The sequence below is a fragment of the Tachypleus tridentatus genome, chromosome 13 (genome assembly GCF_004210375.1).
Source record: "Tachypleus tridentatus isolate NWPU-2018 chromosome 13, ASM421037v1, whole genome shotgun sequence".
NCBI classification, from domain to species: domain Eukaryota; kingdom Metazoa; phylum Arthropoda; class Merostomata; order Xiphosura; family Limulidae; genus Tachypleus; species Tachypleus tridentatus.
In genome coordinates, this window is record NC_134837.1 from 79,422,509 (window position 1) to 79,544,775 (window position 122,267).

Genomic DNA, 122,267 nt, shown 5'->3' on the forward strand with positions numbered 1-122,267 from the left:
ATCTACAAACTATTTATTCATCTCATACGTATAACCATAAATCTATTCATTTATCTGGAAATTGGCTGAAACCTTAATTTTCCATCAAGTCACATTTTACACGACAAAATAACAATGACACTAATCCTGTGAATGTTTATCTACGTTTTCAGCTTTCCAAGTTAATCTAAACATTATTCATTGTATTTGAAGTTGAGAAAAACATGTTACTGTGCAATAAACCACAACAAGCAGAAGGGGCCCAGCATGGCCAAACGTGTTAAGGCGTGCGACTCGTAATCTGAGGGTCACGGGTTCGCATCCCCATCGCGCCAAACATGCTTGCCCTTTCAGCCGTGGGGGCGTTATAATGTGACGGTCAATCCCACTATTCGTTGGTAAAAGAGTAGCCCAAGAGTTGGCGGTGGGTGGTGATGACTAGCTGCCTTCCCTCTAGTCTTACACTGCTAAATTAGGGACGACTGGCACAAATAGCCCTCGAGTAGCTTTGTGCGAAATTCAAAAAACCAAAACAGACAAGCAGAAGTCGCATAATGCTAACATATTAACATTAGATATATTTATAACTATTGAAAATTGTGTAACTTGATTAATTAAAAAATCGAAATATACGTAAAATAAAAGTAATTGGTCGATCTACAATATGATAAATGACAACATAGTGTACGTTATTGCTTTTATTAATGCCTCTGTTTTTTTGTAGTCAAGCACAAAGCTTTCCATTTTATTATCGCGGATTTCGAAACCCGATTTTAGCTTTTTAAGTCATGAGACGGACCTCTGAGTTAACGAGGGGGCTTAAAGTCAATGAAGAATATGATGAACTCAACAGGACCAAAATATTAATAAGCAAGGGAAATTATATAGGTTAGTCCACAATTATATTTCCTTTTTTAAAATTTAGTAATTAAATATCTAAGGTAATATAAACATGCAGTTTTCAGCAACTTGTAGCCAAAGTCAAATAGTTTTTTGTCATGTTTTTTATTTCTGTTGTCTTTTTCACTCCAGTAAGTAGTGTTAACCATTAAATTGGCAATGTACAATAAAATGGTCATTGCGTTGTTTGTTTGGCTTATGGCGCTGTAATTACAGATGCCAATACAGGAAAGAAGTCTGGAGGTATGTTAAGGACAACGTGTATCGCACATATATAGCAAAAATCACAGAGCTGAAGAGTAAGATAACGGACGCTGTCGCCACTGTGACCGTAGACATGTTGCAGCGAACGTGGATTGAAATTGAATATCGGTTAAACTTACTGAGAGCAACTAATGGTGCACACGTAGAAGTCTTCTGGCATGTCAATAAAAACTGTTTGAGTTTGGCTGCATTCGCTTCCTCATTTAGTTAATTATTAAATTTTAAAATAGAAATATTGGGCCATAATGTTTAAAGAAAATGAAACCGTGGATAGTAAGTTGCTTGTGTGTCATACCAAGAAAAAGCATGCCTCACCTATTGCACCTGATGTTTTCATAGATTTTGATGGTCAATATTTTTAATTAAAATCTTTAATAAGCATCTATTTTATATTGCATATTTCTTAATATTTACTTTTCTCTAAATACACGTTAGTGGGGACTGTGATTGTATAGCCTCATGAATGTGAGTTACACCTGGCTGGTATATATTTATTTTCTCTAAGTTACATTAATTATGCTTTAATCATGAAGTAAATCTGTACGCATAAGTTATGTTTGTATTGTGTATTCATAAGTTATGTTCGTGTTCATGAAATGTCAGAGCGAAGAGTTGTTGAGTAACATTGTAAAGTAGTTAGTTTGATTTCAGTTCCTTATATATATAACCAAACTAGCAGTTTTAAGCCTTCATTACCTCCATTGGACCTCGACTGCTCTTATCAACCATACAATGGTTGAAGACTCATGGTTTGTGAATGGATACAAAATTTTGAAAGCTGTTACTTGACAATGACCCAGCAGAAAGGTGTTGTTTGTTTGTTGAGTTTCCCACAAAGCTATTCTAGGGCTATCTGCACTAGCTGTTCCTAATTTTGAAGTAATAAACTAGAGATAAAGCAACTAGTATACACCACCAACACCAAACTTTTGGGCTACTTTAATCCAATATTGGGACTCCCCATCACATTATAATGCCCACACAGCAAAAACAAACCATGTAAGTTGATGGGACTCAAACCCAGATTGCAAGTCGATCGCCCTGTAAGGCTATACCAGGCCTCCAACAAGAAGCACGACAATATTCTAGTTAAGTGTCTTGTATACTATCTATAGGACTGGAACATTCACAGGTGATAGGAAGACATTTCTTATGCAATACGAGAACATGTACACAAGTTTGTAGAAATTGTGTCTGACTAGGACATATTGTAGATCGACCAATTACTTTTATTTTACGTATATTTCGATTTTTTTAATTAATCAAGTTACACATTCTTTCAATAGTTATAAATATATCTAATGTTAATATGTTAGCATTATGCGACTTCTGCTTGTTTGTTTTGTTTTTTTGAATTTCGCACAAAGCTACTCGAGGGCTATCTGTGCTAACCGTCCATAATTTAGCAATGTAAGACTAGAGGGAAGGCAGCTAGTCATCACCACCCACCGCCAATTCTTGGGCTATTCTTTTACCAACGAATAGTGGGATTGACCGTCACATTATAACGCCCCCACGGTTGAAAGGGCGAGCATGTTTGGCGCGATGGGGATGCGAACCCGCGACCCTCAGATTACGAGTCGCACGCTTTAACACGCTTGGCCATGCCGGGCTACTTTTTTATTCTATTTATTATACTAACTGGGTGTTTTCCAGATTGTTTTTATTTGTAATCAAAAAATCAAAACGATTGTTTCTATTCACCAAATTTATATTTCCTTTTTTTTTTTATCAAATAAGTGAATATTGTCATCATTCCATTCACTGTCTTGTATCGCAAGATATGTAATACAAAATCAAATGATATATATTGTATATTTTACATTCAATTGTACTTTCACAAATTAAACAATAAATACAAGTTCTAGTTGTGTCAGTTAATTATACCTTATTCCAAAATTTCAATTCTTAATTTTTTTCATTGTATTTTATCACAATATCGTGTTTTTGATACACTTGTCTTCTTTGAGTATATTTTAAAGGCGTTGTTGAAAACCTCTTTGTAGTATTTACTTCCGAAAATAAATACTAGAAAATTATAAATCAAATGCATAATAACAAACCACGTGTTGATATCTTCTCATGTACAGCCGCTAAAACTAAACTTCAGATAATATTATATTTCACGAATTAACTGTTATGATTATAAAAAGGTCGAAACACTTTAAAAACATATAAATAAAAAATACATGATGTAGTGGTAGCAATTCCAAACAGCTTAGCCTAGAAACAACAAAATGAATAGAGTGAAACACAAATTAAAAAAACGTTATATATATAAGTAGATTTCACATCAAACGTTTTGAAAACACCTGGATAAAATCAAGGATTTTTGTTTCTTGTATCCTTAAAAAAAATTCATAGCATTCTTATAGCTATGTTGTTATTAATATGTATTTTTAATATTGCCTATAAGGAACTGTGGGTCTTAATTATGACGTTAAGATAAGTAAGTTTAATTTGATAGGCCTAAAACATCTAGAAAACTTGGGATGTAATGGAAAATTCTACAGTATATTCGAAAGTATAACCTATATATATATATGACTAATAGATAATATCAGTTAGTTAAAAGAGTGTAAATTAATCTTTCAAAATAGAAAATGACCTAGTCAGTGTTAGCTGACACTCTTTACCTTGTACAAATAAGTTGATTTGTTTTACATTAGTTTATGTCACCTGAAACGTACTACTACAGAAATTTACACCTGTGTCCAAGTTTGTAAAAATGTTAAAGAGGGAAAATAAAGTAATTTATCTTTATTGTGTTGAATGGACGTTCATTTCTTTCACCAGATAATTTAAAGAACCTTATCATGAAAGACAAATATTACAACAGTATTATAAAGCTGGACCGTCCGTAGGATTCTTTATGATGTGATAAAAAACTTGAGATTTTTCCACAGCGTATATTCTGGTTGCAGAGCGAGGCGAAGCTACAACCCAGGAGGATATCCGGGGACATCCTCTCGTAAAATTTTTAAAATCTAAAAATCAAAACCATGTAAAAAAGAACTGCCTAAAACGTAAAATTTTATTTTTCTGTGACCTTGACCTCACCTCATATTTGATAGTATTTCATTAACTAGAATATCAATGCAAAGTTTCAATGACATCCAAGCAAAAATAGGCAAGAAAACTGCTAAAAATATAAACTTTCATCTATTTTATTTTCTGTGACCTCAACAGTTTCATTCCAACTCAATAATCCTTCGTGGATGTAGTTTCATCTCTGTTCACGGATCGACTACAGTGTGTATGGATTAATTCAAGGTTTGAAAGCTTTCCACGTGTCTTGCTAGATCTACTGTATGTATTCAATCTTCCAAGGTGCTAGCCCTTCTTTCGCACTCACAAAAGATGACAGGCAGAGTTCAAACAATTTTCAACAACATAGAAGCCTGGGGGGGAGAACATTTTGTCACAGCTTTTAATGCTGTTAACAAAGGAAAGTTTTTCAGTAACATGTTTTTAAAACTGTCCTTCCATCTTGCACACTCTTCAGTGAAAAGTTCATACTGTGACAGGGCTTCATCATACTTGTTTACAGTTTCCTGTAGAGACCTCGCATTTAGTAATCCAAAAACAACCAGTCTAACTTGGTGCACGAGACACCTCATGCTAGAAATAGTAGAGAAAAAATGTTTCTCGACAAGTGTTAAATGCATGTATCTGTACAAATTAGAGTAACTGGACTGCAACAAAGCCAGTTCTAATAAACTGATTTCCTGACACTTTCATTCTTTATTTACAATATTAATATATTATAATATAAAACAAAAATCAACATATAATTAAGTAACCTTGGTTCTCCTTGAAGTTTCAACTTCGTCAATCTAGAATTCACTTAATTTACTGAAATAACACTGACTGTCATTGAAGTTGTTCCTCTTATTACTTGTCAGAAATTGTATTTGATTAAAGTTAAGAATACCTGTATAATATATACTCTGCTACTACTATTAGATATTGATGTGAAACTGTGAAAATATTATTATTACAAAATTACTTATGTGACTTCACGAAAATCCCTATCTCTATTATCTAAATTAATGTAAAATAATAAATTATACACATATGTATGACATCTGTATTTAGTAAAACAATACTGTCGCTTCCACTACCCAAATGATTACTACTCTACTACTACCACTAATACCAGCACAACTACTACCACCACCAGCACAACTACTACTACTACCACCACACAACTACTACTACTAAAATAGTTACTACTCTACTACTACCACAACCATCAGCATAACTACTACTACTGCTATTCAAATAGTTACTACTCTACTACTCCTACCAATAGCACAAACTGATATTACTACTGAAATAGTTACTATTCTGCTACTACCACCACCACAGCAATATTACTGCTACTGAAAGAGTTACTATTCTACTACTACTAAAATAGTTACTACTCTACTACTACCACCATCACAACTACTACTACGAAAATAGTTACTAATCTACTACTACCACCACCAGCAGCGTAACTACTGCTACTAATAAATTAAATAAAAACCAAAACAACATAGACGTTACATATACATATAAGACTGAATAATGAAAAGCTAAATGTGTAAGAAGCGCTAACGTAACGAAACAAAAGCATATCTACCGGGGTAAAAACTACTGAAAGAAAAGAACTCTGCAAGACAATAATTACTTGTCAAATACACTGTATTTTCACAAATAAATACCAGTGTACTCATTGCATTCTGTATTAAAAAAAAGGAAATATAATAGTGTTGTTTGTTTTCTTACAGCAAAGCCACATCGGGCTATTGACTGAGTCCACCGAGGAGAATCAAACCCCTAATTTTAGAGTTGTAACTCCATAGACTTACCGCTGTACTAGCGGGAGGCAAATAAAATAGTAAAAAGCGTCTTTTATTTAACTCGCACATCCTACATCCTTGTGCAAGTTAATTGAAACAAGAGGGAAAATTACGATTTTTTTAATTTTTTGCATTATATTGCTGAGAATCCAAAAATTACTACACATTAATACATGATATCACCGCCTTTATTTTTCAGAAGATCATTAATCCGCTTTGGCATCGAGTCCACGACTTGACTGCAATCTTTACTAATTTTTGGATAGCGGTACCACACCTCAATTACGGCTTCAATTAGCTTATCTTTCGTAGTACTGTCTTTTCCCCGAAGTCTTTCTTTACAAATCGCCCAAAGATTTTCAATAGGATTTAAGTCCGGAGAGTTTCCAGGCCAGTCCAGCACCTTTATTCGCGTTGTAGTCATAAAATTCTTGTTTAGATGTGTGGCACGGAGCCAGATCTTGCTGAAAAATGCCAGATCCATCCAGAAATCTCTTTTTCAATTCTGGAACGACTCTTCTCTGCAAAACTTCAATGTACTGTGGTCCTCGCATCATACCTTCTGCGATATGTAAGCTTCCGACACCATAGTAGCTGGAAAAGCCCCAAAACATCTTTAAGGGATGTTTTACGAACTGATTGATGTGAGATTCTTGAAGTTTCTCACCTGGAGATCTGCAAACATGCAGACTTCTTTGACCCTGTACAAAGAAATGAGTCTCGTCACTGAATAACACCTTCCTCCATTGTTCTTGCGTCCAGTTCTTGTATTTCAGACCCCATTAATACCGTTTTTTCTTCATTGAGTTAGTAACTCATGCCGATGTGCTCATGCAGTGTCACTATCTTTGTACGCTTTCCAGGAGTCACGTCCATTGTATATGACGACTGATTGGCAGTAAAACAAATAGCCTCATTTTTAAGAAAAGTCCAACGCAATTTTGAATGACGTAATATTCCTCAAAATTTCGTCATATATCCCAAAAATAGATCGACCAGGTTGTTAAGGCACTCTACTCGTAACCCGAGGGGCGGGTTCGAATCCTTATCACATCAAATATACTCGCCATTTCAGCCTTAGGGATGTTCTAATGTTACGGTCAATCCCACTATTTGTTGGTAAAAGAGTAGCCCAAGAGTTGGTTGTGGGTGGTGATGACTATTTGCCTTCCCTCTAGTCTTACGCTACTAAATTAGGGACTGTTAGCGCAGATAGTTCTCGTGTAGATTTGCGCGAAATTCAAAAACACGCAAAACATTTTAGTTAGAGAATATTTAAATTAATTCTGATAACTTGAGATCATTCTAAAATTCTACTTTGGAAGGGTGTATGTTTATTGTTTTCAATTTAAATATTGAATTGCAAAAAATAATATTATGTGTCAAAAGAAAAAAAGTGGTATTATACCAGGAAACCGCTTTTCAAGCTCACTTAAAGTGTGGTCCACGAAGTGGGTGGCCAAGCTCTCAAGGTAGTATTTCTGGACTTTGTGAACACATTGTGGGCTCTTACACAAGCAATCAGATTCGGCACCAATATGGCTACAGTGTTGTTATTTCTTTGCAATTCTGAGAACAATGGTCTCTTCACCAATCTGTCAAACACACTTTGTGATATTTTAAATTTAGAGCTGAGATATACATTATAAACCAGTGTTTAGTTATGTAGTCTCAGTAAATCAATATTACATTATTTCACCTTGTCAAACATAAAAATGTAAAGATGAATATAAAGTCAACAGAGTACTAATACATATTTATATTGTATCTTATAAATTTAAACATCATTAAAATACACAATATTAAGACACTGTAGCTATACAAGACACCTTAAGTAGATATTTTTTTATTTATATATGCCTAATTAAAATTCGTTTGACATGGTGCATCAGGCTCCAAACCTTACATCTATCTGCTGCACTAAACTTTGGTAGTGTTCCTTAATTGTAGCGACCTATAGGATATATTTAAATGTTTAATTTTAGATATAATGGTCATGAACATAGCTGGGTAGTTATATTCAGAAAAAGTCAAATACGGAATAATATACATATATATATAGTATATATATAGTGATCCCTCTTATAAGCAAATATCCTGGCTGAAAAAGAAGTGTCTACTTATAAGATGGACTATTGTATGTCTATACTTAAACTTGCCATTTGTAACACTTCTGACGTACAAAATTTAATTTATTATTATTAATTAGATTTAATTACTGTTTCAAAATCCTGAACAAGCACAGCAACAAATCAAGCATACTATACTAAGCAGTTGGCAGACAGAGCCTGGCAAGAGAGGACTGAAATTTGTAGAAGTTACTTTGAACTTACTTTTATGTAAACACTGTAAACATCTAGAGATATTTCTTGCTGTCGATGGCTTAGACCATCTAATCCAAATAGAGTCATTCATGTAACCAACAATGTTAAAATGAAATCAAACGATGGTTTGCTTGCACTTGTTTCTCTTTTAGTGTGGCTGTTTCACTGGCCAAATGAGTTTAGGTCTCAACATTTATATTTTATGTTATATAATCTCAAGGTGTAATCAAACAGACGTATGCCTGGTAAAAGTGTTTTTAGACATGATGTCATGATGTCCAACTTGTGATACAGGTCAGTGAGTGATTTTTCCCTTCTCTGTACCTAAAACCATCTGTTGTATGATAGTTTTCAGTAAACCTTCCTTCTTTGAACTAAAACTGAAAAAAACATTCACTGCTTTTATTTTATCAAAAGTGTTCCGTATGCATGGTAGCTGACATGAATAAACAATAACAAGGTTGAGTGCATGACTGCTGCATCTGATGTACGCTGCTTCTGGTACATGATTTCGAACCACTGTTTGGACACTAACACCACTACTACTTTTGTTTTGTGCCACGTTATAGCACTGACCTTTCCCACTCATTGTTATTTGTAGATTTTCTAACAGTTCTATGATTTGGTTCCCTATTTAGGCTCCACTTATTCTATGTAGATTTACCCCTATATAGGTTTCACTTATTCTATGTAGACTTACAAATCCCAAAATGTCTTCACGAACATTCAAGTCCTCAATTACATATTGAATACAAACTACCATATACTTCCTATGTCATAACTGTGTAATATTTGACTTTACAAATATCACTGGAAACTTTTATTCAACCAAGTTTCCAATGACAGATGTCAAATATGTTTGAGGAAATATGTTTCATTTCTTTCTCTCGAAACTCATACTACATTGTGAATAAGGCATTGATTAATATATCAAGCTTTTCTCTGCCTTTTGCAAATAGTGCACAATTTACGCAGAAAAGGCTACCTGGGTGAGGGCTGTATACAAGTTATTCATATTTGTTTAACCTACTATAAGAAAGCGATCGGTAGGAACCTTGTATGTAGATCTGACGCCTATAATACGTTGTAAATAGCTTAAAATGATTTGCTTCCAAGTTGTACTTCAGAGTTGAAGACAGGTTTTATTCAGCTTTAAAACATTCCAATCCTGTAAGAGCACTGTTTAAAATAAGTCCAATTTAATTAAAAAGTTATTCAGTAGTTGGAATTATTGAAAGTGGGTCACCTTGTGTCATAATATTACCTGTGGTGGAAACTAAGGACATTGACAGAACCTAGTCTTCTGCATGAGGATTAGTTCATGCAAAGGTATTTTAAGCCATGTTGTCTGTAGATGAAACTGGAAGGTCATCAGTTGTTGAAAGATGTGGCTGTAGTACAGTAGTTGAAGAGTCTTGCAAAACACCAATACTGTCTTGATCTGTGACACCTGATATAGCATGGCTTTGACTCTCACCTGATGCTCTGAAAACAATAATGCCGGAGATAGTTTCTGTAATCATACAATAAAAACGTAAACTAATTAGTAATAAAATATCTGCCTATACTTATTTTTTATTGCAATAAATAAAATACTAATATAGCCGAATAAGTAAAAAAAATGATTGAACAATCAACCCCTACCTATGGGGGACTCACTATGTACTGGTTAATAGCAGGTATGCTCTGTGCTAAAGGCCCCTATTTTTAAGTTTCTTTAACATGAAAGACTTGGCAATTTAGACAAAAGTTCAATAAACAACCCATTTTTAAACATCTTTTTTATTTCCAATGTTTTCAAAAATAGTTCATTATTTAAAAACAATTTCTTTGTTTCCATATAAGATTCTACTTTTTGTAAAATTAATGACTATATTAAATTTTTGTTGATGTACTGTGGATCTAAAGCTGGATCTAATAGGCCTAGAGTTAAATCTAAATAGTTTAGCCTAGTATTAAAAATCTAGAAACTTCAGATGTTGGACAAAAATCGGTCTCCTTTGAAAATGTTGTTAATTTGTTATATCTTTCCTTAGATAAGGGAAGAATGTGTAAAACTATATGTTTTTAGAATGCACTTGACGAGATATATTCAAATATGATCTTAAACACTATTGTTAACTTTCATGAACTAAGATCATGAAAAGTTCATGATTTTAGTTACATTTCCTCATAGAAAGTGTTGTGCACCAGTTGTAGTTTTCTACATCTTATTTTTCCAGTTAGCCTACAAAATCGTCAAACACATTACTCTCCAATTGTTGAATCATTAAAAGATGCCTTAGAAATAAGAGAATTGAATGGTTAGGTCAATCACCTGATATCAATCCGATTGAAAATTGATGTACTGAGTTGAAACGATTAACGAAAGATCGCAAATCAAACACGGAAAATTAACTTTTTGAAGTACTCAAAGAAGAATGGCAGTCAATCACTCAGGAATATCTGCACAAACACATTGAAAGCATGCCACGTTAATGTGAAGCAACGCTGGACTCAAAATGAATGCCAATTAAATATAAACATGTGAAACAGATTTGTGTCATTTTGAGTTTCATTTTTACGTCCGATTATGCAGATTTTTCTTCCATTACAAATGCTTTCTAGTTTTGGATTTTTTCACCTCTATATCCCATCAATTTTAGAAAAAAAATTCTGTTACTAGTTTCTATACTTTTTACGAGTCTAAATCATGGCTTCTAATGGGTTGTAACATTTAGGCGGACGGAATCATTTCATAAAGATATTCTGTTCTGTTCTATAGAGAGTCACAATATAATCTATAGACGTTACTACTTGAAGCAAAATAAGTAATAACCAGGATACTGCGCGGCGTGGTAAATAGTATACAATAGATTATCTGCTTCCATATAATCATGTCATGGTTTACCGAACAGACAGTAATTAATAATGTAAGCTGTAACTAACCTATCCCTACATAAGGATCACTACCGCACTCCCTGATTAATGTTTAATCACATGAAGTTTCATACATTTAATATAGTCTGTCTTAATTACAGTGACAGTGAAGCCCAATACTGTAAGAGTATAAACACTTTTCTATCAGATTAAGAGTTTATTGCATTTTAATAATTTATTCCAAGTTAGAGCTTTAGTTTGATGTTATATCTAGTTTTTAATTCACTGTTTCCTTAGTTACCTTATATTTGGTCTTTTTACAAAACTCCTACTTTTTCTCGTTTTCTTTATTGTTTAACCATAGTATCTTTCTTTAACCTCCAGAAATCGTTTTATTTCTTTCTGTAACCAGATTGTAAACACAAGCAATATACTTCGAAACTCAAGGATTTTATAAGAGCCTGAATGATAAGACAACATTAAGAAGGTCACTACGCGTTAAATACATGGCCCGGTGGTTAAGGTACTCGAGTCGTAATCCGAGAGTGGTGGGTTCGAGTCCCCGTTACACCAAACATGCTAGTTGTTTCAGCCGTAGGGGTGTTATAATGTTATGGTCAATACCTCTATTCGTTGATAAAAGAGTTGGCGGCGGGTGGCGATGACTAGCTGCCTTCCCTCTAGTCTTACACCGCACAATTAGGGACGGCTAGCACAGATAGTCCACGTGTAATTTTGCGCGAAATTCAAAACAAATAAATTAACTAACGTGTTTATTTTCTTCTTTTTTTTTTATGGACGTTGATAAACGTAAGATCTCACGTAATTCGTGGAGGTTAAGATCCCATCATAACTGTATTTTATTTTTTCAATACACAGAGGTCAACATCACATAATTATCTTTCGTTCTTCTAACATTTGACGGTTATCATTATATCTTAAGCGACGAGTATTTGTAGAAACGGTGACAGTAGAAATCTATAGCATAATTTTTATTCAGGCATAAACAGCAGTGTGTGCTGGCAGATTCAACAAAACGACCTTCTCGTACTTGGTATTCTTATTTTTTTAAGTTTAACTTTCAAAAAGTCGATGACATAACACTTTCTACACGAGCAGATATTTCTTAACAGTAAATGCTTAATATAAACATAAAAATTGTTTCAATCCAGATAAGATTAGATCTCATGTTGCGCCATCTATTGAGTGATATACGTAATGGGCAATATTAAACAATCTGTATCGTCGCAAATATTTTGGGCTGTAGCTAACCAATCGTGGATCATCTAAGGCTCTAGGCTTGAAAGGCACCTCCCAGAGAGCACTGACGTGTTTTGGTGGTTAGGCTGGAAGTAAGCACACTGTGGTTTGTGAGATACAGTTGACGGATAGGATGAAAATCGATGTTTTTGCAACTCGTTTTCCAGAAGTCAGAGTTAGCCGAACTTGAGAAGCAGTTTTATATTTAAGCGAAGGCCTTTATGCTATCTTTTTGGCTAGATTTTGTCTATATTCTAGCGTGCGCGCTACTGTGTTTTCAAATGTTTAAATAGACCGCCAATTTAAACTGAACTCATTCCTACGTAGAGAATGCTACTGTGCTTTCTGATTACATGTAAAATAATATAATTGTCCCATAATCAGCGTGTCCGGAGAGGAGCTATGACGACGAAAAGTTTGTGTCCTCTTACTAAAAACAAAAACCGTGGCCAAGAGTGCGTTATAGCCCTTAGAACCGAAGTGGTTTCAGTATGAAACTACGGACTCTTATTATACTCCATAAAATGTTTCTCGCTAGAACAACTGAGTAGTTAGTAGTGTACTCTCGTGAGCAGAATGAGAAACAGATAACAGATGATGTTAGAGATTAAAAGTTTGTTGTCATTTGACGCAAAGCTACACAAGGGCTATCTGTGCTAAGCGTTCTTAATTTAGCCTTGAAAGACTAGAATAAAGGTAGCTAGTGATTACTACCCACTGCCAACATTTGGATTACTCTTTTACTGACGAATTGTGGGATCAATGGTAACTATATATAGTCCCAACATCAAAAAGGAGTGAGCATATGTGGTGGAACACTTACACTTCTAGAGAAACCAGTGCAAAGGAAGTAAGTGAAGAATCCATTAAACATAAATGTACCAGTCTGTACAAAAGATACTGGGCCAATAAATATATAGACAACTTCAGTGATGTCGAGAAACCCACTTGTTGAGAAATTTATATGCAAAAACGGCTCGTTTGGGTTGAGAAAATATTTTACATAGAAGAGCGAACAACGTTTCGACCTTCTTCGGTCATCGTCAGGTTCACAAAGAAAGAGGTAACTGACCGGAAGCTGACCACATGTTTGAAAGGGGTTGTGTAACTGTGTGTCGAAATGTAGAGGGCGGTATTAGATGTTTGAATATATAATTTTATTTATTTATTATATTAATATAGGTATAAAGGCGTTCCTTTATATTGGTTTATTTTGGTTTAAGTTGTTGTATAAGTAAGGCTTCTTTGATTTTGCGTTTGTTTATGTTTGTTTCTTTATTTAGTATTTGAGTGTTTTCTATAGTTATGTTGTGTTTATTTGACTTGCAGTGTTCGAAAACGTGTGAAGGTGACTTTTTATGTTCTTTGAATCTGGTTTCCATTTTTCTACTTGTTTCTCCAATATAGAAGTCGTGGCAGTTATCACATTGTATTTTATAAATAATGTTGGTGTGGTGTTTGTCAGTGTAGTTTTTACATAGTATAGACCTCAGTTTTGTGCCGGGTTTTTGAATAAATTTGGTATTAACTGGAATGTCATATTTTGTTACTAATTTTTGCCAAATGTTGGTTATTTGTTTGCTGATGTCAGGAATATATGGTATACAGCAGTATATGGTTTTGTGGTTTTTTGATTCGTGAGCTGTATTTACTTTAGTTGGTTGATTTTGCTTTCTGTCTAGGTGTGTGCGTATAATGTTTTCTACGGTTTGTGGAGGAAACTTATTGATGTTGATGAAGTATTGTTTTATTTTGCCTAATTCATCGTTAATTTTATCTGGTGAGCATAGTTTTATGGCTGTGTTTATTTGGTTTCTTAGTATGTTGAGTTTTTGTTTTGTTTCATGTGCTGAGTCCCAAGGAATGTATAGTCCAGTATGGGTGATTTTTCGGTGGATTTCTGTTTTGAATTGTGTGTCAGTTCTTGTAATTTTGAGGTTAAGAAATGATATTTGATTTTCTCAACCCAAACGAGCCGTTTTTGCATATAAATATAGACAACTTCGAAAATCCAATAGTCTTTTCCGTGTCTTGGTACGATGAAGAACTCATAAAGCATATGGTATTTCGAATCAATTTTTATAAATATACAGGCAGTTAAACAACTTCAGCATACAACAAAATATGGTAGACTTGGCTTCTTAATATTTTCTACAATTATAAACAACTTTTATACTGAATTATTCACGAGAATAAATTAGTGGTAGCATTGATGTTTCATATTCTTCAAGCGTGTATGAATATATGTTCACTGTGTTAAGTAAAAACAACTAAAAACATATACATAAAATTTAATGATAAATAAGCACACTTAGTTGGTGTTACGAAAGTTTCATGTGCGGTATACACATACATATATAGAGATAGGGAGAGGAAGGGAGACGCCCGAAACACTGCATTGTTCAATAAAATAATTATTGGGCGTCTTTAATCTTCGGTCAGCCTTCACTTGTTTGTTTTATCTTGCTATGTATTGGTGTTCACGAAGTGAAAATAGAAAGGGAAAAAGAGTGAAAACATGTTAAGATCCAACATTATATATATAACGTATAGTTAGTTAGTTTTCACCATTAGATTCCATCAAGGAACATAGGGCCGCAATCGCTTGCGGATTCTTCAACAGGTATTTAAGTGAGTAGGTTGTTAGCCCACTGCATCGAGCCGTCCCTAATTTACCAGTGTAAGACTAGAAGGAAGGCAGTTAGTCATCACCGCCCACCGCCAACTCTTGGGCTACTCTTTTACCAACGAACAGTGGGATTGATCGTAACATTATAACGCCCCAACGGCTGGGAGGGCGAGCATGTTTGGCGCGACGCGGGCGCGAACCCGCGACCCTCGGATTACGAGTCGCACGCCTTACCAGCTTGGCCATGCCAGGCCATATATAACGTATAGTGGAGTACAATTCACAATCGGCTGAGGATACTTGACGAGCAAAAAAGCTGGTAAATATTATGGTCTTACCTTCAAAACCCACATCTGAAAAATACTTTTATCTCTGTGAGTTAGCCTAATTCCATTATAGTTAGTACTGAGTAGGGTTCACCCATTAAGGTAACATGTGTATCGTACCAGTAGAGTTGTGTCCTTAACACTAGACCTCGCATTTGTTGCGTGATAGTGTGACAACAAGGGAAATCGGCCGCCATTACCAAAACATACAAGTATCAAAAGACTTCTGTGGCACTGTTTACTGTTGCATATTTGTATAGAAATTGAGTTGCCAGAGAGCTGAGTCTATTTTGGCTGTTACAATAGATGAGAAAGAAAATATTGTCTCTTCTCAAAAGTGATTATATTTTTAACCAATTTATGGATAACAGCCCCCCCCCGCTAGTACAGCGGTATATCTACGGGTTTACAAGGCTAAAATAAGGGGTTCGATTCCCTTCGGTGGGTCCAGTAAATAGCTCGATGTGGCTTTGCTATAAGAAAACACATATTTATGGGTAATAAAGTCATTAAAAACCAAAACCACAATTTTGTTTCACAAATTTACTGTGTACTATCACTGACAATCAACATTGATTCGTTGTGTGGCCTAGTAGCAGATCTACATGAGTAAACGAGTCAGAAATCTGTTATCAGGAGCATAACTGAGTTCAAAAGCCCACTACTCTGTCCACTCCAAGTAGCACAGTGATATATCTGATATTTACAATGCTAGAAACTGGTTTTCGATACCAGTGGTGAGCAGAGCATCTATGGCTCATTACGTAACTCTGAGTTTAACTACAAACAAATTTACCCCTTCTTAAAAGGCCTAAACTGTCTAATATTTCTCGTGCACCGCTGATTTAAAAGATTATAATAAAAGAACACAGTATCGTGTGTAGTAATTAGTGAAAACAAACACACACAAAACCAAACAAATTGTCAGAAGTATGATATCAGAAAAAACTAGTTTCGACCCATTCGTGCGTCTTCTTTAGTCTTACTTTGTCTTCTGTCAAAAAACAATCTGTTCAACAAACACATTTTAATAACCCCTGATATTGGAATTCTATTAAAAACTTTCGACGATTTTTCTTTTTATGTAGTTAGTTATCCATTTTGTATAAAATTAGTGTTCATTTACAATCAATTTGATGACCAGAATCTCTCATGTGAAGAAAAGTGGAATTTATTGGGTTTCCATATTTTATTAACTACAATACAATGGTATTGTAAGTGAACAGTGATATTGCAATAACAAAGTCAGACAAAACGAACCAAATCATTATCCAAGACAACATCGTTTATAAGAAAAAGTTAGAAGAACTTCTTATGGATGGGTATGCTTATGAAGCATAAAACTCCAATGCCCTACCTAAGAAGGTGTCTAACTTTAACAGACGACTACCTACAATACTTATTAATTACCCAGATAGTTTAAAATAAATTAAAATGTATTCATTCTTCCTCACCTTATGTGTACGATTTGCTTAAAACACATAGAGAAGACTATCCTCTGAGACATGTAATTTCTAACGTGGGTTCTGTCACATACCCATTAACTAAATGTTCAGCAGGACATATATCCACAATTGGAAAAATCTCACCATCACACACCCAAAGCAGTGTAGATTTTAAAAACCAAATTAAAAATACTGACTTAATAAAATGAAAAATGTTAAGTTTTGACGTTAAAGCTTCATTCACCAACGAACCAGTTAAAGAAATCGCAGAATTACTTATAAGAAAATTACCTAAGCTAAACATTTTTTTACATATTTCCATAAACAATTTCATCTCTCTTATCGAAATCTGTGTAAATAACAATGTATTGACCTGTTTCGGTCAGAATTTTAGACAAAAATACGAAATGGCCATGGAAAATCTACTGTCTCCAATACTGTGCAACCTTCAATTGAAATATTTTGAAACCGAATTAGTTCCTTCCATAAATATAAACCTTTCAAAAATTATGTAGAGCCGGTATGTTGATAATATATTTTCTGTGTGTCCAAACAAAAGACGTGATTTTGAAAGTTGTTTTCAACAACCTTAACTAGCCACCCAACTATCAAATTTAAAGTTAAATGGGAAAATGATGACCAACTTCCTTTCTTGGATGTTTTACAACACTATGGATCGGTTACAACACTAACATTCAACCCCTTGAGAAAATATTAAGGACGAATAACTTTAGAATCATACACAAATGTTCAAACACTATTAACATAACATATTTTCAAATATAAAAACACCAGAAGATAAAAAACAAGGCTTTTATATAATAGCATACCAATCCTGTGAGAAAGGTTAAGTAGGTGAAACCGGAAGAAGTGTTGACATGAGAGTTTTTGAACATACAAAAAATACATTAAATATTGAAACCAAATCAATGCCACTTTTCTGCATATAAGAGAATTTGGCTATCAATTTAAATGTAAATCAACACGAACTTTATACAAAGTGAATAACTATATAAATAGAATAATCGTCAAAATTTCCTCAGTCAAAAACCTGGCTAATTTCAACACATCGCAAGGTCAGTTTAAACTTAACTTCTTAACCTCCTGTGTCCTTAAGAAAATCCCAAGATTAAGGGTCACGTAGGGTTTTGTTGACCAGTTTATTTTATTTTCTGTCAGAATATGTCGAAATTACTTTTTCTGATATCAGACTTTTGGCAATTTGTTCCGTTAACTATGTTCTTCCACTAACCAGGTTATCTTAGTAAAAATTGAAATGTCTCTATTGAGTTTTTAGGTAGCAAAATTTAGTGGTTAAAAGTTAATGTCACCAAACAATGGGAAACAAAGAAACACAATTAAAATGAATAATTTGATAGAGAAATAAAGACCTTGGTTGTCTTAAACATGACTATTTTATGTACAAAAATGTCAGTTTGATTTATTATCAGATTTCTTCCAGATAGCTATCACTTCCTTACCAAATGGTTGGCGAATATTAACAGAAACAGTTTCAAAGTTACTGAAAACCACAGGGTGTACAGAAAACACTTCCTCAATGTATATTTACTGTATACTGTCTTTGCATAATCGTGCCAGTTTGCTTGTGATTTCACGGTCATAAATGTGTCGGTGTAGTTACAACATTTCATTTACAAATTAATTGCTAATGATGTTTCAGACATATATGTTGTGGATGACACTAGGGCGTTAAGCATGCTCTTTATTAATCTAATGTGCCTACTGTGTTTCCCGCGCGCCCACCACATAAATAACGTATGGAGCGTTTGTCGAGCTGCAAAGAAACGCCACTGTTGGTTGCTTATCAAACGCTAAACGACCACATGTTGTTTGTGACTCAAACGAAGGTCGTCCGGATCACGGATGTTGCGTCTACACTGCCACTCTTGCAATCAGATTGGGTGTTTGGCAGCAAAGCTTCAAAATGCGTATGAAAAACAGAAAGTAGCTAAGCAGAAGGGAAATGGAGAGCCGCAACGGTCTCCAAACTTTTATACGTCGACGTTTGTCAAGCAAATCCATGAAAAGTACAATTTACAGTACTTATGCACTTTTCTCTTTTTTTTTTTTTTACGTTTCTCATTCGACCCACGTTTTATACGCCATCTTAAATTCCCCATGTCAGCAAACAATCTGTCTTTGCCTAAGACTAGTGCGCGGTCTAGTGTCATTAAAATGAACTATGCCGTCTCAAGCCTACATGTTTTTGGATATTAAACAGCAGTGAAAACAGGGTCGAATAAAATTACTTAGGCGACAAAAAAATAAGAAGTCATACTTGAGTTAAAGTCTCGTATAAAAACACGTAGCAATGACTTGAAGTTAGAGGAAACTTAGTAAGCATTATACTTCAAGCGTGAACAACGGCAATAACAAGTAAAACACGAGAAAATAAGTCAAGCAATTAATAATGACTAACTTATTGGAGAATTCACATTTACCTTTGACTGTTTTTTCGTCATGACAATTGCACACTCGTCGTTTGACTTAAGATTTCTTTCCTTGTAGACTTTTTTGTTACTTATTTAAACAATGTTTTATTGTGGTTTGCTAAACTTTTTTCTCTCTCATTACTACTACTACTATTAGCGTTTTGAAAAATACAAGGTTTTAAGTTCCAGGTGCATACTACTGTCGGCGTGTTTAGAACACCGGTATTTAACGCGTTGATGTCGGTGTATTAGAACAAGGTTTTCAACGTATTGAGCTCACCATTGTTGGCATGTTTAGCATAATGTTGTTGGCGTATTTATCATACTGTTGTCGGTATGTTTAGCACACTGCTATCGGTGTAATTAACATTATTGTGGGAATTTTAGAACACTATTGTCAGTGTAATTAGTTCTGGTGTTGGCATGTTTAGCACACTGTTCTTGGGGTATTTGGAACATTTTTGTGTTAGTAATAATCAAGTGTTGTCCATGTAATTAGCAACATAAAGTACCATGCAACATTGTTGGGATATGGTCAAAAATTAGATTTAAGGTTACCTTCAAAGAATAATAGAAAGTAACTCACAGCTGAAACATTAACATTTTACTAATCTTCTTGTTTAGTACAACAGAAACTCAGTGGATGTGCTGGAGTTCAGCAAACAGTTCATATTTTACGCGCCTCTCTTTTCATTTATAACTGCAGACAAGTATTACAGCTATTTTAATCGTAGTGTCCTTTGGAAGTTTGCTTCAAGTGTTTATAATACGCTCCCATAAAGCTACTTTGAAAGTAACTTTTGTTTTGTCAAGTTTTTGATCTATCAAATCCCAGATCTACTGAACTGGGTTGATATCAGGCCTCTGTAGGGGCCAATGTATCATATGAATGACTCTAGCAACTTTTTTTGTAGCTAAATAATTTTGTATCGGTAGGATTAGTGTTTGTGGCCATTATTTTAGTAGTAGTAGAATCCTTTACCAATAATATGCTGATCCATTATTCCCTCTATTTTGCAATTATCTCCTGTCACCTCAACAGAAAAACATTAACAAACCATCATATTGTCTCCTTCATGGTTAATGGTAGGTGATAGGTATTCAAATAAGTATCTTTCATCTTTCTTCTGCTCCACGTGCTTCCTACACTTCGAACCAAATATTTCAAACTTGTACTCTTTCGTCCATAACACCTTTTTCCAATCATCAACAGTCTAGACTTGTAATTTTTAACAAGTTTCAGCCTTTTGACAATATCTACAGATCAAATTAAAGGTGTTGTTGTTTTGTTTTTTAACTGCCACACGACCAAATATTCCATTCTCGTTCAGTCTTACTGATACTGTAGAACTTGACACATTTCTATCGTTTGGTACATGGCTGTTTATCTCATACTTGAGACCAGTGGTAGTCTTTCTTCTGTCCCTAAGGCTGCATAAACGTAGATACTTAACATTAGTATCACTACGTTTAGATGTTCTGCCTCTTCCTTTACTATTTTTAAACTTACCTGTCTCAGTCTCACAATCTATAGTGTACTTGGCAGTGTTTACGGAACAGTAATTTTTAAAGAGTCCGACAAGCATCACGTAAAGCTATTATACAAACTCTCTGCGCTACTGACAATTCTCTACATTTTTTGGCCGCAATATGACAACAAAACTTAATGAACAGTGTTAAATACTGTTTTTATTAAAGCTTTTTTTATGCAGTGCTATTAAATTAATTTATTTTAGTATATATCACTACCATACGCTAGCTTCTTTCTGTATAGTAAAGACACTGTACGGTACAATGAGTTATTCCAGACTCTAACTTTGATCAGTATGTTAATTCAAGCAGAACCATTATGACATTCGTTTGGTATAAGTAGATGGGAATTCTAATGTTTGATAAGTATTCCCACCCTGCCTCATTCAGTTGTCAACAAGGATCAGTGAAGCATTACCATAGTGTTGAAATTTACATACAGTAATGGTATGGAAGAATCAGCCCAATAAAATGGAAAGAATGACAAAATAACACTTGTCCTAACACAACAGTACTGTAGAAAGTGTAGTATATAAAATAACGTTTGTGTTATCTGAGGTAGGGTGTATACCTTCTACTCCTAGTAACTAACATTAAGTAGAAAAAAAGTCCAGAAGGTTGTCTTTAACCTAAAGATATTTATAACCCTGGAAAGAATAGAGTGAATGATGTATTGTCTCCATAGCTTACTCAAGACTAAAAACAAACATCTCAAGAGCAAAATAAGTTCTGTAATACAATTTAAGAACAGATCATATTGTCAGATGAATAAAAAAAAGTTTTTTTTCGATTTTATTATAATTTGCAAAACGAAGTTTCGTTGAAGCTCTTGGGTCATGTATTTCTTTCAAGTATTTTGCAGTTACATTTAAGCTGAAGTAAGTGTGAGAAGTAAAACAGTTGTTCCGATAGATGGAATTTGACAGGCAGGTTATTCGTGCAGTACGATAAGTTAAAGAAAATCAAATTATCTCCGGTTTAGTGTTTGTTTAACAACTTTACTCGAGACTATACTTTTCGTGCTACCAGAGGACAGCACTTACATCAGGATTACCATCACTCTGATTTTAAATAACTTTTAGTTGCGTTCTGATCGCAGACTAGTTGACAAACTATAGCACTTCATAAGTCGTTATTAGTTACAAGTTCCGAGTGCAGAACTGGTTTAACTAGTGAGCTGATTATGTAACTGATAAATACGTCCATTCCACCTTCTATTGCCGGGATACCAAACATGACACGCAAAAATGTTTTATTGGCACTCTGAACATAGGGATAATGAAGTACCTTTTTTTTTAAAAAAAAGAAAGAAAGGAATATAAGAATCTTTCAGTTAAGTTTGGATTCTTAATAATTAATATTTGACCTTGGTTCACTTTGTATTGAGCCGGAGGTTACCGTGCAAAAATGATAAAAAATATAAAAATAAAAGAGGGAAAACAAATAAATACAGTATTTACAAGTTTGCATATGATATATTAGCTTTTAAAAATTAATAAAATATAGATACATGTATGTATAAGTATATGACACACTTGAAACTATATAGCACTTTGACCTGAAAATAACCTAAGAAGGTCGAAACGTTGTTCTGTACTTTATTTTAATTAAAGTTTTAATATCCATACCAGTCATCTTGAGAATACATTTTTACTTCACGTGGGTTTCTCGTCATCACGAGTCACGTATATAACACTTTTTCCTTGTTTTATTTTTTTTTGGCACCCAAATTAAAACCTACTTAACATCAATGTCCCATTGGTTGATAACCACGTTATGTGTGACAAAATCATTTCATCATTTTAACTATCCACCAGTCACAAATATCACATATGCAATACCAAATGCTATTAATTAACCTGTTAAACGTACTTACAATGACTGTACTTACTTACATTAGTTCTCATTACCTCGTATTACAACGCTTAACGTTAACGACAAACACATCAGTTGAAACAATGGACGTTACTAGTAATATACCACAAAGATCTTGAAAAATGAACTGCCTTTACAAGCAAAGAACCTTAAAACTAATAAAGCAATAGTGATATGAAAATCCAATGTCTCCTCCTGGAACGGTGAAATCCTTTGAGCTCTTAAAATTTGGGATAATTTCCTCTCTCTATATATATTTTTTATTCTTTCTTTTCCCCACCATAATCGTTCTCTATAGTCCTTTATCGTTTTTATTATATTATTAATGTTCCTTAGAAGGACCGTGTATCTGAACATAATTACTTCTTCGCAGTTGTGGTAAATAGGGAGTTTTTATTGTCGTTTCTTAACTGTATAATATATTTGTATGTTTTGTTTATAGCTAAGCGCAAAGCCACATAAGTTGTGATCTGTGATGCGCCCACTACGGGAATCGAAACTCGATTTCTAACATTATAACTCCACATACTTACCGCTATACCACTTGGGACTAACTGTAGAGAAACATGATATTAATTCGTTTGAATATTGGCTTACTAATAGCGTTCCTGAATCCAGATATTAATAATAATATTTTTCTTAATAATCATTTTCCAGTGTCTACATACGGGGCTCAATAGCATTTCCACTCCTTACACCTGAGTTCCACTAGAATTTGGGATTCAATCCTCAGAAACTGACACAAAGGGTAGGTCTTAATCAGTAACAAAGGAAAAAATAAGCCCTATCGACGCTGATACAATGTCCCATTGTTTTATGCATAAGTAGAGACATTTCATCAACAAGAAAATTATCTCCTCATTCCATACGTTATCCCGTCATCGGAATGAGCAGCAAATTAATTAAATACACTTGTATTGCTCAACGCTTCTTAAGAAATTGTGAAAAACTAATTGTTTTCATCTTCCTTGTATTCAAGATTTTCACAGTTCTTTACATATTACTAACGTTGTTCTAAGGTCGTCACTAGTCAAACTTCCAAGAAGTATGTTAGATCAGAAGTTTTCCTGATTCTAAAACTATTATTAGATCTCAAAAGGTCAAGAGATGATGGAGCTATGAGCTAAAAGTTTGTACTTAAAAAAAAAATCAGAACCGTTCTATGCGGTGAAAAACTTGGACCTAGTCTGTGAGCCTCTATTTCGCGGCTAATAATAGTAGAAAAATCAACTGAAGCTGAGTAGGTTGGTTAACAACTTTTCTGCCAGTTTAGATCCTGATAATCTGATTGTGAACCTAAGTAATCTCACACTAAGTAATCAATATAATCTGTCTTGTTTTTTTCTCTCTCTCTTCTTCCACAATAGACCCGACATGGCCAAGTGGCTAGGGCACACGACTACTCATTTGAGGGTGGCGGGTTCGAATCTCCGTTATACCAACCGTGTTCGCCCTTTCAGCCGTGGGTATGTCATAATGTTACAGTCAATTCCCTTAGTTGTTGGTGAAATAGTAGCCCTCGTGTAGTTTTGAGCGAAATTCAAAGAACAACCAAACTCTTCTTCACGTAAAATGAATTTCGCTAATTTTTTGTATCGCTATACAAAAACCAAAAATATTTTCCTGAGTTCTGTAAAAGAAATCTTTATCAATCTCAAGGCTTTTTCACTCTGAAGTTAAAAATATTGCTCTTTTTACATTCTTTAGTTTTAATTCCAACAAACATCCATCCCAACCTTCTTAGCTCTGACGTAATTTCAGTCTTAAAAGGACTGTAACTACAAAACATTTATGTTACAGGACTCAACAAGAGAATAATGTTGTTATTCTCAATAGAAACGACTGCTTTAGTAATACACAAGTGGACTCTAAGAAATTTATAATCTTAGAAAACGACACTATCTCTTACCACACAACACGAGAGGAAAAAAAAACAACAAAGATACCTAAAAGAATTGAAAAACGAAAATATTGTATCTGAAAGTGTTGCTGCTTCGTTGTATGCTTCAAGCCTTGCCCTTATGTTTTATTTTTTGTTTTTTTAATTTCGCGCAAAGCTACTCGAGGGCTATCTGCCGTCCCTAATTTAGCAGTTCCCTAATTTAGAGGGAAGGCAGCTAGTCATCACCATCCACCGCCAACTCTAGGGCTACTCTTTTACCAACGAATGTCTCCACAGCTGAAAGGGTGATCATGTTAGGTGTGACGGAGATTCGAACCCGCGACCCGCCGAATAGGAGTCCAGTGCTTTAACCACCTGGCATGGAAGGATTATCCGCTGATGTTTAATTCTTTTCTTATATGAGAAAGGACGCTGTTTATATATATAGATGAGAAAGGACGCTGTTTATAGATTTTATTTTACACTTTCCATTTTTCTTTTCCAATTATTTCACTATTTCAGTGGAACTTATCGTTTCTTTAATAGCTCACAACGAAAAATTCTGTTACTTTTCATTCTTATGTTTATTAAGTATTTGACCAAAAGCTACGTTCTAGTGTAACATTAATTTTACCCATCATAACTAACAGTAAACTCAAAGGCGACTGGAATAACTGTAAATTATATTCCTCTTACTTTTTATAGGCAGATGAAATAGTTTTCACTGGATGATTTCATGGGCTCGTGATAAGCGTTTAGCCAATGTTTATAGATTAAAATGTATCATGTAAAAAAAAAAAAGACTCTGCTAATTCGAAATTAGCAAATAAAGACTTTACATTTCAATGTAAAATGTTGTTACTTCTAAATGTTTGACACGTGAGGGAATGCTTATACATAGATTGCAATATTTGCCTGTATTACTTCATAATATCCTTCTCTTGCAAAAATTTTGGTATAATAAATAGAAACTCAAAAGTGTCAAGACACTTGGTACAAGTGAAACCAGACTGTCACTGTGCCCAAAGATAAAGAAGTATATAATTACAGTGATATTATCTGATTACTTTATGTATATGAATTATAATTGCAATAGCAGTAAGGAACTGAAGAAAGTGTTACGCAGGCTTAAGTTTGAATTTCAGACTTTTGGAGTTGAAAGCGGGAGATTGAAGACAATATTAGAAACAAAACGAATAAACAGTCTTTATTAACAATTAACATAAACCAAGTATGTGTACACAGGAACAGTAAATAGCACCATACCCTCTCAATAGCTAAAGAAAAAGATGGTCGCTATGAATTCTGAAGTAAAGTGGGTTGGGTTCGCTACTATTTAAGAAACACAATAGCCTTGTATATCTCAACTTGCATGTGCCACTCGCGCACTTTACCTTTCTAACATTAAAAATAGGGAGGATATAACCTATAAGTTAGAAAAACTACATGATGCTAAGCTACACATAACTTTCCGCTGTCACCTTCACGAGAGGAATGACCTACGATAAAACGTAGCTTAGACGTTTCAGGATCGTTTTTGTTTGATTGTTTTTTATTGTAGTAAAACTACGCGTATGAGTGGAGATTTTTCTTCCGAAAATTGTGAATGAACATAAATCTATCTTAGCTATAAAGGGAAGCATTAATACCCCATATATTCTACATACCACATTATGCCTTTAGATTACATAAATCTCAGTGTTTGTACTTAAAGGACGCAACCAACGCATATATATTACAATATAATTTGTGCTTTTAATTTTTGTTTTTCTGTCAAATAAACTGATGCAAGTAAAGCTATTTGAATTCCTTATTAACTGACGCTACTCATTATGATGACATCTAGGATCGTTTAAAGTCCACATAAGAACAAATTTAATCGTCTCATTTGAATTATTTTATTTTACCTTTCCTTAAAACTGGTTTTGGAGATCCTAGTTATAACTTACGTTCACGATTCTACATATAGAAAATTGTTTTACTCTAATTATTGGGAACAGAACATTCTATTTTAATAGATTTTTGAGCTTCTGAGGTATTTTTATTTCAGGATTATCATAAAGACGCAGGTCCTCAATTCTAACATGAGTGCATTTACATATCAGAAATAAAAATATATATATATATAATCGCTGAATTAGAATAAGAACAAGGAATACATCACTACATAAACGAATTTATAACGCCATGAGTAATACATTATATATACACACACGTACATATATATGTCAGTGATCCTTTGGATAACAGCACATCATTCTTCCTGCTGTCAGTGAGATAGCTGTAAACACGTAATAATCAATATTTTCACACGGATTTAATAAAAATATTAAATGTAAACAGCCCGTTTTCGTTTCTCATATTAATGATGTTTGCGCCTCTACTGTGTCTTCATTGGTTTTGAGGACTATTGACAGTGCCCATAAAGAGAATGAGATTTGACCTGTTATCTCTTATATAGAAGAAGAACGGGTGATTTGCTTTAAAAAGTGTAGGTCCATCAGGCCTAGATATTCGTAATGCTAAGATTCCAGTGGCAGCAGCAGCTTCAGTGCCTTCCTCATTTACATCTACGTAGGTCTTGTGCCTAATGGCATCCACTGTAATGTCACGACGACCCGTGAATCCCGATAAGTCAGCAAATACAGGATTAAAAATATCCCTAAGTCCAAGACGCTGAAGAGTCTCCGCCAGATCGAAATCGTTTTCTATGTGAAACTTGGGCAAATAAAGCAGGACTTGATGAGGGTACATAGAATTTGATAACTCGTGTAATCGACTAGGAGTGATCAACCGTATAAGGTTATCTAATCCAGAATCAGACTGTTCTGGTAAAAGAATAACCATACTTAATTCTTGGCCGCTGTACGGAAGCTCCACCGCAGTACACTGAAGGGTCTCGCTGATTCCGTATAAAAAGACATCTGTTGTGAACATCATCTCCACTTCTTTCTGTTGGCCAGGGCCTGTTAAGAAACGAGCCTTACGATTGTTTCTCGTATCGAACTGCTTCAGCCATGTTCCTTTAAAATATACGGCATTGGCAATCACAAAATTGGTTGTTGGATTTACACTAAATGGAGGTAAAAGGTCTTTTATTTTGTTGTTTGTTTGCTCCTCAACCCATTGATTTATAGACTGGCGTGAGCCTTCTGGGTCTGCACGAAAATCGACACGCGTAATGTCTGCTGGAAAGTATTCCAAGATACATTGTCGTAAAGAGGAATCCATTTGAAAAAACAACTTATTAGCCAGTCGGTAGGTGTTGTTACTGTTGCTTCCAGATTGATCTCTATGATGCAAATTGTTATAAGCCTTAGCAATGACAATCTTATCCAATCCTCGAACACCCAGAACGTTACTAATCTGTTGTTTAGTCTGCCCCTTGGCACCCATTAAAGTAACTGCAAGAGCAGACCAAATACTAAAAGGGCTGACAAATAATCCGGAAGAGATGCTATTGTGTTCATTATAGAGTAGGCGAAACAAATCCAGGCCAAACTGAAGAGAACCATTAACCAATTTGTCGACAGATCTTTCAATCCCATTGTTATTCACAGCGTCATTCTGCGAGAGACACTGAGCCCATGCTCCACGGAAGATGGTGCAGAGAACTAGAACTAGCACTGTCTGGGTTGCTTCTTTCTTCATTGTCTAATCTGTATTTCTTTCACGGGTGTGTCTAGAAACAAAAGAGAAACGTTAGCTTATCATGAACGTAGTTATGTTTAAGTTTGATTGAAAATATTTGATTATTATAGAACGATGTAATTGGATATGCAAGATAGAATAGTTGGATTGTAAAACACATGAAATATAAAATTTAGTAGCAGATACTCTGTGAATAAACAATATTTAAAAGGTATTATTCAGAAAATCCTCGTCTTTCCAGTGAAAGTGGGAAATAGTTTCCTTAGTCATTTCATGTTTAACACTTATATGACAACTCATAGCAATCTACTTTCTGTAGTGTGCATATGCTTTCATGAAATTCAGCCTTTAAGTAGTTACGGTCTCCAAGAGCTTATTACACGCAGGGCGGAAAGGAAGTTACGTTTCCTAATGTACTTCCCGCCAATTAAGCATCTAACAGTAGCACAATTAGACTGTATGGGTCTTGTTAAGATTATTCATAAAAACATGCTCTCGCTGCGAGACACAATAAATAAGCCGTGTTTACTTTAACAGTTGACAGTAAAAGACTGTGGATTATTCACACACTCGAAGCATTTCGAAATTGTTTATGTTAAAAAGGTACACTTAAAAGAAATATGGAGAAGTCAGTGCATTTCTTATGAAAACTTTATCGTTTCGTTTCCTTTACGCCGAATACACCTTTCTTAACACAAGGCTACAAAATGGACAATGTTCTGTACAACGAGAGGAATCGAACTCCTTTCGTGCCACTTCTATAGAATTTTATATTTTTGTTTTTTTTTTTTTTGTGACACGTCTACTTTGGCAGGTGTTAGAATATATCACAATATCTGCTACCCTTCAGACTTAACATTCGAAGTTTGATCTCCACAGTGGGCACAACACAAGTGACCTATTGTACAGCTTTCCACTTTACAAAAAATCGTCACCTGCAGATTCACTGTTAAATACGTTTGTAGAGTGATTATTCAAAGTTTCATTTTAAAAAAATTAACACTATGCTTCAATTACACAACAAATTTAATATTCAGTCTAGATTTGCCTAAATACTTTAAGTTACTGTTGCGGAGAATATTACGTATATGTTGTTAATGATCACTAAAAAACGCCTATAGAGAAAACGGTTCATTAAGTAATTGTTCCAAATACCCCAACAAATACAAACTAATATAATATTTAGTATTGTATAACTTAATAGTCTGCAATATCTAAACATTAATAGACTTAATTTTCACCTGGAAATGGCCACTGACGGTTAGTACCTTTCAAATTACAGTAACTGAAGTTTTAACACTTGGAATTTGGGGGTTGATTTCTGGGGCGAACATGACGTCGACGAGTCACAGGAAAAAATAAACAAATGCATATTAATCGCACTAACTAGTCCCGTTATTTTCTATAAATTCTGCGTAGCATTTAAATTATTTCACGTATATTTACCACTTCTATATACCGACTATTATAAAGAAAACAAAGTTCATTAATATAATGCAATATGTAGAGCTTACGGGTAGGAAACGATGCACGTTAGTATTTTGATGGTTGAAATCATTGGTTGAACTAGCATTTAACCCTAGTGATGTGCTAAAGACACCGTATATCAAAAATATCAATCCACGTTTAATGTTTGGATACAAATTAATCTTCTCTCTAATCATTTACCCGCCCCCTCAGTGGCACGACTGATGACTTACAATATTACAAACCGGGTTTCGATACCCATTGTGTATCTTTGCTTAACTTCGAAACATTGTACCATGGTAGAAAAGCAATAAATCTTGAGATTTACAATGCTAAAACCGGAGTGAGGGATCGATTTCCCTTTGTGGACACCGTAGATAGCCTGGTGTAACTCAGATATAAAACTCTTTTATTATTGTTGTTAAATATCAAATAACGTTGTCTTTATCATCTGACAAATGATAATTATGCCACTCGTGTAGTTCACCTTTAGATATTATTAAAATACACGTGATCTGTTGGAGGGAAAAGTATACCAAGCTTCCCCGAAGTAACAAATAATGAAAGTGTAGAATTAGATACTGCCATTAGATATAACAAACATGTTTCAGCCAGTTTTGTACCCATATCAAACTGAAGTAAGATTACGACAAATGTTGAACAGGTTTGTTTGTAATTAAAACACAAAGTTACACAATGGGCTATTTATGCTCTGCCCGTCATGGGTATCGAAATTCAGTTTCGAGCGTTGCAAATCCGCAGACATACCGCTCCGCCACTGGGAGGCTCTTATGGAAGTTTTTTTTTTTCTTTAAGATACACGTAACAGATAGCGTTGTTTGAAAACTAAGTAAACCACTTAATTACGTGAAAACAAAGATATCGAATATTTTTCAAACAATTTAAATTTTAGACTATGTAATGCAAAGTTGATAAATAACTAACTACCACATGGAGCTATACGACACTTCATTGCGAGGGAAATACCGGGCTGCAAGTTCTCAATACTAAAAAGCTTTCTCATAGAAGGAAATCCTTCTATTTTCTTTCATCCCATTTCACGGTATGAACCAGCAACCACAATGGCCTCTATGCACTATTCACGACAATGCTAAAGATAGTTCAATAAACACATTATATAGTTTATTTTGTTTAACGTGCTTCTACCTCATGTCACGTTATCGATATAAAACTCAATGGCTGGTATTGACACCAGAGAAGGATGGTGACGTTAATCAGCCCGCACCAATGTCTGTAGAGGTAGATTTTTGTAATAATATCAATATAACCCAAGTTCCCGGATGTATGTGGGTAGAGAGTAAACAAATAAAAGCCATTAAATAGCGTTAACACTACATTTGGATTCAAAATGCAAAGAAACGAGGTTACGTTTTCTTGGGAACCAATTTCGGATTTCCTTCTGAAGACTTTTATGCAAAACGTTGTCTGATAAAAAACACCTGATGAAATAAGTATCTGACTGACCATATATTAAAAATGTTAAGCTCTTTAATAGCTACACTTTCGCTAGCATTAAGTCTTTTATCTCTTACATAAGGAGGTTTAGTCAATGTTTAATTCTGAACACATGTTAAATCACCATAATCAGATGTTTTTTAAGTGGAAAAAAGTAAGTGAGTGAAGAGTCAATAGCAAGTCACTAAGTGGTCACTATGATCAAGTTTAAAGAAGAGGCAAACAAGTGAAAGAAGTTATGAACATAAATCATAACATCACATGTGGCAGCTTTACGACACTACCGTACACCACTGGAACACCGGTAAGTTTTCAGATTTACAACGCGATAAATCAGAGGGCTTGATTCCCCTCAGCAAAGAGCCTCATGTGGCTTTTCTATAAGGAAACATAGATACCCACTACAACCACTTTCCTGCGACCATCAAAATGGCCTTGATGTCCCAAGATTCGTAAAAGCCTTTTTATACTTTTAAAAACAAATAGTGTATGGGATACAGTTTCAATATTGGTAAATATAAATAAGCTATCATCCAAAGTAATGATCCGATAAGAAACAAGATAGAGCTAACAACTAAAAGAAGTACAAAACAACACTTTCGAATCTTCCATTACCTCATCATCTCTTTAGCACTGAGACACATTAATACAGATATCTAACTACACTTACCGTTATTACGAAGGAGAGACGTCTAATTAAAATAAAATTCTTCTTTCCTTGGATGATACTGTGAACTTTAGCTTTGCACTGAATTGGTTGCAATCCTTCATCCTCTATTTATATACATGTTTGTATACTTATACGAACAAATAAAAACTGTGATACAAGTCACGTGACTTGCAGAATAACGTGAATCAAGCTGTTATCGTAGTGGTTCCGACAAATAGTAGCTTACCGAGGGAAGTATAACGTCACAACACACGTGCGCAATTTTCTCGCGGATGTTGGTTAACCCAGACGGAAAGTTTGTGTACATTGCAGTGGTCACTGCTGTGTATCCTATGTGTAACGGGAAATCACCCCTTCATCCTGGAGGAGTAAATGTAATAGAGACATTGTTTAACTGTCTAGTTTCATTCGCATTTTATACATAAATCTTGTTATCTGCTGAAGAAATAATACACGTGAAACACGTCATTCTGTTATAAACATTAAACTTTAAGGAGTAATTCACAGCTTTGCAATTTTCACGAACTTAAAACAAAACGTACGACAAGAAGGGTGATGTTTCTCTATGTTTTTCTTAAGTTGTCAAGATATTAACCCGAAGCAACTCTGGCAAATTTTGTAGACTTAAGTTTGTTTGTTATTTTTCCAGTACCTTATTTATAATAAGTAATATATCTTTAAAAACTTCTGCTTTCGGAGGTGTTGGAGGCAATAGAGCATATATACTTCATGGGGTCAGTGAATCTAAGTTACCGGAAGATGAAGGTCACAGAAAAACGTGCGTTTTGCAAACTTGTGAAAATGGCGAAAATTATGAATGACCACTAAGCTCCTGGTCAACCGTGACGTAAAAAAAAGGGGTCAAAGTTTGCTTCCTTCAAATTCTTCAGTGAATGTGGTTTGGTCACTCAGAAATTGATATGTTTTTTTTAATTTTATAACTATTTTCTTTAAGGTACAAAATAGACAGCTTTTGTATATTATTTCTACCACCATAGATAACTAAGTATTTATATGTTACATTTGCCCCAATACATCGTATTTTCTCATTGTGCAGTCCGCCATATATGTATATAAAACTGTACAATGTTTTGTATGTCGATTTGTAACCAGACATAGGCAGGTGGTTAGGGCAGCTCGACTCGTAATCTAAGGGTCAATGGTTCGAGTCCTCATCACCCCAAACATGCTCGCCTTTTCATCCATAGGAGCGTTCTAATATTACGGTCGATCTCAGTATTCGTTGGTAAAAGAGTAGCCCAATATCTGACAGTGGGTGGTGATGACTAACTGCCTTACCTCTAGCCTTACACTGTTAAATTAGGGCCAGCTAGAGCAGATAACGTTCGTGTTGGTTTGTGCAAAATTCAAAAACAAAGTATTTTGATTTACTTTTTTAAATTTTATCTCTACGGTTTGTTAACCAGGAGGCGCGTATGTGTTTTTCTATTAAAAATGAAACAAAATTCAGCGCGTAGTGTTTCAACTTCTTTTTATTTTTTTTTTTTTGTTGTCCACTAGCCAAAATTCAGTAATTTTCTTTATATTTTATTTGCAGGATCGTTTTAATATATACTTTTAAAACATTAACTAAGCCCCTCATAGTACCCCACCCCAGTTAACAACACAGAAAAAAAAAAATTTTGAAATCTTGACGAAAGGAAATTAATTAAAACCTGGAGTACTACTAAAACGTATTACTTAAGCCTACATTTTTACTAAGGAACACTGAGAAACTTGGACTTAATTCTGTTTATTAAATTCCCGATTCACCACAGAAATTCTGGAAAGTTCCTGTTCCTTATACTGTCGTGGAACATGCAGAACAGCAGAACAGAAATGAGCTTCTTAAGAGTCATTATTTTAAAATGTTATGGATAAACAATTTACTCTGATTTCTAGATATACAAAATACGTTTTAAAATATACATGTTGAGTAACAACTTGTTCCACACTGTTTATATATACACAATTGATAAATTAATTTTGACACATAGTTTTAGAAACTTATGGTACCGTGTTTATTTAAAATACAAATAGTTTTCTTTCTTTTTTTTTGTTCTTTTCTGAAACTTTACATTACTAAGATAAATGAACCGGATCGTTTTCACTGAAGTGGCGTTAGGGGCGACAAACCTCAGTTGGAGAGCTCTAACCCAGCTGCATTCCTATCTAAGATATAAACTCTTGAAACTTCTAAATCCTTATACTGTAGGCCCGACAGAGGCAGGTGGTTAAGACACGCGACACGTTATATGAGGGTCGCGGGTTCGAATCCCCGTCACACCAAACATGCTCGTCCTTTCAGTCGTGGGGGCGTTATAATGTTACGATCAATCTCACTATTCGTTGGTAAAAGAGTAGCCTAAGAGTTGGTTGTGGGTAGTGGTGGCTATCTACTTTCTCTCTTGTCTTGCACTGCTAAATTAGGAACGGCTAGCGCAGGTAGCCCTCGAATAGCTTTGCGCGAAATTCAACAATAAACCTTGCAGTATAATTCTCACTTACATAAAAGTGCTATTTTTTTCTGTTTTCCCACACAGTAACATAGATTGGTAGATCAGCAAATCCATAGGTAGAGATGCATTAAAACACTGATAGACAGACACTCATAAATAGGTAGAGAAACATAAAAACAGACTAGTGTAGAGATACAGATTGGTAGAGAGAGTTTTTTACGTGCAGATAAGCGAACAGAAGTTATAGAAATAGAAATTGACACAAATAAATACAGAGATATAAACAAACACAAAATGAAACAATTGCTTATAAAGAGTTGTGTTTAAGGAATTGGTATAATCAGCACTGGTGTATATTTATTTTTGAAAACGACTTTATCTCATTTTCAATCTGCCACAAAATCTGTTTTTACAATTACCTACATGACCCCATGTGCTACTACCCTGACAACCCAGAAGTTCTGTCGCACTACGTACATAAACTAGGTTAAAGTTGTGTATTACCGTGATTGGAAACTCAGTATCAACGTGCTAAATAAAGGTGCTGGTGCAAACAACAACAACAATAAATTCAGCAAATATAACCAACTTGGTAATTAAAATACTCGACTTGTTTTATTTTACTAAACTATCACAGCTACGAAAGGTCTTCGTTGTGTAAAATAAGGCCTAAATATTTCACAAAAGTAAAAATTGTAGTACGTGTGTTTTTTTTAATGAAAATTGGAATTTGTTAGGAATGATTGTGTATAACCTCTTCGGCACCTCTTTAAGAACAAGAGCAAAAAACGCAGAAAATGTTACATAAATGTTCACTCACTCACAAATCAAACATTCTGGAGTTGACACTGTAATAGCATTCGTCACAGGAAGTAATGAAACTTTGAACGTGGTTATAAGATAAGATAGAAACTTTAACATTACATGTTGTTTTATTACAGTACGGTTAAGTCACGGCAATATTGCAGTTTTGATGTATAGACGTAGTGACTGTGTGAGCATTGTATCAATAAAAAACAAAAAGAACTGAAAACATAAGTCACATTTTTGAGGATACAATGTACATAATATACAGTAAATCTATTTTACGCATTTGGAAATAGTTTTATTAACAACAATAATAATAATAAAAGGCTACAGATGAGTAATTACAATAATTTCAAACCTTAGTTTTTCTAGCGTTTCTTGAGATAATTTCTAAATATTTGATTATTACAAGAAAAGTATTTATAAGTATTTGCCCCTAAAAATTAGCTTGTAATAATTATCTATCCACCAGGTAGAGTTTTCCCTGCCTGGCATGGCCTAGCGCGTAAGGCGTGCGACTCGTAATCCGAGGGTCGCGGGTTTGCGCCCGCGTCGCGCCAAACATGCTCGCCCTCCCAGCCGTGGCGGCGTTATAATGTTACGGTCAATCCCACTATTCATTGGTAAAAGAGTAGCCCAAGAGTTGGCGGTGGGTGGTGATGACTAGCTGCCTTCCCTCTAGTCTTACACTACTAAATTAGGGACGGCTAGCACAGATAGCCCTCGAGTAGCTTTGTGCGAAATTCAAAAAAAAAAAATAGAGTTTTCCTTACAGTTCTGCCACGTAAATAATGCTAGCTTGTGTTAATGGAGGAAACTCGATGAAAGAATGGTAAATTTAATTTGACACCCTGCATGTTATATACAGAATATGTGTAAGAAAGTTGCTTATATTACTTGCTAATGATTCATTCAAATGGATAAAGTTATTCGCGCTATACTGCCGCAGGATCGAACGCCGAATGTCAGTCTTATAATACCTCTAGCTTTCTGCTGAGTCGCCGATGGTATTGGGGTGAAAATAAAACTCAGTTAAATGTTGTTAACGGTCCTAACTAATGCTTTATTAATTATTTATACAGCTACAAAGGTGTGAAATAATACTAATATAAATCCTATATGTAGATATATAAAAATCGTTAATAGCGAGTTGGTTAGGACTGTTTTCTAGTTGTCGGTCGTGAGCGGGAATCCCGAGTTCACGCTCCATTATCATATATAACGATGACGTAACCATTATATTTCGTCACTCATGCAAAGTTCTTTTCCGCAGTTTTTTATCAGATTCACAGCCTGTAAAGTTTTATTCATTGTTTCTGTTGCTTATACTGTTGCTTAATCAACAAAGGACCTTCAGGATATTCAGTATTTAGGGTCCTTCAGGATCAGTTTTTGTATCCCACGTAGTTGCATCACTCAGAGTTTACAAAATAAATCCTAACATCAACTTAACATAAATCAAGGTAATACTATTGTAGCGTACATCAAAATAATGTCAACATAACGCACACCTTGTTAATTTCAGGGTAACCTAATCAAGGTAACCTCAGCATAATATAACAAAGGTAATGTCAGCATCACATAACAAAGGTAATGTCAGGGTAACATAATCAAGGTAATCTTAGCATAATATAACAAAGGTAATGTCAGGGTAACATAATCAAGGTAATGTCAGCATCACATAACTAAGGTAATGTGAGGGTAACATAATCAAGGTAATGTCATCATGACATAACAAAGGTAATGTCAGGGTAACATAATCAAGGTCATATTAGCATGGCATAATAAAAGTAATATCAGGGTAACATAGTCAAAGTAATGTCATCATGACATAACAAAGGTAATGACAGGATAACATAGTCAAGGTAATGTCAACATGACATAACAAAGGTATTATCAGGGTAACATAATTAAGGTAATGTCAGCATCACATAACAAAGGTAATGTCAGGATAACATAATCAAGGTAATGTCAGCATGACATAACAAAGGTAATGACAGGATAACATAGTCAAGGTAATGTCAACATGACATAACAAAGGTGATGTCAGGGTAACATAATCAAGGTAATGTCAGCATCGCATAACAAAGGTAATGTCAGGGTAACATAATCAAGGTAATGTCAGCATGACATAACAAAGGTAATGACAGGATAACATAATCAAGGTAGAGTCAGCATGGCATAACAAAGGTAATGTCAGGGTAAGATAATCAAGGTAATGTCAGCATGACATAACAAAGGTAATGCCAACATAACACATTTCTAGGTAATGTCAAAGTAACATGCACCTAGGTAATGTCAGCATAACATGCACCGAGGTAATTTCAGCATAGCATACACTTACGTAATCTCAGCATTACATATATCTAGGTGATGTCAGCGTAACACACTCGTAAGTAATGTCACCGTAACGTATACTGACGTAATGTCAAGATAACGTATACTTAGGTGATGTAAGGGTAACATGCACCAAGGTAATGCGGGCACAGTATATATATTGAGGTTATGTCATTATCAAAAAGTCCAAGATTCCTGTTTATAAGAAACATCTGCAGATAATGTGATTGTATCATAAATATTGGGCATATTATTTATAAACCCTTTAAAATATGTAATATTTTGTGATATCGAGCTTTTTATACAAATTAGCTTTAACCGCTGATGACTGTACAAAGGTACTACAAGTCACTGTATTTAATTGTACAAGTAGGAACTGATCATTCACTGAACATTCTTTAACCCTAACATATGAAACTAAGCATTGCTCGACATCACTATTTTGTAGTAGTTTACTATCTGATCATCAGACCAATCCCTTCAGCCGGAAGTTACTTTTACTATAATATGAACAATCCCTTCAGCCGGAAGTTACCCTTACTATAATATGAATAATAAACTCAAATTAATTACTTTTGTCGTCCATTCTCTAACTAGATCTAAACCTAAATTCATTAGACGAACTTATAAAAAAGCAATATTCATATTCGCAGATATATCGCTACTGTATAATAATATAATATTACAACCAAACAGACACTGTTTATTAAGAAATAGTTTATTTTTGCTTCCATTCATGCGTATATAGAGGCTGTAAAAATGACACTTATGTATGTATGTGTCAAGGTTCATAAAGTTTTCAAATGGGACCGTCCTCAGTTTCTTCTCTTGACTTGCCAGTGTAGTTTACACTTATTTCTCTCTTATCAGTTTAAATATTTACCCGTTTTCCTAATATTTCAAAAACAAAACATTTTTTTGTGTGAAATATAACATAATACTAGGATCTTAGCTTCTAATCGGCCTGGCATGGCCAGGTGGTTAAGGCACTCGGCTCGTAATCTGAGAGTCGCGGATTCGAATCCTTGTCACACCGAACATGCTCGCTCTTTCAGCCGGATGGCGTTGTAATGGTACGGTCAATCTCTCTATTCGTTGATAAAAGAGTAGTCCAAGAATTGGCGGTAGATTGTGATGACTAGCTGCTTTCCCTCTAGTTTTACACTGCTAAATTAGGGAGGCTTGCGCATATAGCCTTCGTGTAGCTTTGCGCGAAATTCAAAACAAATCAAACTGTAGCTTTTAAAGAAACACACACGCATATATATATATGTTTATTCATATATATCTATATAGTTGTTGTTTTGAAATTAAGCACAAAGCTACACAATGGGCTCTCTTTTGCTCTGCCCACCACGGGTATTGAATTCCGGATTCTAGAGTTGTAAGTCTGCAGACATACAGCTGTGCTACTGGGGGGCGCTATATCTATGTAGATAGATATTACTATTGTACTTTCAGGGTGTGTAGAATAACTACACATATGTGATGATCTACAAAAACATCTAAAGGAGTATGAATACAAAGATGTGCAGATTAATGGTGTCAAACTATAAGTAAGTTAACAAATATCATGGCTGTTGGATAATTCTCGGTACGAATTTGCTAGGTGTATAGTCCGTCTATGCTCTAAGATTGACGACTTGTGAAGTGACGAGAACTGCTTAATAATTTAGAAGTGACCAATCGTGGATTTTGAGGCAGGCAGGTAGAGGATACATTTGTCCTTAACTACACTGCGCTACTGTGAAGGATTTTAGCGAGGGGAGAAGTATTATAGTATGTGTTGCATTCTGGGCATCAGTTGTGACGTGTATTATAAGGTTATATGCCCATGAATATCTAGAAATCTTAAATGCACACCTCCCAAAGTCAGTTGGAGTTTTTTGTTCAGCACATCCATACACCTATATTCAGAACATAAATATAAACGTCTTGGAAGAGTTTGGCCAAAGATCATATCGTAATTTTAATAACTCTAAGAGGAATTAATTTTAAGGTCATTATAAAGCCAGAGGTTTTAAACAACAACGGAAACAGATTGTACCAAGAACTTGTTAGAACTTAATAAACAGGTATTTCTTTTTTAAAAAATTAGAATTAAAGTAGCAGTTATTAGAACCTGAAATAATGACACCTCTGGTCACTCCTGTCATATTACTGACCCTATGTCTTCAATTTTATTTTATTTTATAAATTCTTGTGTTGAAGTCACACGGATTCTTCAGTGGCTCATTCAACATTCTATAATGTTTCATCATGAGATAACAACAAGAACTGGAATTATGTGCATTTGTTGCACCCAATACTTAGAAATTTTGATATCAGTACAAGTATAAATATGTTAAATTTGCAGAAGTGAAAAATCTATCAAACTAATATAAGTAATGCTTAACGATTGTTACAGATGTTCTAAAATTCGGATAGATTATTTTCTCGGGCTCATTTCATTTTACTGCTTAATTTCATCAGCGTAATGTTTGTAGTTTTAACCAAAGGTAAACGATCATTTGAGGTTCAGATTACACAATAGGATCATCTGAGATTCAGATTACTCAATAGGATCATCAGAGGTTCAAATTACCGAATAGGATCATCAGAGGTTGATAATACTGATTAGGATCATCTCAGGCTGAGATTATTGAATAGGATCATATGCATTGTGTTTGTCACCGTTGTGAATACCACGTGAAATCCAGTTCACTACAGCACTCACTTCAAAGTCATAAATTACTGCATGGATATCTGAGGATCTTCTTGCTATGAAAGACTTATTGAGGTCCTTCTAATCATCGTGCTGATGGCATTCGTTTTCAATTTAAGTTCGTATGTAGGCAGTAATCAAAGATTGCATTGAAAGTGAAATAAATCTTAAGAAAAACATTTTTAAAATTTATATTTTTGGGAAAGATGAATATTTTTCAGTCGAAAAATGATTATTTACCGTGTTCCAACCCATTTTCAACAATTTTTTTTTGTATTTCACAACCACTGTTACACGCTTAGACATTCAGTAGAAATTATATTTTTCATTTTTACCTTGAAGGACTAGCTTTAAATTTATGTAATTAAAGTATAAATTGAAGCTGATCTCACTAAACTCATTCTGCAAACGAGTTTGTGGGCTTTGGTTGTTCTGAAGTTCCGTGTAAAGCAATAACTTTATTTTTATAAGAAAGAATCATTCGATGAAAATCGTGTCCCAGTGTAACAATTCTTGTCGTCTTTTTCCACCACGTTTTAAAACCTGTCCGAAGAAAAACAGAATAATAAATTATCTAACATATAAAATTACTCGCGACTTGCCAAAAAAACTCACAAAACCGTTTTTATATTATATCACCATTTTTATCATGAAAATCAAATTTTTTCACTATTTTCAACTCATTGTAGTGAAACTTATTTATTCATATTAAAAAAGCATTCAAGTACTTCTCTGAATATTTCCTTCCAGAATAGACCTGGCGTGGCCAGGTGGTTAAGGCACTCGACTCGTCCTGGCATGACCAGTTGGTTAAGGCACTTGACTCGTAATCTGAGTGTATATTTTGTCATCTTGTTTTATTGCATTATTATACGTTCTGTAATCTTATGTTCGCAGCAGTTATCAAAAGAGGTCTTATTTTAAGACAGTCATCGTGTGTAATTTTATTTTAGGGTAGTTTTAATGTGAGATCTTATTTCAAGACACTAGTGTTGTAAAATCGTGTATTTTAGTTGGTGATATTGCGATATCTTATTCTGAAACGTTGTTGTTTAGATTGGTGTTGGTGTTTTCTTATAGCAAAGCCACTTGAAGTTATCTGCTGAGTTCACCGAGGGGAATCGAACTCCTGATTTTAGCGCTGTAAATTCGTAGACTTACCGCTGTTGCAGCTGCGGGCTTGTTGTTTGTAATTAAGTACAAAACTACACAATGGGCTATCTGTGCTCTGCCCACCACGGGTATCGAAACCCTGCTTATAGCGGTGTATGTCACTAGAGTGTTATTCTGAAACAGTAGTGTTCTAAGATTTTATACTGAAATAGTCGTATTGTGAGATCTTATTTCGAGAGAGTCATATTTTGAGGCCCTATTTTGAAACGCTAATATTATAAGATATTATTTTGGAATGGTAATATTCAGAGATATTATTTTGAGACAGTTGTATTGTGAGATCTTATTTGGGATAGTGATATAGTAACATCTTATATCGAGACAATGATATTTGTTTTTGTATGACACAATATATACGTTTGGTTTTCGATCTTGCTCATTGCGTAATATAGATTTTGTTCATGTCAATCAACTCGCTATGAAAACGTAATGAAATTTTAAAAATCTAAACAGGAAAAAGGTCTGTGTTTTTAAATTATGTTATTTTGGTGTTTTATTTACATCAGTGATAGCGTAATTTAACACATTTGTATGAAGCCTTTAGAGTTTACAGTGAACTTTGTGTGTAAAGTAAACTTTGAATTAAAAATTACAGAAGATATTTCCTAACAACTATTGAGGTTCGTAATTCTAGCTGAAGTTCTCTTATCCGTTTTGTGTTCTTCTTCGAGCACAGAATATATTGGACTATCGGTTATGTCCATTTCAAGAAGTCATAACCTGGATTCTAGCATTGTAAGTCAGTAAAATCACCTTCAACCTCTCGGAGAGTCTGGCATGGCACGGTGCTCGACTCGTAATCTGAGGGTCGCGGGGTCGAATCGACATCGCACAAAACGTGCTTGCCCTTTCAGCCGCGGGGCGTTATAATGTGACATCAATCCCACTATTTGTTGGTAAAAAAGTAGCCCAAGAGTTAGCGGTGGGTGGTGATGACTAGCTACCTTCCCTCTAGTCTTACACTGCTAAATTAGAGACGGCTAATGCAGATGGCTCTCGTGTAGCTTTGCGCGAAATTCAAAACAAACCAATCCTATCGGGGAACGTTTGTTAAGGAGTTTAATAAATACAGTTATAAACAAATTAGTCATGTATAGCGATTAAAAATGTACTGTACAGTAAATATTTATAAAAAAAAACAAGCAAGTCAGCAACAAATACCTTAAACCAGACTTATACGAACATAAACACCACAAATTAGTAATAAGAAATGAAAGACGCATTTTATAAAAGTAATGAAACCTAAAACGTACAGGCGTACATATTGGTATAGTTTAAATATATACATAAGTCTGTAAAAAACAGTTCTAGAATACGCCTCTGTGTAGATGATCCGTTGAAATGGTGTTCTTTAATAATGTTTAGCAGAATGTTCAATCTGTGAGATCAAAAGACAATACATGCTGTGTGAAGCACAGCATACAAAGCATGCTAATGCTACAGTGATATGGCCCAGCATGGCCAAGCGTGTTAAGGCGTGCGACTCGTACTCTGAGGGTCGCGGGTTCGCATCCCGGTCGCGCCAAACATGCTCGCCCTCCCAGCCGTGGGGGCGTTATAATGTGACGGTCAATCCCACTATTCGTTGGTAAAAGAGTATCCCAAGAGTTGGCGGTGAGTGGTGATGACTAGCTGCATTCCCTCTAGTCTTGCACTGCTAAATTAGGGACGGCTGGCACAGATAGCCCTCGAGTAGCTTTGTGCGAAATTCCAAAATAAACAAGCTACAGTGATCTATGGGAGTGCGACTGTATCAAGCCCACAAATACTTATGATTCATTAGAAGTATGTAGCCTGTATTGAAAACGTTAAATATCATAACCATAATTTGTTTATATAAAAAAAAGGGGTTCGGCCTAACCCCCTCTTGGCGTACGTGCGTGTCTAATAATACAAATGTGTATGATATTATTAAGAAATGTTTTCTTGTGATAGATTTAACCAACTTGCATTACAACATAACTAAAACTCAGTTTAAGAGTGTCGCATATTTCCAACTCAACGTGTACTACAAGACGTGTGGGGAATTAATTTGTAGTGCTACGTGTTATCTTCGCGTACTCGAGCTGCACCCTAGCTCACAACGAGAGTTAGCAACCTTCCGGTGTAGAAGGGCGTGATTCCGTTCCCATTGACGTTGGAGCTCTAATAATTGCCTAATCAACACATTATGCTGGTTTTTAATTTGATTACTGCATTAGTTACATCATAAACTGGATTTCGTCATCTTACACTGTAGGCTTGTCCCAGTGCATCTTTGGACTTGTATCAATACTTTTTTCAAAGATTTAAGGTAAATTAACGCGACACATTTTATTAGATTGAAAATGAACATGAAATGAATTAGTTTTAGATTTTTTGGGTGTTCTTTTTCACATTTCATTAACTTATAGTTTATTAACGCAAATTTCATTTACATAGTGGAGCAAACTGCGTAAATAAAAATATGATATTAAGTTAGCGTCAGAAGATAACATGTAACATGTTTTATTGTTGTGTGAGTTTTTTGCATTATTTATTAAAAATAATACGAATTTCCGTTCATTTAATAATAACAAATTTATATATTTATTCAATACTTTACGTAAAGGCTACAAGTTACGTTCATTGATAGGCCTAACTTCAACAACAACGTTTTAACATAAATGTTTAGACTAATTTACTTGCAGATATTTCCTAATCGATCAATAACAGTGGCATTAATTGACGAACTAACAGCGGTATGTCTGCGGTCTTACAACGCTAAAAACCGGGTTTCGATACCCGTGGTGGGCAAAGCACAGATAGCCCTTTGTGTAGCTTTGTGCTTAATTCAAAACAACAACAAACAACATCATCACTGAGGAACAGATTCACTAACTTTCGCTGTCTAATTAACTAAACTTTTTAATAACCATTAAAATGTCTATTTATATATCGTTTGGCTGTTTTTATATTGTACTATTTTTCTATAAACTACATAAAAAACACAAAGAACTAAACGTTCATGAAACTTCTAGACTTTACTTCTAGTGAGGAAAACGTTAAAGTGATCAAAATATATTACCCCAACACTGCCTCTTCCTGAATTGTGAAGTTCTTTGACAGCTTTAATACACAAATAAAACAGTACATTAAACCTAAGTTCGTCAGTTAGCAATAAAGCTATTATTTACAATTAATAATCCCAAATAGACATCACAATCTGTATATTTTTAGCTGAAAGTGTCAAACAAAGTGCATTGAAAATTGCAGTTAACAAAACAAAACCCTTAACTTCTCATTTCATGGTGTCTCAACTGCCCATTCATTAGATCCAGTCTTTAACCCACTTTGATCCAAATAAAGTATCCAAACTAGTTTGAATCTTTCACAGAATCCGTCTTTTAGTAATTATTGCAGAATCTTATTGATGTCTCCTTCTTCTTCACAAGTATACCAGGTGGAATTCAGAGTCTAATACTTAGTGTTATTACTCTGGCTTCTTCATGGCTTCTATCTCTTTGAAAGAGCCTGTTTTGTAAATAAAAGTTATTTGGCTAACTGACATATTCTGTTGCACATTCATTATCAACTTGATGACATATTTATTTGTTTGGCTTAAGTCATGAGGTCCGCTGGAGAAACTATCTCACTATTCTGTGACCAAGTCGTGTAAGTTACAACACTCTTCAACTGTAAGACCTCCAAAGCTCCTGTAATACAGCACTTGTGAGTAACTACTGCTAATGTTCTTTCACATGGAAATACTACCTGTTTCATTTCACATCTCAAAATATCCCATTCATATTTATGTAAAACTTCATGGACTTTTCCATTCAAGGCTCTAAGAATGATATTTTTATTCTTCACACTCAGAAGAGTTCTTCTAAACAGTAATACCCCAGAAGGCATGAGGGTGTTTGATTATACTACATCCAGTTTTTAGATTTAATTGTATTCCTCGTAAGTTCTGGCATAATCATTTTACCACGTGATAGTATAATATCATAATAATAGCTGGTTTCTTTGTTGCAAGTGTAAGATCAGCCTCTAGTGTTATAATTGTCAGACATAGATTGTAAAATTTTCTGAAACTCACATCTGTGTCTTAGCATGAATTCCCATTGTGCACTCAATGTCATCATCTTTCAAATTCCCTTCTCTTCCTTCTCCATCTTCTCTTAATGCTCTGTCTCTTTCTGCTTGATCTTCTTTCCACTATGACATCATTTGTAAAACCTTTTTGATCTCACTTCAAACACGTGTTATAACCATATCTACTAACTGTTTTTGCGTGTGATTGCAATTACAAAATGTAAAAAAGAGTTTTTTGAAAAAGGGTTGTAACATGTTAAATAATAATTATTTACGTGAAAGAATTTAAGCTTAACCAGCAACATAAATTTTAAGTGTTTGTTTTTCGAGATTTATTTTACTTTAAGAGAAGAGAGAAAACCCCAGCCAAAGGTATACAGACGAAATCCTTCAGTAATCAAGCACAGAATTGTTTCTAAAGTCCAGCTAACCTTCCTTGACGTTTATAAAATGGACCACAAAAACTTGGAGTTTCTTCTTCTTTTATCTTCTCCATCAGTTGTAACTGATGTGTGCGACTAAAACACTTGACTACTTCCAAGGATATGCCTTTTCATACCTGGAGCAGTAAGTGATCCACAACAGGTTAGTTAAAGCTCGAAGTTCTAATCATGGTCTCTGATCAGTAAGCCATTAAGTGCATCACATGGAAGTAGATAATATACCGTATAATCCTTACCGAGCCGCGCAGTGTTCTTGTCATGAGTTATCTTGCTTTAAGAAATAACGTCTATAGATTATATTGTGGCTTTCCATATAATAGAACAGAATAAGTTGGTGAAGTGGCGCGTTCCATTCATATGTCACTTTAAGCTAAGACTTCGACTCGTAAAAAAAAAACAAAAAAAAACAGAAACTTGTAACTACAAGTTTTATTCTAAAATTGATGGGATGTCAGAAACTAGTAAGAATTTGGAGTGGGGGAACCTCTGTGTATTCCAAGACAGGACTGAGTACGTGTGTTTTCTTATAGAAAAACTACAGCGGGCTATCTGCTGAGTCCACCAAGAGGAATCGAACCCTCTAATTTTAGTGGTGTAAACCTGTAGTCTTACTGCTGTACCAGCGGGGGACACAAGAACGGGTAACACAAATTTTCCTTTCGTCCTAAATGCTAACTATTTTCTGATATTTTCCCATTCCAGCAATTTTTAAAATAATTTTTTTATTACTAGAACAATTGAAATAACTTGTGTAAATAAAAACAATTGTAATAGAATGTCAACTGCACTATATCTACTATATTAACTGCTAACAAGGCTTTTCGTCCAATACCAATGTTCGTTATACCAGCTGGGATACATCAAACATAGTAGTAGTAGTTGTTTGTTAATAGTTAAACACAAAGCTACACAATGGAATATCTGTGGTCTTCTTACCACACGTATCGAAAACCAGTTTTTAGCGATGTAATTCCGGAGACATGCAGTTGTGCTGGCCCGGCATGGCCAGGTGGTTAAGGCGCTTGACTCGTAATCTGAGGATCGCGGGTTCGAATTCCTGTCACACTAAACATATTCGCCCTTTCAGCCGTGGGGACGTTATAAATCTGACGATCAATTCCCCTATTCGTTGGTAAATAATTAGCCCAAGAGTTGGCGGTGGTTGATGATGACTAGCTGCCTTCCCTCTGGTCTTACACTGCTAAACTAGAGACGGCTAGCGCAGATAGCCCTCGAGTAGCTTTGTGCGAAATTAAAAACAAAGAAAAACAAATTACAGCTGTGCCACGACGGAACTGGAATCAAAATAAACAGGAACTGTCTGTCGATTAGAAATGTCGAAAAGTTACGAATTACGATCTGGAAAATTACTAATAATTATCTGAAAACATATCTTAAATAACTCGTGGAATAGTTTTTCAAATATTTCTCAGATAGATATTTATATTTCTGACAAATTTTGAATTAAAATCGGCAGTTCCTATATATGTTTCAAGAATTAAATACAGAAACTATCTGGAGTTGTCCACCATGAAGAATTAGTCCTCAGGTTTTGGATTTAAGTCCATAGCTTACCGCTGTCCCACCGGAGGACAGTGTGTTACGTATCTGAGTTTATAGTAAACGAAATTAAACATGATATAAGCATATGTATCTAATTTAGTCTTTTACCTATACCCCAACCAGCTCCGCTATAATTTCTAGTTACGCCCTTGTTACTGTGTATTATTCATGTGTGAAATGTTATTATTTCCGGGTAAAACAAGAGTTGCTACTGACTCTAAATATATCATACGTAAAATAATAGAAATATTATAAAACAAAAAAACAGAAACATTTAGATTCATAATGATGACATCCTCTACAGGCCAAAAGGAAGCTTAGTTATATGCAAAAATACATTTCGTGTGATTTAGAGTGTAAAAAAATCTGAATAAATATTTACAAGATAAGTTGCAAACATTAAAATTATGCAATACCACCAAGCGAAAGGTCAGGAAACTGTTACATGCAGGGCATTGGCCTCGTATTTTGTAAGAAATAAATATCAAATATTGTGTTTGGAAGAAATCAGAATTTAATGCTTAAAGTCTGCCAGAAGTTCAACGGTAGGCATGAGGACTTACAGTGTTAACATTTGAGGTTCTATACCTGCGGTGGGCACAGAAGAGATACTTTCTTGTATAATTTTGCGCTTAACAGCAAGCACACCAATAAACTGTATATAAAATGCTAATATGCTGATGAGTTAAGAAACATGATGATGTACGAACCTAAGGTTTACAAGAAATTAAAACACAACAACTAAACGTGGATTTACTTCATTTGTTTAATACGTATGGTCTGCTGGTGGGAAGAGGGTAGACTTAAAGACTTACAAAGCTTAATCAGGTGTTCATGTCCATGCTGTAGACATATTAATATGGTTTTATTCATAAACAAATAAACCAACGAATATGTGTTATAAACCTAAACCAATTTCTTTATATGGCCTGACATGGTGTTGGCCTCGCAATTTGAGGATCGCAGGTTCGAATCTTCATCACACCAAACATGCTCGCACTTTCAACTATGGGAGCGTTATGATGTGACCGGTCAATCCAACTATTCGTTGGTACAAGAGTAGCCCAAAACTAGGCAGTGGGGCGTGATGACTAGTTGCCTTCCCTCTAGTCTTACACTGCTAAACTAGATAGCTCTCGTGTAGCTTTTCGCAAAATTCAAACATAAACAAACAAGCAATTTCTTAAAATTATAATTTTAAAATGTTGTTTTCAAAATAATAAAGTTATTTCTAATTTTTGTTTACTGTATTTAATTTATTTGTTTGTTGAAGTAGCAACATGTTAGAGAGAATGTTTTTATTCATTAAATCCATTTTGTTATCGATTCTTCTTGGTGAAATGTACATTTCTTTAATTAGTTATTAGAAGGCATCGTATACTTTTAAGCATGAATGTTTCAATTTATCACAATGTTCTTCTAACCCAGAAAATTTTATCCGGGACAATTTCAGAGACCAAATATTTTTAAACAAAATAAATCATTTCATCGCAACAACAACAAAAAAATTGGGCTCCTTTGAAATATGTACATTTTGTACAACAATGGGAAATTTCTCTTATATACTTAGAAATATAAATCTTCGCATTTGCATGGTTTCTTATATAAAAAGACTGTTGGCCTGGCATGGCCTAACGCGTAAGGCGTGCGACTCGTAATCCGCGGGTTCGCGCCCGCGTCGCGCCAAACATGCTCGCCCTCCCAGCCATGGGGGCGTTATAATGTGACGGTCAATCCCACTATTCGTTGGTAAAAGAGTAGCCCAAGAGTTGGCGGTGGGTGGTGATGACTAGCTGTCTTCCCTCTAGTCTTACATTGCTAAATTAGGGACGGCTAGCACAGATAGCCCTCGAGTAGCTTTGTGCGAAATTCCAAAAACAAACAAACATATAAAAGATTGAGGCGTGGCAATTTACTTTTGCTCTACAAACTTCAAAAACGTTCTGAGAACTGAACCTTACTGAATCTTACATCATTCTTTTCGAAGGAGAACGTGGCCAACCAACTCTGTGAGACACTCACTCCTGAGACATGGACAGTTATAGATAGGCTTAACTTATTTCAACTTTAAGAAACTCCTCTCAATAGTTACTGAACTGAAGGTAACACTTATAAAAACAATGTATACCGTAAGGTATACTGCTGCTAAATCTTTATTGTAAGTAACGAGCAGTGTTCTGTAAATTCTACATACAGTTTGAAGTTTAACCGCTAAATCAGTTTCGTCTAAAACAGCGCTGACTGGTGGTGAGGCTGAGCTGGTAAACGACTTTACTATCTTACTGTGTAGTACATATATAACTGCTTTAAATCCTAAAATTCACATGGAATGATAGAGCTGCTTAACTTTACGTACAGTTCATTACAATATAAAGACAAAAATCGGTTCAAACAACAATGATTAGTTTATCTTCAGATTCTTAACTAGCAATGCGTTTCCTTCACCTCACAAGTTAATTCTGAAATAAATCATAATTATTATTAGCGCTTTTCATGGCACCTACATTGATGAGAAACCTGGCACGATCTGGTCTTAAGGACATCTGACAACCAATCTGTTGGTTACAGGTTCGTATCCGTTCATTGAACGTGCTTGCTCTTTCATCCTTAGGGGCATTACAGTGTGACAATCAAACCCACTTTTAGTTGGTACAATGTAGCCAAAAAGTTAGTTATAGGAGGTGTTAACTAATTACATTTCCTCTAGTAGTTTTGCGTGAAATTTAAACAAACTATAATTAATCTTTATCTTTGCTTGCTGATCAAGTTTATCTGTATAATCACTTCTTACTAAATTACTAAAACAATAGAAATTTGTATGATGTAAACTTATCTGCTGACAATACATCTTCAAATAGACAACACTATTCTGTGTTGTTTGACTCAATCTAATTAATACATCTTCAAATAGACAACACTATTCTGTGTTGTTTGACTCAATCTAATTAATACATCTTCAAATAGACAACACTATCCTGTGTTGTTTGACTCAATCTAATTAATACATCTTCAAATAGACAACACTATCCTGTGTTGTTTGACTCAATCTAATTAATACATCTTCAAATAGACAACACTATCCTGTGTTGTTTGACTCAATCTAATTAATACATCTTCAAATAGACAACATTATCCTGTGTTGTTTGACTCAATATAATTAATACATCTTCAAATAGACAACACTATCCTGTGTTTTTTGACTCAATCTAATTAACACCTACAAAATATATCTTTCGTTATATAACGTATCGCTCGTAAACTTTCAGTTTTGCATTTCTGTCTAGTCTCATTAAAGGTATTTGACCGTTATATTGACAACTATGGACCTACTGATTTATGACATAAAAACGGTACATCATGAATGGCGATAGTAGTTCATAATAAGGATCGCAGGAATTGCACAAAACCCTAATAAAATATTCGGGCTAAAAGTATCTTGAACTGTAAATATTCAGTTCAAAATTTCAAAAGCATCATAATTCTAATATAAACAATGTTATCATTACCCTTGAAGTTAGTTTGTTTGTATTTTACAAAAACTCTGGTATCCATTTAAAAACTTAATTACGGGGTGAAACAGAAATTATCAGCCAATAACAGATGAAATTAGACGACTGTAATCGGTTGATACTCAGTGTTATGCATACTATACTATCAGTACATGTGAAGCGACAGAGTAAAAACAAATCAGTACGTGTAATATTAACTTTTGCTACACACATTCGTAAAATAATTACCTTAAAAGACACGAAGGCTTATTTAAACCGACATTTTAGACGTACATGTTTCATTTTAAAAGGCTGATTTTCCACTGATAAGATTATACGCACATAACGAATTATGTTTTAGTCGAGGCATATATTTGCCCATTGTTATGCATTATATATATATAGAGAGAGAATTTATACAGACACTATAAGTGCTCACTGTATTCTCAAACAAATCTCCATGACGATCTCCAGCTGCAGTTTAAAATTTTATATCTTGAACTATTGTGATCAAATAGTCAATATTTACAGTAAATCATCATGAGCCGTATCAGCTAGCTACCAGCTATGTTTATTATCACTAAAGTGTATAAAGTTATCTACCATATCAAGTAACCCTTTGCCCATAGTTGAGCATAAAAAAGCCAGGAAACAAGAAAAAAATTAGAATTTAGAAACCTGAAAATAAGGATCGGTAAAAACACAACTCTGGAGACACTGTGGTCAATATTTACTCAAACTACGAATCCATATTCTGATTCCATCCTCGGTAATAACATGGAACAAAAATGTGTTTGTAGTATAAGTGAATAGTGTCTACAGTATCAGTATCTACAGTCTTGTTTCCTTACTTTTTACGATCCCTATTTGCAGGTTTTTAAATTGTCATTTTTTAAATTTTATCTTTTATTAGCTGAAGAAAATTAAAAAACAACAACTTTGATATGTTGCAGGAATTTGCTGTATTACAACAATGACAGCCAAAAGAACCGAAAAATAACAGTTTGTTTAAGTGTAATGTCTGGATTACACACTCTTGTCTTTAGCTGTAACATTTAGAGTTGAACATCCTTTTGTTGACTGTAACACCCAGATTCAGCTTTGCGCGAAATTAAAAAACAAAACAAACTGTAACACCTACATTGCACACTCTTATGTTTAACTGCAACGCCTAGACTACCCATCCTTGTGCTGGGCTCTGTAATAGTTGGGTCGTTATCACACCTCGGTAGTCTTTGAACGATACTCCATGTTTTGTAACTCTTGATATTTCATATCTTGGCTACTCTTTCTTAAAAATATTGACACATGTTTCTTTATGATCGACTTCATGATCACATTATACAATAATACTTCATACGTTCAATGTATAGTTTTTTTAGAGCATTTGTATGAGTTTATTGTACTTCAGAGCTCAAATAATACTGGCTTTCTTCTCATGAATCTATGATTACGAACTCAAACTTTGCCATCAGTATCAATTAAGCTAAAATATTTGTTCCCATACGTTCAGTGGAAAGCTTGGTTTTCCAAATATATAATTGTTGCAATTATCTTATTAAATATACCTGTTAAATGCTACCATTAATTACGAGGAATATTTGAACTATCTATTGTATAATTCGTTTCCAATCAGAGATCCTAGTTCTTCAATTTCATCAGGCAGATCATATGTAAACTGCTTTTCTCGTAAGATTCTGGTAATATATCGTTAGTAATTAAAACCTTCATCGTTCAGTTGTCTTTTCTTGCATCCAATGGGGCATGGAAAGGCCTGGTGGTTATGGCACTCGACTCACAATCCGAAGGTCGCAGATTTGAACATCAGTCGCCGAACACGCTCGCCATTTCAGCAGTGGGGGCGTTGTGACGTAATGGTTAATCCCATTATTTGTTGTTAAAAGAGTTGTGACAGTGTTGGCGGTTAGTGTGTTTACTCGTTGGCTTCCTTCTAGCCTATCACTCGTAACGTAGAGATGTCTAACAATGACATTCCTTGTGTATCTTTGTGCGAAATAAAAACCAAACCAAACTAAAATCTTGTTTTTAAACAAGTTACAATAAACAACACACAGAACGTTGCGTCTCGATTTTAACAACAGGGCAATCATAAACATGCTATATTTTCTGAAATTAGTCATTTTCTGATAATATTATCCCACGATTATTTATTGTAGGTGGAAAGTTTAACTTGTACAGGGCGTTGTTTTACTGACGTGCCTTTTATTTTGTGAGCTATAAACTGATATCCGAAATGGTCAGTGTCGACATTTTCTTTTATCTTAATTCACTGCTTCTTCGAAACGTTGAAAATCTTTTGTTACTACTACAATGTCCTTTATTTCAAAACGGATATCTCGCTTGTTCTGCAGTGGTCGTTTGGTTTGGTTTAAATTTCGCGCAAAGCTACACGAGAGCTATCTGCGCTAGCCGTCCCTAATTTAGCAGTTGAAGACTATAGGAAAAGCAGCCAGTCGTCACCACCCACAGCCAACTCTTGGGCTACTCTTTTACTAACGAATAGTGGGATTGACCGTCACATTATAACGCCCCCATGACTGAAAAGGTGAGCATGTTAAGTGCGACGGGGATTCGAACCCGCGACCCGCAGATTATGAGTCGAGCGCTTTAACCGCCTGGCCATGCTGAGCCGTAGTGGTTGTCTCGTCATTATTAATAGTTTAATCTCCTTTGTTTTGTACTGGTTGTCTCGTCATTATTAATAGTTTAATCTCCTTTGTTTTGTACTGGTTGTTTCGTTATTATTAATAGTTTAGTCTCCTTTGTTTTGTACTGGTTGTCTCGTCATTATTAATAGTTTAGTCTTCTTTGTTTTGTACTGGTTGTCTCGTGATTATTAATAGTTTATTCTCATTTGTTTTGTACTGGTTGTCTGGTTATTATTAATAGTTTAGTCTTCTTTGTTTTGTACTGGTTGTCTCGTGATTATTAATAGTTTATTCTCATTTGTTTTGTACTGGTTGTCTGGTTATTATTAATAGTTTAATCTCCTTTGTTTTGTACTGGTTGTCTCGTCATTATTAATAGTTTAGTCTCCTTTGTTTTGTACTGGTTGTCTCGTCATTATTAATAGTTTAGTCTTCTTTGTTTTGTACTGGTTGTCTCGTTATTACTTTAATCTCCTTTGTTCTCTACTAGTTTAATAATGGGATTGACCGTCACATTATAACGACACGAAGGGTGAAAAGGCGAGCATGTTTGGTATGATGATGAATCGAACTCGCGAACCTCAGATTACAAGTCGAATCCCCTAACCACCTGGCCAGGCCGGGCCCGACAACAAAGAGAACTGTAAGTTACATACTATTTAAAATAATACATTAAAAATGACTTCAAAATAAATGCACTTAGTGAATACACAGGAAGTATTTGTTTTAAACAATGTGATGAGAAACAGTTCATGACAAGAAAACTTTATATCATTCTTTACCTAAAAATAAAAGGCAATTTATATTTTTAAAACCTATTTCTTCGTACACAAATATTAATGATTACTATAACTATGTTTATTATTAACTTAATATGTAGATTACACATGAACATCTGTTATAGTGATTTCTATTTGTAGAGTGCCTCTTTTCTTACATTACGAAGTACTTCAAATGTCACATCTAAATGTTATTTATGCCGAAGTTTGTTTGTTTGTTTTTTTAATTTTGTGAAAAGCTACGCGAGGACTATCTGCGCTACCCGCCCTTAATTTAGCAGTGTAGGACTAGAAGGAAGGCAGGTAGTAATCACCACCCACCGTCAACTCTTAGGTTACTCTTTTACCAATGAATAGTGGAATTTACCGTCACATTATAACGCCTTCACGGATAAAAGGACGAGCATGTTTGGTGTCACGGGGATTCGAACCCTCGGATGACAAGTCGGACGCCTTAACCACTTGGCCATGCCAGGCCGCTATGTCGAAGTTATAGACTTATTAAGCGCTAATGGATTTCTTGGTGTAAAGCCTGTTCGTGATATAAATCATATATCTTTGTATAAAGGAGCTGCTTTAATCCAAATCATGCTCAGTTATTGTAGCTTCTATTTAATGAACTATAATAAGTGATCTTGAACTTAACCAGTAACAGATCGACTCAAGTCTTAAGCTAAGTAAACACTGTAGTTAAAGTATTTTTTCCAAACATTATACGTTATAAGACAAGCATTCAACCAAACGTAACATTTTACTGATGTAGTTTCTTTAATTACAGACCTTTTTTTTATAAAGATCTATCAAATAGAAGCCTTGTTCTGTTAATTTCCATAGCTCTGATAATACCATATGTACATACATACACATCATAAACAAGAACTCTAATATCTAATTGTTTAATGCACTATTTCTTTTTTCTTCTTTCTTTTGTTGTGATCTAAGTTCTTTATAAACATGGTACGTCATAAACATATTGCTTGAGGGAAAGACCATGTTATATATATTGTTATGAACTTCGTTTTACACTCTTCATGACCTCAATAAATAATTTATATATTTTATATACAAAAGCCAGTGAAGACCTCTTTCACCGATTTCACTGAAACTGATACAAAAATGTATTATGTTATGAAAAGTGTTTACGTAGTATGGTTTGTAAAAAGTCAAATGTTTAATATCATAGCTGCAAGGTGCATGGAAATATTTATTTTGTTTTTATTTTATAAAATTTTCAAAAATGTGAGAAAAGGTATTTTTGAAATTACCTTTTGATATAAAGACGGACATTACTGGGTTTTCCTTTATTTTTCATTACCAAACAACGAACCATTATTTTAAAGAGAACAGCTTTAAATTCGAAAAAATGGGATTTGACAGAACAAATTTTTCATTTTGTTCAAAAAAACAAAAAGTTTAATCAGATATAGCGCCATCTGTCAAATATTTATAACAGTACGTTGGTAAATTATTTGTTAAATACAAAGAAAAATTATTAAACACACTTTCGTTATTTTTAATTGAAATATAAAATATTGCATCATTTTGATAATGCTGTCGAGAATGAGATAAAAAATACAAACTGAAGTTAGAAATGAATATTTAATTAAATGATTTTACGGTTGTCTTTTCTTTTAGGGATTATCTTATCAGTTCTCACTGGGATGACAGATTTCTTTAGGGCTTTAGCATGTAAGTAAGTTTGCCAAAACTAAGGCTTGACAAATTTCTCATAATTATAACACTTTTAAAATAACATATCACAATCATGTTAATCATCGTCCTTTTGCTGTGTGCTGGTGGCGACATCGCTTGACACCAAATTAAAATACGTATATATACATAAAACAAATGGAAGGAATATTGTGAGATGGGTTAAATTAGATTCACAGGTACAGGATAACATATCGTCAAGTATTACTATGATGTATAAGATCTAATGTTGCTAATCTTTTACCAACGAACAGTGGGACTAAACGTAACATTATAACGCCCCCACTTAACTGTCCCTAATTATGAAGTTATAGACTATACAGAAGACAGCTAGTCAACAACACTCGCTGCCAGTTTTTGGGGTATATTTTACTAACCAATAACGCGATTAATCATAACAGTATAACGACCCCATAACTAGATGGAAAAGCATGTTCGGTATCATTTTTCGATCCATTTCTTGTAGCAATATTGCGAGTTAAGCGCACTAAATACCAATTATGCCAGGCCCATTAAATATAAGATAAGCCATTGTACTTATAAAACAATGTACACACTCTCTGGAATTCCGAAAATACAAAGAAATATATTTAATTAATGTTGTAAAACCCAAACTTTACACATGTTATAAAAAATAACGTGAATTGGCTTTGTTACACCTGAGGCCAATATATCTTATAACGGAAGAAGAAACTTGTTGAATGAACAAACCAGAGTCAATTACAAGAAAAAAATCTCATTTTAGGCACAAACAATACAGATAAAATAGAAACATTAAAACGTTTCCTTGGTTATCTTATTTTTTTCACAAAAGAAAATCGTAAATAAAGATTTTTTAACTTAATGTAGAAAAAACGTTTTGTATCTTCTGTTAGAAAAAAAAAGTTTACTGTTAGATTGTTTTCTAAGTAAGAGAGTATAATAAAGTATGGTTTAACTATTTACGCCCCGCCCAAACCGCGTGGCGAGATCACACTACAGCTACAAACCGGAAGTCGCAAAAACTGCTGGCGTAATATGTATGAACGGGACTCAAACGGATGTTGTCACTGTTAAGCCTGTTTCGCTTTAATATTAACCGTGGCTTGGATCACAATATGTCTGCCAACTTGACACCTGTTGCAGCCAAGGAAAGTAGAGTTTAGGCCTATCAAACGGGATGTTTGAATATCGAATTCAAGTACTATTTTAAGGGGTACGAAAGACGTAGAGCTTCGATTTCTGTTCGAAGTTAATTGTACGTAGATTTGACTGCCATCTTCAATCTTTCATTTTATCAGGAACTTGTCATTGCGTATATGTGGATATTTTGTTATAACTTGGGCGGTAAGTACTGCAGATAGTGGAGACTGATACCTATGGACTTAAACCAGAAGTACTGGTCATCTTCTATTTGAAGAATTGTGAACTTTTTGGTTTTTTTTTTGTTTAGAATTAAACACAAAGTTGCATAATGGGCTATTGGTACTACATTTTGTTTTACTAAAATTATGTAATCGCTATTTTGTAAGATACTTCAGGACAATCACATACTTATAATTTACATTTTACGAGTTATATGATACATGTTTAACATTAACAGTTCTTGTTTAGAGAATTTGATGTTCGGAAATCAAGTTAAAATTAGATGTTAAAATTCTCCTTCCCCTCACATGGAATTAGGCTTAAAGAAAGGTGCATTAATTTATTTTTGAAAATCGCGTATATTGATTATAATACTTTGCATATTCAGTTGTTACATTTACTTGTAATATTAATGCTAATTATTTATCTAACTTCTAAGACTAAGTTGGAGTAAAATAATATATATAAATATAGGACGGGAAATAGCGAACCGCTCCAGTAAAAACACAAAGGATTGTAGATGGAAGAGATATTTATGTGATCGGCTCGGTATGGCCAGGTGGGTTAAGGCGTTCGACTCGTAGTCTTAGGGTCGCGGGTTCGAATTCCTGTAGCATCAAACATGTTCGCCCTTTCAGCCGCGGGGGTGTTATAACGTGACGATCAATCCCGCTATTCGTTGGTAGAAGAGTACCCCAAGAGTCGGCAGTGGGTGGTGATGACTAGCTGCCCTTCCTCTAGTCCAGTGGTTCTTAACCTTTTTCAGTGTTTGCACCCCTTTCAAATCAGTAATCATTTCTCGCACCCCCTGGAAACTTAAATATAAAAATATAAAGCATACTCTTATGTAAAAATATAGATTTGCTTTAATTATTCATGGGCATCCTCGCACCCCTTGGGAATCATCTTCGCATCCCCTAGGGGTGCGGGCACCCCTGGTTAAGAACCCCTGCTCTAGTCTTACACTGCTAAATAAGGGACGGCTAGCGCAGATAACCCTTGAGTAGCTTTGCGCGAAATTTAAAACAAACAAACAAACAAGCAAATTTACGTGATCGTTTGTAGGCTTGTAATATTGGTTTTTGTGAGCATACAAATACGGCTTAATCGCGATGAGACGTTAATGTGTTACGTGTAAAGTTTTACTTTATTTAGGTGGAGACCTCTATAGTTCACTGTACGAGGGCTGTTCAAAAAATACGCGGACTGACGTCATAAAACAAAATGTACTTTATTTAGAAGTCACAGGTCTGGGACTCCTTCAAAGTACTCTCCTCCCCAACGCACACACTTATCCCAACGGTGTTTCCACTTGTTGAAACAGTCCTGGTACTCTTCTTTTGTAATGTCCTCCAGCTCCTTCGTCGCATTTGCCTTAATCTCGGGAATCGTCTCAAATCTTCTTCCTTTCAAGGGTCTTTTGAGTTTGGGGAACAAGAAAAAATCGTAAGGAGCAAGGTCAGGTGAGTAGGGGGGGTGGGGAAGAACAGTGATCGAGTGTTTGGCCAAAAACTCACGAGTTGTGAGGTCTGAATTTCGCAGCAACGCGGTGCATCTTCAATGTTTCGGTCAAAATCTCGTAACAAGATCCAACTGATATCCCACACTCTTCAGCAAGCTCCCTGACAGTCAGACGTCGATTTGCCCGCACCAGGGTGTTGATTTTGTCGACGTGTGGGTCGTTAGTTGACGTGGAAGGAGTCCAGGACGCTCATCATCTTCAATGGACTGTCGACCATCCTTAAAACGTTCATGTTACTTGAAACATGCCGTACGCTTCATAGCAACATCACCGTAAGCCGTGTTAAGCATAGCAAAAGTTTCAGTCGCAGATTTTCCAAGTTTAACACAAAATTTCACAGCAAGTCGTTGCTCCTTCAGGTCATTCATTCTGGTGAATGAATACGCGGACTTTTTTAATTGCGCGGCTCCAGTTGGTTCCAGGGGAATCCGCTTGGTGTCGCTAGGTTTGCACAGATCAGCTGATTACGACGCCATTTCCCGATTGCAGATATCTTCATTTGTGTATTAGCTACGCGGTTTTAAGTGAAGTGCGATTTTTTCGTTTGGCGGATTTCAGAATGAATGACCTGAAGGAGCAACGACTTGCTGTGAAATTTTGTGTTAAAATTGGAAAATCTGCGACTGAAACTTTTGCTATGCTTAACACGGCTTACGGTGATGTTGCTATGAAGCGTACGGCATGTTTCAAGTAACATGAACGTATTTAAGGATGGTCGACAGTCCATTGAAGATGATGAGCGTCCTGGACTCCTTCCACGTCAACTAACGACCCACACGTCGACAAAATCAACACCCTGGTGCGGGCAAATCGACGTCTGACTGTCAGGGAGCTTGCTGAAGAGTGTGGGATATCAGTTGGATCTTGTTACGAGATTTTGACCGAAACATTGAAGATGCACCGCGTTGCTGCGAAATTCAGACCTCACAACTTGTGAGTTTTTGGCCAAACACTCGATCACTGTTCTTCCCCACCCCCCTACTCACCTGACCTTGCTCCTTAGGATTTTTTCTTGTTCCCCAAACTCAAAAGACCCTTGAAAGGAAGAAGATTTGAGACGATTCCCGAGATTAAGGCAAATGCGACGAAGGAGCTGGAGGACATTACAAAAGAAGAGTACCAGGACTGTTTCAACAAGTGGAAACACCGTTGGGATAAGTGTGTGCGTTGGGGAGGAGAGTACTTTGAAAGGGTCCCAGACCTGTAACTTCTAAATAAAGTACATTTTGTTTTATGACGTCAGTCCGCGTATTTTTTGAACAGCCCTCGTATTCTGTACGAAATTTGAAACAAATATAGTACCGCCCTTCTGTATGAAATTAATTTTTATCGTACGACAGTTATTTAAGGTAAAACAAGTTACACTGTGATGTAAGCTATTTATTAAGTAAACGTGGCCAAGTGGTTACGGTGCTTTGAATATAAATTTGAAGGTTAATTGTTCGCCTCCCATACGTTAGGGGCTGTGATGACGCTGTAAAAGTTTTATGTAAACCCCCATTATTTTGCAAGCTATAAAAATATGATCTCCAGATGTTAAGAATTAATATGGTTTACACTACCTAAAATAACTGCTTAAATATTTATATATATACACACACATTTCTAACACAAACAATAAACTGTGTACGTGTATAAATTTACTGCATGACAAAACATGTAATACTTTTAGTCCTGTTGTTATGCTTCCGTTGGATTATATTTGAAGAGAAAACAGTCTCGTTAAAAGTTCTTCCAAAGAAAAAATTGTCTTTAATTTTTTCCACACTGTGTCTTTTGTTTAGGTGTGCTGATAACAAATTACACGTACTGTGCAGAACCGCCGTTTATTAATACAAGTTCAATTTTAACCTACTTTTATCTCATGTCTTTAATCGAAACTGATTACTGTCGTAACTTTTAGAATCGAGTAATCTGAGAATTCTGAAGAGAATTGAAAGAAGTTGTTTGGTTCTTTGCCGGCATTTAAAAGCGCAGTAATTAGAGAGTCTTTTCATGTCGGTAGTTTTTCATTATCTGTATTGTCGAATACATAGAGTTCTTTCTGGCATACTCAGTTTTGCCGAAATTATATTTAAAGAAAGGCACAACAGTGTTAAGATTTCAGTCCCATGCACATTTGTTTGAAAGGTTTTGTTTTTGAATTTCGCGCAAAGCTACTCAAGGGCTATCTGCGCTAGCCGTCTCTAATTTAGCAGTGTAAGACCAGAGGGAAGGCAGCTAGTCATCACCACCCACCGCCAACTCTTGGGATACTCTTTTACCAACGAATAGTGAGATTGACGGTCGCATTATAACGCTCCCACGGCTGAAAGGGCGAACATATTTGGCGCGATGGGGATCCGAACCCGCGACCCTCAGATTACGAGTCGCACGCCTTGAAAAGAAAAGACATGAGCGTGCGACTTAAAGAAATGAAATCAATATTGGCAGCCAGACTGGTAGCTACACTTATAACATTGACAATATTGGCAGCCAAACTGGTAGCCACACTTATAGCATTTACAATATTGGCAGCCAAACTGGTAGCTACACTTATAACATTGACAATATTGGCAGCCAAACTAGTAGCCACACTTATAAGATTGACAATATTGGCAGCGAAACTGGTAGCTACACTTATAACTTTGACAATTATTTTATTTTTTTCGTTTATTAGTTAGTCAGGCCGTATTTTTTCTTTCAGTTTCGAACAGGATGATGGGTAAAACAAAATAACCCGCCTAACGAATAATAGATATAAAGTTCTTATCAATGCTATAAGTTCAGCATGTGTTTTCATACAGCGAAGCCACCTCCGGCTCTCTGCTGCGTCTACCGAGGGGAATCGAACCATTCATTTTAGCGTTATAAATCCGTAGACTTACCACTGTACCAGCGGGAGACGTATGTTTAGCTACCACTTTGACTACCAATTTTGATTTTATACCTTTACCTCGCACGTTTAATTTTTTTTATTACACCTATTTTTTCACACCCCAGGTGTTTGTGATTAGATATCGTGACTTTTTTCTGTGTCAATTCGTTTCAATAAACCACATCACATAAGAAAATGACACCGAATAGTAACCAACATTAAATTTAGTATTACAACCCTATTATTCCGAACAGACCTATACTTTAGAGAACCAACCACATTATTTAAAATATGTCATGGTAATTTTTCCTCACTAAAACAGTGTTAATAACTTTTTTATGGCAACACCACGGAAATTAAATTAACAATTTCTTGTCAACCGTACAACCGTATCAATAACATTGTTTACGATCATTGCTTAAGCTAATATCACGTGACGCTAAGCACTTTTTTTTTTTTTTAATTAGGAGAAACAAATTTTCGTAAGTTTGTGCTTAAAAGTTGGCTTTTGATTCTTTTGAAAACTTGAGCTAAAAACTGCTAATATAGTGTACTTGACCTAACCAACATGTATGTATCTGTAAGTTTTCACCCGATAGTTTTGCTGCTATAAATCAGCCGTGTTAGGTCCGAATGATAAAAAGTTAAAAAACAACTGTCCACCTTTACACTCAGATGAAGCTGTAATAAGTATTTTTATCTCGTGACTTTTTAGATAAGTAAGCGCAAATATATTAGTTAAAATTGAGCGTTTTTTTTTATTATTTTGCACATGTGGCTTATAGTCAGAACACACTTAACATCTAATTATAGATTGTAAAGGTCTATCAGTAGATCACATCCAAAAAAAATGCCATGAATGTTAAGTATGTTTTTTTATCAAATAAATGTTTCGTAATTTCCGTTCGAAATTTAAAAAAGGGAAGAAATTCAATCAAATTTGAAAGTTTTGTATCTCGTGTATTTCTTAATGGATTGCCTTAAAATTAGGTATGTAGGTGTCCAGTAGCGAACCGGAAATGATTCATCTAACCAGTGTGTTCCCTGCAACAGAACCAGGGCCGTAATTATTTAATGTTTGTGGAATGTGATGTTCATTTACGAAAAGAAGAAAAGAGCTTAAACATTCGGTTTTTTTTCCTTCATCTAGTTTTTGATGTACTCTAAATAATTGAATTTACGTTTGAGTTTGTGCGTGTGTGAACCATAAAGTTTATGTTTCTTTCCTAAAGCTCTGCTAATGTTCGTTACACGCTGATGATGAAAACGCGTGCCTTCATAAAAATAACCTTTGTTCTTTTCCACTGCTGTGTGTAAGGTTTCCAAGTGTTTACAACTACTTCGATGCGTGCGGTTATATTAACCGGGCAAAACGAAAACCCGAAGAAATGTAACACGGACTAAAGAAATCAGATAGAACAGCCAAAAAAAACTTTTATTTCGATATCACAATTCGCTGATCTACTAATATAGCATTTATATTAATTAAGATGATTTTTAATGTTTCACATGACTAGGAGAGGGACGTGTAAATTTTTATTTCTACATATTTACGCGTTCTGTCTCTTTCAGCCTAGTGGTAAACATGTTCGTACTGTGAATCGGATGGCTAGTGATTCGTGACCCGTTGCCTTAAAAATTCCCCACTTTGTGGTCATAGGTACGCTGTAAATATGATAAAATTCCTCAGATCGATCAGGCAAAAATTGCCAAGAGTTGTCGGTGAGTGCTTTTCACGAACTGCTTAGTCTATCAATTCAATATTAGAGAGGACTATGAACAGTCAACCAAAGAGTAATTTTGCGCGAAATTTTTGAAATGTTCAACCACCCCCAACGTCAAAGGTAATAACTTCTTAATTTGAAAATGTGTTAGAAAAGAAGCTTTTTCGTATTTTTAGCTGAAACATTTTACGTTTCGAATCTTTATTTTTATTACTTCACTTTTTAATACATTTTTATTTAGAAGAAAATGAAGTTATCAATATAAATACTTTTTTTATTATATCTGTATTGTATTTGATATATGAAGGCTGTTGTCGTTGTTTTATTTGTATTAATATTATAAGAGTTTATTCTGAAATTTCAGAACTATCCAGTGTTGATAATATTTTGCAGTATCGTGTTTTGTACGGCTGCTACTAATCAGCTCCTGCTTATAGGCACAGCTAACAATGTATAGTTATTATTTCATAAAGCTTGCATTTTGGTCGTCTGCTTCTAATCAGGCACAACTAGCAATATATAATGACTATTTGATAGAGGGAGTATGCGTTTTGGCGTCTACTCAGTTTCCGCCTCTAAACACAGCCATCGGTAATTTCATCTCATAGATCTGTGCGGCCTTAGCTATTTTATTAAAGCTGATATTTTTATAGACAGCATATCTTATAAATCTCTTGAAACGTTAAGGATTTGTCGGGCTTTATATGAGTTTTTATTTGGAATGTTTGTATAGAATGGAATGGATTCCTTCTTTGTGCGGTCATTATTGTCAGTTGTCATACTGTTAAGGATAGGCCTAGAATGTTAAGTGTTTAACAAATCTAAACTTTGTTTACCTTCAAAATTTCAAAGTTTGTTGAGCTGATAGTCATATGTATAGTGATTGTGCATTTTATTTGAGTTCGCGTAAGAACAAAATGTCACCATATTGCTGAATAAATTTCACGAATCATTATAAAAACTGATTGCTTTTTTGCCCCACCCCTATGGCATATCTGTGGAGTTATACTGCTAAAAACTGGATTTCGATACCTGTGGCAGGCAGAGCACAGATAGCCCTTTCTGTAACTTTGTACTTAATAACAAACAACATGCTCTAACTTATGAAATAATCTATTGCTAGAACCTCCTGATGGCAAATTATGGAATTACCCAAATGTCGAGTGAGAAATGTGATTTTTTTATTAGTGGTACACATTCCTTCCAGTCGATTCGAGAATCATATAAAATAGTTCTACAAATTGGGGGCTATGTAGATATAAAACTTCCTATTTATCTTTATGAAAATTCGTTAGAAAAACAATTTGCTAACCAGCCAGCGTGAATGGACTTTGAATCCGAGGGTTCATAGCTTGTGTTTAATTTTCCCTCTATTTTTTTACAATCCATGTGCGAAATGAATTTTTTTTCATGTTCACCAATATCAAGACAGTGTGCACTACCAGGTTTTGGGGGGTGGGTGGGGCTATTTTTTAACCATCATTAGGTTTTACATCGCTGTCGGTTAATTATCTGAGCTTTACGCCAATCGACTACCATGGCCGTCAACGTGTTGAGACTTCTTACAATTACTTAGGATGCGCACGACTGGAATAATTAGCAACGCAGCACTTGATTGGTTGCTATGCGGCCGCGCAACTTTGAGGGAACACTGATGTTCCGTTGCTGCAAAAATGCGCTTAAAAAAAGACTTTTGTATCCCACTATTCGGTCGAGTAAAGGTTAATGGTAAGTGTTTTTCATTATATGTATTCACTATAGGCTGTCAGGGACGGCTGTGCGTTAATAGCCCTGTTTCTACCTTTTCACAAATGTTCTAAAAAAACACAAAGCACACAACCAGTGGAAATAGTTTTCGTAAATTACGATATGTCGAAACATTTCTTCGTCGTGGCTCTGAAAGAAGAAACTACGAAAAGTTTTAAATTAATAAAGTTAATACTAGATGTTTGCTTGGTCTAAGGTAGAAATTTCTCAAGACGGGTGTAGCCCAAAAGATAATTTTATCTTTGTGTGTGTAATTGTATTAAAAACAGTTTACCAAGCTAATGTCACTATCAAAAATATGTTAAGCAACTGTATAAGATTGTATTCGTAAGACGGCTGATATTAAAACTAATTAAAATAAAGTACAGAACAACTTTTCGACCCTCTCAAGTCATCATCTTTCTTAAGCTGAAAACGACCTAAGAAGGTGTTGTTCTGTATTTTATTTTAATTAGTTTTAATATCAGCCGTCTTAAGAATACATTTTTCTTCAAGTGGGTTTCTCATCACAGTTCGTATCGTTGAATTAACATACAGTTCTTCCGTCGGCTGACTGAAAAGAAATGTTTCGATGATACGAACATGAAAGAAAAAAACGCGTAAAGGAACATGTTTCAGCATATATATTTTTTACCGTTCGGTTTACATGTATATATTTTTCGTATCGGTATTTATAAGTGTGTATGAATAAGAACATCTAATTTAGCAAGATTAATGAAATTTTCTATCAAACAACCAACATTATATATTGTGATTCTCAGAAATATCCCCGGAAATGTCCTTTTCCAATTCACCCTTTGTTTCAAGAGCCCCACATATCCTTACACCTCCTTCAAAAAAATCGCTGAAACTTTTGCGCTTATGTTTTAACTTTAATACTTTGAATAGTTTGGTGGAAATTTTAGAAATAATTGTGTACTTGATGGTATTAAAATATTACATCAACTTTAAGTACTTAAAGTAAAAAACAGCTTAAACTTTTGAAATGAAAAGGGACAAATGTGAGACGGTACTGTCGCAGCGTCCTCTGTTGTAGGATTTCATATCTAAGTATGTATATATTCACTGAGTGATAAGAATTGTGATTCGACGATTTGACGCCTTTGTCAGAGCAGTGAAGGGTGTAAGTACGCATGTCATTGAATGTCCATTGTCTCCCTGAGTCTTAAATACTTGTTTTCTTGCAGAATTTAGGCGATCTCAATAAAGTTTTTACAGTAAGCATTTACAGACATTTACGATAATTTATAAGTAACAATAATAACGTATCAAATCGAACTAAAGAAACGCTTTGATCAGTGTTTTGTGTGATATATGCATTATGGTGTGTTTTTTTAAATCTTAATTGTAAAAGTATATGCGAAACGTGAGGTATTCTGACAGTTAATAACCATAATTAACTTACAACTTCTGCCTTTAAAAAAACAGTTACATTACAAAATCTTTCACTTTCCACATGATCGGACTTCGTAATTGTTATCGTGCCAGAATTCTGAATCTGGAAACACGCTTTGCAATTTGACGCCATGTGTGCGTTATAAGAATGACCGTCAAATCCTTCTGCGCGGTCAGACAAACTTAGCCCAAGTGGGTCCGGTTGATTAGCTACTACGAGAGCATTAAATATAGCATAAATACTAAAAAACCGGGGTTCAGTACTCGTAGTATGATTGCCCGTTGTGTAACTTTGTGCTGAATAACAAAGAAATAAAACTTTTTAATGGCACACATTTTTTCTGTTACTTATAATTTTGAGGTTTGTTTTTTGTAGCATCTATTCAAAAGTACTGTATTCAGTTTGCCCTTAATTCATATTATTTGAGAACTAAACACGTGAAGATAGTGCTAATCGTGAAACAAAAGGAAATCCTCAATAGTCGCAAACACTTGAAATTTGTTTAGACAGGATTAGAGTAAATTAATTTATGAGATCTTCCCTTGTTATTAGCTATACTTTTGTGTATCAGCAATACCAAGCGGCGGGACGAGGGTATGCAATCTCTCGAACAGGTCAAGAAATAATGTTTAAACTCAAGAAGTTGTAAAATAAAGTAAAAAAAAAAACAAAATCTAAGCAGTTGCGCTTCATTTGAATTAGAAGAACGGATTTAGAAATGTTTTCATTAGTTTTTATAACTACTTTAAGTATCACGTTTTTGTTCGTAGTCTTGTAGAACAAGGGTAAGTTTTTTATTTTGTTTTTTTCAGAATGAAGTTAGTTTGCTGTGTAATGCTACTGTACATTTGAGTGTTTTTGTTAACCTATATATTTTCATGTTTAGGTTGATTTAGTATTTTTACACACACTTTTAAAAGTTTGTCGTATTTGTGTTTGCCAGTGAACTTTGATAAAGTGCCAGAATAATTAGTACTTGGACTATTGTATGGTTGATAAGTGCTCGAATCAAACAATGGAAGGCTGTATGTTCATCATCAAAACAGTTCCTACGTAACGAACTGTTTGCGATTTAGTTCGGTTTTGTTGTTGTTGGTTTAGTGTCTAGTCTTTAGTATGTGTTTGTTAATGTTCTAACAAAAACTAACATGGTTATCAGTGAACTTACAGAGGCACTAGCTGTACAGAGACGTCAGAACAGGGAGTACTGTAGCACCCCCACTTTTACATGTTTAACATATATAGCAAATATAAATTATATTAGTTTTCTGGGGGCGCGGGTACCGAGACCCCATATATTATATTGCCATTGACGGCACGGAAGCTGCACTAAGCAGCTCCTTAATGCTATCAATCTGTCATTGTAAAATCTGCATGTCTAAACAAACACCTTCACTTTGCAACTTCTTACTATACCGTTGTTTTAGGTTACATCTGAATTTCGTGAAGTTACACCTTTAACGCAGTGAAATTATTTAATCAGAAATTTCTGTTACTGAGCTAGAAGAAGTTCACATATTGCCAAGAGGTTAAAAAAATGGTACATCTTATTTTCTGGCTTTTCAAGACAATTCCATATTTGAGTTACCATAATGCAAACATCCGTTAATTTTTACAGTTTTGAATACGAATCAAACTACGGGACTAAAAGCCTGATCACACACAAAACTGCAAAATGTTTTACGGTTTCGGTTACACAAAACTACTGCGCATGAGCATAAAGAATGGAAAAAAGAAAGAAATACGAAGAGTATAAAAGAAAGAAGGTACAAAAGTGGCATCATTGCCGTGATAAAAACTGTAAATGGAAGTGAAAAATCCACACCTACTTAAGACTTCTAACACCATGAACTACACAGTGTGGAATAAGAAACCCATCTGATTAATACTACTGTTATTCTGCCTGCATCTCCAGAACCCTCTGGACTATTCCAGTTATACCATGACTTGATCAAGTTACAGATGAAGTTCAACAACATTGTCTAGTCCAGAATCTAACTAACTGTACCCATGGGAAGCACATAGAGCGCAGTTTGAGTAACTTCCAAAGTGAATTGACGATATAATGTCATTCATATCAGTGATCGTTTAAAAATCTCATATTTAACGACATTAAGTAACTTTCCAACAGGAAGTAGTAACAATTGTCAAGCGCTGGTGACTGTCTTGTCAAATAAATTTGGAGATCTACAACAGGATAGCGCAGATAGCCCTCGAGTAGCTTTGCGCGAAATTCCAAACAAAAGCTCTACAACAGGAAGAAGAGCGAATGTGCTGGATATGTGAAAAGATTTACCTAATTACTTAACCACATGCTCCCCCTGAAATGATGGATTATTAGCATCTATCCAACTCAAGTGGCTTGAAGATATGAAAATTAAACTAAAGCAAAGTAACCTTCACTTTTAAGAAAATCTGTTTTGTTGGAAATGATACTAGAATCAATTGAACTTGTATATGAAATGAACATTCATGAGTTACGAGATTTTCAGGTCATATAATGAAGAAAAATTGGCTTCTTCTGAGAGATCAAATAATTAAATAACTCAGAATAAAAGAAGCAAGCCACACGAAAGAAGGACTTTCAATTCCACCTTAAAATAACATTGTCAAAAGTATTTAAAAAATAATAAGTTTTCAAACGAGAACGGAAAGACGAAATCATTGTGTGTGGGAAACATAAATATTACATCCGAGACTCTGATGAATCGACCATAAGAAACTAGTCCAAGAATTAATGAAACCCTTGATGAGAAGCCTTTTAGCATGTTACCTGACACTGGTAATACGCTACCATTGTTTGACCTGGTCTGGTAATTAAGGTTTAGAAATTGGCTAAAGAAATGGAGTAATAATGTATGTGTGCTCTTCTTATAGCAAATCCACATCTGGCTATCTGCTGAGTCCACCGAGGGAAATCAAACCCCTGATTTTAGCGTTGTAAATCCGTAATCTTACCGCTGTACCAGCGGGAGACTGGAGCAATAATACGGATGTATGCAAACTGCGAATGATCATGTCGTTTCAACAAGAGGGATGTTGGAAATTGCTCACAACACGAAATGATGTGCAGGTTACTGATATTAAGGAAGTGTGTTTGTTAAAAACAGACTTTATGCGGAAACATAGATGTAAGGTTAAATTTCTTTTAAACAATTTCACACTATAACCAAAAAGACAGGTGTCTAAACCAAAGGTTATTAACCATGGTAATTTTCGGAAGTATGTCAGCAATAGGTTTGGTTTTTGAATTTCGCGCAAAGCTACACGAGAGCTATCTGCGTTAGCCGTCCCTAATTCAGCAGCGCAAGACTAAAGGGAAGGCAGCTTGTCATCACCACCCACCGCTAACTCTTGGTCTTCGCTTTTAGCAATGAATATTGGGATTGATCGTAACATTATAATTCCCCCACGGCTGAAAAGACGAACATGTTTGGTGTGACGCGGATTCGAACCCATGACCTTCAGATGATGGGTAGCATTCTAACCACCTGGCCATGCTGGGCACATGTCAACAATAGAATAAACAACTAGTTAGCTTCAGATAAAGATTTTACCAGAGTTAAATTATACTTCTGAAGACATTGAAGCTTTTTTCGAGATCATTTCTAACGCACCTACCATCTACCTGAAGAAAAACCCACTCTAGTGACAAGATAAGTAATAACGAAAATATATGATCCAATAAGTCGCAGAAACTAAAATTTTGTTACCAAAAATTGTAATTGTACTTTAACTTTCGCATAGATAATTAATTACCTTAATAACTGTAACTTTTAAATTTGTGAATATTAATATTCTTAGTTTTGAAGAATTGTTTCATTCTTAATCGGGAACGTTTGCGTTCAATGTACGATTTCTCCCCCTTATGTAACGAGATTGTTTAAGGTGAAGACAGTATTATAATCTATGTTTTTAATGTTGATATTCCTTAAAATTTGGAATTTTGTTTTGCTAGAACGAAGTTTAACGTAACGTGACCGTAGTTTTAATATCTAGAATCTTCTCCAAACGTTTGGAAAACAATCTTAACCACCCAAAAAAACTCGTTAGGCCCAAGATTGAGTTAAGTAGCGACTTTTTTAGATAATGAGTAATTAGTGTTTGATTTAATTATATACCTACTCCTATCATAGCCAGGTAATTCGGTGCTTTGAATGTTGAATTTGTGTTTCAACAAATAAGTGAGCATGTAAATGTGTACAAACAAGTGAATATTTTGCGTAGATGCCCTTTATGTGTGAAGTTAGGCCTATTGATGAACGCTTATAACGTTAGTTGAAAAACGTGAAATAAAACATTTTTTGAAATTGTTAAAGGGACTGGACTTTGCAATATGTTTGTTTTCTTTTTGTTTTGTTTTTTACTGAATAATCAAAAATAACCCAGCTAACAATGGATACCATCATAACAATATGGGTTTAATATATTACTTTATATATTTTTACCATATTAAAATGGTGCATAAAATGTTTACGAAGTATATTTGATTTTAAACATTTGATTAAGATTTATATTTTTACATATAATTGCAAATATTTTGTAACATCCTAGAAGAACACTAGAAAACTGAAATGTACACTTAATAGGAAAAAAAAATTAACATAAGCGACCATCAAAATCTCGTATTATGAACGTCATCGTTATAACCATCAAGAGATATAAGTAATTGCAGTATATGTAACATATTATTTCTTTTTTAGGTTTTCAAGCTAAATGACGTCAAAAGGAAATCGACCAATAAAAATTGTTGTAGTTGGTGACGGAACAGTTGGGAAAACATGTATGCTTATATCATACACAACAGGTAGTTTTCCAGAGACGGAGTATGTCCCTACTGTGTAAGTATGCTTGGAAAATATTATCACATCTTAAACCTAGAATTACTGGTAGGAGTCTAAGAACCCTATGGACCTGTTAAATATATCTTGTGAAGCTATTTATGCACCAGATTGTTGTTGATCCACGATATTGTTAGTATCTGGCATTTTAGTAACAAACAAGAGTGGCATATTGTTTTGTTTCCAATACATTCAATATTGCAAGCAATCCGTATAACTACTTAGTGCCTCCTGTGTATTTTATATTGTAAACGAATGGTTTCACCCTGTATTTTGTGTCGGTTTATTACACAGGATGTTGTGCTATACTAAAATAAGAACCTAAGTTTATTCAATACGATGCAATACGAAAACTCTACCAGCAGGTCATCCAGAGGGTTAGCGGTCAGTCTTCATACTTATAATGCTAAAATCCAGGATTCGATTCCTTGCGATGGGCAAAGCAGAGAGTCCATTGTGGCTTTGCTCTAAAAACTCACCAACCAGTAATAATGGTATTTTAAAAAATTCTGTAATTGTAGTATTAAATTTCAGCTTCATAAAGAATGATTTTTAACTATAAAAGATATTTTTCAAGACCATTTCATTATAATTTACATACTATGGAAGTGTAATTTTAATCTGCAGTATACTTATAAATTAATTGTTTTAAACACCAAAACGGGAATACAGGATGTCGATTCTCTGTGAGCTTATACAGAAAACAATAAAGTCGAGTATTCACTGGTCAACCCATATGAACGAGTCAAAGTGCCTAAGTCACGATCTTTTATACAGTGCCATTCAACACAATATTTCGTATTTCACGTCAGAATTATTTTACTCTGCATTGCTGACATAGTGACAGTCTGTAATACATAAGAAAAAATGCCAGATACAGTGTACAGGGGTACTTATAAAAAAAAGAAATTATAGAGGTTATGTAAATACAACATGCAAAATATACATTGGACTGAAGTGTTTTTACATTAACATCATTTTGCATCCTGACTTGTCCTGGTCAGACTGACATCGACAATTCATAGACATATCTTGAGTACAAATACGTTCATAACTCATCTGATTTTTTTTTTCTGCATACAACACACCTGGATATTTCACTACAGTCTTGCCACACTTCGAAGTAAATTCGGAAAATTGTAACCAACATTTCTCCTCTAATACGGGCTGGGCCAATACTCCACACATATTGGGTTAAAATAACTTAAAACTATCGACGAATGTTAAAGAATGCCTCAAACTAATAACGGTATAAGATCATTATTTACAGACAGTGTAGTTAACTTTTCTGTTGTTAACGAGATCTTTGTGAATTATCTAAATCTATACTTCCCACATAAGATACTGCTTCTTTGTGGCTCCGTATTTCACGGAGCACAAATATGTTTCTAGTTTTCAAGGTATTCGTAGCGTATAGCAAACAGCGAATTTTCCCATTAGCTTCCAGTGCCTTATCATACAAGAAATTATCGTACGGGGTTTCTAGGTTGACTTAACACTCAGTATACCAATTTTTTAACATCTTGAAATCCCTATAATGGCCAATGGTAAGCATTTTACAATAAGATATATAAATGGAAGTAACTTTTTATGTCCTAAGATAACCTTTCATGGTACTGCAACTAATTAAGAAATAGTATAAAGAACTCGTTTAGTAAATCTAGAGTTTCACTGATGTAGTAATGAGTACCACTAGTGATTTTACTCAGGGGAAGATAAAACTTCGTAAGTTGTTTAGTCGTTCAAACAACTTTTATATAAATTTGTTGATTTTCTGTGATAGATTTCCACATAAAAATAATGGGCAGTTTCTGTAACTGTAGGTTAGGTCAGCCGGTGTATAAGAATGCGTACCATAATAAGCGTATACTTGGTAAGCACGCTATGTATATTATCAGGGACTTTTGTCAAGGATTTTTCACATTGAACCCAGTCTTGGTGGGTAGGACTCTCGACTAATAATCTGAGAGTCGCGGGTTCCGTCACCGAAAATGCCTTTTCAGCAGTCAATCCCACTATTCTTTAGTCAAAGAATATCTCAAGAATTGTTTGTAGGTGGTGATGCCTGCTGCCGTCTCTCTAGTCTTTCTCTGCTAAACTACGGACGGCTAGTACTGATATCCCCCCTTGTTACTTTCAACGTTGTCCAGAACAAAACCTAATCACATTGAATTCAGTGATACAAGTATAGCATTTAAAAAAAATAATTTTATAAACGCAACAATCGTTATACATGCAACCTAGTTAGCTATAGTGATATCTGGTTTTAATTCTACAAAAAGTATTGAAACAAGAAAGTCAAAGCTACAAAAACTGAGTTACTTAAACTTTATTTTATTATCCCTACTTTAGCTCAGACTAACATAACTACGGTAATTTGCATACACACACACACCGCCGCCATTTTAGGTATAAGAAATGAATAATTGGGAGTCTAGACGGAAGAGTTCTGTGAAAGAAGTAAAACGATAAGATTTATCATTTTTTCTGCACGCTTATCTGGAAAAGTCACTTACTTACGTAGAAGAAACTTCGACGAAATAGTGAAATTTTAATTCACTCCATAAACACGTATATTGCGGCTTTATAAATACAATAAGCTTCGGTTTTCCTCAGCTAATACTGAAAAATAGTCATTATTAATATTCAGATATTTTAAGGGTGATTTTTATGACCGCCATTTTGTTTCATGACGATCTCTGCTATTCAGTACAACCTTACTTAATGATGTGGTACAGTAATTTTTTTTACATGTGTAGTAAATCAGTCAGTATGTGTGTGTGTGTGTGTCTAATTTGTTTGGAACAGTAATATTGAAAGAATCCCATTTTTAAACCTCCCAAAAATGGTGCGTTTTAAGGAAGCTGTTCTTTTTTTTTTTGTGCCCTAAAAAATACTGAGGTATTGTTATAATTATAAAGGTGTATTAGTGTACTTCATTACATGTGTGTTACTTAAAAGTATTTTACTGAGTGTGTATGTGCGCGCTGTTTAGACGCAAGTAGTTTATTCAAGATAGAAAAAGTGTTTCTAGACAACCTCAGAATGTTTGTCGTTTTACACAATCATGCACTGTCCTGAAACGAAATGTTTATTAATTTCTTTATTTTCATTACAAAATAAAATGCTTCTCAGAAATGAAGACACTGATTACTAACATGTTTATGATTATGGCGTGAACATCTTTAATCGAAACCATGTGACGTTACTAAGGTAAACAACAAAAATAACTTTCTAAAAGATCTCTGTGCTTGGTTGATGTAGTTATACTGTGTTATAACGTCATAGTTAAACAGGCGTGCTTGGGTGATGTAGTTATACTATGTTATAACGTCATAGTTAAACAGGCTTTTCTTTTTTTTCTTTTTCTATTTTTTTTTCTTTCACTGTCCAAGATTCCTGCTTGCCTTATAAACTGACTTATTATTATTATTATTACAGGTTTGACAATTATGCAGGAAATCTGGAATGTGATGGTGTTCGGGTTAGTTTAACTCTTTGGGACACTGCTGGTCAGGAGGATTATGAAAGGTTACGCCCACTTTCTTACCCTGGTGTAAGTGTTCAGTTTTGGAAGTGCTTACAATAATAGTATTATATAAAATTATTATACGACATGTGACCTCTTATGATTAAAATGTGCCTTATCTGCGCGCGCGCACACACACACACACACACACCCTGTTGGCTCAGCGGCAAGTCTTAGTACTTCTAACGCTAATGGGCCCGGCATGGCCAAGCGCGTTAAGGCGTGCGACTCGTAATCTGAGGGTCGCGGGTTCGCATCCCCGTCGCGCCAAACATGCTCGCCCTCCCAGCCGTGGGGGCTATATAATGTGACGGTCATTCCCACTATTCGTTGTTAAAAGAGTAGCCCAAGAGTTGGCGGTGGGTAGTGATGACTAGCTGCCTTCCCTCTAGTCTTACACTGCTAAATTAGGGACGGCTAGCACAGATAGCCCTCGAGTGGCTTTGCGCGAAATTCCAAAACAAACAAACAAACAAATCTAACGCTAATAATTGGATTTTAAAGCCCCTGGTGGACAGAGCACAGATTGTCCATTATGTAGCTTTGCGCTTAACAACATTAAAATGAGGAAAACGTTAGTTGTGAATTTAATGTGCAAAATAAATCAGTGTTAGATTATCTTTGTTTGTTTTTGTTTTTGGAATTTCGCACAAAGCTACTCGAGGGCTATCTGTGCTAGCCGTCCCTAATTTAGAAGTGTAAGACCAGAGGGAAGGCAGCTAGTCATCACCACCCACCGCCAACTCTTGGGCTACTCTTTTACCAACGAATAGTGGGATTGACCGTCACATTATAACGCCCCCACGGCTGGGAGGGCGAGCATGTTTAGCGCGACGCGGGCCCGAACCCGCGACCCTCGGATTACGAGTCGCACGCCTTACGCGCTTGGCCATGCCGGGCCTATTATCTTTGTTACGTTTCGTATTAGATATATTTACTTGTCGCGAGCCAAGTGTTTTCCAGTATTTATGTTTTTTCTGAATTTAAAGGTATATTCATTTTTGGATCGCTTATGAGATCAACGCAATATGATATGTAAATTGAATGACTGGATAAGTTGTCAAACTCTTTTGTTTTTCTGTGATAAGGAGTAATTTATTTTCGTCATTGCATTTGTGTATAACATCATATTGCCAGAAACGTTCCAGTGTACTCATATTATATATGGCTATTGTTTGTGTCCTATGAATGGTTTAGCCTTCCTTTACTATTTTGTTATCTAAATTATCAATAGTAATTTCAAGGCGCAACAAATTACCATTACTTTAAGTTAAACAACTTTTAGTTTTCATAAATTTGAAGGTATTTTTCGTATTTAATATCAGTGTTTGTTATGACATACGGACAACAATGGACCACTTTGTCTTTCAATGGTGTTTCTACATACTCTTTACTCTTGATAAAACGTAAACCCATCCTTAATTATCAGCCCATTTTTTAAACTATTTACGTGCATGGGTTTAAGTACAGCCAATGATAACTCGATTCCATATGCCAGTTACACTGTTAAAAAAGTAAAACTGCCTTTAATGAAGTTTAGCCTGTCTTTTACAAATCATGTGCCAGTTGCACTATTAGAAAAATAAAAATACCTTCACTGAAGTCTAACCTGTCTTTTACAGATATTAAGTTTGCGTCCATTGGTCTTATTGTCTGGATATAAATTTCCTGAATAATCCAGTAAAATTTAATAAAATCACCTCTCACCCTGTTCAGTCTACCATGACCTTTGTGATTAGGACGCTGGGCTCTCAACCTGAGAGTTACGCAATCGAAATCCGTTGCCGTACAAGCTCTCCCTTGCAGACATTAGGAGCGGTATAATGTGAAAGGCAATCCCATTATCACTTACTAAAGGGTTGATTAGTTGCATTCACTCTAATCCTCGTCCGACATAGCCAGGTGGTTAAGGCGCTCGACTCGTAATCTGAGGGTCGCGAGTTCGAATTCCCATCGCACCAAACATGCTCGCCCTTTCAGCCGTGGGGGCGTTATAATGTTATGATCCATTTTTCACTATTCGTTGGTAAAAGAGTAGCCAATGAGTTAGCGGTGGGTGTTTATGACTAACTGCCTTCCCTGTAGTCTTACACTGTAAAATTAAGGGCGGCTAGCGTAGGGAGCTCACGTGTAGCTTTGCGCGAAATTAAAAAACAAACAAATAAAAGTAACATTAGCTAATCCAGCTCTCGGGTAGCTTTGTATGAAATTCAACAGCAATCATATCCTTCCTTTCTAAACGTTGTTTTTCGGTTTATTAATATCCTTTAGTAGATTAAACAAACAACAATACTGCACGCGGCATTTCTAGCAATCCCTAGCTGTTGATTTCAATAAAGAAATGATTACATCTTTTACTTATGGTTAATACGTGTATAAATACATCATAAAGTTCAATTAGCCTTGCTGACAGCATCATAGCACTGCCTCGATGGCTTCAGCGATTTTCATACTACTATGTCAAAATCAGTCTCGTTATTGAATGACTTCCTGTGTGATCCAAGTTATGATAACCCAAGTGCATTATCATGATCTTACTGTGAGTAAAGACATTTTTACAAATTTTGATATAGTCTGCAAGCAATACCATTTTAACTAATTTATATCCTATCAGTATCATTAACCTAAATAAGCAGAAGTCCAAGCAGTGACAATTGAGGCTCTCCAATAGTACCAAAAGTGTAGTTTGACTGAACTTCAATAAATACTGATTTATTTATTTATTTTGATTTCTCACATGCTAAAATCCAGTTTTATAGTCTCTTTTCTTAACCTTCACCAATACGATTGTCTTAAATATCATTTATGTGGCACCTTTTGACAATCTAACTGCACCAAGTTTACACATCTTCTGTTAATCACCCAAGGATATCATCTGATACATTACTAGATTAGTAAGGTAAAGTTTAATTTTAGTGAATCTTTGTTTATTTGATTATATTGTATTTAACAAACTGATATCACAATGTTTGTTGTTTTTATCTTATTTTCTAAAAGTATTCCCACTTCAGTAGTAATACCAACCAGTCTACAATATCTCAAGCAACACTTATCACTTGATTTAAAAATAAAAGAGTAACATTAGTAAGATTATTTCGACACTTTCTCACTGTGTCACAGAATCAGTAGTCATTAATGTGCCAATTCACACCATAAGTTTCAAAGTCAGGAAGTGGTAATAATAATAATTGTTTTTTTTCCTGCCTAAGTATATTCATATTTATTAACCAAAACAAATGTTACAATAACATTTGTAAAAATATTTATTTTTTATTGTTTTTTAAATCTCTACAATGTACGTTCTGGTCATTAAGTTGAAGTAAATAAATATTGTAGTTATTGGATCTAATTTATTTAGAGGAATTGTGGTACGGTCGACTTCTAGCAAGAATATATTATATATATATATAGTTGTGTTCAAGCTCAGAAATTATATAAAGAATACTATATTCCATGATATGATTTAGGGTGATTGCTCATAATAGGCTTAGAAAACCGTTAACGCTGAACAAAAATGTAAACATAGATATAAAACTGTGGGCCTCAAGCCTGATGTTTTTGTGCAAACTGTTATTTCGATGGTTGTTCAAGGGCGCTTATTACCTGGAAATATAGTATTATTACTCTTAGGTAACGGCAGTAGTCCAACACAGTGTTACGTTTTGCTAATTCGACATTCAACAATTTTTAATTTACTTTGAAATTAATAAATTAATTAATATATAATACTAAAAATTGTGACTGTATGTCCACAAACTCGATGGCATGCCTTTTGACCCCTAGCTATTCGTAACGATAGTGTTAAAGCAGTATCGCGAGCTCCACGTTTCGTAAAGTTGTAAGTTTTTCTTTTAGAAGTTGACAAAGTAAAACAAGTGTCTGCCTTTGAAACGTAAAAACTAGTGCATCGTAGATTGTAAAGTTTCGAAAATATTAATTAATAGAATTGTCTGGGTTTTAAGAAAAATATAAACACTATTTTTAGCAGTTAAGACTTTAGATAAGAAAAGACCTTTCGATCAAATATATGTTAAGACTTTAGAAGCCTACTTGTAAAAACATAAGGTTCTGGCATCATAAAGAGCTTATTTTTTCTACATAATTATGCCATGAAAGAGTGAGGTCACCACAAGTGAGAAATCCCGTATGACTGTGTACACTATAATCGACCAATCCTGCAACTCACCACGTGTTGCTTATTTCACTCAACGTTGATGCATCATTGCCCCCTGTATGTCATTTTCTATTACAAGAAATCATCCTGTGTATTCATACCTATTACGTCACAGTTTCTCAAGTTGCTTTATTCAGTTTTATAACGATATATATATTTTAAAGACGTTTCTTTCTCACTTTTATCCCCTCTATGGCATGAGTTAACTCTGTGGTAAAGCTCTGGATGTGTTATAAGTGTGCGTGTTTCTTATAGCAAATCCACATCTGCCTATCTGCCGAGTACGCCGAGGGGAATCGAACTCCTGATTTTAGCGTTGTAAATCCATAGACTTACCGCTGTACTAGCGGCGGGCTATAAAGAGTGGCAGACAATCCCATATCGTGGTTGGTATATAATGTGTGTAATATGCGTGTTTCTGTGTGTGTGTGTGTGTGTGTGTGTGTGTGTATTTGTATATATGTATATAATATGTGTTCTTATTACATGTCTACTTAAGATTTAGCCCCTCTCCAACTGGCATAGCAGTATGTCTAGACTTGCAACGCTAGAAACCCGTGTAGCTTTGTGCTTAATTACAAACAAACAAAGCACCAAAGATTTAGCGGTGAATCACAAAATAGGAATCGCCACCTACCCAATAAACCAGGTGATCGGGTTTCATACTTTGTGATTCAGGTGATGTTCTTACAATTCTGCAGGTTAAATATTGGGTTGTTGCTAAAAATAATCACACAGAATAACTGATTAAGAAACAGTTTTGGTCGTAGATTTACGTTATGTATAACTGCTGATGTCTTTTCTTAAATCAATAACTTTCTTGTACTATTTATATTAACAAATTAATTAAAGCACTGATTAAGATATCTAGCACTTAGAATTGAAGGAAGTTCGTTAGGGTGCTATGATTAGTATATATTGTCCGTCACTTTTGGTGTAACGCACATTTTTCAAAATATATTAAAATAAGGGTATAAGTTTCACACGTAATTTTGTTACTACAGAATGCATTTCATTCGATATATACTGAGTTTTATTGTTAACTTGTTTTAGTCAAACCTACAGTTCATAAAATACACTTCGTTATCTGAAACATAGAATAACTAACTTACAGGAGTACTTTAAAATCAAAATTGCCCTGTTTGCCAGTCCTACATGAAATCACTTTCATATGAGCCTAATTAATTCTGTTATTAGTGAAAGGTTTGCTTGTTTCGGATATCAGAGTAAGAATGAACAAGGAATATGTGCATCAGCCATCCCTAATTTTGAGCTGATACACTAGGAGGAGGACAGTTAGTCAACAACAACCACCACCAATTTTTTGGTTACACGAGGGCTATCTGCGCTTGCCGTCTTTAATTTACCAGTGTAAGACTAGAGGGAGGGCAGCTAGTCATCACCACCGACTTCCAACTCTTGGGCTACTCTTTACCAACGAATAGTGGGATTGACCGTACCATTATAACGTTCCCACAGCTGAAAGGGCGAGCATGTTTGGTGCGATCCTCAAATTACGAGTAAAACTTCTTAACCTACCTGGCCATGCCGGGCCTTTTGGTCACTGTAATCAGATAGTGGGATTTGACCTAACCCTTATCAGGCAATTATGGCTTCAAAGTGCGAAGCTTGATTTTTTGACAAGGGGAGCGCGAACCATAAACCTTTGGATTCACAGTTTCATGCTGTATCAGTTCTCACCACTTATGGATTTGGTTTTTTAATTATATGTTACTCTGTTGAGGCAAATATAGTCCTTTGTGAAAAAAACTCATGTACTATTTAGTGTTCGATCGTACTCCAAATTTTGTCCTTTTCGTTTCGAAGGAGTATTTAAATATATCCCTCTTTCGTTTGCCTTAAGCATTCAGTTTCTCTCAATTTAAATATAAACAACAACTTGATCGCGTGGCTACAATCTTTGTCTTTGTTTTTTCTTTTGCGTCTTTGCTTATTCAGTAGCTAAATGAACAAGTTGTTTGTTCATGTTTCTTAATGGTCTGGATCGTCCGCCAGGCCTAGCGTCTGAGTGTCTGCCTATACGCTCTAGCTAATCTTACTGTTTTTATTTTATTTTTTTATTTTTTTTTTTGCTTTTGAATTTCGTGAAAAAGCTACACAAGGGTTATCTGTGCTAGTCCTTCCTAACTTAGCGGTGTAAGACTAGAGGGAAGGCAGTTGGTTATCACTACCCACCGCCAACTCTTCAGCTACTTTTTTACCAACGAATAATGGGATTGACTGTAACATTATAACGCCCCCATGGCTGAAAGGGCGAGCATGTTTGAATCCCCGTCGCACCAAACATGCTTGCCATTTCAGTCGTGGGGGCGTTTAATGTGACGGTCAATCCCACTATTCGTTGGTAAAAGAGTAGCCCAAGAGTTGGCGATGGGTGGTGATGACTAGCTGTTTTCCCTCTAGTCTTGCACTGCAATATTAGGGACGGTTAGCGCAGGTAGCCCTAGTGTAGCTTTGCGCGAAATTCAAAACAAACAAATTGCATTTTTATCTAAGTGCGTGTCACATGTAATTTGATGTACGTATATAAGGAAGGGTTAGTAAATTTGTAGTATGCTCGAACCTAATAATGTAAAAAATCAAACAAATCATGTGATTCAGTGGTGGTTGGTATAAATCTACCTAATCTTAGTGTATATTAAATTCCTCCATCTAAGCTAATCGCTGTGTGTAAATGTGTGTGCGTGCGTGCGTGCTTTAAGTATATGGTGGATAAATCCATATGGCATTAAGGATTTTCAAGGTAAATTTGAACATGTATGGATAGATGGGTGAGTATTTATCGTTCGTATCCTAAAGGTATTCTCATTTTTTACTCGTATGTCAGCAGCATTTAATATGAAGAACAAAATGGGAAATGCGTTGCTAAAACTGCTTAGTACGATTAAATACAGAGTTAGATAATCAGTTACATATATGGCTCAGTGCAGTTTTAATTGACGATTCAGAAAATGAAATGAAATGTGAGGGATGGCTTAGTGATAAGCTTGAGAACTTAAAAGTGTTAAGATTCGAGGTTCAATTCCTAAAGTATATACCGCGAAAATAGCTCACTGTGCTAGTTTTCGCAAAAACAAAACAAGCCAGTATCGATACGAGAGAGAAATTATGTTTTAGTTATTTAATCACTATTGCAAAGTTCACTTTCTTTTATTTTACTGCTAGATTTTCTGTAGTGTAAACTTCACTTGATTAATATTTCATTCGTGAAAGGACATATCGGACTTTAAAACTTTACCGCCAGAAAATCAAAAACTAAAGGAGGCTCACAGATTTGTCATGCAAATAGCAAAAAATGTGTACTTGAGAAGTACAGGGTGCTTCAAAAAAATATTAACACTTATATGGGACTATCGTTTTTAATAGAAAAAGAACAGATAATACACTGTAACATGATAGCAAACGTATGTTAATAGCTTCAAAGGGTCTCTACGTGTTTGCCATTATTGTCAACACATGTCTGGAATCTTCTCCAGGGCCCAGAGACACGTTTCTTGTGATATTATTGCAATCACATTGTCATATTTCAGTCGGAGGTCTCGCATATCTCGTGACTTGGTAACATAAACACCTTCCTCCATGCAGCAACCTTTCTTCTATGCTCCAAAGTCAGTCTCGTTGTTATTTCAGTCAACTGCAAGGAAAAGAAAAAAATTTCAGAAAGCGTTAACACTTTTGAAGCACCCTGTATGTATGTCATATTTAGTTCACACGATCAGTAATTTTGATAACAGTGGAGCTCTTCGTAAGACAGGATATGATTTCTACAACGTGCATGTTAATTTAAACATCAGTGTCATGACAGTAGATGAATGGTTATTTCTCTGTTATGCTGATATGATATTAATCTTTTTTTTATATACTTTTCCAAAGGGGCCCATCGGGATTTTCCTGGAGTCCCAGTGAGCCAGTTTGAGTTTTCATTCATACCACTTTTTTTTTTTTTTACTTTAGAAGAGCAAACTTATGTGAGTCAATATAAAATACAGTCAATTATAATTTTTTTTATAAGTTATAATTGAGACAGTGTTTAACCCTGCCGGAATGTGGTTCGCGCCTTCGCGCTTCACGAATTAGCTTTAGGCGGCATTAACTAGCTGCCTTCCCTCCACTGTATTACTTCAGAATTGTTTGCTTGTTTTGGAATTTCTTGCAAAGCTACACGAGGGCTATCTGCACTAGCCGCCCCTAATTTAGCAGTGTAAGACAAGAGGGAAGGTAGCTAGTCACCACCACCCAACGCCAACTCTTGGGCTACTCTTTTACCAACGAATAGTGGGATTGTTCGTAACATTATAACACTCCCACGGCTGAAAGGGCAAGCATGTTTGGTGTGACGGGGATTCAAACCCGCGTCCCTCAGATTACGAGTGCCTTAACCACCTGGCCATGCCGGGCCTACTTCAGAATTCGAGACAGCTAATTCAAATGATCCTCAGTTAGCTTTTTGCAAATTTCAAAAATAAGGAATTTTGTAAATGGGACCTTTAGATTATACTTTTGATAATTTTCAGATTTTTTAAACATAGAACTTGCTTAGCGACTTTTATAAAAAAAATTCTACACCACTTTTGAAAGTTTTATGGATTATATCATTTTAGAATTATAAAAAAAATGTCGAAAAATGAAGCATCAAAGTATAAATACAACTAGCTCTCTCAGCTTTCCATAAAGAAAACAACATCAGAATAAAAACACCAGTCTGTTGTATTTAGTATATTTTCTCATTTTCTCTTCATATACATTATAAAAATTGTGAAACCAAAAGACAAAATTTTATTGGCATATTATCGCAAATGAATGCGGGAAACGTGACGTTATGCATGCACACCAAACTTTTATCTTTCTTTTTTTTTTCCGTGTTACTCTTATTTCATAGTGTTAATACGTTCTATAATCTATAGTATTCTGTAGTAATCTTTGCAGAATGTATGCATGCAAAAAATATACAAATACGTAAAACGAAACCTGGCAAAAAGAGAGAGGGAAAAGCAATCTAACTTGGAAAATTTGTTTCAGATGTTCTAAAATTTATATAAAATAATAATAAATGAAAAACCACCGTAAAGTCAGAAATGTTGTCAAAAACAATATGTGAAAGTTTTACAGGGTAATGTTTATTAAATACTTGATACTGATTGGCTGAAAATTACTCTTAATTGTTAGTAAAACAGCCCGTTTCATTTATTGAAATGCCTCCTGCAAAATTAGGGTTATGCATAAGTTTATGTTGTGAGAAAAGAAAAAAGAAAACTGCCAATGGTTAATAATATAATTCAAAATAAAAAACTGAGAACGCAGTGTTAGTGATCTTTGATTCTGTTGCGTAAGTGATGATGCACCAAAAGGATATCAGGCCCATAAGTCTGTATGTGTTATTTAATTAACCTGTTGAGAGTATGTGACATTTCTTCGTAATGAATTTAGGGATTATTGTAAGAAGAAGAGCACCAGACGGTACACTTACGCATATTTAGGTTTGAGGTTGGATATAAAATGTTTTGATGTAAAACTAGAGAAAGAAGGCCAATTCTTTTATTGTACTGATGGTTTGGTATGGTTTTCAAGACAGACTCGTTACTGGTTGTTTTATACAGTTTTATTCACTGAAAGACAACTAGGGTTAATTCTGGTGCTCAAGTTCAGTTGCATCATGTTATATTCTTGTAACTTGTAAATACAGTACTTATGTACAGTAAATATCGTGTTAATTAACCAAAGTGTAACTGGCACTTAACTTTTCTTCTCGGTATTTGTTAAACATAAATTTCTGGATTACGTTGTTTTCACTTACCGTTTTCTGTTGCAGTCCTAATAATTTTAGTCAGTGCTGATGAAAATTATTGCGCTGTCTCCCATGTCAGAATATTACCAGGTAATTTCAGAAGAACTCGTGAAGAGTGTAAGTGTGTATAAAAAATGTCTAACAACACCTAGAAATAGTATTCTGTAGTAGTGCACTTTCACTCACACATTGTTTTTCACAAAATATTCATTCCAGTACTCGAAACATACAAGTTTTTCTGGGGTAGTGTACAGTATTAATTGAAGGATGATGGGATAACCTTTTTGACAGGAGTTCATACTCGCAAATTTAAGTTGTTTATGTTAGCACTGTAGGACTATTAGTATGTTGTACATCTTGTTTGGTTATTTAGATTTACATCTACAAGACATATTAACAACAGAACCATTTAGAAAGAGATATGAAAACAATACTTTATGAATCTTTCAAAAAAGTTGTGTAATATTTAAAATGTAATACCTAAATTCTAATGATTAAAAATGTCTAAGTTTGAAGATATTCCATAAAATATCATGAAGCACAAATAAAAGCTTTTTAAATGTTGAAAAAGATTACATAAAAAATTAGAACAATAATTAAAAAATAACATGCAAATATGCTTACAAATGAAAGATTATAAAATGAAGTAATAGTATATTGACAGAAACTAGATTCAGACAGTTATCTAAACTGGGAAGATAACGTGCAGAGATAAACAAAACTAACTCAAACTCAGCATTTTCTGACAGTCTAGTGATATATATGTTTTCATTACACCAAATGAATTATTCTAGTTTTTCATTAATTATGAATTGACACCTGAGAAATTAAAAACAATATAAAAATAAGTAACAAAAAAAGAGTTTTGATAATGGTAGGATTAATATCTCGTGGTTACCTTTATGACAGTTTTTTTCCTTAAAAATAAATATATGTCACAACCTATAAAGAAATAAAAAGTCCATGAAAAATATGGTTATCACAAAAACAAAATAGGTAGTCATTCTTAACAAGCAAGACTAATTGAATGAAGCAGCAAATGTTTTATGTAATAGTTGTATATTCCAGTTGTTAGATATGCATAAAACAAATTAGAAGGAAAGTAAATTACTGTAAAATTTATTAAAGTTAAAGAAAAAAAGTTTATTGTAATAGGCGTCATTACATATTTTAAACCAGCAAGTTATGATTGTCTAATTCCATACAAGCTATATCAGTAATTTATAAAAGATGTTTCATTGTCTCTAACATTAGCATGTACAATCACAAATTACCTGGTTTTGCAGGAAGTCCCCATAAGTCCATTTGATTCAGTATACCATCAAATTCATGGAATTGCCATGGTATCCAAACTAGCACAAAGTTTATTGAATCTTTTACTCTATTTTTGTGAAAAAAATTGGTTAGCAAAATTCAGAACAATTTAAGCATATATTACAGACATGATGATGGCACTTATGTCATATTCAGAAACCAAACATTTGTTTTGTAGCTACTGAATTGTTTAAATAAACAATACATGAATATTAAGCTGAAAAATAACAGGTGTCTCATCTATCTTTTTTTAAATTTAGATGTAAAACATTATGGAAGAACATTTGTTATTTCCCTCAACATGAACCCACCAACATTGGCATGAACTTTTATTTCACCAGTTTTATACTGTTTGATTACAAATAGAATTTAAATGACATTTTAATTTATAAAGCATGTCATCTGGAAAATGATTTCTCAGGTTTCCATAAAGAAAAATAAAACATGGAAGTGATGTTACAAAAGCATTATTTTTCCCATCTGTCTCATCAATAGCACTATTAAGAATTTCCTCAACAAATCATAGACAAGTGAGATATGATATCCCAAATATTTTCATTATATGTAACTTTTACCATCCACAAATTTGTGTTGTGTAGTGTTAAAGAAGAAACTGGTGTCAACAGTCCATTGTTTGCCCACATGAATAGAAAAGCATATATTCTGGTTGATGTATTACATATGCTCTTTATTTTTCCATTGAGGTGGATTCCTTCACATGGTGAGGGAACCTCCCAGAGAAGGTTCTGTACGTTTAGTTTACCTTCTCTTGGATCTGAACATCTACTTCACATGTTCGCCATGTATGGCTACCCATGAAAGGGAGGAGAGGATCCTGGTGGTTGAGTAGTGTCTGGGACACTGCAACACACCACTTTGGTCCTGAATTTCTGTAGATGGGTAGTCCCCCTTATGGTATATTGACTGGTCCTGTTGGTTAGGGTTAACCGAGTACAAGTGTTGGACACACTCAATAAGTGTTGTAGAAATTTGTCTGATGTTGGTGTTTAGATATAGTGTTTACAAAGCCCTTGCAATGTCCTTGTTTAGCATTGTAATGCATCCCCTCCTAGGAGTCTATGGCAGGTGGGGACAGTAGACACTGAATCTTTCTCCATATATTATAGATACCCAAATCATAATAAAAATAAGATACTAATTAAGAAATCAGTTAATAGGTAAGCAACCACATCTGAACAGCAGTCTGCACTCATTCTGCACCTGTATCTCACATTCTTATAATGCATTCTTTGTCAGATAAACCTTTACAGCATAAATCTCCCTTTTTCATTCAGAAGGAATTAGAGGGGTTTGCTAACGCTCCAAAGCCGGTGAAGAAACTACATTCTGAAGTCACTTTTTGGCAGTTTTTGTTATACCAGAATGGCAGGTTGTGCAATGGATGAGTGCATGAAGGAGTGGGACTGCTAGTCAAACATCATGTGCCCACTTTGTCTGTGCCTCTCGATACACCCTTATAAGCCATAGCCTTTCATACTTTCTTGGGTCATATCATCACTGTTTGTTATCTCTACCTATCAAATGGAGAGACTTGTGATCAATTAGACCTTGATATTCTCATAAAATAGTTTCTCTCTCTCTTTGTAATTCTGTCAGAATTTAATGGACACATTCATCTCTGGGATGGTGCTGATATTGATGGGAGAGGTTGTTCTGTGAAGCACCAGCTCTTGGACCTCGGTCTTTCATTCTTTGATACTGGTTCATTTACATATTTTCATGCATCTAGTAAATCTTTTACTGCTATTGATCTATATCTCTGTTCCCTTTCAGCTTTATATAATTTCTGTTGGAGGGTTGACAATGACCTATGGGGCAGTGATCATTTTTCTGTAATTTTGAGGGAGACTGGCCATAGTTGATGCCACCTGACCCGAGTACCACAGAAGAAGTTGGGCCAGGCTGACTGGCTCTTTTTCACCTATCTTTCAGAAATCAATCCTGCTGTCATTAGTCTATCATCTGTTAATGACTGTGCAGAACCTGTAACTGATTGCACTGTTCAAACAGCTGTTCATTCTATATCTAAAACAGGTAAAATGTCAAAGCCAAAAGGAATCTTGAATTAGGCTCACAGTTAGCATCTCTTCTACCACCAGTTTCAAAGTTCTATAGGACAAGATTCAGAAGGTCAGTAGGAGGTATGCATTCCATCCTGCTATCCAATAGCCAGGAAGTTGCTTATATACAGAGTATCACCAATACTCTCAGTGAGAATTTTGCTTATCTTTCCAGCACTTTTGCCTCTTCCCCTGCTTTCTTGGCCATCAAGTCTCGGGCAGAGTGATCGTCTCTTTCCTTTTGGGCAGCTCATTTGTATTACTATAATTTGCCCCTTTACACTGATGGAACTCAACCTTGTTCTTCATTGGTCTGGCAATACATCATTTAAACCTCTTGATGTTGACTATGAGATGCTGCACCATCTCTCTTCTACCTCTCTTGCTCTTCTAGTTCTTCTTAACCAACTCTGGCAGGAAAATGTTTTTGATGATTCTTAGCGTAAGGCTATTGTCTTAACTTTTCTACACCAAGGAAGGATCCAAAGATTTTTTCTAATTACCATCCCATTGCTTTGACTAGCTGGTTTTGTAAGGCCTTGGATAGGATGGTTAATGTTCATCTTGTTTAGTTCCTTGAATCAAACAATCTCCTCTTGCCCATCCTGTGTGGATTCTGTCATTAGTGCTTTGTTGTGAACCAACTGATTTGATGTGAAAAGTTGTTCAAAGAATCCTTCAACAGAAGATAACATCTTATTTCTGTCTTCTTCAATCTTGAGAAGGCTTATGGCCTTACATGGAGGTACAGCATTTTGCAGGACCTCCATTCAAATAGGTTGTATGGCTGTTTGCCCATTTTTATTTATAATATTTTACTTGAAAGGTAGTTTCAAGTTTGTGTGGGTTTGTCTCCTCATTTTCAGACAGGAACATGAAGTCCCTGTAGGCTGTATCTTGAGTGTTACACTTTTCAGTATCAAGATCAATGATATCACTACCTAACTTCCTCCTACTGTTGCAAACTGACTCGATGTCAATAACATCCACATCTCATGTCAATTGTTTATTGAGAGACAGTTTCAGACCACCCTTAATTGCTTGTTGAAGTAGACCATAGCAAATGGTTTTACCTTTTCTTTTTCCAAAACCATTTTCATGCATTTTTGCCACTGTCAAGATCTACACCCTAATCTCAAGCTCTGCCTTGGTCATAATATTCTTCCAGTGGTCTGGTCTGTGAGGCAAAGTGCTGCATGTCAAATGTAGTAGGATACTGAACATTCTCTATGTCCTTTCTTCAACCTCTTTAGAAATAGATTAATGTTCTGTACTCAAGATCTATCATGCCTTCATTTGATCCAAACTGGACTACAAGTCTCTAGTCTGTGGTTCTTCCAAGACATTAGCCTTGAAGATGCTAGACCCCATTTGCCATCTGGGCCTTCAGTTCTGCACAGGGACTTTCTGCACTTCTCCAGTACAGAGTTTGTACACCTAGTCCCACAAACTTCCAATTCACCTCTGCCTTTTGCAACTTTCTTTGTGGTGTGCTTTTAAACTTCAATCCTAACCACAGCTTCCCACCTGGGGTTTTGTCATGTTTCCTCAGTGGAACCATTTCTCTGTTTTATAAAACTTACAGAATGGATTGTCTACTTACTTGATATGTGTTATTTAAATTTGTTCGAATATTTTTTTGTATGTTTAAAACTTACTTTTATCTTAGATTGGTAATATTAGTAGTTTTCAGACAGTGAGAGGTAACATTGATGAACTGAATGGCCTTGGGTCGCCTTGTTTGATTTTTGTACTTGGTACCCGCATTACAGCTGTTACCAAATGTTGTGACATTTTTTTTATATGTTTGTGTATTTTATCCTTCTATCACCCCAACATTTTATATACTAGAAATGTGAAATGTTGATATCACTAGATTCTGCCTTTGTTAGTTTTATTTAAGTTCTGTTGTTTTTTTTTGTGACTGCCATAATAGGTATATGAATACTTCAGATGTACATTTGTGCGTGTGTGACTTGATATACAAGTATGTTCAGGTGTACATTTGTTCATGTGTATGTGTGTATTTTGCAAATAATAATTTAGAGTTGTCTATACTATACTGTTTTGCTACTACTAAAGTTTGTGTATTAACTTTCTTATTTGTTTTTCTGACAGACTGATGTGTTCCTACTATGCTTCAGTGTTGATAAACAAGCATCATATGACAATATTGCCACCAAGTGGCATCCTGAAATTAGACACCATTGCCCTCAGGCTCCTTATGTCTTAGTTGGTAAGTTTTATGAATTGTAAGTCTTAAAGAAAATAATAAAAAACTTTAAAGCATTTGGTATTCTCAGGTAAAACTGAAACCAACAGGTAAGTATTTAAGAGATGAGTTTGTTTAAATCAAACTCAATCAAAATTAAGGTTAATAGAACTGTTGAATTTTAATGAAACTGTTTTGTTTTCAGTTATTGTTCTACATGACATAATGGCTGGCCTTTTCCCTTACAATTTGTACAGCAACCACTCACAGGGTCACTTCAAATAGACAGAAAATATCTCTGGACCAATGAAAAACCAAATTGTATATGGCTTGAACAGAATGAAGATCTGATGTCTAGTAACAGTTTTACTCAAATCAATATTTTAAATTCATTCTACTACATTTTGTAAGAGGCTTTACCACACATATTTAGAGATAGTCTTGTTATCAAAGTTGTGGAAGTAACACTTCCCTTTTGCTGATTTCTTCATGTGTCTAGTACCCAGACATTATAGCAAAAAGGATAATGACCTATCTGCTGTACTGCCTATATATGGCTGCAGTAACACCTGCATTATTACTGCCTGTGTGTGACAGCTCAAGGGTTGGATTAATGTCATTCAGAGCTGAATTCATTCTGCCAACATTAAATTCCAATTGAGGATAGACACCCTGCAATGAAATTTGGAAACAACGTACTTGAACATATCTGAATAAAAAAATAATTTATTTTCTAAGCTATGAAAGAGATAAGCCATAATATATATGTACAGCATCTTTAAAGTTGATGGTATCCATGCACTTTTACAAAAATACTATTGAATCTTTACTTATATTGTTATCTGTATATTGTACAGTTCAGTAAATTCCATACAAAACTGTGGGCAGCTAATATAAATTTGAGTTAACACAGTAAACAAAAATTTAAAAACATATCTGGATCTAAAGGATTTATTTTAAAACTTTTTACAGTTGATTGAACAACACATTTTGTAATATTTTAATATCTGAGTTCAACATTATTTTTTCAGCATTTGCATTTCAGTTGTAAATTATAAACCCTTTTCTTAGCAATGAATTACCAGCAGTATAATTTGTGTGATACAACTAATCTAAACACAGATAGTCTCTGTGTAGGTTTGCACATAATTCAAAAACAAACAACTAATCTATTAGGTTATTATTTTTTATTCGAGATTCTGAACTGCTGTTTTGAACCCTCATGAAGTTTTATTTAGATTTTAGTTACTTTATGTGCTAAACTTAATTCTACATGTTTACTTGGCTGTTAAGCTCTCTGAAACCTGAGGATTTCAAGTCAAATTCAGTTCCACAATTTTCAGCAAATTTATAAAATCTAATAACTGCTTCATGCCAACTTTGAGTAGTCTGTTTTTTTTATCTTCCTCAAAAATGTACATGTTGATTTTTAGGTGAATCCAGAGTATTGTTGTTGTGTGGTGAGGTAGGAGCGTGTGAGCACAGCATAACTTTACTTTTTGTTAACCGAAATGCCATACCTCCAAACAAATCCCACTTTACATCTCAGTCACTATTTCAAAGTATAAAAAAATTAAATGCTTTTATTCTAAGATTTTAAAATGTAATTTCAGATACTAATACTATTTCTGAACTATGTGCTCTTTATCTACAAGCAATTTAAAAATTGATAACACATACAAAATGCATTCTGGTACTTTATTTAGCACTACACCACTGATTAACCTTATGAAAAGAGAGTATCTCATCTTAAAAAAAATGTCTTCAGCACATTTCACTTGAAGGATTTTTTAAATTCTCATTTTCAACTGTAATAAAATGTATTCTAAAAATGATTATATAGAATTACCTGTGCTTGGAAGAGATGGATATAGAAAGACTGTCTACCACAATGACAGCAGTAAGCTGTTTTGATCTTTATTACATTTGTTTGGGTAAACTGGTGCTGCATCTTTGGTAATGATAAATTTCCATCTATCATTCTCTTAAACCTTTTGACATTTAGTATTTCTCTTAGGTGTGTGACATGGCAAAGCTTCTCTACGTTTGATGTCTATTTTGTTTATCATTTGCAGTTTGCAACAATCAAATTTTATAAAAGAATCTATTATATATTTATTTTTCAAAATACCTTTTTTGTTAGGTTTTGTTCTCTAAGATATTCTGATCAAATTAAGTAACAATAACTACTGTCACTTATGTTGTTGTAGCATTACCTTATTCAGCATTCTATTTGTTAACATTATTTTTCAATAAAAGTGTATGTTCTGTGTGTCATGAAATGTTTTTTATTAATAATTGGATCTATAAAACAATGTTTTTTTTCTCTCAGGTAATAATTATCTGTATTTTTATTAGTAACTATCAGTAATATTGAATACATGTTTACAAACTAAACATATTTAAAACACAGTTGAGTACTTTTACTTAAATAATGCTGGGATTAAAACAATTATATTTTATTCTCAACTGTCTACTTATTTCATATAGGAACCAAGATAGACTTACGAAACAGCAAAGACCTTCCAGAAGATGTACAACTAGTTTCTAAAAGTATGGGTCGTAAGATGGCTACAAAGATCAAAGCAGAGAAATATGTTGAATGTTCAGCAAAAAACCATGGAAGGAATAAATGAGGTAATCTTTTTAAAATATTGTTTAATCAAGTTATATTTGAAGAATTATATGACAGTTAATAGTTAATTTATATTCCTTTGTTTGACTTTTACAATTTTTCAGTTTGAATGTTTTTCCTAATATTAGTTCATATTTTACATCAAGATGAAATATAATTCACTTTATATATATATCATACATAAGCCTATTTTTTCAAGCTTCTTTGAAAGATTTTGTACAGTACACTCAGTTTGAAAACAAACACCAAATAATATGTAATTATTTAGTTGAATAATATGTATTGATATGACAAATAAATTAATATTTAACTGTTCAGTTGCTAACACTATCTAAAACAGATAGAGAAACAAAAAGAAAAGAAGACAAGCCCAAACGAAAAATTTCATTTGCAAACAGTGTGTACTGAGGTTTACAAATTGAAGGTAGACTGTAAAGGTTTCTTATTTATTTGTTCACAGTTTATATTGGGATTAAATAATTTTGACAAATTTCAACAGTATTAATCTATTCAGCTGCTAATAATGTTTTTTGGAGATTAAAAATTTAAGAATACAAACACTTTTTCTGCCTTTCATGTATTTTTAAGTTTTTAAAAGAAGTAAAACTTGGATAAGTAAGATTTATTCTTAGGTTGCTATTTGCTCAACAGGTGCTTTTATATTATCTAACTTATTGGTTTCCCAGTTTTATCGACTACTGTTTGATGGAAATTGAGGTTTGTATGATCCAGTAATGTAGTTGATTACCAGCAAGAAGAAATGTCGATGCAACCTTTCTTTGTCAAAGTTTCACTTAAAATATTTAAAAATAGGCAATTGATAGCTAAATATATATATTCTGTTTTGCTTCTTTATAGCTAATTGGGTGTCCACTATTCATTAGTAAATAATCTTGTACTGAAACTATTAAAAATGCCAAAAAACCAAATAATATCCATTGCATAACTCTTCATTAAAGTAGGATGGTAGGTGTTAGAGCAGGAAAATAAAACAGTGTGTGATCTTTTGATTACCTTAACAAACTTTAAAATATAAGTTAAAAACAATGCAATGGCTGTGTTAAATTTATATTCTGGGAATTATGGGTTTAAATTTAAAGCAGTCTATGCATATGTCGTAAATAAAATAAACTGTAATTTCTATTATTATAACAGCTATAGTATTGGTGCTGAGAAGTATCAAAATTGTTACTTTTTTGCACTTTCTCAATTAATTCCCCATGTACTTCTAATAAAATACCTTTTGTGTGATCAGGACTGAAATAACCATATGTGGGTTTATCATACAAGAAATGATATGTACTCCCTTACCCACATCTTTTAAAGCTAAACTTTTATGATATTTATTTTTTATGCTATTATCTTTTGATTATAGGTATACGAAGAAGCAGTGCGAGCAGTCTTGAACCCAAAATCATCTCTAAGAATTCGTGTTCCCAGAAACTGTCGTCTTTTGTAGCTTTCTTAAGTAATGAATTTAAGTTTGAATGCATTATCTGTGAAATTTCTTGAGGCTCATCAAATTATTCATAAAAGAGCATCAACAATTTTAATATTTTTTGAAACATATCTGTAAACAATATTATGTTTATGATCAGCAACAGGTGAAAATATATACAGTTATATAATAAAATAATTGATAGTTGTGTACCATAAAAATGTAATTTTTTTTTCATGCATTATTAGACATGAAAGATACTAAACTTATTATAGCAATATTTGATTACATTCAGTTGCAATGTATTTGTTGAGCAGTATGGATTGTTTATGGAAGCACCCAGTATCAGTTGTTGTTATCTGGAGCACCCACATTTGTTCTTTCTGTTACAAATGAAAGCTAAGTGAAAATGAAAAAAATAACGATAAATGTTTAATTAAGGAACTGTTCTCTTAAACTGTATATTTTGTTATTAATTGTTATTGGGGCATTTCAGTTAAAAGGAAAGATTTCTTTTATAGGATTCAAAATTACAAAAGTTAAAGGACCTTATAAGTAAGTTCTTTAGAATGCACAATTTGATCAAGGAAATTTGTTATACAGACATATGGAAGCTTACATGAAACTTCAGATTTATCTTATGGAAACTTAAACAACAATTATATCAATTACAAATTGTGTGTGTGTGAAGATGAATGTTTTATGTACAGATAGGATAGCATATTAATTTCAATATTTTTCTATACAATTGCAAGTTGATTCTTGACAGATAGATATTGCATTTATATACTGTTGAATGGAGATACACGTATTTTATTATGTGTAACTTCACATTTTACATAGATTTCTTTTTTTAGAATAGTTATTTTTATGATGTGCATATTTGGATATGATTTTTATTGTTTTTTTAAATTATCTATACCTTAATCAATTTCCACAACAAAGACATATCAGATACCTCTGGGATTTCAATCAACTATTTTCTAGTAATATTACAAAAACATGTATGTTGGTATTTCCTTTTTATGCATAAATATACACACTTGCATGACGTGTAGGTACAAATGAAGCAATAAGAAATCATAATATTTAACGGATTATATATCAAACTACTAAGTAAGTTCTAAGTTATAAAAATTATGTACATTTTATATTTACCAAATATTTATCCAAAGATCAGTTTCAAACAAGAGAATCTAATTTTAATTATAGTAAATCTTTGTGCAATTGTTTGTGTTTGATATTCATTCCAGTCTGTGATGTTGGTCTGAATAACATTATAAAAATATCAAACTTGTAGAAGTTCATACGAGTTCCTTCATAATAAAGTTTGTTCTTTTAAAATAAAATTGATGTTTGTTTTACTTTCACTCCAGAGATTCTAATCACATAAAGACTCGAATTATAATACAGGGTGTTCGGAAAGTCACTGTGTACTTATATATTTATTAATAGACAAAATTGCACAGTGACTTTCCGAACACACTGTATATTAATTTTCGTCTTTTCTATAGAATCAATATGAGCCTAACTTGCAACATTGTTAATTTTATTTGGTCTTTAAAGATGGATAAGAGCACACCTCAATGCAAAAATTGTATATATTTGTAACGTTTTATAGACTATATTTTACTAATTTATAATCAGAAACATTATCACTTTCACATCATGTGGTTTTATGGCATGATATGTTATTAATGGTGTTGAAAAATATCATATAAGAATGAAACAGCTCGGCATGGCCAAGCGGGTTAAGGCTTGCAACTCATAATCTGAGGGTCGCGGGTTCCCATCCCCGTCGCGCCAAACATGCTCGCCCTCCCAGCTGTGGGGGCATTATAATGTTACGGTCAATCCCACTATTCGTTGGTAAAAGAGTAGCCCAAGAGTTGGCGGTGGGCGGTGATGACTAGCTGCCTTCCCTCTAGTCTTACACTACTAAATTAGGGACGGCTACTACAGATAGCCCTCGAGTAGCTTTGTGCGAAATTCCAAAAACCAAACCAAACTGTGTATCATGCAGTGGCGGCTCATCAGGTGAGACACCGCCCCACATAGAATTTCCTTGTCCATACCCGAAACACTTAAACCCAATGTATTTTTATCCTTAATTATGTTTTGATTGTAATAATCTATGAGAGTATAATAATAAAAAAACGTTAATTTATAGCAAGGATTCGAACACCATTTAATATTTCTTCATAAATAAACAGTAAGTGTATTCAAACAAAGAACACTAAATGTACCATAACCATCCTTTGTCCTATTAACAGGAGAAAACACAGTTAAAAAAAGCAAAACATGGAAAAATAATTAAAAAAGTATTCAAAACTAGTTTTCACTACTGACAAAAGAGCTTAGTTAGACAAAATAAATATTACATAACGAGAATGTAAAAAACAAGCTCTGCTGAGACAAAAAATTGTGGGACATTGATTTCACTTGGATGAAAATGTAATATACAGTAAGTGCCTCGTTTGTCAAAATTGTCACTAACCGCCGCTGTTCTTATGTATCGATTACTTTTGCTTGGATTTTTCTTTTGCTCTATTTAATTTTATTATTTTCTATTAGCTCGAGCGCTGATGTTTTAGGTTTTAAATTATGAGAATTATCATAAGATTATGTATTATCGCAAGCGCTGTTATGTGCTTCAGTAAAACTGATAGAAAAGAAACCCATGTTCGAAATTATAGCCACTTTGTATTTAAAAGCTCATTTATATCATACGTATATATAACTATAACTCCATCTGTGTAAGTATATTTTAAAAAGTTATCAATATATTTTATTGAAAATATTACTAATTATATTAATTGAGTTTAGTTTCTAATATTCTCAAACCATCTAGGAACTCGAACAGATTTATTAACCCAGTTTAATTGATGTAATGTTCAATCCGGTAACAGATCCCACTCAACCATTTTAACCGTCGTTGTCAATATATTAATAAAATTAAAAAACAATTTACCTAAATTGCTAAAAATGTGTTGTTTTTTTTATTTTCCTTTTTCTTATTTTCATCTTTCGAAGCTCTACTCAAATAAGTGGTCGAGTCTAACATCGCAAAATGTATATTTCTTCTTTATGTTCATTGGCTTTAAGATTTTGGCCAGCATTGTATTATACATACATTTAAAAAAAAAAAATTACAATAAATACTTCATGTTATTGATTTTATAACCAGAACAAATAAATGCGTTATATGTAATTGTGATATAGACAAGTATAATATCTAGATAAGTAATATTTGTATATTTTGTGCATTTAAGGTAAATAAAAGCTTCGGTTCCAGTTAGCAACTAGAATATTTTATTGTTATTATTAGCGAAATTTGAAGCTCAAAATTTAGTAAAAGGAATAATTTTTCATCAAATAAAAAAGACATCGTACAATATACGGATTTGTACCACTATAAATCGAACACTATGACTATAAAAAATCTTGCTTAAGTCTCATATTTTAATACCATGCAAAGAGTACCCCGCTGGTACAGCGGTAAGTCTAAGGATTTACATCGCTAAAATCAACGGTTCGATTGTCCACGCTGGACTCCGCAGAGAGCCCAATGAGACATTGCTATAAGAAAGACACACAAACATACACACTATGCAAAAGTGTACCCAAAGGAAAAAAAAAACACAAAGTTTAATAAACAAAAATCTTGCAAGTTCCTCTTTTTCCATGAAAAGTTTAGAACAAACACAGTAGCTTGAGATAGATTCTTAACATTTTCCATCTCGTTAATGGAAGATTTTAAATATTTCGTAAGAATAGTTTGTTTTGTTTTTTGTGGTATTTTTAGGTAGTGGCATCGCTGGGTGTTTGAACGAAGCGGGCTCGTACCAAGAGGCGCGTAGATTTTCGGCGTTTGAGTATGATATCAATCGCAGCTCTTTTATTCGTATTTTTCAAGATACTAAATGAGAATTCGAAGCACGACCCAGTATGCGAGAAGCGCATGACGCCTCTGTTTTCGGGTTTATTGATTTCCTTACAAATATCCAATAGTCAGCAGATTCGATCAGGAAATGTTTGGAGTAGTCTGTACTTGAAAAGGTGACTGAATTTTTCTTTGCGCTCGAGTAGTAATGAGATAGGACAAATCTAATAAGTTAAGAAAGCCTTTGTTGTATATATATAAACAGAAAGAAAACGCTACTTAGGTAGTTGCGCACACTAAAAGTCAGATGCTACTAAAAGTCTTGGGCTACTCTTTTACCAACGAATAGTGGGATTGACCGTAACATTATAACGCCCCCATGGCTGAAAGGGCGAGCATGTTTGGCGCGATGGGGATGCGAACCCGCAACCCTCAGATTACGAGTCGCACGCCTTAACCCACCTGGCCATGCCAGGATATTACAGTTATTGATCCTTTCAACATGAATATTGGTACTGCAATGCCACAACCCTTGGGCAGGACAGACACTGTCTACTATAGAGAACAAAGCAACTATAATAAGGCAAATGGGAGACATTCTAGACTAAGTGGTTATGCTAAAACTGCACATAAATTGAAAAGGAAATTGTAAAAATACGTAGGTAAAAGTAGGAAGAAATAATGATATGAAATGTCTGCATAACATTTTTTAAAGAACCTATAAATACTATCAAGTCCTCATGTGAATCAACAGTAAGTTTACAGAATTTCAACACTAAAATGCTGATTTGATTCTCTATAGTGATCAGAACTTATACTATGCATTTTCTATCTTTGAGCTAAGACAAATAATACACTCAAACGTTCAATAAACTAAATTTACAAACTCGCACTTGTTTGGAGAGATATAGAGTTCTGATTTTACTGGCTTAAACAAGATGCTCAAGGGTTTTATTGTTTGTAAGATTACTAAATTAATTATTTAAAATTTTTTCATAGGCTATATAACAAAAATGCTCGAAAGTGTCATGAAGAATGTGTTTTAATTTGAAATGAAATATGTTCAAAATTTTTCTGCTGTAAGCCATGCAAGATTGGTTTACAGCATTCCGCATTCTATTGAATTCTTCGTTTCCATTTGATTTTTAGATCATGGGAACCCAAATGCTGATATCTGCAAATTTTGCTTCCCAACAATTGTCCTCCACACCATGCATAAAGTAAACAAAATAATAAAGATATATTTAAAGTACTGAAAAAGCGTGTTCTTAAAAAAAAAACAGATGAACAACTTTAATGTGATGTTTGCCTTTCTTTTTCAATGAAAATGAAGAATAGTTTGTTGTCGTCTGTTGAATTTTTCCTGCAAAGCTACTCGAGGATTATCTGCATTAGTTGCCCCTAAGTTTTAAGTGACAGATTGGATGAAAGGTAACTGAACAACAACACTTACCGCCAACCCTTAGGCTACTTTTTACCAATAAATAGTGGGAGTTTATCATCACATCATTCGCTCCCACGGCTGAAAGGGCGAAGATATTCAGTGACAGGAATTTCGACTTGTTTGGTTTCCATCTTCATATTTAATTTTTTGAATAATATTGCGAGCTGTCTTTTCTGTTCATTTGATAGTTTATTCTATTATCTGCTTAATGTACTTTATTTTATTAAAATACACACTTTGATTTGAGCTAATGTTCATTGTTTTTGTATTTTAATTAACACTCGAAATACTATCAAATCCAAATATATTTTCTCATAAAATAAAAGTTTAAAGATGGCGTAGCTATTAAAGTGACATCATTAATTTGAAATGTTTTTCATTATGTGCCCTCTAAAATTTTCTATTTGCATTTTGATGTAATTCGTTTGAATATATTAATAACGATTACGTACATTTGAAGTTTTAAAGACCAAAGATTGCTGTGTAAAATAAGTACAAACAGTCGAGTTGTGTGTGGTTACTCAACAAAGTGTTTCGAAAATTGTAGAACTTTCGACTAACTCAGGACTATCGTCTCAAGAATTGAGTCTGTGATTGTAATTAATTTAAGTTTGATGTTAATAACGGTTAAGATTTTTGTATTTTCCTGGCTGATTTTTATATTTTTACTCATTGATTTCACCCGCAATTTCGTTTATTATAAGTTACCTTACAGGCGTAAAACAAAGTGTGACAGTTAAACTTTAAAAAGGTTAATGTTAGAGTAAAATGTTATTACCCTTTTATTAAAAAATGCTATTACTATCATACCAGGAGTACTAGTAATTCAGAAGTAGATGTAATTAATGACATTAACAGTCAAGACTAAAGCTAATTTTTTTTATTAAGTTTTTGTTAGCACATGTATTAACTTTATTGTATTGCAGCTCTGCAATTACAATTTATATTTAATTTGAGGCTTAATTTTTTTCGTAATTTGGATAACAAAAATACCTATAGGAAGATGTTAAGAAATATATTAAAGTTAAACATAGCATTTTACCTAATTAATGTATTTTCTATAATATTATTTCTTGAACTAACCTATTTATGTTGATATAATAATTCTTTGAAAAAGCAGCCACTGTGCCTTTGTCTTTATCCTGTTGAAATTGTGTTTTTGTGAACATAATGGTATTTCACAAACAGACTACATAAATCATATCTTTAGATGAATTACTTAAAAAGAAATGTTAAAATGTAGTTAATAATGTGAAATCTTCCAGTAGTAGGCTTGCAGGTATATTTTGTGCCATGTTGCATAGAAAATCTCTAGACTTTTTCTTTTCCAACAAACACAATGGTTAAATGCTTTCATTCCATTAACAGTTTAACATGTTTAATTTAAGGACCTGAAGTAATCTATTGGTTCACGTGGGACATTTCATCCTGAACTTAAAAGATCAAAGTCATCTTTTACCACTCAAATGTTTGTCAAGTCTTTCTTTAAAGTTACTGTATCCACATCTGAAGGAAGCCTGTTCTAAAGATCGGCTACTCCATCAGAAAAATATATATTTGTATCTTCCTAGTCCTGTCTTCTTAGCATTTAGTAAAAAGAAAGAAAAAGACACATCAGTATTGCAAATTACTTTAACAATCTTAACCACCTTAATCTAAGATTTCTTTTTCAAAAAATCAATTTCATAGATTTTACCCTGTCCAATCAACAACCTTTCCACCTATGGTATTATCCTAGTAACCTTTCTTTGAATTCTTTCTTTTTTTTTATAACAATTCATTGCTCTTCCTAAGGTTAGATGCCTAAGACTGAATGCATCCCTCCAAATGTAGCCAAACTATGACCCTTCTGGATTTGTGTCCACAGAAATAGTGAACATAACTTAGAATCATAATTTGCCTGCCACTTAGAACAGCACACTGCTTTGATAGCTTTAGAGACTGATCATCCAGAATACCAAGATACTTCTCTTCCCTAGCACTGTTAAGATATTCCCCTTAAAAATATAATTGAAATTATTGTACCATACATGCATTGCTTTATGTTTATTATAATTAAAAGCTATCTGCCAGTTATTCACCTAACTCCCCCAAATAATCCAGATTAAAGGTAGCAGCATCTTGCTCAAGCCAGCTGCACCAAATATCTGAATATTAGCAAATTTAATGAATTTATCAAGCACTCATTTCTCTATCATTGACATAAATTTTTTTTGGATTAATGTGATTATCATGTTCAGTTTTGTTACCATACAGTAACTGTTCATGGTGACTGAATATTACTTAAGTCTTCATTACTGAAAAGTGAAGAGAGTGTAGAATTTAGTAAATGAGCCATTTTGTAACCATCATCTCTTTTTCTCTATACTTATACTCTCATCCAAACATTTTGCATATACTTAATGTACTTAGATAAACCATTACTATTAATTTTTACTTCTGAGAATTTTTTGATATCCTAATTTCTGTTTTACAGTTTTATTGATCTCTTGTAATCCTCTAAATTTCTCATTACAGCAGTAAAGTAGAAGTTTAAAATTGATTTTTTTTTTTACTTGTAGCCATACATATTTGAAAATAATGAACATACTTACCTTTGAATATTTAAAGATTTTCCACATTTGGTCAGCATCTTTAATTAATTCAGTTGTCCAGTTTATAACATCTCTTTAAAATTTGCTTTTTTGAAGTTTGTAAAGAAAATCCTTAATTTTTACCCTCACATGCAGCAAAACATCAAACCTAATTGGACAATGAGCATTTGCATCCTTATGTTCTCCATTCTTTAACATATCAACCATTTCTGTATGAGAAATTAACAAGAAATCTAAAATAGCATTGTTCCTGATAGGTGCAATAACCAATTGTGGAAGAAAACCATCTTTTGGAAAACCTGTCTTTCTCATGTTTGAACTCTCCAACATTTCCAATCCTGCATGTCTGAAATTAAAATCCTCCATAATTAGTATTCCATTAACAGCTGAATTCTTTATCATAGTGTAGCTTTTCATTAACACTCCTACGAAAAGTGGGGCCTATTAGGCCCCACTTTTCGTAGGAGTGTTAATAAAATTTTATGTGGTGGTCTTTATCAAATTCCAGCTTTAAGCCTTATACTCTTATAACTGATAATATAAACCCAATTCAATCAACATCCTTGCTATGAGCTTTGATATCTTCAATGTGAACAGAACATAACTCATATTTTATATTTAAATCTATTCTATTAAATTGCCTATAGCTCTTTATTTCAAAAACATCTGTCAAAATTTTATACATGTAACCAAGTTTAAGTTGTTTCTATCATATCAAAATTGTTTGTTGTAACTAGTACTCTTAAAACCTTTGATTTGTTTTTCTCCTACACTTTTATAATTTCAATAATAACAGTTTAGCATGACTTTAAAGCTATTTGTGTACTTTGTTCTAATACTATACTTGTATCTATATCTAATTGTTACTTTGTTTAGTGTTTGGTTTATTCTGGCACTTAACAATGTCTTAGTCATAGTTAGAGGCTTCTCTCTCAGTTGACTTAATAGCCCTTGTAAGTAAGATAGATTTTACTGTCTAAATGCAAGTCAACTGTTCCAAAAATCTTTTTGTCCTATTGAAATGAATCCACAAGTTAAAACAGTCAATCTGCTCACTCTTACTTATCACTGCTAGCACCTTTTGATATATTACTTGCTCTATTTATATCCTCCACCCTTGCCCCTAGATAGTACAATTTAATTCTTTTCTCTCTATGTATCCTACAGACTATCCTATCTACATGCTGAACTAAAGAATCACTGTTATAACCACCTTATGTTTTCCCTTGTTTCTATTTATCTCTGTTGTTATACTTCCTTCTCATAGGTCATCTATAAGCTAAAGATTAAAATCAGTTATTTAATTTTATGTGATCATTGCAATTAAATACTTCTAGTCCTATTAGTACTTTTTTAACTTCCTGAAAATCATTATTAGCTAGTATGTTGTTTCATTGGAAAAGTTTGTTCCTTTTAATATCATGCTGCCCTTTATCACTACTGTTTAGGTTAGTCTCAAGTTTCTTCTTCAATTTGCTGACTGCTAATTCTTATACATTAATCTAGGGGTGTTTATGCATGAATTGTTAGTTAATGTTTCCTGTATGCTATTATGAGGTTCATTATTTATAGTATTAAAGTCATGAGTTGTTATGCTTTTGTATGGGATTTGGTGATAGAAAGTTTGGCAATTCAACTTTTTTGATATTAACAGTATTTCAGATGTAGCTTGTTTGATCTCTATTGATATTGCTAATAGCAATTTCTTAATTTTTGCAACCTTATAATAAGTTACATAAAATTGAAGTTGTGATGTTTGTTATTTTTAAAAATTGAAAGAAAAGATTTTTGCCAATAGTTCTGTTACATGTCATTTTAAGTTTTATTTTCTTTGACTCTTATATATACGCATAAGAGCAAGCAAGATTCAGAAGTAGTTTCAGTTCATTATGTTACTTTTAAATCTTCAAGAAAAGAAAATTAAATCATCTCTTTTTGTTCAAGTAACCTTTGAGATCCACATCTTTTAGAAATCAAGCACACAGTGTACTACTTAGAAACTCAGAAAATCTAGACATGTTTGTAGTTATTTTTCAAAGCTTATTATAACATGTAATAGTTGCTGTTACCGATTGATAAATCCAGTTAAAAAAATAATACTGTCTTTTTAAATTGAATTGTAAAACAAGAGTCCCCCCCCTCTTGTTTAGTAACTAAAAACATTGTTGAGCTCTTAGGCCTTTCTTTATAGTGCAAATGTGTTTTAATGAGATAAGATTCTAGTAGCCCTTTTCCACATAATTTTCATCAGGCCTATATTTTCCTTATAGAAATCAAAACTGTCAAAGGATACTCTGTCAAATTCTATCATAATTTGTTATAACATAGTTTGAATATTTGTTTTGAGAAATGTAGGGTTTTGACATTTTATTAGGAGGTATAAATTAATGGCTGTAAGCTTTTATGGCATGTTTAATTAGTATAGTCACAAATATAGATGACGTTATTTTACCAGGGTTCTATAGCACTTGAAGTAATGGTTGTTTGTTATATATATTGTTAAGGTTGATATTTTTTCTTTGTATATAGAGGTTTATTCTTTTTATAGTCTTACAATTAATTCTGTTATTTAGATAGATTTTAGTGATAAAACTAAAATGAGAAAAATGATTTTCAATGTTAGCTTAAACTTGTATGCCTGTAGCTCATGTTAATTTGGAAATGATATGTATGTTTTGGAAAAAGGAAGATTTTTTAGTATGTTTGTTGAGAGCAGTGTTAATGCAGTTTCTGGATGGAATATCACCTATAATCGTGTACCCTCATGGCTCTAGATTGCTGATGCTTTATGAAAAATGAAAAACTACTTACAGTTGTAATCTTCATAGAACACTATCGTTGCTACTTGTATGGGAGAAGTGGCTGGTGAATTTTTAAAAAGTCTAAGTGCTGATGACATTGCTGGATAACAGTACTGGAGGAATGTAATTTATTCATTTAATATTGCCCTTGCCAACATCACTGAAATCCAAATGTTTGGTGCGACCCTCAAATTACGAGTAAAACTTCTTAACCTACCTGGCCATGCCGGGCCTTTTGGTCACTGTAATCAGATAGTGGGATTTGACCTAACCCTTATCAGGCAATTATGGCTTCAAAGTGCGAAGCTTGATTTTTTGACAAGGGGAGCGCGAACCATAAACCTTTGGATTCACAGTTTCATGCTGTATCAGTTCTCACCACTTATGGATTTGGTTTTTTAATTATATGTTACTCTGTTGAGGCAAATATAGTCCTTTGTGAAAAAAAACTCATGTACTATTTAGTGTTCGATCGTACTCCAAATTTTGTCCTTTTCGTTTCGAAGGAGTATTTAAATATATCCCTCTTTCGTTTGCCTTAAGCATTCAGTTTCTCTCAATTTAAATATAAACAACAACTTGATCGCGTGGCTACAATCTTTGTCTTTGTTTTTTCTTTTGCGTCTTTGCTTATTCAGTAGCTAAATGAACAAGTTGTTTGTTCATGTTTCTTAATGGTCTGGATCGTCCGCCAGGCCTAGCGTCTGAGTGTCTGCCTATACGCTCTAGCTAATCTTACTGTTTTATTTTTTTTTTTTTTTTTTTTTTGCTTTTGAATTTGTGAAAAGCTACACAAGGGTTATCTGTGCTAGTCCTTCCTAACTTAGCGGTGTAAGACTAGAGGGAAGGCAGTTGGTTATCACTACCCACGCCAACTCTTCAGCTACTTTTTTACCAACGAATAATGGGATTGACTGTAACATTATAACGCCCCATGGCTGAAAGGGCGAGCATGTTTGAATCCCGTCGCACCAAACATGCTTGCCATTTCAGTCGTGAAGCGTTTAATGACGGTCAATCCCACTATTCGTTGGTAAAAGAGTAGCCCAAGAGTTGGCGATGGGTGGTGATGACTAGCTGTTTTCCTCTAGTCTTGCACTGCAATATTAGGGACGGTTAGCGCAGGTAGCCCTAGTGTAGCTTTTTGCGAAATTCAAAACAAACAAATTGCATTTTATCTAAGTGCGTGTCACATGTAATTTGATGTACGTATATAAGGAAGGGTTAGTAAATTTGTAGTATGCTCGAACCTAATAATGTAAAAAATCAAACAAATCATGTGATTCAGTGGTGGTTGGTATAAATCTACCTAATCTTAGTGTATATTAAATTCCTCCATCTAAGCTAATCGCTGTGTGTAAATGTGTGTGCGTGCGTGCGTGCTTTAAGTATATGGTGGATAAATCCATATGGCATTAAGGATTTTCAAGGTAAATTTGAACATGTATGGATAGATGGGTGAGTATTTATCGTTCAGTATCCTAAAGGTATTCTCATTTTTACCGTATGTCAGCAGCATTTAATATGAAGAACAAAATGGGAAATGCGTTGCTAAAACTGCTTAGTACGATTAAATACAGAGTTAGATAATCAGTTACATATATGGCTCAGTGCAGTTTTAATTGACGATTCAGAAAATGAAATGTGAAATGTGAGGGATGGCTTAGTGATAAGCTTGAGAACTTAAAAGTGTTAAGATTCGAGGTTCAATTCCTAAAGTATATACCGCGAAAATAGCTCACTGTGCTAGTTTTCGCAAAAAACAAAACAAGCCAGTATCGATCTGAGAGAAATTATGTTTTAGTTATTTAATCACTATTGCAAAGTTCACTTTCTTTTATTTTACTGCTAGATTTTCTGTAGTGTAAACTTCACTTGATTAATATTTCATTCGTGAAAGGACATATCGGACTTTAAAACTTTACCGCCAGAAAATCAAAAACTAAAGGAGGCTCACAGATTTGTCATGCAAATAGCAAAAAATGTGTACTTGAGAAGTACAGGGTGCTTCAAAAAAATATTAACACTTATATGGGACTATCGTTTTTAATAGAAAAAGAACAGATAATACACTGTAACATGATAGCAAACGTATGTTAATAGCTTCAAAGGGTCTCTACGTGTTTGCCATTATTGTCAACACATGTCTGGAATCTTCTCCAGGGCCCAGAGACACGTTTCTTGTGATATTATTGCAATCACATTGTCATATTTCAGTCGGAGGTCTCGCATATCTCGTGACTTGGTAACATAAACACCTTCCTCCATGCAGCAACCTTTCTTCTATGCTCCAAAGTCAGTCTCGTTGTTATTTCAGTCAACTGCAAGGAAAAGAAAAAAATTTCAGAAAGCGTTAACACTTTTGAAGCACCCTGTATGTATGTCATATTTAGTTCACACGATCAGTAATTTTGATAACAGTGGAGCTCTTCAGTAAGACAGGATATGATTTCTACAACGTGCATGTTAATTTAAACATCAGTGTCATGACAGTAGATGAATGGTTATTTCTCTGTTATGCTGATATGATATTAATCTTTTTTTATATACTTTTCCAAAGGGGCCCATCGGGATTTTCCTGGAGTCCCAGTGAGCCAGTTTGAGTTTTCATTCATACCACTTTTTTTTTTACTTTAGAAGAGCAAACTTATGTGAGTCAATATAAAATACAGTCAATTATAATTTTTTTATAAGTTATAATTGAGACAGTGTTTAACCCTGCCGGAATGTGGTTCGCCTTCAGCTTCACGAATTAGCTTTAGGCGGCATTAACTAGCTGCCTTCCCTCCACTGTATTACTTCAGAATTGTTTGCTTGTTTTGGAATTTCTTGCAAAGCTACACGAGGGCTATCTGCACTAGCCGCCCCTAATTTAGCAGTGTAAGACAAGAGGGAAGGTAGCTAGTCACCACCACCCAACGCCAACTCTTGGGCTACTCTTTTACCAACGAATAGTGGGATTGTTCGTAACATTATAACACTCCCACGGCTGAAAGGGCAAGCATGTTTGGTGTGACGGGATTCAAACCCGCGTCCCTCAGATTACGAGTGCCTTAACCACCTGGCCATGCCGGGCCTACTTCAGAATTGAGACAGCTAATTCAAATGATCCTCAGTTAGCTTTTTGCAAATTTCAAAAATAAGGAATTTTGTAAATGGGACCTTTAGATTATACTTTTGATAATTTTCAGATTTTTTAAACATAGAACTTGCTTAGCGACTTTTATAAAAAAAATTCTACACCACTTTTGAAAGTTTTATGGATTATATCATTTTAGAATTATAAAAAAATGTCGAAAAATGAAGCATCAAAGTATAAATACAACTAGCTCTCTCAGCTTTCCATAAAGAAAACAACATCAGAATAAAAAACACCAGTCTGTTGTATTTAGTATATTTTCTCATTTTCTCTTCATATACATTATAAAAATTGTGAAACCAAAAGACAAAATTTTATTGGCATATTATCGCAAATGAATGCGGGAAACGTGACGTTATGCATGCACACCAAACTTTTATCTTTCTTTTTTTTTTCCGTGTTACTCTTATTTCATAGTGTTAATACGTTCTATAATCTATAGTATTCTGTAGTAATCTTTGCAGAATGTATGCATGCAAAAAATATACAAATACGTAAAACGAAACCTGGCAAAAAGAGAGAGGGAAAAGCAATCTAACTTGGAAAATTTGTTTCAGATGTTCTAAAATTTATATAAAATAATAATAAATGAAAAACCACCGTAAAGTCAGAAATGTTGTCAAAAACAATATGTGAAAGTTTTACAGGGTAATGTTTATTAAATACTTGATACTGATTGGCTGAAAATTACTCTTAATTGTTAGTAAAACAGCCCGTTTCATTTATTGAAATGCCTCCTGCAAAATTAGGGTTATGCATAAGTTTATGTTGTGAGAAAAGAAAAAAGAAAACTGCCAATGGTTAATAATATAATTCAAAATAAAAAACTGAGAACGCAGTGTTAGTGATCTTTGATTCTGTTGCGTAAGTGATGATGCACCAAAAGGATATCAGGCCCATAAGTCTGTATGTGTTATTTAATTAACCTGTTGAGAGTATGTGACATTTCTTCGTAATGAATTTAGGGATTATTGTAAGAAGAAGAGCACCAGACGGTACACTTACGCATATTTAGGTTTGAGGTTGGATATAAAATGTTTTGATGTAAAACTAGAGAAAGAAGGCCAATTCTTTTATTGTACTGATGGTTTGGTATGGTTTTCAAGACAGACTCGTTACTGGTTGTTTTTATACAGTTTTTATTCACTGAAAGACAACTAGGGTTAATTCTGGTGCTCAAGTTCAGTTGCATCATGTTATATTCTTGTAACTTGTAAATACAGTACTTATGTACAGTAAATATCGTGTTAATTAACCAAAGTGTAACTGGCACTTAACTTTTCTTCTCGGTATTTGTTAAACATAAATTTCTGGATTACGTTGTTTTCACTTACCGTTTTCTGTTGCAGTCCTAATAATTTTAGTCAGTGCTGATGAAAATTATTGCGCTGTCTCCCATGTCAGAATATTACCAGGTAATTTCAGAAGAACTCGTGAAGAGTGTAAGTGTGTATAAAAAATGTCTAACAACACCTAGAAATAGTATTCTGTAGTAGTGCACTTTCACTCACACATTGTTTTTCACAAAATATTCATTCCAGTACTCGAAACATACAAGTTTTTCTGGGGTAGTGTACAGTATTAATTGAAGGATGATGGGATAACCTTTTTGACAGGAGTTCATACTCGCAAATTTAAGTTGTTTATGTTAGCACTGTAGGACTATTAGTATGTTGTACATCTTGTTTGGTTATTTAGATTTACATCTACAAGACATATTAACAACAGAACCATTTAGAAAGAGATATGAAAACAATACTTTATGAATCTTTCAAAAAGTTGTGTAATATTTAAAATGTAATACCTAAATTCTAATGATTAAAATGTCTAAGTTTGAAGATATTCCATAAAATATCATGAAGCACAAATAAAAGCTTTTTAAATGTTGAAAAAGATTACATAAAAAATTAGAACAATAATTAAAAAATAACATGCAAATATGCTTACAAATGAAAGATTATAAAATGAAGTAATAGTATATTGACAGAAACTAGATTCAGACAGTTATCTAAACTGGGAAGATAACGTGCAGAGATAAACAAAACTAACTCAAACTCAGCATTTTCTGACAGTCTAGTGATATATATGTTTTCATTACACCAAATGAATTATTCTAGTTTTTCATTAATTATGAATTGACACCTGAGAAATTAAAAACAATATAAAAATAAGTAACAAAAAAAGAGTTTTGATAATGGTAGGATTAATATCTCGTGGTTACCTTTATGACAGTTTTTTTCCTTAAAAATAAATATATGTCACAACCTATAAAGAAATAAAAAGTCCATGAAAAATATGGTTATCACAAAAACAAAATAGGTAGTCATTCTTAACAAGCAAGACTAATTGAATGAAGCAGCAAATGTTTTATGTAATAGTTGTATATTCCAGTTGTTAGATATGCATAAAACAAATTAGAAGGAAAGTAAATTACTGTAAAATTTATTAAAGTTAAAGAAAAAAAGTTTATTGTAATAGACGTCATTACATATTTTAAACCAGCAAGTTATGATTGTCTAATTCCATACAAGCTATATCAGTAATTTATAAAAAGATGTTTCATTGTCTCTAACATTAGCATGTACAATCACAAATTACCTGGTTTTGCAGGAAGTCCCCATAAGTCCATTTGATTCAGTATACCATCAAATTCATGGAATTGCCATGGTATCCAAACTAGCACAAAGTTTATTGAATCTTTTACTCTATTTTTGTGAAAAAAATTGGTTAGCAAAATTCCAGAACAATTTAAGCATATATTACAGACATGATGATGGCACTTATGTCATATTCAGAAACCAAACATTTGTTTTGTAGCTACTGAATTGTTTAAATAAACAATACATGAATATTAAGCTGAAAAATAACAGGTGTCTCATCTATCTTTTTTTAAATTTAGATGTAAAACATTATGGAAGAACATTTGTTATTTCCCTCAACATGAACCCACCAACATTGGCATGAACTTTTATTTCACCAGTTTTATACTGTTTGATTACAAATAGAATTTAAATGACATTTTAATTTATAAAGCATGTCATCTGGAAAATGATTTCTCAGGTTTCCATAAAGAAAAATAAAACATGGAAGTGATGTTACAAAAGCATTATTTTTCCCATCTGTCTCATCAATAGCACTATTAAGAATTTCCTCAACAAATCATAGACAAGTGAGATATGATATCCCAAATATTTTCATTATATGTAACTTTTACCATCCACAAATTTGTGTTGTGTAGTGTTAAAGAAGAAACTGGTGTCAACAGTCCATTGTTTGCCCACATGAATAGAAAAGCATATATTCTGGTTGATGTATTACATATGCTCTTTATTTTTCCATTGAGGTGGATTCCTTCACATGGTGAGGGAACCTCCCAGAGAAGGTTCTGTACGTTTAGTTTACCTTCTCTTGGATCTGAACATCTACTTCACATGTTCGCCATGTATGGCTACCCATGAAAGGGAGGAGAGGATCCTGGTGGTTGAGTAGTGTCTGGGACACTGCAACACACCACTTTGGTCCTGAATTTCTGTAGATGGGTAGTCCCCCTTATGGTATATTGACTGGTCCTGTTGGTTAGGGTTAACCGAGTACAAGTGTTGGACACACTCAATAAGTGTTGTAGAAATTTGTCTAATGTTGGTGTTTAGATATAGTGTTTACAAAGCCCTTGCAATGTCCTTGTTTAGCATTGTAATGCATCCCCTCCTAGGAGTCTATGGCAGGTGGGGACAGTAGACACTGAATCTTTCTCCATATATTATAGATACCCAAATCATAATAAAAATAAGATACTAATTAAGAAATCAGTTAATAGGTAAGCAACCACATCTGAACAGCAGTCTGCACTCATTCTGCACCTGTATCTCACATTCTTATAATGCATTCTTTGTCAGATAAACCTTTACAGCATAAATCTCCTTTTCATTCAGAAGGAATTAGAGGGGTTTGCTAACGCTCCAAAGCCGGTGAAGAAACTACATTCTGAAGTCACTTTTTGGCAGTTTTTGTTATACCAGAATGGCAGGTTGTGCAATGGATGAGTGCATGAAGGAGTGGGACTGCTAGTCAAACATCATGTGCCCACTTTGTCTGTGCCTCTCGATACACCCTTATAAGCCATAGCCTTTCATACTTTCTTGGGTCATATCATCACTGTTTGTTATCTCTACCTATCAAATGGAGAGACTTGTGATCAATTAGACCTTGATATTCTCATAAAATAGTTTCTCTCTCTCTTTGTAATTCTGTCAGAATTTAATGGACACATTCATCTCTGGGATGGTGCTGATATTGATGGGAGAGGTTGTTCTGTGAAGCACCAGCTCTTGGACCTCGGTCTTTCATTCTTTGATACTGGTTCATTTACATATTTTCATGCATCTAGTAAATCTTTTACTGCTATTGATCTATATCTCTGTTCCCTTTCAGCTTTATATAATTTCTGTTGGAGGGTTGACAATGACCTATGGGGCAGTGATCATTTTTCTGTAATTTTGAGGGAGACTGGCCATAGTTGATGCCACCTGACCCGAAAGTACCACAGAAGAAGTTGGGCCAGGCTGACTGGCTCTTTTCACCTATCTTTCAGAAATCAATCCTGCTGTCATTAGTCTATCATCTGTTAATGACTGTGCAGAACCTGTAACTGATTGCACTGTTCAAACAGCTGTTCATTCTATATCTAAAACAGGTAAAATGTCAAAGCCAAAAGGAATCTTGAATTAGGCTCACAGTTAGCATCTCTTCTACCACCAGTTTCAAAGTTCTATAGGACAAGATTCAGAAGGTCAGTAGGAGGTATGCATTCCATCCTGCTATCCAATAGCCAGGAAGTTGCTTATATACAGAGTATCACCAATACTCTCAGTGAGAATTTTGCTTATCTTTCCAGCACTTTTGCCTCTTCCCCTGCTTTCTTGGCCATCAAGTCTCGGGCAGAGTGATCGTCTCTTTCCTTTTGGGCAGCTCATTTGTATTACTATAATTTGCCCCTTTACACTGATGGAACTCAACCTTGTTCTTCATTGGTCTGGCAATACATCATTTAAACCTCTTGATGTTGACTATGAGATGCTGCACCATCTCTCTTCTACCTCTCTTGCTCTTCTAGTTCTTCTTAACCAACTCTGGCAGGAAAATGTTTTTGATGATTCTTAGCGTAAGGCTATTGTCTTAACTTTTTCTACACCAAGGAAGGATCCAAAGATTTTTTCTAATTACCATCCCATTGCTTTGACTAGCTGGTTTTGTAAGGCCTTGGATAGGATGGTTAATGTTCATCTTGTTTAGTTCCTTGAATCAAACAATCTCCTCTTGCCCATCCTGTGTGGATTCTGTCATTAGTGCTTTGTTGTGAACCAACTGATTTGATGTGAAAAGTTGTTCAAAGAATCCTTCAACAGAAGATAACATCTTATTTCTGTCTTCTTCAATCTTGAGAAGGCTTATGGCCTTACATGGAGGTACAGCATTTTGCAGGACCTCCATTCAAATAGGTTGTATGGCTGTTTGCCCATTTTTATTTATAATATTTTACTTGAAAGGTAGTTTCAAGTTTGTGTGGGTTTGTCTCCTCATTTTCAGACAGGAACATGAAGTCCCTGTAGGCTGTATCTTGAGTGTTACACTTTTCAGTATCAAGATCAATGATATCACTACCTAACTTCCTCCTACTGTTGCAAACTGACTCGATGTCAATAACATCCACATCTCATGTCAATTGTTTATTGAGAGACAGTTTCAGACCACCCTTAATTGCTTGTTGAAGTAGACCATAGCAAATGGTTTTACCTTTTCTTTTTCCAAAACCATTTTCATGCATTTTGCCACTGTCAAGATCTACACCCTAATCTCAAGCTCTGCCTTGGTCATAATATTCTTCCAGTGGTCTGGTCTGTGAGGCAAAGTGCTGCATGTCAAATGTAGTAGGATACTGAACATTCTCTATGTCCTTTCTTCAACCTCTTTAGAAATAGATTAATGTTCTGTACTCAAGATCTATCATGCCTTCATTTGATCCAAACTGGACTACAAGTCTCTAGTCTGTGGTTCTTCCAAGACATTAGCCTTGAAGATGCTAGACCCCATTTGCCATCTGGGCCTTCAGTTCTGCACAGGGACTTTCTGCACTTCTCCAGTACAGAGTTTGTACACCTAGTCCCACAAACTTCCAATTCACCTCTGCCTTTTGCAACTTTCTTTGTGGTGTGCTTTTAAACTTCAATCCTAACCACAGCTTCCCACCTGGGGTTTTGTCATGTTTCCTCAGTGGAACCATTTCTCTGTTTTATAAAACTTACAGAATGGATTGTCTACTTACTTGATATGTGTTATTTAAATTTGTTCGAATATTTTTTTGTATAAAGCGAAAACTTACTTTTATCTTAGATTGGTAATATTAGTAGTTTTTCAGACAGTGAGAGGTAACATTGATGAACTGAATGGCCTTGGGTCGCCTTGTTTGATTTTTGTACTTGGTACCACGTACAGCTGTTACCAAATGTTGTGACATTTTTTTTATATGTTTGTGTATTTTATCCTTCTATCACCCCAACATTTTATATACTAGAAATGTGAAATGTTGATATCACTAGATTCTGCCTTTGTTAGTTTTATTTAAGTTCTGTTGTTTTTTTTTGTGACTGCCATAATAGGTATATGAATACTTCAGATGTACATTTGTGCGTGTGTGACTTGATATACAAGTATGTTCAGGTGTACATTTGTTCATGTGTATGTGTGTATTTTGCAAATAATAATTTAGAGTTGTCTATACTATACTGTTTTGCTACTACTAAAGTTTGTGTATTAACTTTCTTATTTGTTTTTCTGACAGACTGATGTGTTCCTACTATGCTTCAGTGTTGATAAACAAGCATCATATGACAATATTGCCACCAAGTGGCATCCTGAAATTAGACACCATTGCCCTCAGGCTCCTTATGTCTTAGTTGGTAAGTTTTATGAATTGTAAGTCTTAAAGAAAATAATACCAAACTTTAAAGCATTTGGTATTCTCAGGTAAAACTGAAACCAACAGGTAAGTATTTAAGAGATGAGTTTGTTTAAATCAAACTCAATCAAAATTAAGGTTAATAGAACTGTTGAATTTTAATGAAACTGTTTTGTTTTCAGTTATTGTTCTACATGACATAATGGCTGGCCTTTTCCCTTACAATTTGTACAGCAACCACTCACAGGGTCACTTCAAATAGACAGAAAATATCTCTGGACCAATGAAAAACCAAATTGTATATGGCTTGAACAGAATGAAGATCTGATGTCTAGTAACAGTTTTACTCAAATCAATATTTTAAATTCATTCTACTACATTTTGTAAGAGGCTTTACCACACATATTTAGAGATAGTCTTGTTATCAAAGTTGTGGAAGTAACACTTCCCTTTGTTGATTTCTTCATGTGTCTAGTACCCAGACATTATAGCAAAAAGGATAATGACCTATCTGCTGTACTGCCTATATATGGCTGCAGTAACACCTGCATTATTACTGCCTGTGTGTGACAGCTCAAGGGTTGGATTAATATCATTCAGAGCTGAATTCATTCTGCCAACATTAAATTCCAATTGAGGATAGACACCCTGCAATGAAATTTGGAAACAACGTACTTGAACATATGTGAATAAAAAAATAATTTATTTTCTAAGCTATGAAAGAGATAAGCCATAATATATATGTACAGCATCTTTAAAGTTGATGGTATCCATGCACTTTTACAAAAATACTATTGAATCTTTACTTATATTGTTATCTGTATATTGTACAGTTCAGTAAATTCCATACAAAACTGTGGGCAGCTAATATAAATTTGAGTTAACACAGTAAACAAAAATTTAAAAACATATCTGGATCTAAAAGATTTATTTTAAAACTTTTTACAGTTGATTGAACAACACATTTTGTAATATTTTAATATCTGAGTTCAACATTATTTTTTCAGCATTTGCATTTCAGTTGTAAATTATAAACCCTTTTCTTAGCAATGAATTACCAGCAGTATAATTTGTGTGATACAACTAATCTAAACACAGATAGTCTCTGTGTAGGTTTGCACATAATTCAAAAACAAACAACTAATCTATTAGGTTATTATTTTTTATTCGAGATTCTGAACTGCTGTTTTGAACCCTCATGAAGTTTTATTTAGATTTTAGTTACTTTATGTGCTAAACTTAATTCTACATGTTTACTTGGCTGTTAAGCTCTCTGAAACCTGAGGATTTCAAGTCAAATTCAGTTCCACAATTTTCAGCAAATTTATAAAATCTAATAACTGCTTCATGCCAACTTTGAGTAGTCTGTTTTTTTATCTTCCTCAAAAATGTACATGTTGATTTTTAGGTGAATCCAGAGTATTGTTGTTGTGTGGTGAGGTAGGAGCGTGTGAGCACAGCATAACTTTACTTTTTGTTAACCGAAATGCCATACCTCCAAACAAATCCCACTTTACATCTCAGTCACTATTTCAAAGTATAAAAAATTAAATGCTTTTATTCTAAGATTTTAAAATGTAATTTCAGATACTAATACTATTTCTGAACTATGTGCTCTTTATCTACAAGCAATTTAAAAATTGATAACACATACAAAATGCATTCTGGTACTTTATTTAGCACTACACCACTGATTAACCTTATGAAAAGAGAGTATCTCATCTTAAAAAAAATGTCTTCAGCACATTTCACTTGAAGGATTTTTAAATTCTCATTTTCAACTGTAATAAAATGTATTCTAAAAATGATTATATAGAATTACCTGTGCTTGGAAGAGATGGATATAGAAAGACTGTCTACCACAATGACAGCAGTAAGCTGTTTTGATCTTTATTACATTTGTTTGGGTAAACTGGTGCTGCATCTTTGGTAATGATAAATTTCCATCTATCATTCTCTTAAACCTTTTGACATTTAGTATTTCTCTTAGGTGTGTGACATGGCAAAGCTTCTACGTTTGATGTCTATTTTGTTTATCATTTGCAGTTTGCAACAATCAAATTTTATAAAAGAATCTATTATATATTTATTTTTCAAAATACCTTTTTGTTAGGTTTTGTTCTCTAAGATATTCTGATCAAATTAAGTAACAATAACTACTGTCACTTATGTTGTTGTAGCATTACCTTATTCAGCATTCTATTTGTTAACATTATTTTTCAATAAAAGTGTATGTTCTGTGTGTCATGAAATGTTTTTATTAATAATTGGATCTATAAAACAATGTTTTTTTCCTCTCAGGTAATAATTATCTGTATTTTTATTAGTAACTATCAGTAATATTGAATACATGTTTACAAACTAAACATATTTAAAACACAGTTGAGTACTTTTACTTAAATAATGCTGGGATTAAAACAATTATATTTTATTCTCAACTGTCTACTTATTTCATATAGGAACCAAGATAGACTTACGAAACAGCAAAGACCTTCCAGAAGATGTACAACTAGTTTCTAAAAGTATGGGTCGTAAGATGGCTACAAAGATCAAAGCAGAGAAATATGTTGAATGTTCAGCAAAAACCATGGAAGGAATAAATGAGGTAATCTTTTTAAAATATTGTTTAATCAAGTTATATTTGAAGAATTATATGACAGTTAATAGTTAATTTATATTCCTTTGTTTGACTTTTACAATTTTTCAGTTTGAATGTTTTTCCTAATATTAGTTCATATTTTACATCAAGATGAAATATAATTCACTTTATATATATATCATACATAAGCCTATTTTTTCAAGCTTCTTTGAAAGATTTTGTACAGTACACTCAGTTTGAAAACAAACACCAAATAATATGTAATTATTTAGTTGAATAATATGTATTGATATGACAAATAAATTAATATTTAACTGTTCAGTTGATAACACTATCTAAAACAGATAGAGAAACAAAAGAAAAGAAGACAAGCCCAAACGAAAAATTTCATTTGCAAACAGTGTGTACTGAGGTTTACAAATTGAAGGTAGACTGTAAAGGTTTCTTATTTATTTGTTCACAGTTTATATTGGGATTAAATAATTTTGACAAATTTCAACAGTATTAATCTATTCAGCTGCTAATAATGTTTTTGGAGATTAAAAATTTAAGAATACAAACACTTTTTCTGCCTTTCATGTATTTTTAAGTTTTTAAAAGAAGTAAAACTTGGATAAGTAAGATTTATTCTTAGGTTGCTATTTGCTCAACAGGTGCTTTTATATTATCTAACTTATTGGTTTCCCAGTTTTATCGACTACTGTTTGATGGAAATTGAGGTTTGTATGATCCAGTAATGTAGTTGATTACCAGCAAGAAGAAATGTCGATGCAACCTTTCTTTGTCAAAGTTTCACTTAAAATATTTAAAAATAGGCAATTGATAGCTAAATATATATATTCTGTTTTGCTTCTTTATAGCTAATTGGGTGTCCACTATTCATTAGTAAATAATCTTGTACTGAAACTATTAAAAATGCCAAAAACCAAATAATATCCATTGCATAACTCTTCATTAAAGTAGGATGGTAGGTGTTAGAGCAGGAAAATAAAACAGTGTGTGATCTTTTGATTACCTTAACAAACTTTAAAATATAAGTTAAAAACAATGCAATGGCTGTGTTAAATTTATATTCTGGGAATTATGGGTTTAAATTTAAAGCAGTCTATGCATATGTCGTAAATAAAATAAACTGTAATTTCTATTATTATAACAGCTATAGTATTGGTGCTGAGAAGTATCAAAATTGTTACTTTTTGCACTTTCTCAATTAATTCCCCATGTACTTCTAATAAAATACCTTTTGTGTGATCAGGACTGAAATAACCATATGTGGGTTTATCATACAAGAAATGATATGTACTCCCTTACCCACATCTTTTAAAGCTAAACTTTTATGATATTTATTTTTTATGCTATTATCTTTTGATTATAGGTATACGAAGAAGCAGTGCGAGCAGTCTTGAACCCAAAATCATCTCTAAGAATTCGTGTTCCCAGAAACTGTCGTCTTTTGTAGCTTTCTTAAGTAATGAATTTAAGTTTGAATGCATTATCTGTGAAATTTCTTGAGGCTCATCAAATTATTCATAAAAGAGCATCAACAATTTTAATATTTTTTGAAACATATCTGTAAACAATATTATGTTTATGATCAGCAACAGGTGAAAATATATACAGTTATATAATAAAATAATTGATAGTTGTGTACCATAAAAATGTAATTTTTTTTTCATGCATTATTAGACATGAAAGATACTAAACTTATTATAGCAATATTTGATTACATTCAGTTGCAATGTATTTGTTGAGCAGTATGGATTGTTTATGGAAGCACCCAGTATCAGTTGTTGTTATCTGGAGCACCCACATTTGTTCTTTCTGTTACAAATGAAAGCTAAGTGAAAATGAAAAAAATAACGATAAATGTTTAATTAAGGAACTGTTCTCTTAAACTGTATATTTTGTTATTAATTGTTATTGGGGCATTTCAGTTAAAAGGAAAGATTTCTTTTATAGGATTCAAAATTACAAAAGTTAAAGGACCTTATAAGTAAGTTCTTTAGAATGCACAATTTGATCAAGGAAATTTGTTATACAGACATATGGAAGCTTACATGAAACTTCAGATTTATCTTATGGAAACTTAAACAACAATTATATCAATTACAAATTGTGTGTGTGTGAAGATGAATGTTTTATGTACAGATAGGATAGCATATTAATTTCAATATTTTTCTATACAATTGCAAGTTGATTCTTGACAGATAGATATTGCATTTATATACTGTTGAATGGAGATACACGTATTTTATTATGTGTAACTTCACATTTTACATAGATTTCTTTTTTTAGAATAGTTATTTTTATGATGTGCATATTTGGATATGATTTTTATTGTTTTTTTAAATTATCTATACCTTAATCAATTTCCACAACAAAGACATATCAGATACCTCTGGGATTTCAATCAACTATTTTCTAGTAATATTACAAAACATGTATGTTGGTATTTCCTTTTATGCATAAATATACACACTTGCATGACGTGTAGGTACAAATGAAGCAATAAGAAATCATAATATTTAACGGATTATATATCAAACTACTAAGTAAGTTCTAAGTTATAAAATTATGTACATTTTATATTTACCAAATATTTATCCAAAGATCAGTTTCAAACAAGAGAATCTAATTTTAATTATAGTAAATCTTTGTGCAATTGTTTGTGTTTGATATTCATTCCAGTCTGTGATGTTGGTCTGAATAACATTATAAAAATATCAAACTTGTAGAAGTTCATACGAGTTCCTTCATAATAAAGTTTGTTCTTTTAAAATAAAATTGATGTTTGTTTTACTTTCACTCCAGAGATTCTAATCACATAAAGACTCGAATTATAATACAGGGTGTTCGGAAAGTCACTGTGTACTTATATATTTATTAATAGACAAAATTGCACAGTGACTTTCCGAACACACTGTATATTAATTTTCGTCTTTTCTATAGAATCAATATGAGCCTAACTTGCAACATTGTTAATTTTATTTGGTCTTTAAAGATGGATAAGAGCACACCTCAATGCAAAAATTGTATATATTTGTAACGTTTTATAGACTATATTTTACTAATTTATAATCAGAAACATTATCACTTTCACATCATGTGGTTTTATGGCATGATATGTTATTAATGGTGTTGAAAAATATCATATAAGAATGAAACAGCTCGGCATGGCCAAGCGGGTTAAGGCTTGCAACTCATAATCTGAGGGTCGCGGGTTCCCATCCCGTCGCGCCAAACATGCTCGCCCTCCCAGCTGTGGGGCATTATAATGTTACGGTCAATCCCACTATTCGTTGGTAAAGAGTAGCCCAAGAGTTGGCGGTGGGCGGTGATGACTAGCTGCCTTCCCTCTAGTCTTACACTACTAAATTAGGGACGGCTACTACAGATAGCCCTCAGTAGCTTTGTGCGAAATTCAAAACCAAACCAAACTGTGTATCATGCAGTGGCGGCTCATCAGGTGAGACACCGCCCACATAAATTTCCTTGTCCATACCCGAAACACTTAAACCCAATGTATTTTTATCCTTAATTATGTTTTGATTGTAATAATCTATGAGAGTATAATAATAAAAAAACGTTAATTTATAGCAAGGATTCGAACACCATTTAATATTTCTTCATAAATAAACAGTAAGTGTATTCAAACAAAGAACACTAAATGTACCATAACCATCCTTTGTCCTATTAACAGGAGAAAACACAGTTAAAAAAAAGCAAAACATGGAAAAATAATTAAAAAGTATTCAAAACTAGTTTTCACTACTGACAAAAGAGCTTAGTTAGACAAAATAAATATTACATAACGAGAATGTAAAAAACAAGCTCTGCTGAGACAAAAAATTGTGGGACATTGATTTCACTTGGATGAAAATGTAATATACAGTAAGTGCCTCGTTTGTCAAAATTGTCACTAACCGCCGCTGTTCTTATGTATCGATTACTTTTGCTTGGATTTTTCTTTTGCTCTATTTAATTTTATTATTTTCTATTAGCTCGAGCGCTGATGTTTTAGGTTTTAAATTATGAGAATTATCATAAGATTATGTATTATCGCAAGCGCTGTTATGTGCTTCAGTAAAACTGATAGAAAAGAAACCCATGTTCGAAATTATAGCCACTTTGTATTTAAAAGCTCATTTATATCATACGTATATATAACTATAACTCCATCTGTGTAA

The 122,267-nt window shown here is 34.0% G+C and overlaps 1 protein-coding gene and 1 pseudogene across 4 annotated transcripts; one reads left to right on the forward strand and one right to left on the reverse strand.

Annotated features, from left to right (window-relative positions):
• Positions 1-25,763: 25,763 nt before the first annotated feature.
• Positions 25,764-31,979, reverse strand: LOC143237336 (leukocyte elastase inhibitor pseudogene; annotated as a pseudogene). The gene is made up of 2 exons (XR_013020022.1): positions 31,838-31,979; positions 25,764-28,255 (listed from the first exon to the last, which is right to left on the reverse strand). The product of XR_013020022.1 is annotated as a leukocyte elastase inhibitor pseudogene (transcript).
• Positions 31,980-57,046: 25,067 nt separating this feature from the next.
• LOC143237337 (ras-related protein ced-10-like) lies at positions 57,047-120,864 on the forward strand. 3 transcript variants are annotated; one of them, XM_076476479.1, is made up of 6 exons: positions 57,047-57,351; positions 71,339-71,476; positions 74,918-75,032; positions 90,499-90,616; positions 117,941-118,086; positions 119,456-120,864. In XM_076476479.1, exons 2-6 carry the CDS (start codon positions 71,352-71,354, stop codon positions 119,537-119,539), a joined length of 588 nt encoding a protein of 195 aa, XP_076332594.1. In that variant the 5' UTR covers positions 57,047-57,351; positions 71,339-71,351; the 3' UTR covers positions 119,540-120,864. The 3 variants fall into 3 exon arrangements, with proteins under 3 accessions (XP_076332594.1, XP_076332592.1, XP_076332593.1); XM_076476477.1 differs by lacking the exons at positions 117,941-118,086; positions 119,456-120,864 and adding exons at positions 93,083-93,229; positions 94,603-96,014; XM_076476478.1 differs by lacking the exons at positions 57,047-57,351; positions 117,941-118,086; positions 119,456-120,864 and adding exons at positions 63,319-63,592; positions 93,083-93,229; positions 94,603-96,014.
• The last annotated feature ends 1,403 nt before the right edge of the window (positions 120,865-122,267 follow it).

What these genes read in the sequence shown, in the direction of transcription:
- LOC143237337 (XM_076476479.1), top strand. Translation starts at nt 71,352, where the DNA reads ATGACGTCAAAAGGAAATCGACCAATAAAAATTGTTGTAGTTGGTGAC. An exon ending in ACGGAGTATGTCCCTACTGT is followed by an intron (nt 71,477 to 74,917) that starts GTAAGTATGCTT and finishes TTATTATTACAG; the next exon opens with GTTTGACAATTATGCAGGAA. An exon ending in CCATGGAAGGAATAAATGAG is followed by an intron (nt 118,087 to 119,455) that starts GTAATCTTTTTA and finishes TTTTGATTATAG; the next exon opens with GTATACGAAGAAGCAGTGCG.